At 34.5% G+C, this 144,179-nt stretch overlaps 2 protein-coding genes and 1 long non-coding RNA gene across 3 annotated transcripts; 1 reads left to right on the top strand and 2 right to left on the bottom strand.

Moving 5' to 3' along the window:
* Positions 1-12,917: 12,917 nt before the first annotated feature.
* Positions 12,918-60,741, bottom strand: LOC149968891 (multidrug resistance-associated protein 1-like). The gene is made up of 16 exons (XM_090169291.1): positions 60,437-60,741; positions 57,433-57,600; positions 54,919-55,145; positions 46,390-46,507; positions 45,559-45,810; positions 44,462-44,661; positions 41,632-41,758; positions 30,454-30,555; positions 28,803-28,949; positions 28,092-28,393; positions 27,005-27,199; positions 25,925-26,068; positions 22,570-22,844; positions 20,817-21,165; positions 15,356-15,790; positions 12,918-13,086 (listed from the first exon to the last, which is right to left on the bottom strand). Exons 1-16 carry the CDS (start codon positions 60,689-60,691, stop codon positions 12,918-12,920), a joined length of 3,465 nt encoding a protein of 1,154 aa, XP_090025417.1. The 5' UTR covers positions 60,692-60,741.
* Positions 47,616-48,251, bottom strand: LOC149968892 (uncharacterized). The gene is made up of 2 exons (XR_016480682.1): positions 47,959-48,251; positions 47,616-47,863 (listed from the first exon to the last, which is right to left on the bottom strand). It is a non-coding gene; the product is annotated as an uncharacterized LOC149968892 (long non-coding RNA).
* Positions 60,742-120,727: 59,986 nt separating the features above from the next.
* Positions 120,728-124,770, top strand: LOC149968893 (uncharacterized). Its single transcript, XM_090169299.1, has 8 exons — positions 120,728-120,979; positions 121,041-121,343; positions 121,400-121,624; positions 121,694-121,870; positions 123,036-123,401; positions 123,760-124,120; positions 124,322-124,407; positions 124,483-124,770. The coding sequence occupies exons 1-8, from the start codon at positions 120,728-120,730 to the stop codon at positions 124,768-124,770; spliced, it is 2,058 nt and encodes a 685-aa protein (XP_090025425.1).
* The last annotated feature ends 19,409 nt before the right edge of the window (positions 124,771-144,179 follow it).

Consider the following 144,179-nt stretch of genomic DNA (forward strand, 5'->3'; position numbering starts at 1 on the left):
CATGATGCAAGTGGATCATTACTGTGGATGGTTTCAACATAGTCATTCTCCAAGTATAAATTACTCTATACATTTTTGATTATAGTAAAAAAAAACATAGTTTTAAAATGGCGAAAATTTTTAGCTATTTTTGGAAAAAAATTCTTGAAAGAAACGATTAGAAAAACGCCTTTAAGGGTTGATGTTGAAATTAACTACTTACAATCTTAATATGTAAAGTTTATTTTTTTTAATTTATTTATGTTTTAAATAAAATAATGAAATTTAAAAATACATTTTTCATTTTAACCACTTAGTATCCGTCATATGTATTTAACTCTCACCGTATAATAATTTAACCGCGGAAACAATTATGGTTTTTAGAATTTATGAAATATGATTGTACATGGAAAGTTGCCGTACGACATTTAATTTTTTTTAAATGTTTTGTTTTCCAATTTTTTTTTCATTTCTACATTTTAAAAATAAAAAATTCTAGATTTTAAATTTTAAATGTTCTAGATTTTAGATTTAAAATATTTTAGATTTTAGATTTCAAATTTAAAAAATTTAGGTTTTAAATTTTAAATATTCTAGATTTTAGATTTAAAAAATTCAAGATTTTAGATTTAAAAATTCAAGATTTTAGATTTAAAATATTTTAGATTTTAGATTTTAGATTTAAATTTTTTTAAATTATGATGAAAAAATTAAGGATTTGTTTTCCAAAGAAACAATTTTATTTGGAAAGTATCCACCTTTTCTTAATTATTTAAAAATATCTGAGACCTATTTTAAGCAAGGAAATAAATACGTGATCGCTCTATTATTAACTGGTAAAATGTTTCACTATTCGATATTATTCCGAAGATATCGCCTTGACAATCTTTATTGGATTTACTATATTACTTGTACATGGACACCTGGTTTTTTGACGTCCGGATTTTAATTTTTTTTATCGATTGGATTTTGGGGTTGTTTTATCGATGATATCTTAGATTTATTATCTATAAGAACTTATATTTATTATCTATAAGAACTTATATTTATTATCTATAAGAACTTATATTTATTATCTATAAGAACTTATATTTATTATCTATAAGAACTTATATTTATCATCTATAAGAACTTATATTTATTATCTATAAGAACTATTTTTTATCAATTAGATTTATATTTTTATCAATTAGATTAATATTTTTATCAATTAGATTTATATTTTTAACAATTAGATTTATATTTTTTATCTATAAGAACTTATATTTATTATCTATAAGAACTTATATTTATCATCTATAAGAACTGATATTTATTATCTATAAGAACTTATATTTTTTATCAATTAGATTTATATTTTTTATCTATAAGAACTTATATTTATTATCTATAAGAACTTATATTTATCATCTATAAGAACTGATATTTATTATCTATAAGAACTTATATTTTTTATCAATTAGATTTATATTTTTTATCTATAAGAACTTATATTTATTATCTATAAGAACTTATATTTATCATCTATAAGAACTGATATTTATTATCTATAAGAACTTATATTTTTTATCAATTAGATTTATATTTTTATCAATTAGATTTATATTTTTATCAATATGATTTATATTTTTATCAATTAGATTTATATTTTTTATCAATTAGATTTATATTTCCAATCGAAAAGATTTCATTTTTATCGATAAGATAAATGTTATATTTTTTAACGATAAGATATTAGATTTTAGATTTATTATCGATAAGATTTTAGATTTATTATCGATAAGATTTTAGATTTATTACCGATAAGATTTTAGATTTATTATCGACAAAATCTTAGATTTGTTATCGATTAAATTTTAATATTTAGATTTATTTTCATTGATTCGGTATTATTTCGGGGATGTCGTTTTGATAATCAGCTGGCAAAACTACGAAATTGCGAAAGTGGTTTGTGTAATTACAGGGAAGACTTGAGTGTTTTGCTTTTAAGATTATCCCGTAACTGTATTTATAAATCCAATTTTCAAAATGAATCGAGAAATTTACGCCTTTCACTGGCTTTCGCGGGTACGAAAACTATAACATTTTTAAGTCTTGAGTATATAATTATTTGTTAAAAGGCTATTTTCCACTTGAGTAAACCACGCTCGCCGTAACACCTCCGAATAAACAATTTTTCTTCTGACGAATCAAACGGTTGATATTTTATTTCAATTTCTGTGACTGTGAAGAATTAATACGATCTATTACCATTGAATTATTATCATCTATCGGCATTAAATTGAATCATCGACAGTAAATTAAGAGGACATGTTTTCGATAGCCTTCCACAGTGCATTTTATTTCTCCCCGCGTATCAATCAGCTCGAGAGACTCCGAGGGAGTCTTGCAAGGTCGTTTGTACCACGTGATCTTAAAATTTCAAAATGGCAATCTAATGCGGTTGATATTGTTACGTAATTTTTGCGCTTTATATTTTAGTAATTTAAAATTTAGCTTTTTAATTCAATAAAAACTATCAACTGATATTTAGTATATCATATTTAATACATAAAATCGTGAAAAAATACCTTTTGGCGTAAAAATGTACTTCGTGTGTATCTTTTTCTTTTTTCGAACAGTATCGTCCACTCTTCAAATAACCTTGGCCGACTTTTTTGATTGTAGTATTAGGAGGCACATCCGAAGATTAACGAAAATACACTAATCCACATAATTTTGAGCTTTCTATTGATAGTGAAATTAATAAATACTCGCAGACATGAAAATTCCCACAAAATCAACATTAAAAAAATACTACCTTTTCCCCGAAAATTCCCACAAAATGGGTAATTTCCCATAATCTAACAACGAAAAATATACCTCATGGCATAATTTTTACTCATATTATTTTCTGTAGGATTTTGTACATTTAGGGGTAATGTGGGATACCAGACGAGACACCAATAACTTTAGACTCATCTAAGCGATTAACTTTAAATTGTCTTTAAAGTGCCATAAACAAAACTGTATATTTTTAAAACAACCAAACTCTTTTTCTAAGTTGAAATCTAAACGCCAAATTTAAATAAAATTTACGTGAATAATAATTTAAATTATAACATCAAAATTGTCTGTAATCTATCTGTAGAAAACTCCTACTAAAATCTATGAAAGGTCCCGCTATATTTCTACTAAGATTTCCGCTTAGAGGAAAATTTATCCCGTTGTCATGTTTCCTTCAAAAACAAATTATTGTTGAATGTTATACCATATGGAGCATAAAATTATTTTTATTTTAAACATAACTAACCATTAGCCAGCTACAAACCAAAACTGCACGAGCTTTAATCTTTTAAAATCTCTGGTGGTATTTGATGAAGAACTTGCGCATAACAAGCAAAGCGTCTTCATTAGGGTTCATTAATTTGTACCGATGCCAAGGCTTCGTGTTTTACGCTCTTTCAAAACAATTAACGTTAGCGTATTACAATATCAATGGAAATGTTTTCCCGCCGCGAATATTTGTATCGTTATAACGTGCCAAGGTAATTACGCGGTATCTAAGAAGAAAATGAACAACCCCCTCGGGGCAGGGAAAAAACCATCCATTTTCGAGTCGAGGAAACAAAGCTCTTTTTTTTGAAATAATGAAAAACTGTTTTATTAAATTGAAAAATGTTTCATTCTCCAAATGGATTTAATTATTTCCGATTTAAATTAGTAAAAAAGCTAAGCAGACGGCACACAATAAAGTTACATCTACACTCTTTTTAGACGTTTTCGAGTGCGTGCTTAAGCTCTATTAAATTAAGGAATTAATATAATTTTATCTTTTACTTTGTTTTCTTTACAAATACGCGCTTTAATGAGAGAAATCAATTAGTCCAAACAAGAACCTATTTATTCTACTGAGAATGTACGAACTAACTTAAGATATACTTTTCGAAAATAGTTATGGGGGAGATAAGGTGGTTATCACCGATTTTGTTGAAAGTCGGGGTTAGGTAGACCTTATAGTAGTACGAAATTTGCCAAAGGGAAAAGTTGCAATGGCAACCGAAAATGTTTTTGATCTCTCAAAACAAAATCTCTATTTAAAAAAGCATTGGATTTTCTCGGTTTCACTTACATAAATTTTTTTTAAAAGTTAAATTTTCAAAACTTAACCAAAATTAATCAATTTTACCCAAAATCATTAATTAAGTAAAATTCATCGTTTTGGGTAAGTTTTAACAAAATTTTGGTAACCGAGAAAATCCCATGCTTTTTTAAATGGAGAGGTCAAAACAATTTTCGTTTGCCATAGGAAAACTAAAACCTATTGAAACTTTTCCCTTTGGGTATTTTCATACTACCATAAGGTCTACCTAACTCCCGAGTTTCAACAAAATCGGTGATAACCACCTCGGGTTGTCTCCTTGTAAGTGCTAGCAGCAAAGACACAAAAATCAGAATAACTTATATTTCACAGGACTAAGGTTGCAATCAGTGGCGTCACCAGGGTTTCTTTTTGGGTACGCTAAAGCACTAAGCTCTTTCACCAGGGTAAAAATGAAGGGGACTTTCAAGATAACAGGAAGCATATTTTTTTAAACAGTACGTAAATTTTAATATTCTTCAAGAACCTGATACATTATTAATTATCAGCTAGACTAATACCCAAGTCATCTAGCTACTTTATTTTTTATTTATTTTTTTTATTATTTTTTTATTATTTTTTAATTATCATTTTTTATTTATTTATTTATTTATTTATTTATTTATTAATCGATTAATTTATTTGTTATTTATTATATTATAAATATAATCCACAATTTAACATTTTTATGACTTTCTCTTAAGATTACCGGAGGGCTTTTGGAAATTGCAACTGACAATTGTGAGTACAGAAACAAATTTGATTTTTGGTAAAAATGTCATTGGCGTTTGGTTGTTAATATAGGGCTACGTTATATATCAAAAGCTTCTTCAGACAATCAAATAGGTACCACTGAATTTAGGATGGGCTCAGGAGATAAAATTTCACAATCGGTGGTTAAAAAATATTTAACGTTGCTCCCAAAATAAAATTAGCTTGTTCACTGTCCCTTTAACGAAATTCCATAAAAGAGATTCCAGAAGTTTCTGAGTAGTACTAAAATATCTCCAATTCAAACAAAACAATTACCAGTATATTTCCAAAAGTGTTTTACTTTTGAGAAGTGAAATTACTAACAATGGGAGTTTTAATTGGGTGGTATGGACCTAATGATAATTGGAGCCTGGAGGTACGAAAATAAATTATCATTTTCGATCTTCATAGCAACAACAGCGATGCAAGTCGTCGGGTATTGAACTCAGCACCAAATATTTGGGGATTTATAAAATAATATTAATAATAATTTTTTTAAATAATATTACTAATAATAATTGTTTTTAAATAATATTACTAATAAATTTTTTGTTAAATAACATTACTAATAAAATTTTTGTTAAATAATATTACTAATAAAATTTTTGTTAAATAATATTACTAATAAAATTTTTGTTAAATAATATTACTAATAAAATTTTTGTTAAATAGTATTAACTGCCCTAATTCGCATTTAAAAAATTAAGGTATAAAAAATTTGTACAAAATATTAAAACATTTGTACAAAATATGAAAAATAGAAAATAATATGAATAATGTAAATGGTAAATTGAATATAATATAATAGAATAGAGTAATGTGCATATCAACAGTACAGATCTTCAAGGATATACACAGCAATTGAACACTATTTAGAAATTCATATAAGCATAAGTATCATAATATCGTATTATGTTACTCATGATATAAGATATAATATCACCATATTTAACATTAATAAATATCATATTAATATTAATAATAAAAATAGTAATGATTGAACCAAACTATTTAAGCACTGTTGTCTATGCAAAGTTGTAAAGATTGCGGTACTATCATAGAAGCATTTTCTAATATTGGTGGGCACGCGGTGGTACCAAACGATCAAATTTCACTCAAATTACGTTCTTACTAGCTTAAAGAAATTTTATTCTGGATAAGAAAGCTTAATCGAGTGTGTCTTAAAAGTGTCGGTGGTTTTTAATCTTCGCGGCGAATCGAGAAAGTCCCATAATTTTTAAGAGAGCTTTCTCTGTTCTGTTTCCTGATCAATTCACATAAATTATAACTTTGTCAGTAAAAGGATTCCGTTTGAATTAAAAATAATGGAGCGAATCCTTTTTTGTTACTGTTAAAAGGCTTCGCGTTACACTAATCGTGTCACGCCTAATCGATTAGTGACTAATGAAGGTTTTTTAAACGTTTTGTGATGTTTATTTCTTCGCGAGATCTACATTATCTGATTTCATACTACATTTACTGATTGCATTTAAAATTTCCTATTTTTTTATGATTTAGAAACTATGTTCTATGATTTATATATATATACTAAAGGCTTACTCTTTTTAACCTAAAACGTTTAATTCGCCTGTTCCGGCGATGTGAATTACTCCGGCCCATAAACTATTCGCTTGTTCCGCAGTATTAAGGCTACTCTTTTTACTCTTTCTGAAAAGGAGGTGTAACGGAGTAAATCTGATTTTGTCGTCTGCTAGCTAGCCATTTTGGAAAAACGTTTTAGCTGCGACTCAAACTATTCGCCACCACAGAATCGGAGTAAAATGACGTCATAGCGTTACTCTTCTTACCCTACTCCTTACCGTACTCCGAAATCCCGGATTAAGCGTTTATTCAAGTTTAAAGGGAAAGTTTATTTCAATTAGGTACATGTACTTTTAAAATCTACCATTTTGTACAAATTATGACCGGCAACACTGCGGTCATGGTTGTTTATCGGTAATCAGTATAAATGCCATGGTACAATAAGAAAATTAGAAGTTAATCTGACATTTTCTACCTCACCAACCAGAAGGTCGATATTTTGTGTATAGCTAAGGTAAAATGAATCGGTTCATTTCGGAAGTCAGCTATTGGAAATGACTCTAGCAGCGAATTGTAACTCTATAAATAATCGGTTTTTACCTAAGTGAAAGAAATTACTTTAAATCTAATTAACATATAAATATTGAGTCTTCTCTTATCTACAATTTTCAATTTAGAGTTTTTTTCTATACTTAATATTCTACTTAACTATTCTGAATTTTTGATGTATTGCTTTCTTTAAGTTTCCAAACTGTCAATAGGTATCTTAGTTTAAACGTAGAAAAATAACTTACATAATTTAGTCAAAGTTGTTGTAGCCATATTGATGACTCTGACCAAAGAATATAAAGCCCCAGGAATGGAAGGATAGATATTATTGGCCGCGTGTTTTGGCCGAGCCAGAAACTTCCGGCAAAGCAAATCAGAGTAACCGGAAACGGTTAACGCAACCCCTTCTCTCTTTAAAAACGAGAGGCGCAAAAGTTCCACTAGACGGAGCTACACCTTCCATTCCCGGGGCTTTATATTCTTTGCTCTGACTTACAGGCTATTTTTGGAAAAATCTGGGGTTGTGCTATTTAACGAGATCATGTTATCCATGTTAATTCTATTGACGACCAAATCAAAGGCGGAAATCATTTATGTGATATCCAGGCTATGTCACTGGACCCCATCTAACATTTGCATGGGTGTTCTAAATTTGGAATTCAACATACTGGTGTTCTAAATGGGAATGCAACATACTATTGTTCTCGATGGGAATGCAACATACTTGTGTTCCTATGGTTATGCAACACAATGATGCTCTCCATTAGAATACAACATATTAGTGTTCTCCATGAGAGTGCAATGGAATGACACTCCATGGGAATACAACACAATTATACTATCCATGATAATGCAAAATATTAGTGTTTGCCATGGGAATGCAACATATTAGTGTTCTACATGGGGATGGAACATATTGGTGCTCTTCATGGGAATGAAACACTGCTGTCTCATGGGAATTGAACTATTGGCGTTTTATGGGTGAGATAACGCGAATTACGCAGGAATATCGGGTAGCGAGAGGGCTTCCTACCACCCTCGCATGTACAACGGCACGGTCGGTTAAGGGTCTGAAAGTAGGATAAAAGTCATGTCGGTTTTCCCGATTGCCGCCGACTAATTAAGAAGGGTTTAGGCTTAGCGGCCTGCTTGAGTGGCTAACATTGTAGGCAAATCTCTTTCACCGAGAATGATAATGCTCTACTCAGTCCAAGGCGGAGCTGGATGCGAGCGTCCGTGTCGAAACAAGGTTCCGTTAGAAAATTAACATAAAGTCTCTATAGGCAGAGTCATACTTTGGGTTATTATGTACTTATGCTTTCACTAAGTATCAAACATATGGAATAAAATTAAAGACTTGTTCTCAGATTAATATATATAAAATGTGCTACTGCAATATGCCTTTCAATAAAATAACAATCCGCCAACGTGCAGTCTTTGGTACGGAAAAACTATTAAGAAAATAAGTTTTGGTGTAATGTCCAGTCGTAGTACTGCAAACTCAAACATTCAGAGGTTTATTAAAAACGTTAATACCTTTGTAAAGTGACTTAGTAATTCAAAATCTGGCTTAACACATCTGTTACGCGGGAAAAACGTTGAGTGACCAAACCGAAACCACGTAAAATGCCCTTCATAGGTTACGTCGTTTTGGTTTGAAGGGTTTCGTTCAAAAAGTAAGGAGAGGGAAACATTCCGGCTTAGAGGATGACGTCTAATGCTTTGGTCAAGAATGTATTTATTTATATTTAGATATAAATAAATACATTCTTGCTTTGGTATTATAGTTGTTAATTATCCAGAAAAATAAAAAGCGGAAAAATTTTCAGAATATTTACCGCAAATCAGGAAAATAAAAAATTTAAATATAAATTACTTTTAAAGGGTTTGTAATGTTTCTAACTTTTTATCGATATAAATTTAAAATTTCTAATAACAGTAAACATAAACTACCGAACATTAACGGTGTAACATTGTTAGTTAGGAAAAAATGCCAATTAATTTAAATTTGCAAACAATATTAGACAAATCATGGAATTAAAACATTTTTTTTTAAATTTATTTTGGAAAAAAGGTCTCGGTCATTTTCCAGAAAATTTTCCGGAAAACAACTATATTTTGTATACAAAATACAGGAATTGTAAAATCTTCTTCAGATAATAACGGAAAAAGTACATGGGTTAAGGCCACAACAGAAAACGTGTACGGTAATGTAAGGTAATTTAACGCAGACGTGGGCAAAATTCTGAGTATTTATTAAACAGTGAGAATTGAAGGGTCGAAACTAGTGCTCGGATTTCGATTAATTTTTAACCATGAATAAAATAAGCTCGGCGATATTTAAATAATATTTATTTAAATAACCAATAGTTGAATAAAAATTGTAAAATGTTTAAATAATCGAAAGTGGATAAGCCTATTATTTAAATAAAACAAACAATTATTTAAATAAAACAAACAGTTATTTAAATAAAACAAACAGTTATTTAAATAAAATAAACAGTTATTTAATTAAATGCCACTTTTATTCAAATAAATGCTTGGTTGCGGAAAAAACATAATTAAATACGTAAAATGATATTCTTTTTACCAACGTTTTTTTAAATAAATCGGAAAATTTGTGGATAATGAATAAACAATTCCGAGCACTAGTCGAAACTTTGCCTACTTATAAATAGATATATTAAAGACCGTGAGTTAAATCGATGGATCTCTATGTGAGCAATCTCAATCTAAGCTAAACAAACCCCGCTCTCGCCTCGTTCGCTCTCTCTTCAATGAGCGAGATTTCTCTAAACGTGGAAATGTCGCGATCAACGGTAGCCGCTTAAGGCGCGACGAACGAGTCTATCGGGAACGAAGAGGGTTTCACTCGCTTGTATCGCTTTCGGCGCAGAGAGAACCAGTCGGCCCAGGCCGTAATATTAGTTCGAAATCGGTGTATTCTGGTGGGCAAACCCATACACCCTTAGTAGACACAGGTAGGCAAACTAATACAAAAGCTGTTGAGGCTACGTGATTTCTTATCGTTTGATATATAAATTTCCATCCAAAGTTAAAAAGTGGATATCGCCTACCCTCAGGATACGCGGGTGGGCAAACCAATACAAAAGCTGTTGAGGCCATGTGATTTCCAATCGTTAGATAAATAAAGTACCATCCTAAGCTGAAGGATTAAAACTTGGGCGCCACCCACCCTCAGGATACGCCGGTGGGCAAAGAAATACAAAAGCCGTTGAGGCCATGTGATTTCCTATCGTTAGATAGACGGAAAGTATCAGAGGTTAAATATGTAAGCAAAACACGACGAATATAATTATTTTAAATTATTGAAATTAGTGGAACTATGATTTAAAGAAATTCTTAAACTGGGATTCAAATGTGTTTATTTTAGGAAATTTATATCAAACATATGGGTAGTTTAGGCACCAAAAGTCATGTAAATTCGCAAATTCATAAAAAATATCCATGAACGTAATTTTGCAGAACAGAAATTAATAGAATATGTCATTCTCGATTTTTATATTATCTCGGTGATTAAATTGGTATTTTCTTAGAGCAGATATTTAATATGGATTATTAACAACTGCATAAATCATATTATTGCAAGAATGTATTTATGTACTAAGAATATGGCAAGACGGAGATTCTGTCCCCATTGTCGCATACTTTGCAGCTTAAGGGCCTGTTGCAAAAGCCCTAGCCAAAGTGCTAGCCCATGGAATTTAACATGTGCGATTCTAGCAAAGCAGACTTTTGCAACAGACCCTAAGTTCGACTGCTTTGGATTTTTTGGTCTCACTCTTTCACGTAGACGCTTCCAATCTTTTACTTTTATTGTTCTAGCTAATGAGACCAACTTGTTTTTCGGTCACTCTCCCTTTAAGGGGGTTGGTCGGAGGGGGGGAATTAACGGCACTGCGTGCGCGTCAAAGAGTTATATCGAATGAGACCAACTTGTTTTTTCGGTCCATCTCCCTTTAAGGGGGTTGGTGGGGGGGGGGGGGCGGAAATTAACGGCACTGCGTGCGCGTCAAAGAGTTATATCGAATGAGACCAACTTGTTTTTTCGGTCACTCTCCCTTTAAAGGGGTTGGCCGAAGGGGGCGGAAAAAGAGTTCTATCGAATGAGACCAACCCGCCCACCCTCAGGAGACCCGGGTTTAATTCAAACTTCCCGCCAAACTAACTGCTCGATGAAATATTCAAACAAAAAACACGCTGAAACTTTCGGACAAGAGCGACATCTCTGGACCAACTATACAACTTATAAAAGTGTTCAAGGCTAAAAGTTCAAGCAAGGTTTTCGAAGAGGACGGCGTTGCTCACTTGAATAAGGCGTCAGTTTTGGAGACTACGCGGTCAGAAATCTCGGTTTGTATCTCGATGTCGTCAAATTAAGAAATTATTTTTCGCAGCTCCATCTATCATGTCGTCGCTTTCCACAACAAACATACAACACTTAACGACAATCCGTCCATAGCAATAGTGTCACTTCGAATATATATTCGATGTGAAACTAAAAGTGCCCTAAAACCTCACCGTCGCGTTCGCATGCAGCTGATTTTTATAGAACGCTGGGGCCTTCTCTTTCGCTTCCATCATTCCAATGAAATTCAGTTTTTAAAACCAAGCGTTTGTTTAATCAAATTAACCGTATTCAAAATATTTTTATCACCAAGCCTATTACAATTCTACGTTCCTAATGATAACAATTTAATCTAGCAAAGTTCATATTACTTTAACTCCATTCGTATATGCTTGTTAAAATAGTACAGTACTTTATAATTATTAATTAATCACACTATGTTTCTTACTAATTAATGATCTGTATTTTTGAATTTTTACTTACGGTGAAACAATCAGTTTAATATAAAATTTAATTTGATTCTAAATTTACAAGTTTTATTTAACAAAATTGAAGCTAAATATGTATTTAGGCAACAAATAAGTACCTTTATCATATTTTCAATATTCTTAGTCAACAATTTATTTAAATATAGGGTGTTAAAAATTATCCTAACCAATTTTTTTAAAACTGCCTGCTAAATTGAGATAGGGTAAAGACTTTAACCACACTTAATTAAACAATAGATTCCCAAAGTAAATAAGGATATTAAAAGAACTCGCGAGAAGATCCGATATTGGAGGTAAAAGTTGCAGTACCGTTCTCCTCTCAGGCGTCGGCAGTCAGCAGTTGGGAGTTGACAATTTGACATAACAGCGTAACAAAAGCCATTTTTCTCGAAAACCCCCAGTAGATTGCGCATTAACCGCCGAACATAATTTTTTTTCGTGCACCTTGTCAAGGTCGAGTTCAAAACTACATGAAATGTTTTTTACAAAAATACATACACACGTTAAAAATCAGAGGAAATACAATACAATAAATATATACGTTAAAGATCTAAGAAAATACAATACATACATTCAAGATCTAAGAAAATACAATACATACTCTAAAATATGTTTAAAAAAAAATTTATGTAATTTTAAATGTTAATACTAACGTAAAAGAAAAAAATTAATTCCGAAAACCCCAAGTAGATGGCCCATTAAGCGTCAAACCTCGAAATTGTTTTCGTGCACCGTGTCAAGGCCGAGGTCAAATAAAACGCTTTAATTTGCAACGCTAATTTCTTAATGTAGAAAATAATTGCTCTCGAATTAAAAAAATAGTTTTTGGATTTCCTAGCGTTAGCAAAAGGCAAGAAGGGTTCTCGTTAAATACTATTCCGAGTATTGGAAGGTCTAGGGGTATGACTATACACTAAAGAAATAAATAACCAAGAGATCGGGTGTTGAAACAATATGACATAAAAAGAAACATTAACAAATACACTTAAATAAAAATATACACACTTAATTAAAAATATACACGACACTAAAATGAACATGCAAGTAACGTTCGCGGGGGATAACACAGTGGAATACGCGGTCTCTCTCTCTCGAATAAAGTTAATGCCGATTGGCTTTAGCTCACCACGGTAGTTCTCGTAGTTTCCTTTTCATTTTTGAAAGTAGCGAAGGCTGGATAGGATGCTGCCGGGTTGATAAGATAGCTGTTCTTTGGATCCCTCTGTCTCCAGGCGGATATACTTTGTTCTGGGTTCTTCTTCCTGCTTTTTCCCGGGGACTCTTTCCTTCGGATTATCTAGTCCAAAACAGTGACCTACCAGGTCGGGTCTGCTAATCTTTCGTCTAACTCCTTGGTTTTGTCTTGTCGCCTGTTCACGTGACAGTTTCCGTTGAATTCGTTTTAATTTGAAAATGGAGAACTGCAGGTTTTTCCTTGGAGAAGGTGAAAGGTTAAGCGAAGCTTGACAGAGGCGTCACCAATAATTGTCATTTTCGGAAGTGTTTTTGTATTATAGGAAGCGAAGGGATGACGGCTGAAGGTCGGTATCGGTACCGGTTCTGAAGGCCAAGGTCAAACGTCCACGTGTGAGGGCCAACTTTCTTTCCGGGAAACGACGATCCGAGGAGCGTCTTTTAATGGCTTTTTAGACAAAGTGTTATAGCAAGGCCATGTTGAAGAATATTGAGAGAGAGAGAGTTGGGGTAATATTATTCGCGCACAATAATATCGTCACTTTCGGCGCACACAAACACTTTAAACGAGGAGAGATTAAAAATAACAAAGGGTGCCAATTCTAGGAATGTTAAAATCTCGAAGTAGTACCATGGTACCGAAAGTATACTTTTAAAAACCTTATATAGCTATTCGCGCTAATGGTAAAATTCGGGGTTTGGACACCCGTTTCAAAGTGAAAGAAAACAAGTTCGCCAAGAAGGTGATAATATTATTTCATTGCCCGGCTCTCAATCGAACCGTTATATATCAAGCAGATATCGGCATTCTAATATACAAAAGAGTGTGACTGCGCTCGCGAGCCCCAGCCTAACCTAGGGCATTGGCGATCTTTGAAGCCCAGAGCCCCCGACCTATGATATCAAGTTTAACAGTGTTAAATTGGTTTCTTTAAAATTTAATTTAACAACACTATAGTACGAACGTTTTTACTATAGAGTGTTTTTAAATTAAAGCCCGCGACCTTCTGAATGCCAGAAGCCCACGCTGTGTAATCCCCACGCCCAAGCCACGAAGAAAAATTTCGTATGCTTTTGGCAAGTTCAACACGATGATTTTAGTAAATAAAAAGTTGGTTTTAATCAATAAAATAATGTAAATATAATTTTAGTACTTATTTAACCATTTGATTATGTCTTTAAAGGAGAGAAGGGGGAGGGGAATGGCGGAGTCTAAGGCCTGCTCTTGTATCGAGTATAAATCCTCCTAGATCGCGTTGAAAGAGGTTCCGAATTAACTGACAAATCGAAGTGTTAAATTAGTTAAGCCTAAAGAAGAGAACGAACGAAACTTCTATAATGTGAATGATACTTTTCAAGATAAAATTAAGAATTGAATCTATCAAACAGGTCATATTGTATAGAATCACAATTATTCTCATAACACAAAGAATACTTCAGAGCTTGAATTGGAACTAACGAATTTCCAATCGGCAAAAGGGATGATGTGCGTTATAAAAATCTAAGACAAGCTTAAAGAGACGAGGATGACAATTTGTTTACACAGCCTCCGATAAGTGTCACACTTATTTATTTATTTGTAACTTCAGGGTATACGTTGTAAGCATCGCCTATTACTCTGATAAGTGTCACACTTATTTGTTACTTCAGATCATACGTTGTAAGCATCACGTATTACTCCAATTTGTGTCACACTTATTTGTTACTTTTGGTCGTATTAGAACGGCCTCGATAAGTGTCAAACTTATTTGTTTCTTCAGGTCATACTTTGTAAGCATCGCCTATTACTCCGATAAATGTGACACTTATTTGTTACCTCAGGTCATACGTTGTAAGCATCGCCTATTACTCCGATAAGTGTCACACTTATTTGTTACTTCAGGTCATACGTTGTAAGCATCGCGTATTACTCCAATTTGTGTCACACTTATTTGTTACTTTTGGTCATATTAGAACGGCCTCCGATAAGTGTCACACTTATTTGATTCTTCAGGTCATACGTTGTAAGCATCGCCTATTACTCCGATAAGTGTTCCACTTATTTGTTACTTTCGCACCGAAGGGATAGTTCCACCTTGGACCAAGGAGGTTCCACTTAATCCTAACCTATCCAATAATATATTTTTTTAACGAAATATCTACCACACAAAGCCAAACTACCGAAAACGGTAAATTGGGCAAATGCCCAACTTCTTGGGTTTCGATTTCAAAAATTTATGAAAGGCTATCAATGACGAGATATGTACACTCGATATTTAAATTTTCGCGGTCAGGATGGTATTTCGCAATTTTCGCGGTCAAGATGGTATTTCGCGCCACCTATCAATTAGGTCTTCCAATCTATAAAATTTTTTAAAGCACGTTCTGCGAGCTAGAGGATGGCGTAGATCGTAAAGGCGAGAATTTTTAAAGCTGCTAAGCGGAGGACCGTGAGTTCTAATCTCGGTGAAGACGGTTTTTTCAAAATGGGCTCTTCTGGTTAAATCCGGTAGGGGATCCTCCCTTGTGGTCCCCCTTTTCTCTTCCTGCTCCTGAATTGGTCCTACAGCTGGGAGCGGCGGCGGCATGACCCTCTCCAATATTTCTTTGCCACATATGTGAGGCAATGAAATAAAAATCAGCTGCATGGGAACGCGACGGTGAGGTTTTCGGGCGCGTTCTATCTCTGCGCCGAAAGCGATAAAAGTGAGCGAAAGCCCTCTTCGTTCGCGACAAACTCGTTCGTTGCGCCGTAATCCGCTACCGTTGAAGCACGGGTTGATCGCGGCATCTCCACGTTTAGAGATAGCTCGCTCGCTGAAGAGAGAAATGTTAGATTCGGCAGTATAAATTCAGAGTTAAGTTGAGGTGATACACAATATAGGGCGGTTGTAAAGGGCTGCCAGACCGACCCCAACAAAGGCTCTACTCATAGGTAGCAGAGCGTTTTGTCTACTTAGAGAGAATGATCCACTTATGGTAATACTCTCAGCAAACCAAAAACAAAAACATTGTTTCTTAGCTTGCTTTTTTATTAAGCAAACTGACACGAACTTTTTTGGGCTTACTTTTTGAACGTGTTTATTTACTTTTAAGCAATCGCATCTTTTGCCTATGTTTTATTTAACGTACACGATTTCTGGTGTGGTCTGACTATGGCGTAGCCAGAAATCCGTCAGAGGGAGGTTAGATTATGAAAATACCTGATAGGTTGTGAATTGTCTATGCAACTGCCGACGCATTTTCTAGGCAGCGCTCAGACGTAGCACACAATTCTTACAAGTTTTCTCTGGTTCATTTATTCACTATATAATTTCAATTTTATGTAAAAACAGACTCCTTTTAAGCTGCCACAGTCCCAAATTCATCCTTGTTTTAGACTTAATTCATTCTTATTTCGAGTTAAAATTGAGACTCATTTAAGGTTGGTATATTTTGGTTTATGTTTCATATAAGTTGGGCAAAATAACACTAATCTAAGACTTATGAAACTGCCACAGTCCCAAATACATCGTCTTTTTAGATTTATTTCAGCTCTGCGAAAGTCTTATTTAAGACTCCTTATAACGGTTAATTTAAGTGACTTAAGTCTGATATTCCTCCTCTAAATTTCGTTTTGTAAAAGATGAAAAAGGAGGTTTGTTTAAGATTAAATTTAAGCGTATACTGCTAGGGTTATTCTACTCATGTTATTCGCTGCAAATATAATATTAATTATAAATAATGAATATTTTAGTCACAATTTTAACTACAAAAATAATAGCATATCTGGTTTTAATTTAAACTTGCATTTTATTTCAATCTTTTTTAAGATTGTATCTTTAAATCTAAAAATGTGTGTGGACAGCTTAAAAGAAATATTATCTCCTTGAAATTAAGCACTCCTTTGGAATAAATATTATTAATTTTAAAACATAATAAGTCCATGGTATAAATATTTAAAAATCGAGTCTTTAATGAAAAGGTCTCATGGATAATAAAAACTTTTTAATAATAAGAAGTCGTGGCAAAGCTTTCGACCGTCACAGCGGTCTTCCTCGTCAGGCACACTAATTTCAATAACTGTTTCGGAAATCGTAAAATTTTACATATCCTTCTGTTACGTCTTTTGAATATCTACGCTCTGCTGTCGGGTACTGCAAGATTGTGCACAAGCTATAACTAGCTTAACGATCTGTATCTTTTTTTCTTTCAAATAAACAAATAAATAACCCTTATGATAAACCAGATTTAAGTATTTATAAAATTTAGAAGACTAATATTCATAGCGTTCGAGTAATTTCGCACTTATTTGATATTTAAAATAAGTCATTTGTCTGCTAAATATTTAGTTCTAATTCAAGTAGTGAACAATCTTACCCGTTACAACAGTCAAAGGCTATAATCGGGTAACCGTTATGTATATAGTCTAAATTATGTTCTCAATTCCGAAGTTTAGGGTGTACTTTGACCAGAAATTAATAGAACTTATCCATTCACGAAGTCATGGTTTGTTAATTATTAAATCGTTGAATAGAGGCTTCCGATATCCTCGTGGTGGCTTATATTATCACATGGTCGCTTTTGAAATTTATACTTCAATAACCAAGAAATACTTCTGGTAATCGAAGCGCAGGCTCGTACAACGAGAAAATGAAAATTAAGCTGCATGATGCATTCGACCATGCACGCTTGAATTTACAGGATTCGAAGCTCACGCGAAAATGCACTGCGAAAAGCGTCATCAAGCTGTTTTCTACAAACGTGGAGTTCTCATCTTTCTGACGCGAGCCGTGGTATCACAGCTTTCTAGGAGATAAGTACAGGGGTCATTTGTAGTGCAGGAAAGGACCACTCCTTTGACATATCAACACTACTGGGGGACCCGAACTCCGGTGATTTCATGGGTGTAACGCACGTGTCCCAGCTGAAGACTTTTACCATGCCGTGGCAAGGAGATGACCCTCCGTATGACGAAACCGGTAGGGGACGGAAGCACCGGACGAGTGGAAGGAAACCATCTCTCGTCCCAAGAGTCTTATCTCAGTCTACACTCTTTTTGGTTTTTTTTTCGGTACCAGCCTCACGCGGCGGGGTACCGAAATATTGTGATCAAAATGGGGCATGAGAGCCGCCGCCGCCGCCCCTATCAGCAAGGATCCGCGAGTAGCTTTAATAGTATTTTACCGTGTTCGCGAACAGCGGAGCGAGGGCAGGCGGGTCGAGGCAGGTACGGAAAATATGCGGACAGCTCGAGATTTGGTAGTATGTTAACGTTCTCGGAATATCCGAAAAAAAATAGATAAGGAAAATATAAAAAAGATATAAAGGAACTAAGAGAGGAGGCATTTAAAATAAGTCTTATAAATTAGATTAATAACCATCTCAGGTATTTTGAATTAGATGTGATTAGTTGGAAATCAGGCCCTGAACATTGAGTTAAAATTTTAAAGCTCTAGACCGTTCTCGAGCAAAACTATAAGTCGTTAAGTTTGTCCTTTTATTTATTTATTTATTTCTTTATTTATTTGTATGTCATGTTCCTAAAAACTCGAGAACGGTTAGCTCTAGAGCTTTGAAGTTTTTACTCAATGTTCAGGGCCTGATTGCCCACTAAACGCGCCTAATTCCAAATACCTGACATGGTTATTAATCTAATTCAATTTTATTTATAATTCAATTTTATTTTACTCGACTTTGGACTTTCGCCTCTTTGTTTCCCTTATCTAATTTCCCTCTTGAGTTCCTTGCGCCCGTCCCAACCTTTAAACTTTTTTAACGGGTTAGTGTGAAATTCGTAAAAAGGGAGTTAGTGTGAAAGAAAGGGATTTCCTAGAAGGGAGGTTTAGTTTATATTTTTAAGTAGTTCAGGACTTTTTGCTACTCGTGTTACGTTTTTACTACGCGTGTTGCGTTTTTGCTACCGTTTTTGCTACGCGTGTTGCGTTTTTGCTACAGCTTTTACCTTTCTTACGTAGAAATCAGATCTTATTCATTAAAACTAAGACCCCGGGCGAAGCCGGGTATTAAAGCTAGTAAATAAATAAATAAAAGGACAAACTATAAAACAGCCGGCCGAGTGTTTAAGTCGGTGCGTATGGGTAGGGCCCCATCTTTTCCTTATTTGTTGGGAGTGGTTCGCGAAATATGAATATTAATTTTCCGTTAACCATATCCGATACCGGCGAACGAGCTCGGTGGGCACACTCAATTAAGATCGCTCGATTTTAAGTGAGTACTCGAAAAAACGAGCTCGGTCGGCACACTCACTTAAGATCACTCTCTCTAAAGTGAGCATAAGCAAAATCGTTAATTTATTTGATTATGGCACAAATATCGTGGCTTAGTGGGTATAAGCAAAAGAGTCGTGTAGGTTGATTGCACCACGAAACTAGACCTAACATACTCATCTTTTAAATCTATTCATAGTGAATTATATTTGTTAAGAAATGTAATCTTGTAGTCGCGTATTCTACAATAAAAAACCTTTTCGGAACCCTTAACTATAACGACACTATTTCTAGACCTTCACATTAGACACTTTGGAAACGTTTTAAAACGGTTTCGAAAGATGGAATTGTAAAAATTTGGTGATGAATATATTTATCGTATGCCTATTTTTACAGTTGACAGCGAAAATGTTTAAATTGATCTTTTGGAACCGTTTTAAGTGTGAAAGCCAAAGTAAAGATGTTAGAAGAAGTTGAGTCTACAACGCCAAGCAATAAAAGAAAAAGCATTTTCGACATCTTTAAAGATGACAACAAAGAAATGAAACGTCAAGAGATTGCCGATGGATTTCACCGGAATTCAAATCAGTAAAATCAACTATTCCGACATCGCTTTCCTTCCAATCCTCTGCATCGTCAAGACATTCAACTAGAAGTTAAATCGCGAAAATTTGGAAACCTTGGTTTTTGCTATGTAGAATTTTGTAAATTGCTTTGCGAAGCGGAGTGCTTGTTTATGGATTTCACCCACTTCTTGTGTCCAAAACAATTTTTTCAACACTACGTAATTTACTCACCTTACAAAGGTATGATGCTACCCTTGGTTAATGCATCTTTACCAGGACATTCTAAAGTCATTAACGATCGACTTTTTAATATCATCGTCGAAGCAACCACAAGGCGCGGAAGAAATTTTAACCCAATAGATTTTGATAGCTCCATGATATATTGTTTGGGATCATTCCTACGATAGAGACCTGTTGAGGTTAGGATAGGTTAGGCTGGGTTAATATTGGGTTGGACAATACTCGGTGAAATCAGAGCTTTTATAGAATATTACTATGGGCACAAATAGGACCGACACGTGGGAAAGGATGCACATCCAAGTCTAAAGAAGTATAAGGAATTTAAAAAATGCAATAAGAATTTATCATTAAGAAGTCAAAAACCCCATGAAATTCAAAGAAAACATCGCGGTAGCTCTTCTTGACACAATTGGTCTTAACCTTAATATTCATGAAAACTAAAAAATAATGAAAATTTTAATATAACTTCTTTTTTGAAACAAACATTGCTTGAAATTGCATTATTGTAATAACATTTTACTACGGTTTAAATGGTATCGTACGCTATGTATTCGTGGCTGAAGGAGCTGCACGAGAGCTGCTACCTAGAGGACAGTACTTAGCCATATATTACCTAGTATTGTCCAACCTGATATAAACCTAACCTAACCTCAATCGAAAAAATAGCCTATACTTAGCGCGAAAGGTAAGATAAGTAACCGTATCAAAACGATATCGTACACTAAGTATTGGGCTGGAAAAATGAAATTATTCAGTCGAATGGGACGATGCCATTTTTTTCAACACTCGCCCTTGATGATTACTTTTTCTTGCGGATGTAAATTTCACTTATCGCGAAGACGAGCAGAGAATCCGCTGGATAGTGATAGTAATATGTCCGCTATCTGATCTTCACTCGGGATATCATTTACACCCTCCTCGACAAACTCACGAGCGTAGAATTGCCGGATACGGTTATGTATAGGGCACCTGTGAAATTCCGGATTCCTGATGAGCTTCATGGCTCCAGCGTTGTAACTTCGAAGAACAGGCACTTCGTTGTCTCGGTTGATATCCTTCTCTAACTTTATGCTCTGTATCCAGACGTCGTCGTTTACAGCTTCCTTGGTGGATAATAAACCCAGAAGGTAGACTATCCTGGAAGTGGAACGTCTAGTCTTTTTGCAACCCACATAATCTGCGTCGCAATAGAGAACTGTCGTTCCAATGAATCTAAAGTTGAACTTGTCAGTTCTTGCGATGCTCGATTTACGGTGAACTCGATGTCATGTGTCTAGGACTGCGTAGTGAATGTTTCCTATGGCTGAAGAGCAGACTGTCGTTGTCTCGAACTTCACTCGACCTTCTTCAATGGTGTCTGGGTCAATGGTTGGTGTCTTTACAGGTTTATATTCGACCATACCGAATCTTTCCAGGACTTTGTTTCAATGTGCTCTGATGCAGGAAGATTGAGCTCTCTTTGATGACGTCGATGTTCCGACTAAGGTAAGTACAGGCTGCCACAGAGACTTTTTCAAACTCTTTGGTGAATTGCGTAGAAAGTCATCAACGGCATCGGCAGTAGATCCAGCTAGAAGTCCATCGTCGACGTAGAGTTGAAGAGCAGGGTACACATTGCCCTCGAGTAAGCCATTTAGGTAGTGATGACCGTCGGCTCGTTTGAAACCATACTATCGTTGTCCTTGGTCAATTCGTTCATTCCATTAGCGCGGTGACTTCTTCAAACCCTACAAGTTTTTCCATAGTCTCCAAAGTCTTCCGCTCGCATCGTCAAAACATTCTGGTTGCTTTAAATAGATTTCTTCGGACAATTGCCCGTGAAGCAACGCTGTCTTTTCGTTAAATTGCTTTTGACTAAGGCGTTTCTGGGCAACGATGCTGAGAAAAATAGGGAGCGTCTCGAAGCGGGCAGCCGGAGCAAATTTTTCGTTGTGTTCGACTCATTCCCTTTGAGCATAGCCCTTGGCTACGAGTCTCACTTAATGTTTAGCAACTGTCCCATCCTCATTCGTCTTGATACAAATACTTATGTCCCCTCCTCATTCGTCTTGATACAAATATTTATGTCCCCTCCTCATTCGTCTTGATACAAATACTTATGTCCCATCCTCATTCATCTTGATACAAATACTTATCTGTTTCCAATGGTAAGTGAATAGGTCTGAGTTTCAGGTCGCTTGTAGACTTGAGGGGTCTCAGTTCCACGTCATTTGAGGACTTCACAGGTATGACTGTTCGCACTGGCTAGACATGTCATCGGAATCATCATTTATGCCATGTCGACGTCTCGAGATTTCGTTGCGCTCATTAGCTGTGCAAGAAGTTTTCGAAATCAGTTTGAAGACTTTTGTTTGAAGATCTCCAGGAGCTTTTCCGACATTTCTTTGGGGTCTAACAATTGGAAATCAGGTTATAAACCTTGATTGATAGTGCTGTCGAAATGACTGTGCGGTCGGTAATGACCGCGACTCAGAGGGATACCGACCATGGTTCATAGGGTATATTTTCAACTGGGTCCTAAGATGAAGTGGACTTCAAAAACATTCCTATCCATATATCCGCGGTACGGCTTTCGCGCTACTTGCTATTTCTTTAACGCAGCCGAACAGTCTCTTCTTTGTCTGAAGCCCTAATTGGTTCCGTCCTGCCTCCCGTGATAATGTCGTACACGTCTCGGACTTGTCTCTTCCAACTACGCCCATTCTGGGGACCTGACAGTTTTTCAATGTCATGACGTAAAAAAACCAGAAACCAGGATATGTTTGAGACCAAGAAGCCAGGATATGTTTGAGACCAAGAAACTTAGCAGACCATCTTAAACGGCGTGGCGTGGTGGAAGCGTGCTGGGCCCATAACCTGTTGGAGTTTACAATATAGCAAGCAAAGCGATACGGAAAATTATCAAGCCAAGTTCATAAAAACAAAACTTATTTAATTGAATTAAAGCAATTTGCAAGAGGTATTTTAAGCTTTATTAAGGTACCAAGAGTTAACTTAACACATACTGTTTATTTGGTTTGAGTCTATTTGATCAATTCTCAAATAATCGAACGGGTCCCATTTGATCGAATTTCCATTTGATCGAATTGCATTTGATCGAATGGCATTTGATCGATCGAAATTTGATCGAAAGCTACTGTAGGGTAAAACTACTAGTTTTTGGGAGTAAATCGAAAAGGCAACGGTGCATACGCGCCTACGGCGCGCGTACATCAACCTAACCTAACCTAACCTAACCTGACCCTATTTATATATATCAAAAACAACGGGCCGTTATCGTCGATGTCATAAAAAATTCCATCATATAGTGTATAAAGTAAAAATCTCTTCATCTTTGTGGCTTAATACAGTTAAAGCAATGAATTATTCCATCATTATTCCTTCTGCACTTAAGCAATGAATTATTCCATCATTATTCCTTCTGCACTTCATATTGACATTCGGTAAAATAAAAACATACAAACTGGTACTATAAATACTTTTGAATTCGATCAAATAGTATTCGATCATTTGAAGGTTCGATCTTATGAAACAAATGACAAATGGGATTCGATCAAATGGAATTTCGATCAATTGCAACGTATAATGATCGACTGTCGATCACATATTTTTCGATCAAATGAACCAACACCGATTATTTACGCGAGGGCGAGTATATATACAACTGTTAAAAAATTAGATATTTATATCTCCACAACCATTAATTTGTATATATAATAGCAGAAGTTTATAACAAACCCCTTCGGAGGAAGTAATCCACTTCTCATGAAGACCATGTTATTTTATGATATATCATTCTGCGACAAATCAAAAACCATGTTTGCTTCTCATTGGCTTTTACTATTATGAAGTGTTTAAAAAAATTAGTCTTTATAAGTAAAATAGCTTAATGCCACATTAATGACTTGAATAACTGTTTTTATTTATAAATACAATCTTTAAATGGACTTTATAATTTTTCGCTAACAATTGTTTAACTAATTCGTGTTAAACCATAAAAACCATTCAGCCAGAAAAGGAATAATTCAAGTGTGTCTGTTGCCAAGAAAGTATGTAGCTTTTAAAGTTTAAACTTGCTAAAGAATTTGAATTGGTTTCCATTTAAATATGTACTAGGAATTATATGATAAGGCTGAAGAGTGTCTCGAATAATTACCATCTGAATCGACAATTTGAAGAAAAGAAATTGACCATATTTTGCTACCTCATCTGAAGTCTTAAAGTCCTATTTGAGATAACTCAGATTTCTGTTTGATATCCACAATAAATACAGTAATAATCTAGTAATAGATATAGATTTAAAATAAAATATTATAAAGATAAACTATTGACTTGAAACTCGAGTCTTCTTGCTGTTAGATGGCAAGTACACTCTTAAAAACGTGCGGTTAAATGATTTTGGTTATTTCAATTTTAACTACTTTTTGAGTCAAAAATAACCCAAATGTAGTTGAAAACCTTGAAACGCAAAATTTGGGTTAAACAAAATTAGGTTGTTTTTAAGGTAATATAATAGCAACCCAAATTTGGGTCATACTATCGAACTTAAAGTTCCCACGCGCCAAAGACGATATGAGCATCGAAAATGTGTCCTTCGAACTTGTAGTCTTGGGAAGACTGGAAATTAAAAATTAGTGCTTGAAAGGATTCTTAATTTTTGATTCTAAAGCTATAGAATATTTTTAATTTAATTTACTATTTATAATTTAAATTCTTCCAATATTTAATTTTTTTATGTTGTGTTGATATTTCAGCGGAAGAACGTAATGAGCTCCCTTGTTTAAATTTATTGCAAATTGCCAAGGTCCTACGATTGAACTGTCTTTGATGATGTCGATGTTCCGACTAAGGTAAGTACAGGCTGCCGCAGAGACGTTTTCAAACTCTTTGGTGAATTGCGTAGAAAGTCATCAACGTCATCGGCAGTAGTTCCAGCTAGAAGTCCATCGTCGACGTAGAGTTGAAGAGCAAGTTACACATTCCCCTCGAGTAAGCCATTTCCGTAGTGCTGACCGTCGACTCGTTTGAAACCATACTATCGTTGTGCTTGGTCAATTCGTTCATTTCATTAGTGCCGTGACTTCATCGAACCCTACAAGGTTTTCCCATATTTGGGTAACTTGTAAATTAAACCCAAAATATCGTTATTAAAATAACCCATTTTGGGTGAAAACGAAAACCACCCAATATTTTGTTTGGTTAAATACTGACCCAACAATGGGTAAAAAAACCACCCATTTAATTGTTAAATTATAACCCAAAATTTAGTCATATATTAACCATATTTTGGGCTAATGTTCAACCCATATTTGGGTAACTTATAAATTTAACCCAAAATAGCGTTAGGAAAATAACCCTTTTCGTGTGAAAACTAACACAACCCAATATTTTGTTTGGTTAAATACTGACCCAACAAAGGGTAAAAAAACAACCCAATTTGGGTCCAAACAACTCAATATTTTTAAGAGTGTAGGGGACACGTTGGAAAAAATGAAACGGTATAAGACAGTTCCAAATTTCATAATATACAGTTTTTCTATTCATTTTTAACTTAACTCATGATTTGGAAGCTTTGAAACTTTTAGTCAAAAAGGACATTTATTATTTTATTTTATGAGCATGCTCAGGTTTGAGCCAAAAAAATTGTATTTCATATGTAATGGAATTCTGTTAGTTTAGTTTTAATACAATTATTATTTTTAAAATGTATTATTTTGTCTCAATTTAAAAAAAAATATTAAAAAAAGTCAAATCTAATTACACAATAACGTAAACACATTTATAAACGAAAAAATAGGAAAGCCTGCATTTACAGCATACTGGTCCTAGTTACGACACCGCAAAAATAACACGGAATAGTACAAACCTGCCACGAAATAAAAGCCGATTAAAGCAAGTTATACAATTTAAGCTCTTCATTTTATGTAACCGTTTACTGTATATTTGGTTTGTTCTCGCTTATCTGGGTACTAATGAGTCCAGCATCTTTGACTAGATCATAAAAAAGAGAAGAACAATCTTGAAGGAGAACCTCAGGTTTGTCAAATTCAGAAACTGATCCTTGGTCCAACACTAGAACTCTAAACAATGAAAAAAAATATTGTTAAACAGGAGGTGGAAGATATAAAGAACGATATAAATATTTCATATTTTGGTCTTCAATTATCTGTGAGGTTAAATGCAAAATAAAATTTTATTGAAGTGTCCAAGTTTGTCGAGTGGATAGTAGCTTCAAACCACAAGTCATTAAATGAATCAAATCAGTTTTCATGCATGGTTTTCACGCAACGTTTTTAACGGTAAAGAAAAAGATTCCCGCCTTTGAAGAAGTTGGTTGAAATTCCTACTGAACTTGTTTGACACGTCTAAGCAATTAATTTATATGAATGGCTAATGTTCAAATAACAATTATGTACAAATACAAAGAGTTCGTGGCTTAGATCAGAAATTTAGTTCGCATGTGTTTTAAATCCGTAACCGACAATTATCTCAATAAAAAGCTTATTGTTTTCATATATAATCAAATTATTGCCGCGAAGAATATCAATAAATAAACAGTTAACCGAAATTTTTATAAATAATCTAAATTTTGGCGGTCAATTTGTCTGTTCCCCCGAGTAAAATAAAATTTCATTTTAATAATAAATAATAAGAGTAATGTAACATTAATGTATAAAGTACCGCTCTTTCCCCAATATTTGAGAAATATCAACCAAACGTGAACTGTTTCTAAATACAAAAAAGCCTAGAATAAGTTAAACAACATTTAGTTTTTTTTTGTAAACACGTCCTCTATTAACGAAATATTTTATCTTCAAAATACCATAAATGATCTAACCATTTTTATGAACTTAAATATATACCTATCTTTTATTTGCCTTAAAATTTATTTACTATTGTTAGCATAGATTTAATTCTATTAAAATCCCCACCCCAACAAAAAAAAGAAAGACATCTAATATTGGAAGTAAGATTTTAACCCTAACGAAACTTTAATTATGTAAGAGCCCTTTTACCGGTCATAATCCATAATGGTATTAATGCGGTGGGCAATTGTCAGGATGGTACAAGAAGCGAATTCTCTCCTGATCGTGGTTTGAATGAGTTCATCTGTTTCTAGATCCACAGACGCTGTAGCCTCGTCCAGAACTAAGATTTTCGTTTTCCTCAGAAGAGCTCTGGCCAAGCAAACCAATTGTCGCTGACCAACACTATAAAGATTTTTTAAATAACGTTATATGTTGTTAGTATTGTTAAGTCAACAGAGAAAAGGCCAGATCAAAACCATTGTTGATATAAAATTAAGGAAATGTGGATAAAAATCGATTACATTTTTTCATAATATTTGTCACAAAGAAGGCATATTAGCAAAATTAAAACCAGAGTAAAATTAACGGGAATGATTATTTTAAAACTGGAATCATTAAAAAGGTTGATCGCAACTATATATTTATTAAAACTTAAAATCTATTAAATGGCTTTTTTGAGGGCAGCTACAACTGCTGAAAGTACAAGGTTTACTACTTTAAGGTAGATACAATTAGGCGCTAACAGAGAAATTATCACAAAATGTCACTTCAGCTTCTGAAATATGATTGAAACCTGATGCAAAAAGGTATAGTTGAATAACCGAATTGTAAATTGATTTTCACAGCTAATTGATCTTAAAACGAGCAGGGAAATCGCCACTGCGTCTTTAAATGATATAGCTTAAACGTTTTCCATAGACTTAACAGAAATGGTGTAACAGATTTTAGGTATATCATAAAATTCGAAATTCAGCTTCATTTAGTTGACCTCTGATAGAAATATTAGGTTTTTAGAAAATTTAAAGCATTTTTTGTCAAATCCCTTTTTGCTTGCGGTTTAAACTTTTTATCTTTTGTTAACGGATATGGATCCTATTGTTTGAAATTCTTTACTGTCTTTTTGAAATCGGAATACTTTTTAATTTTTGAATTTAGGCTTTTCTTACCATTTTATTATTTGCTTCACTTTCAAATATCTACAAAGCTAATTGCCATATGTTAAAAATTGAATCATAGAATCTTTTAAACACAATTGTCTTATGAACTGGGAAAATGAAAATTTCTTTATACAAACCTCATATTTTTTCCACCTTCCTCGCAAGCGTTGACAAAATTCTTCAAGTGGGATTGTTCTAGGGCTTTCCAAACTTCTTCGTCGCTGTGTTTCTCGAAAGGGTCCAAGTTCAGTCGCAGAGTGCCGCAGAAGAGAACTGGGTCCTGAGGGATGATGCTGATCCTGGAGCGAAGGTCGTGAAGACCCAGCTTCAGGACATTCCTTCCGTCGATGAGTATTTCTCCACTCGAGGGTTCAATAATCCGAAACAGGGCTAAGGTTAGAGAAGATTTTCCGGCTCCAGTACGACCAACAACTCCAACCTAAAAGTGCGTCAAGATTTAACCTTAATTACCTTTTCCGTCACTGTTTTTAGAAGTCAAACAATTTATCATAGAATTTAATTTCGGATTTTAAACATGGAAAAGGTTTATATTAGATACTAATTTAATTCGATGTTCCGCTTCTGTTCTCTTTCAAAATAATATTGAGAAAACATGTGAATATTTAGCGAAAACCGTTAAGTTTATTTTCATAACTACACTGACAGTTGCTCCGTTTGATATTGAATTATATTAAATCGATTTGTGTCGAGTTTAAATTTTCAACGCCATTAGTAAAAAGTTAGTTTAGGAAACAGTCATACTGTCAGACCAAAGTAAGAGGCGGAACAGGCATTGACGTTACAAACAAAAACAACGTAATGCCACAACAAAAATATGTGTGTATCACCTTCTCCCTGGGATAAACAACGAACGAAACGTTGTTTAACACAACATCCAGCTCATCTCGGTAGCGAGTAGAATAGTTCCAAAAGACGATTTTTCCTTGTTGTGGCCAAGATTCTGGTAAACATGTTTCCTGTTTATTCCACTCTGCCTATTTTTACCAAAAATAATAAAAACGAATGACAATGTTTTCACAGTGACGCGAAATTATTTCGAAATAGCACCATCTCATAGCGCCTACGTGAACTCTTGACCAGTGGTCTGTTAGCTTACAGACAAATAACCAATTAGCTAAGGATGAAATCGCTGTATACATATTGGCTATTTTAAATTAGTTTTCAGTGTATTTTTTATTAAAAACCCTTTGAAAGTTGAAATCGCTATGTGATAAACAACGATCAATTAAGCATCCCGGATTTAAAGATTAGATTAAAAAGCTTTAATTTTTCCTAGAAAATAAATACATCCCAGTTTTACTACAAAAAATTTAACTAACAGTATTTTAAGCTTTGCTGTATGTAAAAAAGAGTATAATTCCGGCGTATATGAATTAAAATGCTTTCAAAATGAGAAATAACAAAATTTAAATAGGAATTATTGATCCGTTATATAATTTAGCTATTAATCCGGTTATGAAGGTTGCTTCAGACAAACCTTATATGTTTTCCGATTAATTAAATACCTGTTTAAGGATTTAATAATTTTTCTCCCTTAGCAACGTAATGGGTTAAATTTCCGTCAAAAACTTTTTGGTTCAAAATTGGGTGTATTAAAATTCATATGTGTATTAATTTTTTAAACCACTATTAAAATCCTACCAGAATAACTTAGAACTGGTTTTTATTTGCACGTTACTCTATGAAATGTATTATTAAATCAGATTCAGAAGCCGCCATCTATTGAGCAAAATCGAAGGTATTATTGATGGCTAGAGGTCGGCGTTTGAATAAGAAATTATACGATTGTTTATATTTATCCATAACCGAGAATTATTCAGAAATATTCGAACAAAATTATTAATTTTGCATGTTAAATCGTTGTTTAATCGTATAATTTATTCGTATAAAACAAATAATACTAATTTTAATGATTATTTGAAATTTTTGCGGTTAATTTATTTGTTCCGCCGACCTCTATTGATGGCTCTCCTGACAAATACTTATTTTTCTAAATTTCTAACTTATTCTGAATATTCTGGGAAATACTGTAACGAGAATTTTTCATATGAAATTAGTTTTTTTAATTAAATTATATATTTTTTATCACTAAATTTACATTATATATAAAAAAATACCAAATAATATGAATTAAACGTAACTGATATGTAAAAACCAATATTATGAAATATAATGTATTTAAAAAAATTATAAATTGATTGTAATTCATTATCCTTATAATAACTATTCATAATGTTTCGTATTCCGTTAAAAAAATGGCGCTCCCGATCTAAAACCAACATGTAGGATAAAAGGACTGAAGTGTCAGTAAAACAGCAAAACGCTTCAGTCCCAGATTCTCCCTTACATAATTATATACTTGTTTTTTATATAGGTTTAGATTTGTTAGGCCACTCTAATTCGCAAAAAGCCCGCAGTGGCCATGTTCTTAGTGCCTTTCTCGAAATCAAAATAAAAGAAATATGAAAACTAGTTTACTTCTGATTTCAACTTGGAATACTCAAATATTCTTTCCAGTGAAACAAATGAAGAATCCAATACAGGCAGAATTAATACCACAAGAGGAATATTGAAAACTAGCTGAAATAAAAAACAAAGAATGAATTACTGAAAAACACATAATAATAATTTGTGGGCTTTGTGACGAGAAGGCTTGTTTTAACAATTCACTTTACGCGTTATAAAATAACATGTTTCTTCTTTTTAATCTCAAATTAAAACCTCAGAAGCACACCACTTGCTATGGTTTGATATTGCACAAACTACAGGGTTCCCCAATTTGCTCTGACCAGGCACTTTTCTCAACAACTATTTGAAAATTGAAATATAATCTTGAATGTTTCAGGGTATGAGAATTGCGTTGGGAAAGTTTCAAATTGTAAATTTGAAGACAATCGAATAACTTTTCCCTTTTTTTCAAAATTTATTTTTTGACCGATAGGTGGTAGGAAAAACATTTCAATGAGAAAGTTGAAGAGCCTACCTGAAAACCTACAAAAGCGTTGGTTTGATCGAAATCGATCTAGATAATGAGGTCAGAAAAAAAAGCAGGCGGCCATAGCAGGCCAAAGGGTTGTTTAACAAATGAGAGAACGATAAACTGGTCTAATTCGACCTAGTAAATCAACAAAACATGTTTTTTCAAAGTTGATTTTTACAAAGTTTTATTTAGTATTTAAACCAAAATAACCCGCAATAACTATGAGTCTGAGCGTTGCGTGTTCGAGATGTCTGTGTATTCTGCTGAACAGTGCGCTTTCATGGTCGAATTATTTTATGGAGAAGCCCTCTGATGTCCCCTGATATGTCAACTTTTCAGAATGTGGTTTCCAGACAGATTTCCCAGTCACAACACTATTCAGGGGGTTGTTCGGGATTTCCGGAACCAGGGTGATGTCTATCCAAGTTACCGAGGAGCTGGTCGTCAAAACATCGACGACGAAGAGCTAGTTTTAGCGTTCTTCTCGGCATATCCTCATACAAGCATTCAAGGTGCAAACGTAGAGTTTGGTGTGCCCAGAGCCCGCATTTGGAGAATCCTTCACGAGCACAATTTCCATCCTTATCGGGCAACACTTAATCGAGGTTTGAATTTTGTAACTGGTTGTGCAATATGGAGCGCGAATTGCCGGAATTTTTAAACTTACTTTTGGTGTCCGATGAATGTTAGTTCGGGAGAGAACACATCACGTGGAGTGATGTGAATCCACGATGGGGATTTCCTAACCACCACCAGCAACAATTTCGGTTAAACGGATGGGTGGGTCTGGTCGGAGATCGAGTCATCGGTCCTTATTTTTTGCCACACCGTTTAAATGGGCAGAGCTACTTAGCTTTGTTACAGAATGACGTCGCGGGCGCATTAGAAGACATTCCTTTAGCCAACTACAGACGACGCTGGTTCCAGCATGACGGTGCGCCTCCACATCAACCTAGAGCAGTGCTGACTTCGAACATCGATGGATAGGCCGCAACGGACCCGTCCAATGGCCTCCGAGGTCACCTGACCTCACACCGATGAACTTCTTCCTGTGGGGTTTCATTAAAGCTCATGTCTATATATGTTACGAGCGTTGTCGAACTACGTCAGCGTATCCTCGATGCCTTTCAGTTGATCACTCCCGACCTGATCCATCGTGCATTCCGAAGTATGCTTCATCACACTGAAACATGTATCGCGGCAGACGGAGGAACCATTTTTGTAATGTCCCAACCTTTTCTTCGTTAGAAGTGATCAAAATGCTTTTGTTTGATTGGATATAACTTATTTATCGCTTGAAAAAAAGGGAAAAGTTATTCGATTGTTTTCAAATTTACAATTAGAAACGTTCCCAACGCAATACTCATACCATGAAAGTTTCAAGATTATATCTCAAATAGTTCTTGAGAAAAATACCTGGTCAGAGCAAATTGGGCCACCCTGTATTTATAGGTGTGAATAATAAATCCAGACCTTTTTCTGAAAGGTGATAAATAATGATACCTCAGACGGCGGCTATTTGCCACTGAAATTAGGAACCAAGAAATTTGGTGGTAAATTCCATAGGTTCCAAATTTATGGTAAGCCGAAGTAAAATACTTAATAGAACGACGATGCATATCGTAAATTTTTCAAATCTTAGTTTTTTTGAATAACGAATAAAAGGTTCCAATATAAATAGATTATTTAAAATTACAAACTATACAAATTATACGGGATGTTTGAAATTAATCGATACAAGCGTTATTCGCCAAAACTATGTATTGTAGAAGAACGAAATTTTCAAGAGGAGTTCGATAACTAGAAATCTTTTAATTTTTTTTTTAAATATCGGGGTATTTTTCATGGTTTTGAAAAAAATAATTTAACCGGTAGGTTGCAGAATAAAATTCTTCAATGAGAAAGTGAAAGTGCAGACCCTAAAACTACACTGTTAAAAATTGCTGTTAAAATTTACAGGAATTTATTCCTGTAACCGTAGCAAGTAAAAACCTGTTCTAGACACGAGAAATATTAAGTACCATTAACAGTAAATTTTAAATTGCTGTTGTTCCAACATGAAATTTCCCATTACGTTTACGGTAATTTAACAATAGAACTTTATTATCCTGTTGTCGCAAAAATTATGCTGGGGCTATAGGCCTACCCAAAATTAATTCCAAATATTAATTACTACATAATAATTGTACATGAATGGCAATTTTAAATTTAAATAGATAAAACTAAATTATTGATGAACTTTTTTATTTGAAAAACATGATACAGCAATTGAATCAAATCAGGTTATGTGAACAAAATTTTTAAAACATCAAAAAGTGCATAAACCTCACCAAGATTGTTTTTACTAAAAATACTTATCCAATTTATAAAATTTAAAGTTCAAATTTTCAAATAAATTAATAAAATAAAATCTGTCAACGTTCGTTAACACTTGTATTTCGGTGAAATTAAATTATAAACGTGAATTTTCTGCTATTTAATACTCTAAGGGTTAGGTTTTCTTCTTCCTGTCACCCTTTAAATTTACTTTCCTGCCACACAAATATACTGGTGGTAGGCCAACTGCAGAAAACGTTGGCCTACCACCAGGGTATTTGTGCGGCAGGTAAGTAAATTTAAAGGGTAACAGGCAAAAAAAAAGACCTTTAATTAATTTAACAATTGATGTTTTTTGAAATTATCAGCTTCAGCTTTCTTGTTTGATTGCCATTGATGGAGATACTCGAAATGAAACTTTAGTCAAATCCTGGAATCCAGCTGTTTCCATTTCTCAATCTTGATTTTAATAAATTCAGCCAAAATATTTTTCCATTTGAATTTAACTCTTCATCAGTGTTCAATGTCTTCTATGAGTGTACTGCATACAAAATCACAATTATTGAACCAAAAACATATGCACATTAAGCATAGTCATTAAGATTTTAGGCAGGTTCTTTCAGCGGTAGTGATTATAATACAATTACAATTATTTTTAGTAAAAAAGTTTTAATAGATGACCAAATTTCAAACTCAATTTTAAAAAGGGAGCTAAATGTATTTTTTTTTCACCTAGCTTACTCAATGGGTGACCACAGACTAAGATAGATAATTTTTGAAGATATTTAAAGGCAACTTCTCTTACATTTCACCCAGAATAACATTTATTGAATAAAGAAAATGTAATCCCCTACTTCAAGACTTGGGCAAGGTGGTTTTTTAGAGGTGTTAAAACAATAACTTAAATTTTAAAATAAGTGAAATTTTGGTGGTATACACGCTAGAGCTTTTTTTTTCAATTTGATACCATCACTTTAAAACAACTTTGCCAAAGTCTGAATAACTATGTAAAGTAATAAAAGGGTGGTTAAATATTTTTGGATTCAATAATTGTGATTTAGGGCAAAACAAATTGAATATATTAAAGTTATCGTAGTGAAATAAAATAGTTTCCTTTAAATGCAGCTGAAAAGAAACATCATTAGTTTGTGTTCACCCATTGAATACGGTAGCAGGTGTAAAATTTTCACTTCGCCAACTTTTTAAAATAAAAAAGTGGTTAAATATCTTTTGGTCCAATAATTGTGGTTCTGGGTTAAAAAAAATCTTAGATAACAGTATTAAGTTGGTTAAATAAAATTTGTCATCTGCTACCATACCCAATGGTCACACATAGACTAATAAAGATAATTTTTAAATATATTTACATTTCACTGTAAAAACATTGAAACTTCCTTCACTGCCATAACTTTATTATATGCAGTTTTATTTTCCAGAATCACAATTATTGAAGAGAAAAAAATACGTAACCACCTTAAAATTACACAACACAGGTAATCAGACTTTGGCAAGGTTGTTTTTAAGTGATGGTGTTCAATTTAAAAAAAATTACTTCAGCTTTTAAATAAGATTTTATTTTGTATCCACCCTATATCATTTACATATCATTTTCTTTATTCTAATTTAACCATCACTTTAAAAACTGTGCAAGTCTGAATAGCTGTGTAGAGTACTATTAACAGAGATAACTATTTCTTGGTTCAGTTAATGTGATGATTCGAGTGAAAAATGTGCATATGTTAAAGTTATTGGATTGAAGGAAACTTCAATGTTTCCAGGGTGATAATTAAGGGAAGTTGCCTTTCAATATAGTTGAAAATTATCTTTTTCAGTCTGTGGTCACCCATTGAATATGTTAGGAAGTGAAAAACTTTCATTTAGCAAGCTTTTCTTAAATTTTGGTATCCACCCTGTATCATTTAAAAGCTCGAGCATTTTTTTTTTCAAATTAATTTTAACCATATATTAAAACAAGCTTCCCTAAGTCTGACTATCTTTGTAAGGTAATAATAAAATAGCGAAATATTTTTTGGGTTTAATAATTGTGATTCTTATTGAAAATTTTGCATATATTACAGAATTAGGCTGGCTAATTTTATTTTCACCTGCTACCATTCTCAATGGGTGAACATAGAATAACAAAGGTAATTTTCCACTATATGTAAAGCCAACTTTCCTTACATTTCACTATGAAAACACTGAAGCTTCTTTCAATGAGATAACTATATTACAAGCATTTTTTTTCCCCAGAATTACAATTATTGAATCGAAAAAAATATGTAACCACCTTTGAATTACCCAACACAGGTATTCAGACTTGGGCATGGTTGTTTTTTAAGTGATGGTGTTCAATTTAAAAAAATAACTTCAGCTTTATATAAGATTTTTTTTGGATCCACCCTATATCATTTATATAAAACCTGAAATAATTTTTTTTTATTCTAATTTAACCATCACTTTAAAAACCTTGTGCAAGTCAGCGTAGTTGTGTAGAGTACTAATAACGTAGATAAATATTTCTTGGTTCAGTTATGTGTAGGGAAGCTTGTTTTAAGATTTGGTTAATATGAATTTGGAAAAAAAAATGCTTGAGCATATGATAAAGGGTGGATACCAAAATTTCAAAATAAAATTTAATAAAAGCTTGCTATATGAAATTTTTTCACTTCCTAACATATTAATTGGGTGAACACAGACTTAAAAAGATAATTTTCAACTATATTTAACGGCAACTTCCCTTAAATTTCACCCTGAAAACACTAGTTTCCTGCAATCCAATAACTATGACTTATGCAAATTTTTCACTCAGAATCATCACATTAAATGTGATCCAATCTGTATCGTAAATTTAAAAGCTCAAGCAATTTTTTTTCCAAATTCATTTTTAACTTATCTTAAAACAAGCTTCCCTAAGTCTGACTAGCTCTGTAGGGTAATAATAAAATAGCTAATATTTTTTGGATTCATGAGTGAAAACTTTGCATATATTACAGTATTAGTTTGGCTAATTAATTTTGTTTCATCTGCTACCATACTCAATGGGTGAACATAGAATAACAAAGGTAATTTTCCACTATATTTAAAGCCAACTTCCCTTACATTTCACTATGAAAACACTGAAGCTTCTTTCAATGTGATAACTTAATTGCATGCAATTTTTTTCCCAGAATTACAATTATTGAATCGAAAAATTACCCAACGCAGCTTATCAGACTTGGGCAAGGTTGTTTTTAAGTGATGGTGTTAAATAAAAAAATATACTTCAGCTTTTGAATAAGATTTTTTTTCTATCCTACCTATATAATTTATATAAAAGCTGAAGTAATCTATCCATTCAATCCAACAAGCATTAGAAAACCAGGTTCAAGTCAGAATAGCTGTGCAAAGTACTAATAACGTAGAAAATGTTTTTGGTTCAATTGACCTGATGAAATCATAAATGCAAAATTTAACCATGGTTAGTTTAAACTAGTAAATAGTAAGTAATATACTATAGAGACAGATACTTCATGGTTTAAAATAAACCTGATGAAAAATTTTCATATGGTTAAGTTACTGGACTGATGGAAGCTTCAGTGTTTTCAGAGCGAAGTCTTCTGTTCACCCACTGAATATGTTAACGAGTGAAAAAATTTAATTTAGCCAGCTTTTACTAAATTTAAGTTTAAAATTTTGGTGTAAAATATACTTAAAAGCTATAGCAAATTTTTTCCAAATTCATTTGAATCATAACTTAAAACAACCTTCCCTAAGTCTGACTAGGGTAATAATATAATATAATAGCTTTGCTAAATATTTTTAGTTTCAATAATTGAAATTCTGGGTGAAATATTTGTATATATTACAGTATTAAGTTGGCTAAGTGTTTTTTTAACTGCTATTTTGCTTCAAAGTGATAACTATAATATATACAAATTTATCACTCAGAATCATAATTAAAGCTTTAATTATGGGGGAGTGGTTAGCACTTTCGCCTCGCAGCAAGAGGAGCCGGGTTCGATCCCAGCTTGTGGCACTGGATGAAAACTCGGAACAACTCCTTCTGCGTTGAGTTTGCAAGTTCTCTCCCCACTGGTTTAAGGGGTTTTCCCCCGAGTTCTTCGGTTTCCCCTTCCATAAAAACTTGTCTAGGTTAACGGTAATAGTTAGTGTAGGGAGCTGTTGGCTCGATCTCGTGGCATGCAGGGCTTGCCACCACCCTCCTACGCATTGTAACCCGGCCACCTGAATTAAGGGCTTCAAAAGTCGCATGATGACTTAGGCCTAAGGTGGTGCCTTGGGTATTAGCCTAGCTGATTATTATTATTATTATTATTAAATTATAGCGTTAAACGGGATAATTTAAAAATTGACGCGTTTTTGAGTTAAGCCTAGGCGATTTGTTTATACCAATCAAGCATAAATAAATACATTTTTGACCAAATACACAATACAAATATCTACTTAACTAAAATGGCCCCATTATTAACTTAATTATTACTTTAAAATAATGAAATTTAAAATTCTACTCACTATTTTGTATTTGATGATAATTTGTGTTCCGTGATACGATCGTCTTCAATTGCACCACAGCAAAGCCGTTACACTTTGAAACTAGTGAAAACTGCTGCAACCTCCACAAGATGGCGGGCTCAAGCCGTCGGTTACACCATGGAGGAAGCACGTGACTGATACTGCGTTCAGTCAATAGGAGCGGACATCTCCATAGAAGAGGAGGGGTTCAAAAATCAAGTGGCTCTGCCGAACGGCGGAGACACGAACTGAGTCTAAGCGGACGAATTTTCGTGAAAATTGTTTTTTCTCCCTAATGCTTTTCCTACGGGAATTTGTTTTCCTAACTGTGTTGCAATTCGGAGACTTTTTAATAATTTTAGTGTTTGTACTCAACTTTGAATTTTTCATATGATTTTTAGTAAGTTTCCAGGTTTTATTTAAGACTACTTTCATAATTTTCCCTTAATTATTTCGCTCGTAATCTACTTTTAAAATCGACGAAAATTTTAAGGCGAGGAAATGAATTCCCCGCCTTTGGGACCTGTATTTGTGCTAGGCCTCGGTTTTAATGTTAGGAATTGAAAAATCATTGCCCATTCCTTTCCATCCATCGATTTGCGAATTCATTGTTGAGTTACTCCATGACATCACGGTGCTGGTGAGCCGGCGCCCGTCATGCTGAATACAAGGGCACTTATCGGACATTAACAAAAGACACCGAAAATCCCGGTTTTCGTCAGCCATGAAGTTAAACCAGTTGCAGAATTCGTATCGGTGCGGCATGTCTCCATTGGGTAATTCCACGACAGATTTTACAACTTTGGGCACACTATATTTTATGATAACCTTGAATACTTCTCCCTGGGATTATTTTAGTCAAAAAACAAGATTCTTACGTTTTCGAGAAAATCCGTCTGATAGTTTGCTAGTTACGCCATGTTCATTTTTGGTGAAATTACCATGACCCCTAATATTGAAGGAGCGATTTCTTAGCCAAATTTTATTTTAAAGTAGCGTGCGGAGCATCATTTTAAAGATAAACAAGTTGGCAAGCCAAAATATATATACCTCTCCTGGGAAGAGTTGGTCCTGGGTGGTATTAACTTCTGGAAAAGGCCCTGAACGATATAGCTCCGCAATTCAGAGTTTTTACTAAAAACGTAATCCCAGTTCAATACCGCCCGGTTTAAAATTTTTAGTATAATTAAATTAATTGAGACGAAACAACTGAGTTTCATTTATTCAGAATATTATAAATTAAGTAGTTAAAAGTCAGATAGACGTAGTTAAATAATGCGCAATCGAATTTAAATCTATTTACAGCAAACGTTTATCAGTTAAATATAATACGAATCCAATTCATTAAAATAAATATCTACAGAGGGTATTTGGTTTTTTGATTTTTTCTCGCTTACGAAATAATTGCAGCATCTTTATCGTTCATTTTACTTCAACACTCGCCCTTGATGAAGATACCGTAGAATAGCTATATTCGACATCCGGTAGTTGACGACTCGTAGACTTCCTGTTGACATTGTTACACATACCGCATGTAAAAGAACGATCCCGTCCAAATTTCAATATCATATATGACTCGCAAAACTAAATAAATCCATGTCTGCATTAGGAACCATAGATATGGACCATGATACAAGGAACCAAGATACTGATCCAGAAATGCAAGATAATACAATGTTGGTTGATAGTCGACCTCTTTTCCATCCTGCTCGCCTCTTCGATCCAACCACAGGAGAGGAACAGATCCGAGGTGATCGTCCAAGCACAAGAACCGGTCAAAGATCCCTTCCGAGCTCACACAATCAACATTTCTGGCTGTTACCATAAGTGCATTGTTTTAGTACGTCTAACTCACTGTTGTTACTAATTAATTTATAATATTCTGAATAAATTAAACTCTGTTGTTTCGTCTCAATAGGCCTTTCTATAAAGTAACATTGGCCTTCTTGTTTAGATGTATCGGGCGAGTCACCCGTGACGTAGAAGTGACGTTTCACTATGAAAGCCAATAGACGCTAGCATAAACTCTGTCATATTCAACTTGTTAAAAAGTTCCACGCGCGCGTTTTGATAAACGGGCTCGAGCGATTTCGCGCGTGCTCCCTGAAATTAAAAAATTAATACCACAAATGACGATTCTTCCGAGGAGAGGTATATTTTGGCTTGCCAACTTGTTAAGAATAAAATTTAACTAAGAAATCATTCCCTCAATATTAGGGGTCATGTTTATTTCACCAATTGTTACCATGGCGTAACTAGCAAACTACCAAAGGGATCTTCACGAAAATTTAAGAATCGTGTTTTGTGAAAAAAATAACCCTAGGGAGAATTATTCAGGGTTATCTAAAAATATAGGGTGGCAAAATCTGTCGTGGCATTACCCCATTGTGAAGTGCTTAATAGAGAGTCACTCAGTAAGGATGATGATGGTGAATGTTTCGAACGCTCCAGACGAAGCTATTTGCCACACCCAGGTCATTGCTCGCCACTCTGACGTTCGATCGAGGATATGCAACGAAGTAGGTAAGGTTAACGTCTTCCAAGTCAAAGTTGTTTCGAATTGTTGTTGACAAAATTGTATAAGTCCCTTATGTCACGGAGATTAGTTGTGTGACTAGGGCTAGAATTGGGAAAACGATTTATAAATAACTGGCTTACTGTACGGCCGTTCCGATTACCTACACCGAGAAATAGCTCAAGCATTAGGGTGCACTGATCCATATTATATATCGAGGAATGCTTAACTTGAATTGATAATTTCAAATTATGATTTTATTTCGTAAAATTACACCTATAAATTCTAAATGACAATTTTTTTAAGAGTAAAAAAGATGACTTTAGGTCTACGCTAATTCTTCATATAATTTTAAAATGTTAAATATTTTTTTTGGAAATTCCAAGTGGCTAATTCCAACATTAAAACATTTTTGCCAATTTTCGATTAAAATAAATTAAACAAAAGCTATTGGCTCCCACGACCAGCTCGTATTTTTATGACCTCATATTTCGTTGAAAAATAAGGCGAATTTTAACCAAACCAAGTTTATTCAAACCTTTTATAGTCTGTTCTTTCACTTTCTTATCTAATTTTGGTCTGTAACCTACCAATGAAATATACATTTTTCGAAAACCATGAAAAATGGCTTGATTTTAGAGACATGTAAAATATTTAAACGATTATTAGTCATCGAATAACCTTTGAAAATTTCGTAGTTCTTCAATACACAGTTTTGGCGAGAAACGCTTGTATCTGTCAATTTCCAACACCTTCAATTTTATTCTTAGTTTCCAGTTAAAAAATAATATTTTGTGACGTTAACGAATAACAGAAGCAATAAGCTTTGAGAATTTATCGCATTAGTAACTGTCAATTTTCATTAATATTTGTAGTAAGGAAACAATATTATGTTTTCACCCATTAACCTTTAGACTGTGTAGTTAAGTGATATCTAATAAATACGAGTATAAAGCTCTTAAGAGTTAGTTCGAGATCATTGTTTGGCAAGTAAGATCATATACGTCAAATTCCTTTTACATGTATAATTATAATAATAAAAATAATAATTATAATAATAATCATCATGGTTTGAAAGCATTGTGCCTCCTAAAATCTTGTATTATAGATGTACTCTACAGTAACGCCAATTAAACAAACAGTTAGTCCATTTAACTCTTATCCATTCTAAAAACATTATAACGACGAAGCATGGAACATCATCTTAACTAGTCAGTTTACCAGCTATAGCAATATTCTCAAATATTATGAAATATTATTTAAATTTCGGTAAAACTACATATATGGTTTTTTTATCAAATTCGAATACCTAAATAATGATTCAGTTCCTTACTATAGTGGTAGTGTACAAAATGTATCCAACGGTGCCTGGAGAAAGAGAATCCTTGCCGAACACTGTACAAAGCGAAGCGATGAAAACAATGACACTTCCAAGTAATTGAACTCTCATCGACAGCCATCTGGAAATTAGTGTAAAACAAAAATGAAAAATAACTAGATAAATATTTCCATATTTTATGATATGATGTATATGTTTATTTTGGACATACGCTAAGTAGGAACTTAATGCTTTCAATAAATAAAACTTGCACAAAACTACATTCTTACAAATGGGGACGATTCTTCAAAACTTCATATTTGTGTTAAAATACAAACTTTTGAAATCGTCCATGTTGAAGATTTATAAAACGTTTTATTTATAGATTTGCAGCTTAAACTTAAGGTTTATTTAGCTATGGTTTGACAAAATAATTAGTGAACCTTAGTGAAATTCTAAATTATTTTTATTTGGCTATTTTAAAGATTTTTGAGGGTTTGTTATCTTGAAAATCCTTCAAATTCTTCAAAATATTTATTTAAATTTTCCATTTTTAGCACTCAAGAGTTGAAATTTTTATAAAAGCCCTTATAAAAAAGTGATATTTAAAATGAAATATGTGACACGAGGTTTGAGCCCTGTTTGGTACACTGCATTCGTTAAATAAAATTATCAAGTTATATAAAGAAATAAGAGTATAATAATTATATTTAAATCAAAAACATGGTAAAAAAAATGGTTTTTTTACTAGTAGGTTGTGAAGCCTGGAAATTGACGGCTTATGTTTAAACCATGTACGAGAGTCAAACTGTTAATACTCTTTTATTTATAATAAAATATATATATATATATATATATATATATATATCGCTCTCCGGAACCAAATAGAGCCCTTTATGTAGTGGGCACCTCGGATGACGCTACCGGTCTCTAAGCTAATAGGCTGGAGAAAATAGCCCGCCAAGAAAGCTAAGCGGACTCACTGCGGTGCAATAGGAAGTGTCACTTTACCCCGCTCTTAACCCATCGGGTCAGAAGCCGCCACTTTCGGAGAATTCCGAAGTTGGACGACCCGAGCCAGGATGAGATATCCCTACCTTCCCCAGCAGCATGAATTTAATCATATTCTTCCATGAATATCGAAAAGCACGTTAAATACCTGGTACCATCATCGTTAAAAAAGGCCAATTTACGTCATAGCGACTATTTAACGAGCCGATCGGATGTGAAAGGAAATGGCGCGAAAAATCCCGCTTGTGCTCTGGAGTTAGTGAGGCAATATTGCGTCATTGTTTGCGTTTCGTTTTTAGACTCCCTTAGTTTTTCATTAATTGCGTTTTTATAAGTGCTTTTAAAATGTCCGTGTCTATCAATATGACTACTTTGTAGTTCAAAAGTGAATCTCTTGAAAGCCATACTTTCCACCTCTTGTGATAGTTTTAAGAATTTATCATATGTTTGTTTAAGTAATTTTTTGGACCTAGGCTTAGCATCATTTGAAGTCGGTTGTATACCATTGAACCGAATCCCGTTCGACCGAATCCCATTGAACCGAAAAGTATTTTCGTTTATAGCCCAACATGGTGGGATTCAGTTGAATGGGAAATTTAAATCTGGTTCGTTTTAACTTCGGGTAGGTTAGTTCAGGTTGGGTTAGTTTAGGTTAGGTTAGTTCAGGTTGGGTTAGGTTGGGTTGGGTTAGGTTAGGTTAGGTTAGGTTGGGTTGGGTTAGGTTAGGTTAGGTGAGGTTAGATATGGTAGGCAACTATTTCACGTTGGGTCTTATCAAGGTTTTTTTCCAAAATTAAACCCGGAAAATATCAAATTTCAAGGGAAGGGAAAAAGGTCCAAAAATACACGTTGGTACGAAATAATAAATATTTAGGACATAGTTTAGTCCAAATTAGATATACTATCGTAACCTACGATATATCAATATGTATCACTAACGGTATATTGAATGAAAATCGCGCAAAACGCGGTTTTCGATAGATTGGAATTCGGTCGAATGGGATTTCGGTCCAATGGTCTACAATCTTTGAAGTCAGGTTCAATATTTTTTTTATATCTTTCACTAAAGCTAGGAATTCTGTTTGAATTATTATTTTCAATTCAGTCAAAATACTTGATTGATAAGAATCGCAGTTATGACTTGCTTTCTCATTCAGTTCTGTTAACTAACGTAAACCAAAATGGTCTGGATGTTTGAGTCTTTCTGGTTTTAAAATTCGTTCCTCCTTATCAAGGGCTAACCTAACAACAACCTTTTGGGTTAATTTTTCACTAGCTTAATTTATTTTAGATAAACTAAAACTAATTTCACGCGCAACTTTCCAGTTTTTCTTACCCCTAATTGCTCTTATAAAACAAACTCAAAATATGTATGGACGCAAAATATTTGGCAGACGACTGTATCCGAAGACGCCACTGTCGGCGGGGCTTAGAAGCTCATTCTTTTTTGAACGTGATGGCGCCACTATCATAGGAGATCTATATTCATGGTTGAAAATGAATAAATGAATGGCAGCAGCGATGGCCAAAAACAACGAGAGAACTCTCGGAAGTCAAGGGAAAGGCTGTTAGAGACAAAGCCTCTTCACGAATCACTTCATGCACAAAAGCTATATACAAGTTGGAAGCAGCTAAATACCAATAGCAATTATTGCATTAGCATTTGTTGTATCCTGTTTTATTTTCTGCCGAAAATGGGGAGATTAAAATTTCTTATTAGTGAATAGTTTATGGGCTATGTACATCCCAGATTATAGTAATACACTTTTCAAATGATGGAGATAAAATTTGTTTGTTGGTTATAAAAATAATTAAATATATTAGTACAACTAACCGTGAAGCAATTTGCAAGTGGTAGTTAACAGATTCACTCTTGTCGATCAACGCAAACGCTTGACGCGTAAAAATATCAGTCGCTCCTAAGGAACGAATGACGGTTGATCCACTCAAAGAGTCGGAGAAATGGGTAAACAAAGGAGATATAGTTGTTGCGGCCAGACTTTTCAGTTGACGATTAGTTCGCAAATAAATATTCTGAAACAAATTATTATTTTAAATAAAGCCCAAGACAATTTTAATATAAGAGTGAATTGTTTAAGCTTTGTTAACACGTTATTAGACTTTATCAACTGTATCTGATGAACCTTTTTTGAAATACCTGCCAATAACCATAATCCTAATAAAAAAGATATCAAATTGAATTAACGGCTTTAAAAGTCACTTGATGACTTAGGCCCAAGGTGGTTTCTTGGGTATTAGCTCAGCTGATTATTAGTATTATATTCTATTTTATATTTTATTTAACCGAATTTATGACAATATAAACAATTATTAACCGATTCGTGAAGCAGATTAGTGATTATCTTTACCTGATTATGCACCTGACAGATTTGTTCTGTTAAGATAAGATAACTGGGGGTGAATATGTTTTATCTGCTCTGTTTAATGAAAAAAAAAACAAGAAAGATAAACAAATATATCTTAAGAAATAAAATGGGATGCACTGGCAAAATAATAATTAATTTATTCATTGATTAGTTGTTCTCGAAATTATCACCGGGGTGCTTAATTGTTACTTTTGAACTTCAGCCCCTCCCAAAAAGGCCCAAAAAATTATTTTAGTAAAATCATTTAAACATTGTTCTTAATTTCATAAAATATTCTTTGAAAAATTAAATTGATAAAATAACCGCCATTGCCAAAAGAAATAATGGTACTTCCCAAATTATCGCAATTGTATAGTAGCGATCATTCTTGTGATGGAGTGCAGGAATTTCATAAGGTTAAAAGGAATAATTTGATCCGCTTCTTGCGTGTCTTTTGAGAATCGATTGATAATCCGTCCAACAGGTGTCGTGTCGAAAAATAATAAAGGAGATCGAAGCACGTTGAGCAACATATTCGAGTGAATTTTAATAGAAGCTCTCAAACTAGCACTCCAAACGCAGAGAACATTAGTTCTGATTGCAGAACGGTGAAGCCTCCCAACTCTAAAACTCTCATATTTGTTGACTGGACATTGGTAGTATTGCTCGACGGGTTAGCTGCCTCGTCACTCCAAAGTACCAGCCAATTATTTGAAAGAACAAAAACGACTGGATAGAGAGCGTAGTTGGTTATTATTATAAAACACCAATTATATCCGACCACTTTGGCGCACTTCCGAAAAACTGGAAGAAAAACCTGTAAAATTATCCACAAATTAAATTCTTTATGCTTGCACAATATGTCTTTTCAATTTACATTAAGTGCTGTATTCAGACAAGTATCAAATTAGTGAGGTAAAGTAAACTGATGTTTTATAATTAAAAATAAAATTACAGAGGAAGATGTTTTTCGTTGAAAGGTTGGAAAAAATGAAAATGTGGGTTACTTCTGGTTATTTAAAAGGTTTATTATTTATCTCAAAATTAGGTACGATAATTCCAATTTTCAAGCCGATGTTCGAAAATTTCAGAGAGCTTAATCACAATGTTTAATTATTTCAAAATTAAATCAAAGAAGGAAAGGCATAATATTTTTTAAAAAAACGTGACTTAAAGAGGGAATAATTTTCTAAATAATAAAATAAATATTTATTATTTGCTTAAACATAAGAGATTATTTTTGGTAATTATGCCTATTGGGTTGCTATCTATAGGCGCTTTGGAAAATTTAAATATAACGAGATTGTGCAATCATAAAAGGGAAACAGTTCATCTTTCAAACACAAAATATAATTTTTTAAGTTTAGACTCAAAGATTTTTTCGAAAACGGTTTACCGATTTGTGGGTATTTTTCTCTTTCTGAATTATGGTCTTTCCTTTTACTTTTTTGAGCTCTTTATCTGTGGTTGATTCCAAAACGGCTTCTGTTGCCTCGTTTCGAGGGATTTCCTTCCTGCGTAAAAAGAGCGTACCGTTATTACGCTCAATGAAATATTTTTTCTATATACAATCTTGGTTAAAGGGAATATAACCTCAGGTTTTTTGGTGTAGAATACCAACACTTCGTTCATTTCCCGCTCCCTCCTATGGCTTTAGATATTTTTGTCACTGGTTAGTGATTTCCCGCCAAAATTGTTAACATATAAAACATAAAAAACCTTAAAAAAGACTTGAGGTTATATTCCCTTTAATAAATATATATTGAAAAAATATATTGAATTGGTATATAAGCAAAAGATTTACTTTTCAAACTTCAACTCTAGTGACCAAGAAGCAATGTGATTAAAGAAAACCCTCAAATTCACTTTCAAATATTCCGCCTGGTTAAATTTTATGTTTTCTGACTAAGGGCCCGGTGCAGAGACGATTTAAAAATTATCGTTAACTTTACGAGGATTGTAAAGTTACGAGAGCGGATTTACGATGTCGTAAAGTTACGATTTTGTAAATCGAAATCGCGGTGCAGAGACAATTTTTCGGGCTCTCGTAAATGACGAGTCTGGTATTTGGGAATCGGTTTTTGTTTAGGCTCCGCCCACTTATTGACCAATGAGAAAGCGTTATTTTGACGCAAAAATTTAAACATTTGTTTGAAGGCTCAACTCTATTTTAAAAGTTACTTATTTTTTTGTGATTTTACACATTTTAAGAAAACAAGTTAGCTGAAAGTCTTTTTTTGAGAAAGAATATGGGGAAAATTAAACCAGGTGAAGAGAGACAACCAAACTTTAGTACAAGAGAACTTCAAGCAACTATTAATTGTTTGGAAGCTAGGCCTGATTTATTGAAAACCTACAAAAGTAGTGAAGATGTGGAGAAGGCCTGGGCAGAAATTGCCCACGAAATTGCCTGTATATATGGGTATGTGCCTCATAAGAGCGACAGTAAAAATAAGAGCTAAGTGGACTGATTACAAAAGCACCGTTAAAAAAAGGAGGTGTCCGTTTGCCGTTTAATAAGTGAAGCTGCGTTGCACGGGATTAGAGGAGTTGATAGTTCACAAGTCACGCACCAGGTTGGTTGTTTGTGCAAAGCTAGTGTTTTGAAATGAAACCACAATAGTCTAATTAAATTTTAATGAAAAGCTAGAAAATCCTCCATTGTAACAAGTGAAAATATTTCAGTGTAGCACGACTCATTGGCACTCCTAACTCTGGACTATTTCGGGTTACTCCCCTCAATATGCCAGCAAGTGTGGGTGGTGACGCTATAGATTTTTCACTGAAGAGACATGGTAAAATGGGCTTAGAAGTAGAATCACAGTTTCATTGGTTAAACATAATCTTGTTTAGCTTCCCAAATTGATGAGCTTGCATGAGAAAAGAAGTTTAGAAATATGGAAGAGTTGGTCGCGGATATTGGTACATTTCAATAAGGTCACGTAAAAACTATCAAGTCCTTTACCTTATTTGTACTCTCATAAACAGATGCAAGAGCAATGGGTAGTGAAAACCCATTTCCTCCACCTAGGCCTACAATGAAACCTATAGGGCTCAGTTTCTTGTTTCAAAGGCAGATCTGATACTGATATCGTTGTTCACATTTTGCCAGAACAATCTGAGTACATGATTTTCACAGGTTTAAAGCTTGGTTCACATACGTTAGCAGCTTTTCCATTTTCTCTGTGTTCTTGCGTTCCACAGCACTACAGAAGGCCGAGTGGGAAATGAGAAAATACAGAAAATTTATCCCAGTGAACCCAGTTTAACAATTTGAAAATTTACTACCAGACACCCAGCACCTAAGCCTTCTTTAACAGCTGCTAACACCTTAGAAAAAACAGCTCAGTCAGTTGTGAATTATCAAGAAAGGTTAAATGCAATTTTGGGTTCAATACTTTCCGAAATGGTAGCCAAACGGTCACAAGATGCCTAACTTGGCATTGCATTTTCCAATCATTTAGAAAATGCAAATAGAATTCTTATTGGCATTCACAACACTCAAGTACCTGTTGAAAATCTTTACCTTGGTGTTACATCAATTCCACTTCCTAACCCTAAAACAAAAAATCATTGATATGTCTAATCTTTCAAAATAAAACTGGTGCAAATTATTAATTACTTATCTTTAGCACTAAGATTGATGTTTTCAAATATATTATCATCCTTTCATATGCATTATTTCCATCTATTTATATTTTGTAAACCACTCTATAAACTCATTGTTCATTATGTACCTCTTTCATTTTTCACAGCTGTTATTTTTTTTACTCTGATCAGCTGGTTTTTTTCTAATAAGAAGCCTCCATCTACCCACCAGATTTTTTTCGCAAAATAAAAGGCGCCCTTTTTGAATTTTTAATTATTCAAATAAATTACCATGTTTTCTTTTAATATATTTTTTTATTGGCGAAGAGCAATTAATTTACATTGAAAAAAATATTTGAAAGTAATCGACGAATAACATATTATTGAACCAGTAATAAATAACAAAGAATAATATCACAAGAGAACAAAATCATTGGAGTTATTAGAGAAACTAGAGTTTTTAGTTCCAAAATTAGAATCCTTGACCACGTGATTTCATTATAAGAAAATTTGTTCTACAAGTATGTCCCCAAATTAAATTTAATAATGGGAGAGGGCGGTTTTAATTTTAAAAATCAAATCATATCGTAGAAAACTGAAATTATTCTTGATGTAAATTTCTTTGTCCATTCAAGTTTTCCACCAATTGATTTAAAATTTGATTAGCCCGAGCATGTAATTGAGCATTAGTGAGTTGACATGGGGGATCCTGTTCGCTTGTGCCATCTCGTTCTTCTACCATTGCCTCGGGCATTTCCACACCCTTGTCAAGGTAGAAATTGTACAAGATGACACAAGCGAATACAAATTTTCAAACCTTAAATCTGGGGCATACAGCAAATTGCCTCCTTAATCACTCCATGATCCTTGATACTGTGTATCTCTCGCCCATGTGGCCGTCACCCATTGTATACTTCCAGTCACGTAAAAATTCAAGCAAATAAGTATCTATAGAAAATAACAATGATTAGAAGTGGCAACATATGAGCATTAAAGAGCAACAAAAGGTAGGAAAATGTTAAAAGACCAAATTATTTTACAATGTTTTACACTCGGTTATTTTCCCTATGCAAATTTTTTATCCTCCGATGGTACATCTCCTAAAAACTGACCCTATACCACAAATATTCTCTGGTTTTGTTTTGCACCCCTAGCTCACGAAAGGGGTGAGGTATCTTCCTTCCCAGATATTTTCTTCAAACTTTGCCCAATCGCTTTTCTTACTCATTTACTACTCAAAATCTAAGCCTAGATAAATATCAGTTTTGAGTATGAAAGAGTAGGATTAAAATATGTATTCCAAAAGGTTGTATAAAGAGTTAACAGAAGTGTTTGTCATATAACCGGTGTTAAAGCACATAATAGTAGTAAAAAAAATTACATAGTAATAAAAAATATATTCCTACCTGGGAAGCTGCAGATAGTGGTCTCAATGCTTCATGGTCAAGGTCGGGCCTTGGCTCTTTCAAAAGTTTAATGAATACCCTTTTTGGAAGTCGATAATTTGCTAAAAACTCTGTCTGACCAAAGGGTCTGGTCTCTCGTGATAAATACACTCATTTCCAACTGGTTCAACAATGTTTATTCCTCGATTAATTTCCTCAGCTCTTCGCATCGCGAGCAGAGTGACAAACCCCGCCATTTTTGTTATCAATATTTCGCGTCGTTTACGTCTTTACGACACCTCCAGAGCACTCGTAACTTTACGAGCGAAAGTCACTCGTAAAGTTACGAGCCTATTGTCTCTGCACACCATTTTCGCGAAAAAAATCGTAAGTTCTTTGGCCACGCCCACTTCCTCGTAAATTTACGAGGATTGTAAAGTTACGAGAGTGAAAAAACGTCTCTGCACCGGGCCCTTAATCATCAAATTGTCCGTTTCGTTTTAAAGGCAACGCATGATATAAAAGTATAATAAATAAATAATTATAAATCCCCTAAAACGAGTTAGTGGCGACTGTAAAGACCTTTTAGCTATAAAATTGAAGTAAAGAAAATGATAAAACCTCTTTTTAGCAATAAATGCATTACTTAAGTCTACTTGGGCATAAAAAAACAAATAAAAGTTTAAAAATCAAAGGACTTTATTAATAATAACAAATGTAACATAATTAATCATAAGTATACCACTGTACCTTTATTCCATTCAACAACCTTCACTAACGGTTTGTTTCACCACGAACCAGTAAAAAGATGGACTACGTTAGATTTTAACCTTTTTATTCATCCTAGTAATTTTGGAAGTCACACTATTGGCTACTATTTAAGCCAATGGAAAACCTCTAAATTGAGAAGGCATTTTCGGTGTCGGAATTTTAGTCAGCCCAATGAAGCTTTCTTGAAATTTATAAACTCGCTCGTTTTGTGCGAATGAAGTTAAATAATGAGTAATTTAGAAAAATAAAGGTTGGGGAAAATGACCAATATGTGATCGCTTTCCGAAAATGGAACAAGTCGTCGAAGTGGGATATTCCACCAGCTTTATTAAAACCCATATCAAGCCTAGAAGAGTTAGGCCTAGGCTCAAAAGAATCTGCAAAGACTCCAACCCTGTAGATGCGCCGGAAAAGCTCAACCTGAATTTCAACTATTTTTTCCAATAAACCTGCTTCTTTTATTTGGCAATGCAAATTTATTTTAGAACGTGAGTTTCCGAGAACTTCATTAATTTGCAAATTAATTACATTAAGGGGGAAGAATACAGTAAAAGCCTCTTTTTCGTTCAAGCTGAACGTTTCTGTTTTAACAATTACACAATTGAATTATATTTTTCTTATTAGGCTGAACTTTCCTCTAGTGCTTAAAATAATTTTTATAATTCTAATATTAATAGTTAACGAGATATAAGGTCCTAACTAAAGGTTAGTTTGGGCGCTTGCCTAACTTGTTTAGCTCCGGGGGTCCGAATTAAAACGTAATAACTTAATTACAAGCACTAAACCAGAGGCTGTTCTACACTTAAATATTAATTTTATAAGCTAAAATACAAAATTAAAAGAGTTCATCTTGAAATAGCGCGAAAGTAAACAATGGCCACTGTAGTCTTCCACCTTAACAGATTTTGACACTATATCGTAGTTCATTTTAGCTCCTAAACCTTGGTTGTTCAAATCGGTTTGTTTACTTAAATAATGGCCGTCGGTTTATCAGACGGCATTTGAGATTCGATGACGTCAAATTTGACTTCAAATATGACGTCAAATATTACGTAGGGTACGGATGACGCAATATCTGTGAAACAAACCGTTAGTGAAGAAATAGAGCTAGTAGCAAACTTATGAGTAATTATGTTACATACGATAATAATAATCAGCTAAGCTAATACCCAAGGCACCACCTTAGGCCTAAGTTATCAAGCGACTTTAAAGCCATTAATTCAGGTGGCCGGGTTACAATGTGTCAGTGGCGTAGCCAGAAATTCGTCAAGGGGGGGTCGAGAAGGGGGTGGAAATTTGGTACAGTCAAAGGTAGACACAAGGGGGGGGGTTGGACACGGAAACCCCCCTTGTCTACGACACTGCAATGCGTAGGAGGGTGGTGGCAAGCTCTTCATGCCACGCGAACCAACAGCTCCCTACACTATAGCTATTACCGTTAACTTCTACAAGTTTTTATGGACCCCTTTATTGCTCAATATCAAAAAAAAATCGTACTATAGTTTCGGCTTATTTAGGCCATCCTCATTTTGTTCCTTTGATGATGGCCCAAAATATAAATTAATTAAAGTAAATCTATGACAACAGCTGCATTTTGTGGTTTCATCGTTTTTCGAATTGGTCGGATTTCATTTCAGCTTTCTTTCCAACTATTTTTTCAGTTTACAAACAAATTTTAGCCAATACTGTTAGTACATAACGCTTGCATCAGTGGGGTTTCATTTAGGTCGGTATTTGGCCAAAAAATTTCAAATTAGTCAAACGCCACTGGAAACGTTCTTTTACCCAGAATTCGGACACTCCGCCAGGTGTCGCATGCTTTTTAAAACATCATCGACGTGCGTCTAGAAGGCGTGGATTTAGTAAAACAATGAGAAACGAGACGATTTGATTTTTGGTGTGGGAGGAGCTTAATGATCAAGCGTGAGGGGTTAAGCCACGTATCCGCTACACATCTTGAATTTTCTTTTGGCTTTGAATGTAAATTGTAAGTTTTCTATAATTAAATTAAAACTTAAAATAACTAATTTTCAAAGGGTCAATGATTTCTAACTAAGACTAAAAACAAAACACTAACAGCGCTAGGCCTAATAGTATTTTAGTAGGGAAATATGTTTCATTGAATGCTAAAGATAATTTATTGAAATATTAATAAAGAACTTAAGGATATAAATTTTCAGAAAATGCCTGGTGCCAAATATTCTATATATGGTTGTGAAAACAAAAGGAAAAGTAAACTAAAAAACTAGTCAAATGAATTTTAAATACATTCCTAGGCAAATAAAGTACAACACGTGCCTTATTTTGAAATAAATCAAAATGTCTCTATTTTTTGTTTCGAGAACTTGTTTTTATTGTATTTATTTATATCTGATATCAACAACGAAGACCACGAAACCGCAGCAGGCTCATGTGCAGTCCGAAAATGCTAATTAACAATTTTATAAAAGATAGATAAAAGTGAATATACTCTGAAAAATGTAATATGAATAATAATAACAATTTACTAAAAATTTTGAGGATTAAGGGGAGGGGGTGCGACTATTTCGGAAATAATAGACGAATCTGGATTGGAGAGTCACATTGTGATGGCCATTCGGAAAGCAATTTTGGAAGACGATTGTATAATGTCCGACGGTATCGCATTCCAATCATTTATGACACGGCTTGATAATTGACGATAGCGTGCGGAGCTTTTTACTAAAGGTTTACTTAATTTGGCCTGATGACCCCTTGTACTCGCATTAGTAGATAAAACAAATAGGTCAAGGAAGGTAGCGCTATCCGGAGTCTTAGGTAACGCTGGTACACTGTTAAAAATTGCTGTTAATTTTACAGGAATTTACCTGCAAGAAAATTACCAGGAAAGTTTCTGTAAAATTATAGGTTATTTTTCCTGTAAAACTAAGCAAGTATAAAGCTGTTCTAGGTACGATAAATATAAAGTACAATTAACATTATTTGAAGTTACTGTTTTTCCAACATGAAACGTCTAATTGCTTCCCATAATTTGAAATATAACAGCAGGTAGTTGATTGAATCGTGTAGTTGAGCAAAACGCTCAAGAGAATATGTTTGAAAAATGGGTTTTAATATTAAACATTCAGAGTGCCCTATATGTGAGCAGTCCATTGCAACTTATAGTGAAATTCTTCACCATTTATTGCATGGCGGTCGCAATTCAGCAGACATCTTCTACGCTCGGGCTTCCGTTGAATTCCAACTTTAAGATATTTATATCAAAAGTCAATATTGCAGCTAGAGATTCCAACAGTAACCCGGTTTCGCCCTGTTGAGGCTCATCAGTTCTGTGTAGGAACTCTGACTATCTTCGGAAATCTGCCGATATCAGTAAAACTAATAGACATTTAGAGTGCCCTATATGTGATCAGTCCATTGCAACTTATAGTGAAATTCTTCGCCAATTATTGCATGGCGGTCACTATTCAGCAGACATCTTTTACGCTCGGGGTTCCATTGAATGCCAACGTTGAGATATTCATATCAAAAGTCAAAATTTATGTAGATTTCCGAGGATAGCCAGAGTTCCTACACAGTACTGATGAACCCCAAAAGGGCGAAACCGGTCTACTGTTGGATTCTTTGGCCTAAATTTTGATTTTTGATATAAATATCTGATTTACAGTAAATCAGGGTTCTTGTTTAAGCATTTCTTAGAGTCATACATGAGGCGCGGTTTAGTATTAGTTAAACACATTTTTATTTTCGTCATGTACCGGGGCTTAAGCAAAAATTTCCATTGTGTTAAAATTCTCTTGGGACCGTATTCTTTTACTTTAGCAGCTCAACTGAAAGCACACTTAAACCATTTTAAACAATTTAGTTTCACTGATTTTTGGCCTTTCTTTAAAATTTCTAGAGCTATTCGCTTAATATCTCATCGACCGCCATTTTGAATAGCTGCGCTAATGGAAGGGCCTTCACACGGAAACTAACCACCCATTTCTCTGAAAATTACATTTTATCATTGTCTCTAAAGTTCGCACTTGAATGTGCTATTTTGGACTCCTAACTAACTACCTAATATATATATAACTACTGCTTCGGCATAACTGATAAAACGGATCATTTAGCATCACTTATGTTTTGGTTTTCGTTTTAAAATAAATTATTTAGATTTAAATTTTAGTAAACAAGAAATGAAATTAATTTAACTATACCACTTCGGTGTGTAGAAAGGACGAGCTACTAGCAGATCTTCCTTTTCTGTTTGGTTGGTATTTAAGTTTTCATCGTTGGCAAATTCGGTGAGGAAATCCTTGAAAGCGCTTTCTTTGGACCAAATCTCTCTGTACGTTCCACTTTCAGAGATCATTCCGTCTTTGATGACGTATATCATGTCCACCTCACGGAGAACCGCTACATTGTGCGTCACTAACACTCTGGTCTTCAATAAAGAGATAATACCTCGAAATTATTCAGATAACTATGATCAACTTTGTTGTCTTTTAACAATGCTACTTATGTCTCTTCAATGAGAGTGATTGAGAAAAATGATAGCTTTAAAAATCCAAAGTAAAAGAGATTGAGATGAGTTTAACAAAAGATAAATTCAAGTTAGTGCAGTGAAAGACATAACATTGAATTACTCGTTATGAGAGAAGAATTTCTAAAGAAATAATTGTAGCATTTAGGAGATTATTTTAACTAATTACACGCGAGGACCGCAGATGGGATATTTAAGTTGACGATATTCAGAATATTTTGGGTGAAGATTTTACAAATAAAGGAACTAGATTAACAAGGATGATTTTCATAAAAATCGAAATTTAAAATTGTATCAATGCTTTAACTTCTTATATCGTAGACAGTAAAGCCGCGTTCACAAAAACGTTAAAAATGGTAAATAGCTGAAGTTGAAAAGCGTAAGGTAGAAGACGAAGTTAGAAATCGGTGGTTCCCAAACCCGCCGAAAGTCGAAAGGGGAGAGAACATTTCTCAAGACTAGAGGGAAATCGGCGGTCAACCCGTATCTACTCCAGTTTGATATTTCGACCTTCGGCTGAAAATCACGTGCCAGTTTTGGCCAATAGAGAAGCGGTTATGACGTCTTGTTGGTCATGTGATACATAAACACCTGTTTTCTCGAGAGGTAATGGAGCCCGAGGGAACGAAAGACTTTGCTTACCTCGTGTATTCAGTACGCTATGGGTGCGACAAATAAAACTGTGTAACTGTTAGCGCGAGTAAAGTAAGTCTTTGTGAACTGCTGACTTTGTGCAGAAGGAGAAAGAGAAAGGCTGAAGTCGGATCACCCCGCCGAAAGCGGAATGCTCTTCATCCATTCACTTCAGAATTATCGTCTTTGTGAACGCGGCTTAACATACGATGCAAAACGATAGATAACATGCTAACAATAAAAGTTTAAACGCACCAAGCTAACGTGATGCTCGTTTTTCTGCCACTGACAGAATCTGAGAGGTGATGAGATGAGGTAAGCTGACATAGTACGAATTTTATCTTCTGAATATATTTATTATTCTTTTAAAAAGAGATTATCACGAGATGAGACAAGTTTTTGATGAAATGTAATTGGAAAGAAAATTAAAGTTGGATTTCAAAGTTAAATGTATAGAGAGAAGATAAAAAAGATTAGTTGAGAATGGTGATCGAGTAAGAAATTTGAGAAATCGAAACGAGAACGAATGAAAGGTATTACAAATACTTATAGAGGTTAACAGTAATAGCATATGTAACATAATTACTCATAAGTATGCCACTAGCTCAATTTCTTCACTAACGGTTTGTTTCACAGATATTGCGTCATCCGTACCCTACGTAATATTTGACGTCATCGAATCTCAAATGCCGATAATGTCATCGTATAATTAGCTCTACGTCTGATAAACCAACCGCCATTATTTTAGTAAAAAACCGGTTTGAACAACCAAGGCTTAGGAGCTAAAATGAACTACAATATAGTGTCAAGTTCTGTTAATGTAATTAATTTGCCAATTAATGAAATTTTTGGAGAATCACGTTCTAAAATAAATTTGCATTGTCAAATAAAAGAAGCAAGTTTATTGGGAAAAATAGTTGAAATTCAGGTTGAGATTTTCTGCCTCATCTACAAGGTTGGAGTCTTTGCAGATTCTTTTGAGCCTAGGCCTAACTCTTCTAGGCTTGATATGGGTTTTAATAACTCATAATTTAACTTCATCCGCACAAACCGAGCGAGTTTATAAATTTCAATAAAGCTACATTGGGCTGACTAAAATTCCGACGCAAAAAATTCCTTCTCAATTTAGAGGTTTTCCATTGGCTTAAATAAATATGTTACTAGCCAATAGTGTGACTCCCAAAATTACTAGGATGAATAAAAAGGTTAAAATCTAAGGTAGTCCACCTTTTTACTGGTTCGTGGTGAAACAAACCGTTTGTGAAAATTTTTGAATTAAATAAAGGTACAGTGGCATACTTATGACTAATTATGTTACATATGGTAATAGGAAGTGTAGGGTAGTGTTGGCTCGCGTGGTATTAGGGCTTGGTATTATCCTCCTACACAATTTAACCCGGCCACCTGAACTAATGGCAGTAAAGGTCGCTAGTTGACCTCGATCCCGGGTACTGCTTTGGGTATTAGCCTAGCTGATTAATATTGATAATAATAATAATAATATTATTATTGTTCATTAATAAAACAACGACTATTTTGAAACGAGCTGGATCACCTTATGTTTGAGTAGTCCGTTGGGCCCAATCACTTTGTTGAAGATATGTTTACCAGTATGAGCGTCAACTGCACCCAAAGGATCATCCAAAAGATAAAGGTCTCTGTCTAAATAAATAGCCCTGGTCAAGCTGACTCGTTGCTTCTGACCACCGCTCAAATTTATTCCCTAAAGGTAAAAAAGAAAAAGGTTAGCATAAATCATTAATTTCTAGTTTCATAGAAAAAGCGCCAAATAAACTACAGCTATGGGAAACTATGGGGAGTCCATAAGTTAACAATTCAGTATCACATAGGGTATTATTTATTTTTGTTAAAGTTTTTCGTCCTGATAAATAATTTTCAAACCATTTTAATGTTAGACCCCTGACTCCAGCTTTTTCTAATTTGACCAGTATTTTTGGGTGAGAAACAGTGTCGAAAGCTTTTTTTAAGTCTAAAAATATCGCTAATGCTTTTTTGTTTTTATCTACAGCTGAATATAATTCCTTAGTTATTTCGTATATTGCATCGTTTGTTCCTATACTTGTTCTAAAACCATATTGATTTTGTGATAGGTAACTGGATTTTTCCAAAAAAGTTACTAATTGTTTTTTTATTAATTTCTCAATTATTTTTGATATGTTACTTAACAAGGATATTGGTCGATAGTTTCCTACTTCCTTTTTATCACCTGTTTTATAAATAGGAATTATTATTGCTGTTTTAAGTACTTCTGGAAAAATACCAGTCAATAATGAGATATTTATTATGTGAGTCAGGGGTATAGAAATATGTTGTTTAAGTAATTTAAGTGTTTTTACGTCAATATTATCATGTCCTTTTGATTTTAGATTTTTTAAATTATTTATAGTATTTTCTACGTCACTTGGTATAACTGGCTTCCAAAAAAAGCTTTTATCATTATTTATTAAATTTGACTGTTTATTACTACTATATTTTTTATCTTGAATGATCTTAGCCAAATTTGGGCCCACAGAAGAAAAGTATCTATTAAAATGATTTGCTATATCTTTAGCATTGTTTTTTACCGTAATCTTTTCATCATTTATTTTTATTTCCTTAATAGTGTCATAATTTTTCATTTTTTTGGTAGATTCATTTATCGCTTTCCAGACACTTTTTGGATCATTATTTTTGTATTCAATTTTGTCTTTAAAATATTTATATTTCGTTGTTCTAAGTAAGGAATATAATTTATTACGGTATAATCTTAAGTATTTTCTAAGTTCTGAATTAAAAGGTTCTTTTTTAAGTTGCTTAGCTAAAACGTCTCTTCTCCTTATTGAGTTTATTAAAGCAGGGGTAATCCAGGGTTTCAACTTCTGTTTTTTATGATTTTGTTTTATACAATATCTAGTGGTAGTTGCCTTTATGTATTTCTGTAGGGTCGTCACAAATTGATTCAGTGCTAGGTTACAGTCATTTGTATTTAATACATCAGTCCATGATTCGTTTCGAACGAGGTTTATTAATGCGTAATAGTCGGGAATATTTTTTATCATTAAGCTTTCTTGAATAGTCTTATTTTCATTGTTTGGAATAGCGATAAAAGTTAAATAGTGATCTGTAATATTTGTTTCCATGACATAAGAATTCATTCACTCGTTATTGTTTGTTTTAATAAATATGTGGTAAATACAAGTTTTAGATTCTATTCGTGTTATATTATTAATACAGGAATTTAGGCTGTTTTCGTGTAATATTGATAAATATTCTGCAGAGTTTTTGTCATTATAATTTAAAATATCTATACTTAAGTCTCCGATCCAAATAATTTTCCCAACTCGTGTTATCTCCAATAAGTTATCATTTAGGCCATTTATAAAATCAGTCACATTGTTGCTTGGAGACCTATAGCATGCAATAATTCTATACATAGCATTATTTGATAATTGAACATCAATTACTTTTGACGTTGCACCTATTACATCAATATTATTTTCGGTAAACATAATGCCTTTTTTATATATATTAAAATTCCGTCATTTTTATTCTGAAATTTATTAGAGCAAACTGAATTATATCCATTTATATCAAATAGATTTTTATCAATAATCGTAAATGTTTCAGTTAAAACAATGATATCAAAACAATAATCAAGCGAATCCAAAAATACAACAAATTCTTCATAATTTTTTTGTAGACGACGTATATTCTGATGGCATATTTTGTAGGCATTATTATCGGAAATTTCAATTTGAAAATCATCGCTCAAAATTTTTTTATTAATGTTAGTTTCAAAAAATTCATTAGAATCATTAAACATATGAAATAATATAAATTTAATACTTATATTAATGTAAGATCGCTTAATGTTTTTATTCTAATAGCCTTCAAATTGTCATCTTGACGCAAAAAAAATTTTACCATCATTTACCCATACATATTTGTAATTTTTTACTTTAGCAATTTGTTTTGTTTCGTATAGGATTTTTTTTATTTAATGGCGTTAATTGTTCATTAATATATACGTTGTTATTATTTAAAGACGTATTTATGTCGTTGGCTTTTAGTTGTTTTTTAATTTTAAATTGTTTTATCCAATCGTAACGTATCTTACTAGATATAAATTTGACTCTAATTATTGCTGTGTTTCTGTTATTTTTAGGCAATCTATACATATCAATTATCTCGTTAGAAGTTATTTTTATGCCTATTTCGTGAGCGACAGCTATTAAAATATCGTATATTTGTTCATTTTTGGTTTCGTCAATTCCAGTTATTTCCAGGTTACACAATAGGTTTTCTTGTTTAAGTTCGTTATTTTTAAAGTCATGCTCAATTGCTTTTGCTTCAAGGTGTTTGTTTCTTATTTTTAAGTCTTCATTGTCTTTTTTTACTAGTTTTACGTCATCGCAGACTGTTTGTATGATTTTCCCGAAATCGTCTATTTTTCCCGAGCAAATTTTTATTGAAGTTTCAATATCGTCTATTTTATCTATTTTATTTACTTTCACTTGTATTTCGTCTAAGGTTTTCATTTTAGATAAAATGTAGCTTACGTTTTGCATAAGTTGTTGGAGGTTTCCATCCATTGTTTCTTCTTCAGAGGTCTCCTTATTATCGTCTGGTTTATTAGGTTTTTTACAATTTTCGCATTTCCATGTTGTTTTACGTGTTCCTAATTTTCGTAAATTTTCTTCCGATTTAATATTAGTACAGGATACATGAAAGAAGGCTTTACACGTCGTACATTCAATGATATCTTTGGCGTTATCGCTACTAAAAATTAAATTACATTTTTTGCACGATGACATGATAAGCTTTATCAAGATTTAGGGAGCGATAAAATGTGCGGCCGCTCTCTTCGACCGGTAAGCTGAAAGTGACCGAAAAAAACAAGTTGTTCTCATTCGATAGAGCTCTTTGACGCGCACGCAGTGCCGTTAATTTCCGCCCCGTCCGAACAACCCCATTAAAGGGAAAGTGACCGAAAAAAACAAGTTGTTCTCATTCGATAGAGCTCTTTGACGCGCACGCAGTGCCGTTAATTTCCACCCCCTCCAAACAACCCCCTTAAAGGGAAAGTGACCGAAAAAAACAAGTTGTTCTCATTCGATAGAGCTCTTTGACGCGCACGCAGTGCCGTTAATTTCCACCCCCTCCAAACAACCCCCTTAAAGGGAAAGTGACCGAAAAAAACAAGTTGTTCTCATTCGATAGAGCTCTTTGACGCGCACGCAGTGCCGTTAATTTCCACCCCCTCCAAACAACCCCCTTAAAGGGAAAGTGACCGAAAAAAACAAGTTGTTCTCATTCGATAGAGCTCTTTGACGCGCACGCAGTGCCGTTAATTTCAACCCCTCTGAACAACCCCCTTAAAGGGAAAGTGACCGAAAAAAACAAGTTGTTCTCATTCGATGGAGCTCTTTGACGCGCACGCAGTGCCGTTAATTTCCACCCCCTCCGAACAACCCCCTTAAAGGGAAAGTGACCGAAAAAAACAAGTTGTTCTCATTCGATAGAGCTCTTTGACGCGCACGCAGTGCCGTTAATTTCCACCCCCTCCGAACAACCCCCTTAAAGGGAAAGTGACCGAAAAAAACAAGTTGTTCTCATTCGATAGAGCTCTTTGACGCGCACGCAGTGCCGTTAATTTCAACCCCTCCGAACAACCCCCTTAAAGGGAAAGTGACCGAAAAAAACAAGTTGTTCTCATTCGATGGAGCTCTTTGACGCGCACGCAGTGCCGTTAATTTCCACCCCCTCCGAACAACCCCCTTAAAGGGAAAGTGGCCGAAAAAAACAAGTTGTTCTCATTCGATAGAGCTCTTTGACGCGCACGCAGTGCCGTTAATTTCCACCCCCTCCGAACAACCCCCTTAAAGGGAAAGTGACCGAAAAAAACCAGTTGTTCTCATTCGATAGAGCTCTTTGACGCGCACGCAGTGCCGTTAATTTCAACCCCTCCGAACAACCCCCTTAAAGGGAAAGTGACCGAAAAAAACAAGTTGTTCTCATTCTATAGAGCTCTTTGACGCGCACGCAGTGCCGTTAATTTCAACCCCTCCGAACAACCCCCTTAAAGGGAAAGTGACCGAAAAAAAACAAGTTGTTCTCATTCGATAGAGCTCTTTGACGCGCACGCAGTGCCGTTAATTTCCACCCCCTCCGAACAACCCCCTTAAAGGGAAAGTGACCGAAAAAAAACAAGTTGTTCTCATTCGATAGAGCTCTTTGACGCGCACGCAGTGCCGTTAATTTCCACCCCCTCCGAACAACCCCCTTAAAGGGAAAGTGACAGAAAAAAACAAGTTAGTCTCATTCGATAGAGCTCTTTGACGCGCACGCAGTGCCGTTAATTTCCACCCCCTCCGAACAACCCCCTTAAAGGGAAAGTGACCGAAAAAAACAAGTTGGTCTCATTCGATAGAGCTCTTTGACGCGCACGCAGTGCCGTTAATTTCCGCCCCCTCCGAACAACCCCCTTAAAGGGAAAGTGACCGAAAAAAACAAGTTGGTCCCATTCGATAGAGCTCTTTGACGCGCACGCAGTGCCGTTAATTTCCGCCCCCTCCGAACAACCCCCTTAAAGGGAAAGTGACCGAAAAAAACAAGTTGGTCTCATTCGATAGAGCTCTTTGACGCGCACGCAGTGCCGTTAATTTCCGCCCCCTCCGAACAACCCCCTTAAAGGGAAAGTGACTGAAAAAAACAAGTTGGTCTCATTCGATAGAGCTCTTTGACGCGCACGCAGTGCCGTTAATTTCCGCCCCCTCCGAACAACCCCCTTAAAGGGAAAGTGACCGAAAAAAACAAGTTGGTCCCATTCGATAGAGCTCTTTGACGCGCACGCAGTGCCGTTAATTTCCGCCCCCTCCAACCAACCCCCTTAAAGGGAGAGTTATCAAAAAAAAACAATTTGGTCTCATAGAACAATAAAAGTAAAAGATTGGGATCGTCTACGCTCGCGTCTACTTGAAAGAGTGAGACCAAAAAATTCAAAGCAGTCGAACTTAGGGCGTGTTGCAAAAGTCTGCTTTGCTAGAATCAAACATGTTAATTTCAATGGGCTAGCACTTTGGCTAGGGCTTTGGCCACAGGCCCATAAGCTGAAAAGTATGCGACCATGGGGACAGAATCTCCGTCTTGCCATATTCTAGGACATAAATACATTCTTGCAATAATAAGATTTATGCAGTTGTTAATTATCCATGTTAAATATCTGCTCTAAGAAAATACTAATTTAATCACCGAGATAATATAAAATCACATGGCCTGAACAGTTTTTGTATTGGTTTGCCCATCCGGGTATCCTGAGGGTGGGCGGTGGCCACTCTTTAACATAGGATGGTAAATAGGTGATTATGAAAAATATCGGTGGTCACGTGATATGGTTAAGTACTACCAAGTTGAAAGTATCAAAATTGGCCCTTTTAGTAAATTCGTCTGGCTAGTTGGGCAAGGGTTAGCGAGATTTCTATAATTTCATTGTTCAATCGAAAGGATTTTTTCGTTTTTCGTTTTGAGATAAGTTTGCAAAGTCGTTAAATTAAGGTAATTGATTTATTAAATGAAATATTTTAAAATTCTATCCAAATTGATTTTAATTCATTTGCAGGTTTAATCTAGATTTAAATCCTAATTTTGTGGTCATTTATTTTACAGCCTTTACAATGTCAACTAAAATTGGGCTTGTTTCTTTACCAATACTTGGTCTAGAACTATAAGAAATAAAAAAAATATATAATAAATTAGTTAACTTTATGTATTTTTAATAATTTTAGAAAAATACTAACTTTTCAAACAATCAATCCATGGTTGGTGCTTTTTACTAAACGCAGACGATCGGGGGCTCGGTAGGTGCAGACGAATTTAAGCAGCCGACGCTTTGTCAAAAAATAACCAACTCCCGTGAGCCTCTGCGCGTAATTCTTTTTCATAATCACCTATTATATATCAAACGCTAGGAAATCATATGGCCTCAACAGCTTTTGTATTGGTTTGCCCATCCGGGTATCCTGAGGGTGGGCGGTGGCCACTCTTTAACATAGGATGGTAAATTATATATCAAAAGATACTAAATCACATGGCCTCAACAGCTTTTGTATTGGTTTGCCCATCCGGGTATCCTGAGGGTGGGCGGTGGCCACTCTTTAACATAGGATGGTAAATTGTATATCAAAAGATACTAAATCACATGGCCCCTAACAGCTTTTGTATTGGTTTGCCCACCCGCGTATCCTGAGGGTAGGCGGTGGCCACTCTTTAACATAGGATGGTAAATTATATATCAAACGATAGGAAATCACATGGCCTCAACAGCTATTAAATTGGTTTGCCCACCCGGTTATCACGAGGATGGGCAGCACCCACTCTTTAACTTAGGATGGCAATTTATACATCAAACGATAAGAAATCACGTAGCCTCAACAGTTTTTGTATTAGTTTGCCTACCTGTGTCTACTTAGGGTGTATGGGTTTGCCCACTCGAATACACTGGTGTGGAACTAATATTACGGCCTGGGCCGACTTGTTCTCTCTGGAGCAGACATTACGGGAGCGAAGCCAGGGTCTATGGCTTCCCATATACCTTTGCTTATTAGCGCGGCTTTTGTACGAATAGACCATGAGTGGTAGTTCGCATTTTCAGCTGACAGTCTTGTAATTTTCAACTCATCACTTTGCGTAGCCATGTCGATATTTTTGCTTTATTAGTAAAAACAGTCCTCTCTTCTATAGCTGTCTCCTATTTCACTCCGGCTTCTCGGGCGAAAGAGTGACCTTTGAACGTCTCATATTCCCGTGTAACTTTGCTTTCGAACGGTGTTTTTTGTTTTGTTTTCTTCTAAACAAGGCTTAGGCTTCTTCATAGGCCTCTGCATGCAAACCAAATATTTTCTTTCTAATAAGCTTATTGTTCGATTAATCACGTAAATGTTTTCTTCAAATCAAATCGTGGATTACTTCAGCACACTTCGTAGCGTTTGTGGACCCATAACCTGTTAGATTTTTATGGAATAAATCGAAATACAGAGATAAATAAAATAATACGGTTTATTATGATGACGTACAAAAGTAGACTGACGCAAAGATTTTTCCAGAACTAAAAACAAAGAGACACGTGATTAGCTAATAGAATCCCGCTTGGAAACATTATCGCCATCTAGGTTTCGAGTTCGGCATAAGTTTATATCACTCTCTAACAGCCCATGCTGGGGAACTTAAAGGGGCTGCTCACAAACTACGCCACGCGATAAATTTACTTTTCGACTCCCCTTCTTCCCATCGTAAAGAAGTGCAAAAATTTTAAAGACCACCACTCCTAAATTACGAAACATATGCTCAAACCACCGCCTCAAATTTCATAAACTTTAAAATAATAAAATTTATTTCAAAATAAAGTTTAGTTTTTATTAATTAACCTTTAGAAAACTAATCATATTATTTTAAATAGTAAACTTTTTACTAGTTGATGACATGGACGTAATTTGTGAATAGCCCTAGCCATTTAACCTATCTTTTGAATAAATGGGGATTTGGTCATGGGTATTCTGATTTTTCTAATACATTTTCCATTTCTTTGTAGAAATCTAAAAGTGAAAATTTCAATTTACGTCATTTAAATCAAACCAACGAAGGGGTGAGTAATTTTCAAATGTATTAAAAATATTTCGCTACACCTTTCCTGGCCGTGAAAATTCATTCGATGCTTGCGTTTTTTTTTACTTAAAGTACTTCCTAAAACAAAATGCATTTATCAATTCAGATTAGCGCATCATAGACCATATTGGTTTTAAAAAGGCTTATTTTTGAATCTTTGTAGCGGTTAATTGATGGCACGGTAGTACCGTTGTTATGGGACTATGTGGTTTCATATCAAGTTTTAATTAAATATAATTTTAAATTTTTTAGCCAAAACTTACTTCTTCAATGGAGCACTTTTATTTCCGACAATGCGAAGTATACATCACCACTGATAAAGGTTCCTTAAAAAACAACACTATCGAAAAAAGTGAAAACGACCAACAGAAATATGCCAGAGACCCGGAACCATCAATCAAGTTGAAATTTTTAGTTCACAACTGCCAAATATTTCACTAGAGTAAAAGATGTTCTTTGGGAAAGAGGAGCAGGCAGAACAACGTACGCATTAACATTTAAAACATTTTGTGATTTTAATTTTGCATCGCAAAGCTTTGTAATTTAAGTTTAAACGTTTAATATAAAATTTACGTGTAAATGTTAAATATTTACTTAAGCGCTGTCTCTCATAACTTTCAAAAGATATGTTAATTAAAATGTTTTCAAGGCAATTCTTTACAGGGTTTTTCAATTTGGTCTATAAGGCCCTTTTATACGAAAACTATTTTCGCTAGAAATTTGTGAATTTTTACGTTGTATTTATGAGTAAGGGAACTGTATACTGTAAGTTTGAGAATGAGGGTGAATGCCCGAGGAATCCAAACGACTACCCAGAAAATCGAGATGTTGTTTCAGGAAAGAACATATCGATTTTTTCAGTTATGAGCGAACTTCTCTTACTATTTTTAGCATTAGGTGGTCGTCTTAATTAGCCCTACCCAAGTCCAGGTCATTCTGGAAGGATCATTCTTTGTGCTGAGTAAGGAAAAGAGTTTCCAGGAAACGTAGAAAAACTGTAGAGGCCGATGACACTCCATACGGCAAGCGTTTAAATCGATACAGCCCCTTATTGCTGTTGATAGTAACAATATCTTTTGATTCGAAGCCAGCTCTATTTGACTGTAAGCCTCTTTGAGATCTAACCGATAAATTACTTTAGACCCTTTCATTGACGCAAAAATGTCACTGTCCCTTGGTAAGTGATACTTTTCAGCATCTTTTGCCAGGTTCGCTGTGAGTTTGTAATCGCCACACAAGCGAACATCGCCATTGGGCTTCATGGCTCAAATAGTGCACTATTTTGTTTCCAAGACGACATCTAGTGTAGAGTGTGATTCTTCCAAGTTATGAATGTAATTTTTCTAAATTTTCAATGGGGAAAATATCTATTTACGCCAGCAAATATTTCTTCCGTTTGCTTTAGCAACTACGAATGCCTCTAGAGTGTGTTTCGAGTATTGCCTAAGGTTGATTCTTCGCAACATTCTCCAGGTTGTTTTGGAAAGCCAATATTAACAGATTTAATGCGGCAGTTTAGAGTCGGCTGCGATAACTCAGCCCGACGACTTTTAGATTTGGTTTACATTAGATTTGTATAAACGTTTGAGAACGGCGGCGTACTCGCCAAACTAGCCGAAACATTTAACGTTAACCTTTATATTTTTTTAACAATAACATTTAAAATTTAAATACTTTTAAGTGTAAGAATATGTGTTGAATTTTAGAAGGCTTAAAAGCTTCATTTTAGTGCATATATAGTACTTAAAGGAGAACTGTCACCACCCTAAAATTGGTTAAAAACCATTTAAATGGATAGAGGACGTCTGAAAATGGTTATACAAAATATTTCATGTTTATATTGCCAGTATTTGATTTATTATTAGCAACCAAATTTCGTGTATTATCCCCCCCGACTCGATAATCTCAAAACCGCTTGGTTGAACCTACCTGCAGCTAAAGAAATATTTTTTCCCCGGTTTTATCGTTTTTCGTTCAGAACTGTCGTCTGCTACGACATTCTCCTTGGCTTTTTAACTTAGTTATATTGGTAGATTGTAGTTCATCGTGTTTTTAATACGCCTTACACGCCGCCCTTCCTCAAATTTTTGCCGCTTCATTCTTTTGGCGCTGCACGTAGGTTTAACCGCGATTTCTGAAATATTTAAAACCATTTGATGTAGGTTGCGGAAAAAGTAGCGTAACTTTTTAAATACTTTTCCAATAACTATAAAATTTCAGGGACATAATTATTAATATATTTTCTTTCTGTAAAAAAACCTCGTAAATTTTGGTTTTGGTCACAATTCTCCTTTAAATGATTAAAAAATATGAAACCACTTTTTTTATAGAAATTCTTAAAACATTAATCTTTCAAAATTTTAAGTAATTTTATATCTTCAAAATGAGTTATGATACTTTGCTTTTAGAACATGTTTAATAAATATTGTGTTTTCAAAATATTCTTTGATTCTTAAGAGGTTGATTTATATGCTTCATGTTCAAGAACATGAACACTCAATTGTATTATATTATAAAAGTCTTTATTCTATAAATATACATTGATTTCCACATTCAATTAGACTTTTAGACGAAGGCAAATTGACGAACTGCTATATTTTATGAAACAAGCAGGCGCTTATTGTTTAAAAACAGAAAATATTTAGCTTAATAAACATAAAACCAGCAGATTAGTGAACTAAGACGGTGTATGTTAATGAAAAAAAGAAATTTGAGGATATGGAATCAACTTGCGCTTTGCTCCAAGAAACATGTGCAGTTAAACTAATCAAAGGCTCGTAGGATTGATATTGTTACCTTACGTCGAAATGACGTAGCAAATTACATCATTCTATAGGCTTGGCTATTTTCGCCAAACTTTTTACTGAAACATCTTGATATTGATTGAGGTATTTGTAACAGTGAAGCGTGATAACAATTTTATGGGCAGATCTCACTCTTTGAATATCGTTTCAACCGTGAGGCCGATATTTCTCTGTTGTGTCATTTTCCCTTCTCTACATAATTTCGATGGGCAATTTCGAAGCAGAAAACAGTGATTGAGAGCGCCGTTCCGCAGAGCCAGACGCGGAAAACGGGCATCAAGAAAGACATTGCAATAGGTCTGAGAGGAATGCTCAGATCCTTCTGGTCAATTCGGTCCCAATTAAATGGAGAGACTATGTCACATAGTCGTTTTTGTTGGGTGTCCACATACATTGAAACTCTGAAATTTTTTAAAATTTGTTGATATCATTAGGGAACTAGAAGCACCTTTCCCAAAAATTCACGGTTCGTTTTTCTAATAGAAACGACATTCAAAACATTTCGTGTTATGTTCTTTTATACTTCTACGTGTATATATCGAACCTGTTCTAATCAGTAATATGGTCTCATTTTAAAAATTTGTTGATATCATTAGGGAACTAGAAGCACCTTTCCCAATAATTCACGGTTCTTTTTCTAATAGAAACGACATTCAAAACATTTCGTGTTATGTTTTTTATACTACTACGTGTATATATCGAACCTGTTCTATTCAGTAATATGGTCTCATTTTAAAAATTTGTTGATATCATTAGGGAACTAGTAGCACCTTTCCCAAAAATTCACGGTTCTTTTTCTAATAGAAACGACATTCAAAACATTTCGTATTATGTTCTATTATACTTCTACGTGTATATATCGAACCTGTTCTATTCAGTAATATGGTCTCATTTTAAAAATTTGTTGATATCATTAGGGAACTAGAAGCACCTTTCCCAAAAATTCACGGTTCTTTTTCTAATAGAAACGACATTCAAAACATTTCGTGTTATGTTCTTTTATACTTCTACGTGTATATATCGAACCTGTTCTATTCAGTAATATGGTCTCATTTTAAAAATTTGTTGATATCATTAGGGAACTAGTAGCACCTTTCCCAAAAATTCACGGTTCTTTGTCTAATAGAAACGACATTCAAAACATTTCGTATTATGTTCTTTTATACTTCTACGTGTATATATCGAACCTGTTCTATTCAGTAATATGGTCTCATTTTAAAAATTTGTTGATATCATTAGGGAACTAGTAGCACCTTTCCCAAAAATTCACGGTTCTTTTTCTAATAGAAACGACATTCAAAACATTTCGTGTTATGTTCTTTTATACTTCTACGTGTATATATCGAACCTGTTCTATTCAGTAATATGGTCTCATTTTAAAAAATTGTTGATATCATTAGGGAACTAGTAGCACCTTTCCCAAAAATTCACGGTTCTTTTTCTAATAGAAACGACATTCAAAACATTTCGTGTTATGTTTTTTATACTACTACGTGTATATATCGAACCTGTTCTATTCAGTAATATGGTCTCATTTTAAAAATTTGTTGATATCATTAGGGAACTAGTAGCACCTTTCCCAAAAATTCACGGTTCTTTTTCTAATAGAAACGACATTCAAAACATTTCGTGTTATGTTTTTTATACTACTACGTGTATATATCGAACCTGTTCTATTCAGTAATATGGTCTCATTTTAAAAATTTGTAGATATCATTAGGGGACTAGTAGCACCTTTCCCAAAAATTCACGGTTCGTTTTTCTAATAGAAACGACATTCAAAACATTTCGTGTTATGTTCTTTTATACTTCTACGTGTATATATCGAACCTGTTCTATTCAGTAATATGGTCTCATTTTAAAAATTTGTTGATATCATTAGGGAACTAGAAGCACCTTTCCCAAAAATTCACGGTTCTTTTTCTAATAGAAACGACATTCAAAACATTTCGTGTTATGTTTTTTATACTACTACGTGTATATATCGAACCTGTTCTATTCAGTAATATGGTCTCATTTTAAAAATTTGTTGATATCATTAGGGAACTAGTAGCACCTTTCCCAAAAATTCACGGTTCTTTTTCTAATAGAAACGACATTCAAAACATTTCGTATTATGTTCTATTATACTTCTACGTGTATATATCGAACCTGTTCTATTCAGTAATATGGTCTCATTTTAAAAATTTGTTGATATCATTAGGGAACTAGAAGCACCTTTCCCAAAAATTCACGGTTCTTTTTCTAATAGAAACGACATTCAAAACATTTCGTGTTATGTTCTTTTATACTTCTACGTGTATATATCGAACCTGGTCTATTCAGTAATATGGTCTCATTTTAAAAATTTGTTGATATCATTAGGGAACTAGTAGCACCTTTCCCAAAAATTCACGGTTCTTTTTCTAATAGAAACGACATTCAAAACATTTCGTGTTACGTTCTTTTATACTTCTACGTGTATATATCGAACCTGTTCTATTCAGTAATATGGTCTCATTTTAAAAATTTGTTGATATCATTAGGGAACTAGTAGCACCTTTCCCAAAAATTCACGGTTCTTTTTCTAATAGAAACGACATTCAAAACATTTCGTGTTATGTTCTTTTATACTTCTACGTGTATGTATCGAACCTGTTCTATTCAGTAATATGGTCTCATTTTAAAAAAATTTTGATATCATTAGGGAACTAGTAGCACCTTTCCCAAAAATTCACGGTTCTTTTTCTAATAGAAACGACATTCAAAACATTTCGTATTATGTTCTTTTATACTTCTACGTGTATATATCGAACCTGTTCTATTCAGTAATATGGTCTCATTTTAAAAATTTGTTGATATCATTAGGGAACTAGTAGCACCTTTCCCAAAAATTCACGGTTCTTTTTCTAATAGAAACGACATTCAAAACATTTCGTGTTATGTTCTTTTATACTTCTACCTGTATATATCGAACCTGTTCTATTCAGTAATATGGTCTCATTTTAAAAAATTGTTGATATCATTAGGGAACTAGTAGCACCTTTCCCAAAAATTCACGGTTCTTTTTCTAATAGAAACGCCATTCAAAACATTTCGTGTTATGTTTTTTATACTACTACGTGTATATATCGAACCTGTTCTATTCAGTAATATGGTCTCATTTTAAAAATTTGTTGATATCATTAGGGAACTAGTAGCACCTTTCCCAAAAATTAACGGTTCTTTTTCTAATAGAAACGACATTCAAAACATTTCGTGTTATGTTTTTTATACTACTACGTGTATATATCGAACCTGTTCTATTCAATAATATGGTCTCATTTTAAAAATTTGTAGATATCATTAGGGGACTAGTAGCACCTTTCCCAAAAATTCACGGTTCGTTTTTCTAATAGAAACGACATTCAAAACCTTTCGTGTTATGTTCTTTTATACTTCTACGTGTATATATCGAACCTGTTCTATTCAGTAATATGGTCTCATTTTAAAAATTTGTTGATATCATTAGGGAACTAGTAGCACCTTTCCCAAAAATTCACGGTTCTTTTTCTAATAGAAACGACATTCAAAACATTTCGTGTTATGTTCTTTTATACTTCTACGTGTATATATCGAACCTGTTCTATTCAGTAATATGGTCTCATTTTAAAAATTTGTTGATATCATTAGGAAACTAGAAGCACCTTTCCCAAAAATTCACGGTTCTTTTTCTAATAGAAACGACATTCAATACATTTCGTATTATGTTCTTTTATACTTCTACGTGTATAAATCGAACCTGTTCTATTCAGTAATATGGTCTCATTTTAAAAATTTGTTGATATCATTAGGGAACTAGTAGCACCTTTCCCAAAAATTAACGGTTCTTTTTCTAATAGAAACGACATTCAAAACATTTCGTATTATGTTCCATTATACTTCTACGTGTATATATCGAACCTGTTCTATTCAGTAATATGGTCTCATTTTAAAAATTTGTTGATATCATTAGGCAACTAGTAGCACCTTTCCCAAAAATTCACGGTTCTTTTTCTAATAGAAACGACATTCAAAACATTTCGTGTTATGTTCTATTATACTTCTACGTGTATATATCGAACCTGTTCTATTCAGTAATATGGTCTCATTTTAAAAATTTGTTGATATCATTAGGGAACTAGAAGCACCTTTGCCAAAAATTCACGTTTCTTTTTCTAATAGAAACGACATTCAAAACATTTCGTATTATGTTCTTTTATACTTCTACGTGTATAAATCGAACCTGTTCTATTCAGTAATATGGTCTCATTTTAAAAATTTGTTGATATCATTAGGGAACTAGTAGCACCTTTCCCAAAAATTCACGGTTCTTTTTCTAATAGAAACGACATTCAAAACATTTCGTATTATGTTCTATTATACTTCTACGTGTATATATCGAACCTGTTCTATTCAGTAATATGGTCTCATTTTAAAAATTTGTTGATATCATTAGGGAACTAGAAGCACCTTTCCCAAAAATTCACGGTTCTTTTTCTAATAGAAACGACATTCAAAACATTTCGTGTTATGTTCTTTTATACTTCTACGTGTATATATCGAACCTGGTCTATTCAGTAATATGGTCTCATTTTGAAATTTGTTGATATCATTAGGGAACTAGTAGCACCTTTCCCAAAAATTAACGGTTCTTTTTCTAATAGAAACGACATTCAAAACATTTCGTGTTATGTTTTTTATACTTCTACGTGTATATATCGAACCTGTTCTATTTAGTAATATGGTCTCATTTTAAAAATTTGTTGATATCATTAGGGAACTAGTAGCACCTTTCCCAAAAATTCACGGTTCTTTTTCTAATAGAAACGACATTCAAAACATTTCGTGTTATGTTCTTTTATACTTCTACGTGTATATATCGAACCTGTTCTATTCAGTAATATGGTCTCATTTTAAAAAATTGTTGATATCATTAGGGAACTAGTAGCACCTTTCCCAAAAATTCACGGTTCTTTTTCTAATAGAAACGACATTCAAAACATTTCGTGTTATGTTTTTTATACTACTACGTGTATATATCGAACCTGTTCTATTCAGTAATATGGTCTCATTTTAAAAATTTTTTGATATCATTAGGGAACTAGTAGCACCTTTCCCAAAAATTCACGGTTCTTTTTCTAATAGAAACGACATTCAAAACATTTCGTGGTTTGTTCTATTATACTTCTACGTGTATATATCGAACCTGTTCTATTCAGTAATAAGGTCTCATTTTAAAAATTTGTTGATATCATTAGGAAACTAGAAGCACCTTTCCCAAAAATTCACGGTTCTTTTTCTAATAGAAACGACATTCAAAACATTTCGTATTATGTTCTTTTATACTTCTACGTGTATAAATCGAACCTGTTCTATTCAGTAATATGGTCTCATTTTAAAAATTTGTTGATATCATTAGGGAACTAGTAGCACCTTTCCCAAAAATTCACGGTTCTTTTTCTAATAGAAACGACATTCAAAACATTTCGTGTTATGTTCTTTTATACTTCTACGTGTATATATCGAACCTGTTCTATTCAGTAATATGGTCTCATTTTAAAAATTTGTTGATATCATTAGGGAACTAGTAGCACCTTTCCCAAAAATTCACGGTTCTTTTTCTAATAGAAACGACATTCAAAACATTTCGTGTTATGTTCTTTTATACTTCTACGTGTATATATCGAACCTGTTCTATTCAGTAATATGGTCTCATTTTAAAAAATTGTTGATATCATTAGGGAACTAGTAGCACCTTTCCCAAAAATTCACGGTTCTTTTTCTAATAGAAACGACATTCAAAACATTTCGTGTTATGTTTTTTATACTACTACGTGTATATATCGAACCTGTTCTATTCAGTAATATGGTCTCATTTTAAAAATTTGTTGATATCATTAGGGAACTAGTAGCACCTTTCCCAAAAATTAACGGTTCTTTTTCTAATAGAAACGACATTCAAAACATTTCGTATTATGTTCTATTATACTTCTACGTGTATATATCGAACCTGTTCTATTCAGTAATATGGTCTCATTTTAAAAATTTGTTGATATCATTAGGGAACTAGTAGCACCTTTCCCAAAAATTCACGGTTCTTTTTCTAATAGAAACGACATTCAAAACATTTCGTGTTATGTTCTATTATACTTCTACGTGTATATATCGAACCTGTTCTATTCAGTAATATGGTATCATTTTAAAAATTTGTTGATATCATTAGGGAACTAGAAGCACCTTTCCCAAAAATTCACGGTTCTTTTTCTAATAGAAACGACATTCAAAACATTTCATATTATGTTCTTTTATACTTCTACAAGTATAAATCGAACCTGTTCTATTCAGTAATATGGTCTCATTTTAAAAATTTGTTGATATCATTAGGGAACTAGTAGCACCTTTCCCAAAAATTCACGGTTCTTTTTCTAATAGAAACGACATTCAAAACATTTCGTATTATGTTCTATTATACTTCTACGTGTATATATCGAACCTGTTCTATTCAGTAATATGGTCTCATTTTAAAAATTTGTTGATATCATTAGGGAACTAGAAGCACCTTTCCCAAAAATTCACGGTTCTTTTTCTAATAGAAACGACATTCAAAACATTTCGTGTTATGTTCTTTTATACTTCTACGTGTATATATCGAACCTGGTCTATTCAGTAATATGGTCTCATTTTAAAAATTTGTTGATATCATTAGGGAACTAGTAGCACCTTTCCCAAAAATTAACGGTTCTTTTTCTAATAGAAACGACATTCAAAACATTTCGTGTTATGTTCTATTATACTTCTACGTGTATATATCGAACCTGTTCTATTCAGTAATATGGTCTCATTTTAAAAATTTGTTGATATCATTAGGGAACTAGAAGCACCTTTCCCAAAAATTCACGGTTCTTTTTCTAATAGAAACGACATTCAAAACATTTCGTATTATGTTCTTTTATACTTCTACGTGTATAAATCGAACCTGTTCTATTCAGTAATATGGTCTCATTTTAAAAATTTGTTGATATCATTAGGGAACTAGTAGCACCTTTCCCAAAAATTCACGGTTCTTTTTCTAATAGAAACGACATTCAAAACATTTCGTATTATGTTCTATTATACTTCTACGTGTATATATCGAACCTGTTCTATTCAGTAATATGGTCTCATTTTAAAAATTTGTTGATATCATTAGGGAACTAGAAGCACCTTTCCCAAAAATTCACGGTTCTTTTTCTAATAGAAACGACATTCAAAACATTTCGTGTTATGTTCTTTTATACTTCTACGTGTATATATCGAACCTGGTCTATTCAGTAATATGGTCTCATTTTAAAAATTTGTTGATATCATTAGGGAACTAGTAGCACCTTTCCCAAAAATTAACGGTTCTTTTTCTAATAGAAACGACATTCAAAACATTTCGTATTATGTTCTATTATACTTCTACGTGTATATATCGAACCTGTTCTATTCAATAATATGGTCTCATTTTAAAAATTTGTAGATATCATTAGGGGACTAGTAGCACCTTTCACAAAAATTCACGGTTCGTTTTTCTAATAGAAACGACATTCAAAACATTTCGTGTTATGTTCTTTTATACTTCTACGTGTATATATCGAACCTGTTCTATTCAGTAATATGGTCTCATTTTAAAAATTTGTTGATATCATTAGGGAACTAGTAGCACCTTTCCCAAAAATTCACGGTTCTTTTTCTAATAGAAACGACATTCAAAACATTTCGTATTATGTTCTATTATACTTCTACGTGTATATATCGAACCTGTTCTATTCAGTAATATGGTCTCATTTTAAAAATTTGTTGATATCATTAGGGAACTAGAAGCACCTTTCCCAAAAATTCACGGTTCTTTTTCTAATAGAAACGACATTCAAAACATTTCGTGTTATGTTCTTTTATACTTCTACGTGTATATATCGAACCTGGTCTATTCAGTAATATGGTCTCATTTTAAAAATTTGTTGATATCATTAGGGAACTAGTAGCACCTTTCCCAAAAATTAACGGTTCTTTTTCTAATAGAAACGACATTCAAAACATTTCGTGTTATGTTTTTTATACTACTACGTGTATATATCGAACCTGTTCTATTCAATAATATGGTCTCATTTTAAAAATTTGTAGATATCATTAGGGGACTAGTAGCACCTTTCCCAAAAATTCACGGTTCGTTTTTCTAATAGAAACGACATTCAAAACATTTCGTGTTATGTTCTTTTATACTTCTACGTGTATATATCGAACCTGTTCTATTCAGTAATATGGTCTCATTTTAAAAATTTGTTGATATCATTAGGGAACTAGTAGCACCTTTCCCAAAAATTCACGGTTCTTTTTCTAATAGAAACGACATTCAAAACATTTCGTGTTATGTTCTTTTATACTTCTACGTGTATAAATCGAACCTGTTCTATTCAGTAATATGGTCTCATTTTAAAAATTTGTTGATATCATTAGGGAACTAGTAGCACCTTTCCCAAAAATTCACGGTTCTTTTTCTAATAGAAACGACATTCAAAACATTTCGTGTTACGTTCTTTTATACTTCTACGTGTATATATCGAACCTGTTCTATTCAGTAATATGGTCTCATTTTAAAAAATTGTTGATATCATTAGGGAACTAGTAGCACCTTTCCCAAAAATTCACGGTTCTTTTTCTAATAGAAACGACATTCAAAACATTTCGTATTATGTTCTTTTATACTTCTACGTGTATAAATCGAACCTGTTCTATTCAGTAATATGGTCTCATTTTAAAAATTTGTTGATATCATTAGGGAACTAGTAGCACCTTTCCCTAAAATTCACGGTTCTTTTTCTAATAGAAACGACATTCAAAACATTTCGTATTATGTTCTATTATACTTCTACGTGTATATATCGAACCTGTTCTATTCAGTAATATGGTCTCATTTTAAAAATTTGTTGATATCATTAGGGAACTAGAAGCACCTTTCCCAAAAATTCACGGTTCTTTTTCTAATAGAAACGACATTCAAAACATTTCGTGTTATGTTCTTTTATACTTCTACGTGTATATATCGAACCTGGTCTATTCAGTAATATGGTCTCATTTTAAAAATTTGTTGATATCATTAGGGAACTAGTAGCACCTTTCCCAAAAATTAACGGTTCTTTTTCTAATAGAAACGACATTCAAAACATTTCGTATTATGTTCTATTATACTTCTACGTGTATATATCGAACCTGTTCTATTCAATAATATGGTCTCATTTTAAAAATTTGTAGATATCATTAGGGGACTAGTAGCACCTTTCACAAAAATTCACGGTTCGTTTTTCTAATAGAAACGACATTCAAAACATTTCGTGTTATGTTCTTTTATACTTCTACGTGTATATATCGAACCTGTTCTATTCAGTAATATGGTCTCATTTTAAAAATTTGTTGATATCATTAGGGAACTAGTAGCACCTTTCCCAAAAATTCACGGTTCTTTTTCTAATAGAAACGACATTCAAAACATTTCGTATTATGTTCTATTATACTTCTACGTGTATATATCGAACCTGTTCTATTCAGTAATATGGTCTCATTTTAAAAATTTGTTGATATCATTAGGGAACTAGAAGCACCTTTCCCAAAAATTCACGGTTCTTTTTCTAATAGAAACGACATTCAAAACATTTCGTGTTATGTTCTTTTATACTTCTACGTGTATATATCGAACCTGGTCTATTCAGTAATATGGTCTCATTTTAAAAATTTGTTGATATCATTAGGGAACTAGTAGCACCTTTCCCAAAAATTAACGGTTCTTTTTCTAATAGAAACGACATTCAAAACATTTCGTGTTATGTTTTTTATACTACTACGTGTATATATCGAACCTGTTCTATTCAATAATATGGTCTCATTTTAAAAATTTGTAGATATCATTAGGGGACTAGTAGCACCTTTCCCAAAAATTCACGGTTCGTTTTTCTAATAGAAACGACATTCAAAACATTTCGTGTTATGTTCTTTTATACTTCTACGTGTATATATCGAACCTGTTCTATTCAGTAATATGGTCTCATTTTAAAAATTTGTTGATATCATTAGGGAACTAGTAGCACCTTTCCCAAAAATTCACGGTTCTTTTTCTAATAGAAACGACATTCAAAACATTTCGTGTTATGTTCTTTTATACTTCTACGTGTATAAATCGAACCTGTTCTATTCAGTAATATGGTCTCATTTTAAAAATTTGTTGATATCATTAGGGAACTAGAAGCACCTTTCCCAAAAATTCACGGTTCTTTTTCTAATAGAAATGACATTCAAAACATTTCGTGTTATGTTCTTTTATACTTCTACGTGTATATATCGAACCTGGTCTATTCAGTAATATGGTCTCATTTTAAAAATTTGTTGATATCATTAGGGAACTAGTAGCACCTTTCCCAAAAATTAACGGTTCTTTTTCTAATAGAAACGACATTCAAAACATTTCGTATTATGTTCTATTATACTTCTACGTGTATATATCGAACCTGTTCTATTCAATAATATGGTCTCATTTTAAAAATTTGTAGATATCATTAGGGGACTAGTAGCACCTTTCCCAAAAATTCACGGTTCGTTTTTCTAATAGAAACGACATTCAAAACATTTCGTGTTATGTTCTTTTATACTTCTACGTGTATATATCGAACCTGTTCTATTCAGTAATATGGTCTCATTTTAAAAATTTGTTGATATCATTAGGGAACTAGAAGCACCTTTCCCAAAAATTCACGGTTCTTTTTCTAATAGAAACGACATTCAAAACATTTCGTGTTATGTTCTTTTATACTTCTACGTGTATATATCGAACCTGTTCTATTCAGTAATATGGTCTCATTTTAAAAATTTGTTGATATCATTAGGGAACTAGAAGCACCTTTCCCAAAAATTCACGGTTCTTTTTCTAATAGAAACGACATTCAAAACATTTCGTATTATGTTCTTTTATACTTCTACGTGTATAAATCGAACCTGTTCTATTCAGTAATATGGTCTCATTTTAAAAATTTGTTGATATCATTAGGGAACTAGTAGCACCTTTCTCAAAAATTCACGGTTCTTTTTCTAATAGAAACGACATTCAAAACATTTCGTATTATGTTCTATTATACTTCTACGTGTATATATCGAACCTGTTCTATTCAGTAATATGGTCTCATTTTAAAAATTTGTTGATATCATTAGGGAACTAGAAGCACCTTTCCCAAAAATTCACGGTTCTTTTTCTAATAGAAACGACATTCAAAACATTTCGTGTAATGTTCTTTTATACTTCTACGTGTATATATCGAACCTGGTCTATTCAGTAATATGGTCTCATTTTAAAAATTTGTTGATATCATTAGGGAACTAGTAGCACCTTTCCCAAAAATTAACGGTTCTTTTTCTAATAGAAACGACATTCAAAACATTTCGTGTTATGTTTTTTATACTACTACGTGTATATATCGAACCTGTTCTATTCAATAATATGGTCTCATTTTAAAAATTTGTAGATATCATTAGGGGACTAGTAGCACCTTTCCCAAAAATTCACGGTTCGTTTTTCTAATAGAAACGACATTCAAAACATTTCGTGTTATGTTCTTTTATACTTCTACGTGTATATATCGAACCTGTTCTATTCAGTAATATGGTCTCATTTTAAAAATTTGTTGATATCATTAGGGAACTAGTAGCACCTTTCCCAAAAATTCACGGTTCTTTTTCTAATAGAAACGACATTCAAAACATTTCGTGTTATGTTCTTTTATACTTCTACGTGTATAAATCGAACCTGTTCTATTCAGTAATATGGTCTCATTTTAAAAATTTGTTGATATCATAAGGGAACTAGAAGCACCTTTCCCAAAAATTCACGGTTCTTTTTCTAATAGAAACGACATTCAAAACATTTCGTGTTATGTTCTTTTATACTTCTACGTGTATATATCGAACCTGGTCTATTCAGTAATATGGTCTCATTTTAAAAATTTGTTGATATCATTAGGGAACTAGTAGCACCTTTCCCAAAAATTCACGGTTCTTTTTCTAATAGAAACGACATTCAAAACATTTCGTGTTACGTTCTTTTATACTTCTACGTGTATATATCGAACCTGTTCTATTCAGTAATATGGTCTCATTTTAAAAAATTGTTGATATCATTAGGGAACTAGTAGCACCTTTCCCAAAAATTCACGGTTCTTTTTCTAATAGAAACGACATTCAAAACATTTCGTGTTATGTTCTTTTATACTTCTACGTGTATATATCGAACCTGGTTTTTTCAGTAATATGGTCTAATTTTAAAAATTTGTTGATATCATTAGGGAACTAGAAGCACCTTTCCCAAAAATTCACGGTTCTTTTTCTAATAGAAACGACATTCAAAACATTTCGTGTTATGTTCTTTTATACTTCTACGTGTATATATCGAACCTGGTCTATTCAGAAATATGGTCTCATTTTAAAAATTTGTTGATATCATTAGGGAATTAGTAGCACCTTTCCAAAAAATTCCCGGTTCTTTTTCTAATAGAAACGACATTCAAAACATTTCGTGTTATGTTCTTTTATACTTCTACGTGTATATATCGAACCTGGTCTATTCAGTAATATGGTCTCATTTTAAAAATTTGTTGATATCATTAGGGAACTAGAAGTACCTTTCCGAAAAATTCACGGTTCTTTTTCTAATAGAAACGACATTCAAAACATTTCGTATTATGTTCTTTTATACTTCTACGTGTATAAATCGAACCTGTTCTATTCAGTAATATGGTCTCATTTTAAAAATTTGTTGATATCATTAGGGAACTAGTAGCACCTTTCCCAAAAATTCACGGTTCTTTTTCTAATAGAAACGACATTCAAAACATTTCGTGTTACGTTCTTTTATACTTCTACGTGTATATATCGAACCTGTTCTATTCAGTAATATGTTCCCATTTTAAAAATTTGTTGATATCATTAGGGAACTAGTAGCACCTTTCCCAAAAATTCACGGTTCTTTTTCTAATAGAAACGACATTCAAAACATTTCGTATTATCTTCTTTTATACTTCTACGTGTATATATCGAACCTGTTCTATTCAGTAATATGTTCCCATTTTAAAAATTTGTTGATATCATAAGGGAACTAGTAGCACCTTTCTCAAAAATTCACGGTTCTTTTTCTAATAGAACGACATTCAAAACATTTCGTATTATGTTCTTTTATACTTCTACGTGTATAAATCGAACCTGTTCTATTCAGTAATATGGTCTCATTTTAAAAATTTGTTGATATCATTAGGGAACTAGTAGCACCTTTCCCAAAAATTCACGGTTCTTTTAATAATAGAAACGACATTCAAAACATTTCGTATTATGTTCTATTATACTTCTACGTGTATATATCGAACCTGTTCTATTCAGTAATATGGTCTCATTTTAAAAATTTGTTGATATCATTAGGGAACTAGAAGCACCTTTCCCAAAAATTCACGGTTCTTTTTCTAATAGAAACGACATTCAAAACATTTCGTGTTATGTTCTTTTATACTTCTACGTGTATATATCGAACCTGGTCTATTCAGTAATATGGTCTCATTTTAAAAATTTGTTGATATCATTAGGGAACTAGTAGCACCTTTCCCAAAAATTAACGGTTCTTTTTCTAATAGAAACGACATTCAAAACATTTCGTGTTATGTTTTTTATACTACTACGTGTATATATCGAACCTGTTCTATTCAATAATATGGTCTCATTTTAAAAATTTGTAGATATCATTAGGGGACTAGTAGCACCTTTCCCAAAAATTCACGGTTCGTTTTTCTAATAGAAACGACATTCAAAACATTTCGTGTTATGTTCTTTTATACTTCTACGTGTATATATCGAACCTGTTCTATTCAGTAATATGGTCTCATTTTAAAAATTTGTTGATATCATTAGGGAACTAGTAGCACCTTTCCCAAAAATTCACGGTTCTTTTTCTAATAGAAACGACATTCAAAACATTTCGTGTTATGTTCTTTTATACTTCTACGTGTATAAATCGAACCTGTTCTATTCAGTAATATGGTCTCATTTTAAAAATTTGTTGATATCATTAGGGAACTAGTAGCACCTTTCCCAAAAATTCACGGTTCTTTTTCTAATAGAAACGACATTCAAAACATTTCGTATTATGTTCTATTATACTTCTACGTGTATATATCGAACCTGTTCTATTCAGTAATATGGTCTCATTTTAAAAATTTGTTGATATCATAAGGGAACTAGAAGCACCTTTCCCAAAAATTCACGGTTCTTTTTCTAATAGAAACGACATTCAAAACATTTCGTGTTATGTTCTTTTATACTTCTACGTGTATATATCGAACCTGGTCTATTCAGTAATATGGTCTCATTTTAAAAATTTGTTGATATCATTAGGGAACTAGTAGCACCTTTCCCAAAAATTCACGGTTCTTTTTCTAATAGAAACGACATTCAAAACATTTCGTGTTACGTTCTTTTATACTTCTACGTGTATATATCGAACCTGTTCTATTCAGTAATATGGTCTCATTTTAAAAAATTGTTGATATCATTAGGGAACTAGTAGCACCTTTCCCAAAAATTCACGGTTCTTTTTCTAATAGAAACGACATTCAAAACATTTCGTGTTATGTTCTTTTACACTTCTACGTGTATATATCGAACCTGGTTTTTTCAGTAATATGGTCTAATTTTAAAAATTTGTTGATATCATTAGGGAACTAGAAGCACCTTTCCCAAAAATTCACGGTTCTTTTTCTAATAGAAACGACATTCAAAACATTTCGTGTTATGTTCTTTTATACTTCTACGTGTATATATCGAACCTGGTCTATTCAGAAATATGGTCTCATTTTAAAAATTTGTTGATATCATTAGGGAACTAGTAGCACCTTTCCAAAAAATTCACGGTTCTTTTTCTAATAGAAACGACATTCAAAACATTTCGTGTTATGTTCTTTTATACTTCTACGTGTATATATCGAACCTGGTCTATTCAGTAATATGGTCTCATTTTAAAAATTTGTTGATATCATTAGGGAACTAGAAGTACCTTTCCGAAAAATTCACGGTTCTTTTTCTAATAGAAACGACATTCAAAACATTTCGTATTATGTTCTTTTATACTTCTACGTGTATAAATCGAACCTGTTCTATTCAGTAATATGGTCTCATTTTAAAAATTTGTTGATATCATTAGGGAACTAGAAGCACCTTTCCCAAAAATTCACGGTTCTTTTTCTAATAGAAACGACATTCAAAACATTTCGTGTTATGTTCTTTTATACTTCTACGTGTATATATCGAACCTGGTTTTTTCAGTAATATGGTCTAATTTTAAAAATTTGTTGATATCATTAGGGAACTAGAAGCACCTTTCCCAAAAATTCACGGTTCTTTTTCTAATAGAAACGACATTCAAAACATTTCGTGTTATGTTCTTTTATACTACTACGTGTATATATCGAACCTGTTCTATTCAATAATATGGTCTCATTTTAAAAATTTGTAGATATCATTAGGGGACTAGTAGCACCTTTCCCAAAAATTCACGGTTCGTTTTTCTAATAGAAACGACATTCAAAACATTTCGTGTTATGTTCTTTTATACTTCTACGTGTATATATCGAACCTGTTCTATTCAGTAATATGGTCTCATTTTAAAAATTTGTTGATATCATTAGGGAACTAGTAGCACCTTTCCCAAAAATTCACGGTTCTTTTTCTAATAGAAACGACATTCAAAACATTTCGTGTTATGTTCTTTTATACTTCTACGTGTATAAATCGAACCTGTTCTATTCAGTAATATGGTCTCATTTTAAAAATTTGTTGATATCATTAGGGAACTAGTAGCACCTTTCCCAAAAATTCACGGTTCTTTTTCTAATAGAAACGACATTCAAAACATTTCGTATTATGTTCTATTATACTTCTACGTGTATATATCGAACCTGTTCTATTCAGTAATATGGTCTCATTTTAAAAATTTGTTGATATCATAAGGGAACTTGAAGCACCTTTCCCAAAAATTCACGGTTCTTTTTCTAATAGAAACGACATTCAAAACATTTCGTGTTATGTTCTTTTATACTTCTACGTGTATATATCGAACCTGGTCTATTCAGTAATATGGTCTCATTTTAAAAATTTGTTGATATCATTAGGGAACTAGTAGCACCTTTCCCAAAAATTCACGGTTCTTTTTCTAATAGAAACGACATTCAAAACATTTCGTGTTACGTTCTTTTATACTTCTACGTGTATATATCGAACCTGTTCTATTCAGTAATATGGTCTCATTTTAAAAAATTGTTGATATCATTAGGGAACTAGTAGCACCTTTCCCAAAAATTCACGGTTCTTTTTCTAATAGAAACGACATTCAAAACATTTCGTGTTATGTTCTTTTACACTTCTACGTGTATATATCGAACCTGGTTTTTTCAGTAATATGGTCTAATTTTAAAAATTTGTTGATATCATTAGGGAACTAGAAGCACCTTTCCCAAAAATTCACGGTTCTTTTTCTAATAGAAACGACATTCAAAACATTTCGTGTTATGTTCTTTTATACTTCTACGTGTATATATCGAACCTGGTCTATTCAGAAATATGGTCTCATTTTAAAAATTTGTTGATATCATTAGGGAACTAGTAGCACCTTTCCAAAAAATTCACGGTTCTTTTTCTAATAGAAACGACATTCAAAACATTTCGTGTTATGTTCTTTTATACTTCTACGTGTATAAATCGAACCTGTTCTATTCAGTAATATGGTCTCATTTTAAAAATTTGTTGATATCATTAGGGAACTAGTAGCACCTTTCCCAAAAATTCACGGTTCTTTTTCTAATAGAAACGACATTCAAAACATTTCGTATTATGTTCTATTATACTTCTACGTGTATATATCGAACCTGTTCTATTCAGTAATATGGTCTCATTTTAAAAATTTGTTGATATCATAAGGGAACTAGAAGCACCTTTCCCAAAAATTCACGGTTCTTTTTCTAATAGAAACGACATTCAAAACATTTCGTGTTATGTTCTTTTATACTTCTACGTGTATATATCGAACCTGGTCTATTCAGTAATATGGTCTCATTTTAAAAATTTGTTGATATCATTAGGGAACTAGTAGCACCTTTCCCAAAAATTCACGGTTCTTTTTCTAATAGAAACGACATTCAAAACATTTCGTGTTACGTTCTTTTATACTTCTACGTGTATATATCGAACCTGTTCTATTCAGTAATATGGTCTCATTTTAAAAAATTGTTGATATCATTAGGGAACTAGTAGCACCTTTCCCAAAAATTCACGGTTCTTTTTCTAATAGAAACGACATTCAAAACATTTCGTGTTATGTTCTTTTACACTTCTACGTGTATATATCGAACCTGGTTTTTTCAGTAATATGGTCTAATTTTAAAAATTTGTTGATATCATTAGGGAACTAGAAGCACCTTTCCCAAAAATTCACGGTTCTTTTTCTAATAGAAACGACATTCAAAACATTTCGTGTTATGTTCTTTTATACTTCTACGTGTATATATCGAACCTGGTCTATTCAGAAATATGGTCTCATTTTAAAAATTTGTTGATATCATTAGGGAACTAGTAGCACCTTTCCAAAAAATTCACGGTTCTTTTTCTAATAGAAACGACATTCAAAACATTTCGTGTTATGTTCTTTTATACTTCTACGTGTATATATCGAACCTGGTCTATTCAGTAATATGGTCTCATTTTAAAAATTTGTTGATATCATTAGGGAACTAGAAGTACCTTTCCGAAAAATTCACGGTTCTTTTTCTAATAGAAACGACATTCAAAACATTTCGTATTATGTTCTTTTATACTTCTACGTGTATAAATCGAACCTGTTCTATTCAGTAATATGGTCTCATTTTAAAAATTTGTTGATATCATTAGGGAACTAGAAGCACCTTTCCCAAAAATTCACGGTTCTTTTTCTAATAGAAACGACATTCAAAACATTTCGTGTTATGTTCTTTTATACTTCTACGTGTATATATCGAACCTGGTTTTTTCAGTAATATGGTCTAATTTTAAAAATTTGTTGATATCATTAGGGAACTAGAAGCACCTTTCCCAAAAATTCACGGTTCTTTTTCTAATAGAAACGACATTCAAAACATTTCGTGTTATGTTCTTTTATACTACTACGTGTATATATCGAACCTGTTCTATTCAATAATATGGTCTCATTTTAAAAATTTGTAGATATCATTAGGGGACTAGTAGCACCTTTCCCAAAAATTCACGGTTCGTTTTTCTAATAGAAACGACATTCAAAACATTTCGTGTTATGTTCTTTTATACTTCTACGTGTATATATCGAACCTGTTCTATTCAGTAATATGGTCTCATTTTAAAAATTTGTTGATATCATTAGGGAACTAGTAGCACCTTTCCCAAAAATTCACGGTTCTTTTTCTAATAGAAACGACATTCAAAACATTTCGTGTTATGTTCTTTTATACTTCTACGTGTATAAATCGAACCTGTTCTATTCAGTAATATGGTCTCATTTTAAAAATTTGTTGATATCATTAGGGAACTAGTAGCACCTTTCCCAAAAATTCACGGTTCTTTTTCTAATAGAAACGACATTCAAAACATTTCGTATTATGTTCTATTATACTTCTACGTGTATATATCGAACCTGTTCTATTCAGTAATATGGTCTCATTTTAAAAATTTGTTGATATCATAAGGGAACTAGAAGCACCTTTCCCAAAAATTCACGGTTCTTTTTCTAATAGAAACGACATTCAAAACATTTCGTGTTATGTTCTTTTATACTTCTACGTGTATATATCGAACCTGGTCTATTCAGTAATATGGTCTCATTTTAAAAATTTGTTGATATCATTAGGGAACTAGTAGCACCTTTCCCAAAAATTCACGGTTCTTTTTCTAATAGAAACGACATTCAAAACATTTCGTGTTACGTTCTTTTATACTTCTACGTGTATATATCGAACCTGTTCTATTCAGTAATATGGTCTCATTTTAAAAAATTGTTGATATCATTAGGGAACTAGTAGCACCTTTCCCAAAAATTCACGGTTCTTTTTCTAATAGAAACGACATTCAAAACATTTCGTGTTATGTTCTTTTACACTTCTACGTGTATATATCGAACCTGGTTTTTTCAGTAATATGGTCTAATTTTAAAAATTTGTTGATATCATTAGGGAACTAGAAGCACCTTTCCCAAAAATTCACGGTTCTTTTTCTAATAGAAACGACATTCAAAACATTTCGTGTTATGTTCTTTTATACTTCTACGTGTATATATCGAACCTGGTCTATTCAGAAATATGGTCTCATTTTAAAAATTTGTTGATATCATTAGGGAACTAGTAGCACCTTTCCAAAAAATTCACGGTTCTTTTTCTAATAGAAACGACATTCAAAACATTTCGTGTTATGTTCTTTTATACTTCTACGTGTATATATCGAACCTGGTCTATTCAGTAATATGGTCTCATTTTAAAAATTTGTTGATATCATTAGGGAACTAGAAGTACCTTTCCGAAAAATTCACGGTTCTTTTTCTAATAGAAACGACATTCAAAACATTTCGTATTATGTTCTTTTATACTTCTACGTGTATAAATCGAACCTGTTCTATTCAGTAATATGGTCTCATTTTAAAAATTTGTTGATATCATTAGGGAACTAGAAGCACCTTTCCCAAAAATTCACGGTTCTTTTTCTAATAGAAACGACATTCAAAACATTTCGTGTTATGTTCTTTTATACTTCTACGTGTATATATCGAACCTGGTTTTTTCAGTAATATGGTCTAATTTTAAAAATTTGTTGATATCATTAGGGAACTAGAAGCACCTTTCCCAAAAATTCACGGTTCTTTTTCTAATAGAAACGACATTCAAAACATTTCGTGTTATGTTCTTTTATACTTCTACGTGTATATATCGAACCTGGTCTATTCAGAAATATGGTCTCATTTTAAAAATTTGTTGATATCATTAGGGAACTAGTAGCACCTTTCCAAAAAATTCACGGTTCTTTTTCTAATAGAAACGACATTCAAAACATTTCGTGTTATGTTCTTTTATACTTCTACGTGTATATATCGAACCTGGTCTATTCAGTAATATGGTCTCATTTTAAAAATTTGTTGATATCATTAGGGAACTAGAAGTACCTTTCCGAAAAATTCACGGTTCTTTTTCTAATAGAAAAGACATTCAAAACATTTCGTATTATGTTATTTTATACTTCTACGTGTATAAATCGAACCTGTTCTATTCAGTAATATGGTCTCATTTTAAAAATTTGTTGATATCATTAGGGAACTAGTAGCACCTTTCCCAAAAATTCACGGTTCTTTTTCTAATAGAAACGACATTCAAAACATTTCGTGTTACGTTCTTTTATACTTCTACGTGTATATATCGAACCTGTTCTATTCAGTAATATGATCCCATTTTAAAAATTTGTTGATATCATTAGGGAACTAGTAGCACCTTTCCCAAAAATTCACGGTTCTTTTTCTAATAGAAACGACATTCAAAACATTTCGTATTATCTTCTTTTATACTTCTACGTGTATATATCGAACCTGTTCTATTCAGTAATATGTTCCCATTTTAAAAATTTGTTGATATCATAAGGGAACTAGTAGCACCTTTCTCAAAAATTCACGGTTCTTTTTCTAATAGAAACGACATTCAAAACATTTCGTATTATGTTCTTTTATACTTCTACGTGTATAAATCGAACCTGTTCTATTCAGTAATATGGTCTCATTTTAAAAATTTGTTGATATCATTAGGGAACTAGTAGCACCTTTCCCAAAAATTCACGGTTCTTTTTCTAATAGAAACGACATTCAAAACATTTCGTATTATGTTCTATTATACTTCTACGTGTATATATCGAACCTGTTCTATTCAGTAATATGGTCTCATTTTAAAAATTTGTTGATATCATTAGGGAACTAGAAGCACCTTTCCCAAAAATTCACGGTTCTTTTTCTAATAGAAACGACATTCAAAACATTTCGTGTTATGTTCTTTTATACTTCTACGTGTATATATCGAACCTGGTCTATTCAGTAATATGGTCTCATTTTAAAAATTTGTTGATATCATTAGGGAACTAGTAGCACCTTTCCCAAAAATTAACGGTTCTTTTTCTAATAGAAACGACATTCAAAACATTTCGTGTTATGTTTTTTATACTTCTACGTGTATAAATCGAACCTGTTCTATTCAGTAATATGGTCTCATTTTAAAAATTTGTTGATATCATTAGGGAACTAGTAGCACCTTTCCCAAAAATTCACGGTTCTTTTTCTAATAGAAACGACATTCAAAACATTTCGTATTATGTTCTATTATACTTCTACGTGTATATATCGAACCTGTTCTATTCAGTAATATGGTCTCATTTTAAAAAATTGTTGATATCATTAGGGAACTAGTAGCACCTTTCCCAAAAATTCACGGTTCTTTTTCTAATAGAAACGACATTCAAAACATTTCGTGTTATGTTCTTTTATACTTCTACGTGTATATATCGAACCTGGTTTTTTCAGTAATATGGTCTAATTTTAAAAATTTGTTGATATCATTAGGGAACTAGAAGCACCTTTCCCAAAAATTCACGGTTCTTTTTCTAATAGAAACGACATTCAAAACATTTCGTGTTATGTTCTTTTATACTTCTACGTGTATATATCGAACCTGGTCTATTCAGAAATATGGTCTCATTTTAAAAATTTGTTGATATCATTAGGGAACTAGTAGCACCTTTCCAAAAAATTCACGGTTCTTTTTCTAATAGAAACGACATTCAAAACATTTCGTGTTATGTTCTTTTATACTTCTACGTGTATATATCGAACCTGGTCTATTCAGTAATATGGTCTCATTTTAAAAATTTGTTGATATCATTAGGGAACTAGAAGTACCTTTCCGAAAAATTCACGGTTCTTTTTCTAATAGAAACGACATTCAAAACATTTCGTATTATGTTCTTTTATACTTCTACGTGTATAAATCGAACCTGTTCTATTCAGTAATATGGTCTCATTTTAAAAATTTGTTGATATCATTAGGGAACTAGTAGCACCTTTCCCAAAAATTCACGGTTCTTTTTCTAATAGAAACGACATTCAAAACATTTTGTGTTACGTTCTTTTATACTTCTACGTGTATATATCGAACCTGTTCTATTCAGTAATATATTCCCATTTTAAAAATTTGTTGATATCATTAGGGAACTAGTAGCACCTTTCCCAAAAATTCACGGTTCTTTTTCTAATAGAAACGACATTCAAAACATTTCGTATTATCTTCTTTTATACTTCTACGTGTATATATCGAACCTGTTCTATTCAGTAATATGGTCTCATTTTAAAAATTTGTTGATATCATTAGGGAACTAGTAGCACCTTTCCCAAAAATTAACGGTTCTTTTTCTAATAGAAACGACATTCAAAACATTTCGTGTTATGTTCTTTTATACTTCTACGTGTATATATCTAACCTGGTCTATTCAGTAATATGGTCTTATTTTAAAAATTTTTTGATATCATTAGGGTACTAGAAGCACCTTTCCCAAAAATTCACGGTTCTTTTTCTAATAGAAACGACATTCAAAACATTTCGTGTTACGTTCTTTTATACTTTTACGTGTATATATCGAACCTGGTCTATGCTGTAATATGGTCTCATTTTAAAAAAATTGTTGATATCATTAGGGAACTAGTAGCACCTTTCCCAAAAATTCACGGTTCTTTTTCTAATAGAAACGACATTCAAAACATTTCGTGTTATGTTCTTTTATACTTCTACGTGTATATATCGAACCTGGTCTATTCAGTAATATGGTCTCATTTTAAAAATTTGTTGATATCATTAGGGAACTAGTAGCACCTTTCCCAAAAATTCACGGTTCTTTTTCTAATAGAAACGACATTCAAAACATTTCGTGTTATGTTCTTTTATACTTCTACGTGTATATATCGAACCTGGTCTATTCAGTAATATGGTCTCATTTTAAAAATTTGTTGATATCATTAGGGAACTAGTAGCACCTTTCCCAAAAATTCACGGTTGTTTTTCTAATAGAAACGACATTCAAAACATTTCGTGTTATGTTCTTTTATACTTCTACGTGTATATATCGAACCTGGTCTATTCAGTAATATGGTCTCATTTTAAAAATTTGTTGATATCATTAGGGAACTAGAAGCACCTTTCCCAAAAATTCACGGTTCTTTTTCTAATAGAAACGACATTCAAAACATTTCGTGTTACGTTCTTTTATACTTCTACGTGTATATATCGAACCTGTTCTATTCAGTTATATGGTCTTATTTTAAAAATTTGTTGATATCATTAGGGAACTAGTAGCACCTTTCCCAAAAATTAACGGTTCTTTTTCTAATAGAAACGACATTCAAAACATTTCGTGTTATGTTCTTTTATACTTCTACGTGTATATATCGAACCTGGTCTATTCAGTAATATGGTCTCATTTTAAAATTTTGTTGATATCATTAGGGAACTAGAAGCACCTTTTCCAAAAATTCACGGTTCTTTTTCTAATAGAAACGACATTCAAAACATTTCGTGTTACGTTCTTTTATACTTCTACGTGTATATATCGAACCTGGTCTATTCTGTAATATGGTCTCATTTTAAAAAATTGTTGATATCATTAGGGAACTAGTAGCACCTTTCCCAAAAATTCACGGTTCTTTTTCTAATAGAAACGACATTCAAAACATTTCGTGTTATGTTCTTTTATACTTCTACGTGTATATATTGAACCTGGTCTATTCAGTAATATGGTCTCATTTTAAAAATTTTTTGATATCATTAGGGAACTAGTAGCACCTTTCCCAAAAATTCACGGTTCTTTTTCTAATAGAAACGACATTCAAAACATTTCGTGTTATGTTCTTTTATACTTCTACGTGTATATATCGAACCTGGTCTATTCAGTAATATGGTCTCATTTTAAAAATTTGTTGATATCATTAGGGAACTAGAAGCACCTTTCCCAAAAATTCACGGTTCTTTTTCTAATAGAAACGACATTCAAAACATTTCGTATTATGTTCTTTTATACTTCTACGTGTATAAATCGAACCTGTTCTATTCAGTAATATGGTCTCATTTTAAAAATTTGTTGATATCATTAGGGAACTAGTAGCACCTTTCCCAAAAATTCACGGTTCTTTTTCTAATAGAAACGACATTCAAAACATTTCGTATTATGTTCTATTATACTTCTACGTGTATATATCGAACCTGTTCTATTCAGTAATATGGTCTCATTTTAAAAATTTGTTGATATCATTAGGGAACTAGAAGCACCTTTCCCAAAAATTCACGGTTCTTTTTCTAATATAAACGACATTCAAAACATTTCGTGTTATGTTCTTTTATACTTCTACGTGTATATATCGAACCTGGTCTATTCAGTAATATGGTCTAATTTTAAAAATTTGTTGATATCATTAGGGAACTAGTAGCACCTTTCCCAAAAATTCACGGTTCTTTTTCTAATAGAAACGACATTCAAAACATTTCGTGTTACGTTCTTTTATACTTCTACGTGTATATATCGAACCTGTTCTATTCAGTAATATGGTCTCATTTTAAAAATTTGTTGATATCATTAGGGAACTAGTAGCACCTTTCCCAAAAATTCACGGTTCTTTTTCTAATAGAAACGACATTCAAAACATTTCGTATTATGTTCTATTATACTTCTACGTGTATATATCGAACCTGTTCTATTCAGTAATATGGTATCATTTTAAAAATTTGTTGATATCATTAGGGAACTAGAAGCACCTTTCCCAAAAATTCACGGTTCTTTTTCTAATATAAACGACATTCAAAACATTTCGTGTTATGTTCTTTTATACTTCTACGTTTATATATCGAACCTGGTCTATTCAGTAATATGGTCTAATTTTAAAAATTTGTTGATATCATTAGGGAACTAGTAGCACCTTTCCCAAAAATTCACGGTTCTTTTTCTAATAGAAACGACATTCAAAACATTTCGTGTTACGTTCTTTTATACTTCTACGTGTATATATCGAACCTGTTCTATTCAGTAATATGGTCTCATTTTAAAAATTTGTTGATATCATTAGGGAACTAGTAGCACCTTTCCCAAAAATTCACGGTTCTTTTTCTAATAGAAACGACATTCATAACATTTCGTGTTATGTTCTTTTATACTTCTACGTGTATACATTGAGCCTATTATATTCAGACATTAGGTCTCATGTTTCGAAAATCTCACGAGTCGAATCAGGAGATCAAATCGGAAAAACTCCAACAAAATTTACAAAAGAATTTCTCCATTCCATTCTATTACGCAATGCCTTAATCCCCCTATGCCTTAACCTAATCAGCATTAACAACGAAAGAGAAACTTTAAAGAAAAATCCTTTGAACGCTATGTTAATCACTTGGTCGAAAAATATTACAAATACCGTGTTCGTAAACCAAAGATATTTTAACAATAAAAACCATAAGAGTTATTTTTACTACAGAGAAAAATTAATAATAATAATAATTAAAATGAAAATTAAAGCGAAACTTAATCATCGATGCACATCTTGATAAATACGTAGGTAACTGGACGATAATAAAAAGCTTCTCTTACCCTACATTATTCATTGGCTATTAAAAAATTATAACAAAAACTGTTCTCCGAAATGAAAATAAAATGTTTCGAGCTCTTACCAGTTAAAGCCTTAAAGGTGCAAATATTACTTTTAATCTAATTTTATATCTTCATTTATTTAGTAATGTAGTCAACCATACATTCAGTCTTCCAAATGACGTTCCTGCGTATATAAGCTCACAAAAAATGAATGCCTCTAAACCGTAATTTCGTGGCTTCAAAAACTTATATTATCTCGGCGTTTTTGATTAAATTATGAATCGTGAAAAGATGGGCCTATGAAGTGAAACATAATGATTTTAAATCCGTTTACAGAATTAAAATGCGACAAGTGTTTGAGGTTACAGCTCGACCCTAACAATGACAAAATCTGGGCCCCTAATCGCGAAAAATTCCTTCTTCACCTACTTGTTAAAGAGTTAAGTATAATTCGGAGGCGGCATCGCCTACACTTTACGTCAAATGTACAAATCTCTTAGGGTGTCAATGTCAAAGTGACTGAAAACATTATATATATTTTTTCCGTTAAAAAAAACCCAGTTTTGAATAAAAATAGAAAGTTCTGTTTAATATAAAATATTCTAGAATACCGGGTGTTACAGGTGCGTATGCCTTAAGTTCAGGGGGGTGTTCTACAGGTCCTAATGAGTGGATAATGTCCTATGACCAGAGATAAGGGCTATCAAAAATCTCCCCTAAAAACCAGACACAGAAATCATCAATTCTTTTTATCCGTGAAACAAGAAAATTAAGTGACGAAAGATCATTAAGGAGTTTTTAGAAGTGAAATTAGTCTGAGAATAAATACAAGCAGTTCAGTTCAGATTTAAACCCTTCTGATTTTCCCCAACGACTATCTGAAGAATTTATTGTATAAAACAGAACTACGAAAATTTAAAAATCTTAAGCACAATTGCAATGCACCCATACGAGGTCATTGACCATCCACAAAACAAAATCAATGACGACGCAGATCACGTAGCAGCACATTGAAAACGGCTCGACTCCATTCTACTCTTATCATCGGCGTGTATATGAATAAGTTGGAATTTCTCACCGATATTTTACAGCCTCCTGAATATATGGCGGCAGAGTAGCTGATAGGAACAGGGTGACTGTCCTCGCCAGATATTTCTTCTTTCCTCGGTAAATGTTATCGCAATCTTGGCTACGACTGCCGAGAAATGATGAAAAACTATAATGTTCGAGTACTGCTGACTTCCGATGCACGATGCCGTCATCATCATCCACTTCTTTTGCTTTTTCGAGGAACCTTTTAATTTCTGGAGTCCACGCTTTCTAGAGGAATTATAAAAACTGATTTGAGCAACAAAACAAGGTTTTATTTATTGATAATACATTTCTTAAGAGTAAAGTAACCATTTTCATTGTTGAAAATATAATATATTAATTTGGGTCATTCTATGTGGGTTCTTTGGTTTCCTATTTCCATAAAACTGCTAGATGTTAACGGTAATAGTAAATGTAGGGAGCTGTTGGCTCGAGTGGTATAAAGGGCTGGCCACCACCCTCCTACGCATTCCAACCCAGTCACCTGTTTAAAGGCTTTTAAAGTCGCTAGATGATTTGGGCTTAAGGTGGTGCCTTGGGTATTAGTCTAACTAATTATTATTTATTTTTATTTTGAATTCTTCCAATTAAATCACCAAGTGTCAAGCGTTTTTTTAAATGTTTTACACACTTTCATCTCATAGAACTGCAACGAAAGATTATTTGCAATCATATCTCTTTTCAAGAAATTCACTAAACATAATTTCCATCTGGAAATAATTCGAGTATCAAAGCCATTCACCAATATTTATCACACAACGCTGTCACATACTGTTCAATTGAGATATTCGATACATCTTAAAGACATGTGTCAAACTAACTGTCATTATGTTATGAAAGACGAAATCCTACTGGTGAAACTAGAAATTTATGACCTTTAATGGAGTATTTTATCTCGCTAACAGGACTAATTATAATTTGAACGTGGGCGTTCCGCAAGGCTCTGGTTTGGTAACCCGGCCACCTGAATTAAGGGCTTCAAAAGTTGCATGATGACTTAGGCCTAAGGTGGTGCCTTGGGTATTAGCCTAGCTGATTACTTTACATTAGCTTTTCTTACGACCTCTTTTGGGATCTTAATGATTGTTGAAAAATAATTGTTTTAGACTCTTTCTTATATTTTATGTAAATACATATTTTTTAATAATTTTATATATGTACTCGCCCTAACGGAATTCAATCAGTTCTGTTTGAGTGTTTGGTGTTTGCTATTTCAACTCAGTTTGATCAAAAACTTCACTTTGATACTCATGTAAATAGCCTTTTAAGTTCAATGCACCTCAAAACCGTACACGATTATTAAACTAGTTGAACCGATTTGTTCTCCAAAATTATCGCAACTGTATGTCTTTTTAAACCGATCAAAACTAAAATATTGTTCAATTATATGGAGTTGCTGTAGCTATTATCCCAAAATTCAAACTAAAAGAATTCAAAGAAAATTTGTAAGTCGAGCGACCCAAATTACGAAAAGCTTTGTTAAAGTGTAAAATTAATGAGAAATTTAACCGTCTCGAACTCCAAGAAGCTGTATTCCTAGTTAAAAATCATATCTGCTGTTTGGAATTCCTATCATAAAGTAACGAAGGAATTTTTTAAGTCGGCAATGTCAAAGCTATTAAATTGAACTTAAATTTAACAAATTGTGCGATAATTATAACTTATCTTTAGTTTAACCAGAAGTTAAAAACATTTAAAAGAAACGTAATGGGCCGTAAAAATAAATTGCATTATGCGACAGACTCAATACCATTTTATTTATTTATATCTCGAACAAAAAGGGTCAAAACATGTATTCAAATTGAATTACGCTAGAATATTAAATAATATAATTCGAACTCCACCTCTGTTAAACTGTGAAAATTAATCCCCAAAATGCTGTCGTAGAAAAGAAACGAAGTTTGAATGGAATTGAATTATGATATTACGCATACACACGTTTATGGGGAATTATTTAAAAGTCGTGGATGACATAGGTTTAAGAAGGTAAAACAGTTTTTCTTAAGGTGGGTAGCAAAAAATCTTGTTTAAAAGCCCTCTCATAGACCACGTGACGGAAAAGTAAATAAAAGCTTGCTGCCCTCTCTAGAACACTTTCCTGAAAATGCGCTTAAATAAAGGAGACTATAGTTTTTAAACAATTATATCTAAACAGTCGCAGCAAGAGGAGCCGGATTGGATCCGAGCTTGTAACTGTAGCATAGGGTGAAAAGGCGGAACATTTCCTTAAATGCGTTGAGTTTGCAAGTTCTCTAGCCACCCAAGGCACCACCTTAGGCCCAAGTCATCGAGCGACGTATAATGCCTTAAACAGGTGGCCGGGTTACGATGCGTAGGAGGGTGGTGGCAAGCTCTTCATGCCACGTGAGCCAACAGCTCCCTACACTAAAGACCTTTTCACACGAGCCAACTTTTCAAATCAAAATGCTGAGTCAGCAAAAATGGATCAGTGATCAATTTTTTACTCGTGTACTTTTTTGGTGGATCAACTCATCGAACTTTTATTCACATGAACCAATTAGTTGACTCATCTAGTTATATCAAAAAGTTGGCTCGTGTGAAAAGGCCTTAACAGTTACCGTAAATCTCTACAAGTTTTTATCGAAAGGGGAAACCGAAGAACTAGGAGAAAAATCCCTTAAACCAGTGGGGAGAGAACTTGTAAATTTTACACAGAACGAGTGTTTCCAAGTTTTCACCCAGTGCCACAAGCTGGGATTGAGCCCGGCTCCTCTTGCTGCGAGGCGAAAGTGCTAACCACTCCGCCACCCCACTAGCGGTTATAGGGAGTGTAGGGAGTTGTTGGCTCGCGTGGCATGAAGGGCTTGCCACAACCATACTACGCATTGTAACCGAACTACATGAATTAATGGCTTTAAAATTCGCTTGATGACTTAGGCCTAAGGTGGTGCCTTGGGAATTAGCCTAGCTAATTATTAATTTTGCAAATCTTTTTTGCAACTGTGAGAACGAGGTTATCTATTTTTGTACAATGTTTTTTACGACTAAAGCAAAGGTCATTTGTCTGTATATATAAGTGGATGTTCCCTACTAAATAAAGCAGTTTTGTTTGGATCCTAAGGAAGTTATTACAGTGGCGACGGGGTAGTTATTTATCAGTAACGCGGTACCAGCTGACGACTCTACCAATAACCTGCTTCTGGGACAACGGCGACGAAACTCGGGACCTTGGGCGAGTTCATGCCTGGTGAAGAAGACTGGGGCACTAACGTTGAGCGTTTGGAGGTATTCTTCGAAGTCAACCAGATCGAAGAGGACCGTTTTGTTGGTGGTCTACTCACGCAAGTGGGTAAGAATATGTTGGGGCTAATTCAGGACTGTTGTTCCCTAACCAAACCGACTGTCGTAGGGTACAGGGATCTAATTACTAAGTTGACCGCTCATTTTAATCGGGAACCAAATGTCACGGCGGAATGACGCTGGTTCGGCCGCTGCCATCAGAAGAAGAGAGAGTCGGTCGCGGAATACATCGTGACACTACGCCATCTCAGCAAGAACTGTAAGTTCGGAGCTCAAATTTATGATAACCTACGATATTAGTTCGTGGCAGGAGTTTCGAGAAAAAGCTGTCGTAAGGAAGTTACTATCGGTAAAGACGTTGACGTTGGCAGGGGCCGTTGACATAGCCCAATCCATGGAGATCCCTAACAAGGACGCCGCAGACCTTAAGAGCAAATTGAGTTCCATTCCCGTGCAATCTCTGCGTTCTGGGGATCCAAATGCAAAAGGAAAGACCGAGATGCGGGACCCTTGTTTTCGTTGTGGCCGCAGGAATCATGACCCGGTCAGATGCTTCGTCAGGGATAAAGAATGTCACAATTGTCACCGAAGGGGACATTATTCCCGCGTATGCCGTTCAGGAACGAGGTCAGATCAGGCCAAGGCAAGGCAACCACGGCGACGAAAGGGGAAGAAGGAAGTTAAAAGGTGTACATGGCGGAAGAGTTGGGAAGCGAAAATGATGTGGTGATGTTTCGACACAATTCTGTCAAGGGGCAAAAATATAGTAAAACCAAATATCTCGAAATTATTTTGGCTTGATGTTTTATTTCTTTTAAATCGTTCATTGGGTTTTATATGCTCGATAACCAGATCAGATTTTTGTTATGAACCTTCAATTAGATAATTATCTTTAAAATTACCTATTAAATTTAAAACGATTTAAAGCAGTAGTGAAGATAATTTTTACAAATTTAATAATAAAAGAAAGGCAGAATTACGAATAGGGCAACGGTCATTGTCTCTAAAAACAAGTCATGAAATCGGATATTGGCACTTTCGTATAAACGTATTGGACCATATCGTTTAAAAATGTCTCGTCGAATTTCCAGTAGCTCCTCCTCAACACATGACTCAGGCACACTTTGCTGCTTCTCAAACAAGTTGACTATTTAGAATCACTCTCAACTAGAAATTTTTCACTTACGAGGAGTGTACCCGAGGTGTAAATCACCGATTTTGATGAAACTCGGGGGGTATGTAGACCTTGGGGTAACATGAATTTTCACCAAGGGAAAAGTAACGCTTCGCTTCCGTTTTGCTATGGCAAACGAAAATGTTTTTGACAACATAAAATGAAAAAATCTACATTTAAAAAAGCATGGGATTTTCTCGGTTTAAAACCCAAAAAAAAAATTTCAATTTCAACTAAAATGCTAAATTTGAACAATTTTGGGTGAAATTCATCAAGCCCCCCTGTGAAACCGAGAAAATCCCATGCTTTTTTAAATGTAGATTTTTTCATTTTATGTTGTCAAAAACATTTTCGGTTGCCATAGCAAAACGGAAAATTCATGTTACCCCAAGGTCTACATACCCCCCGAGTTTCATCAAAATCAGTGATTTACACCTCGGGTACACTCCTCGTTAATAATTATTTATTTTGAAGTATTGAAAACTCCACTACTTGTTTTGACTTAACACGATATTGTCATCAAAAAGACTAATTTTTTTGCGAACTAGAAAATAGTTGTCTTGGTCCGCACTTGTGTAGAACGGGTTGCTGAATTGATCTTTTGGCCCGGGCAAGTATGTTTTGTGTATACCTCTTTAAAGTTTAACAAAGTGTTTTATACCCATTTTAAAATTCGCCAAATGGGCGTTTAATGGAAGAGTATTTGCGATTCCCAATTGTTAAATAATCGCGAATAACGATTTTATTTAAAATTCCAAAAGAAAATACCGTTGATTGCATATTTGTCGATTTTACTAGGGTTCACCAGTGTCGCGCTGGAAAACATTTGCCGCAACTTCGAACTTAAGAGGAAGTAAACCAATTAACCCTAAAATGATAGAGAGTCCAAAGAGATAATGGAAGAGGAAAATATGTTATTTCTTAATACGATAGACCTATTCCTTAGAGGACCACGAATCCCTTATAATCAAAAGATTTTCTCGATCTACGGTGAAAAAGCTGATCACCTGAAAAACTGTGTTCATTATAAAACAAAATGGTGACCATAATTGATAATCTTACTTTTAAAACAAATGGATTTTTATTACTTTTAATTCAAGGTGAAACGCATAACCGGTAACAAAGTACTCTTCAATATCGGGACTTTCGAAGAGTTCCTCAAAAGTGTTGATGAATTTTAATGTTTGGCCTCTCGTCATTTCTCCCTTCATGTTACAGAGATAGCATTTGTGCAAAATCAAAGTGGCACCCAAGAGCCACCCTGACAATAGAAGTCTCCAGGAGGTGCGGCGAGAGTGCAGCTCGTCAACGACATCTACTTCAAATAAAAAGAGTAATTACTAGTGAATAAAAATCTAAAACTCATTGCTGCTTCAGTTTTATAACAGAGCTTTCGAAACAAGGTAAATTATTTGTACTTCCTTATTGACACTCCTTTCTCAGGGGCCACCCTCGGTAAAACCATAAAAGAAAAATGCATCCATCGTTAGTGGTTTTGCACTAAAAATAAAGACCTTTTCGACCGTGTGCCTCAAGAGGCTTAATGTAATACATCCCTGTGAAAAGGTCATTGTCGTATACAAGGGTAGGGTTTCCGTGTTCAAACCCACGCCTTCTCGACCCCTTTCAGGTATTTAACATAGAAGGGTTGCTGGCAGAACCACTGGGAAAAGAATTATCTTTTGACATGGCTTACATTTGCATTTATTAAAGAGCAGATGGGAGTAGAAGAAGAAGAGGCTTTTGGCGATGGAAGTGGCCCAACTAGTTTCCAATCTTCTTCCCTCGAAGACGGAAACTGTGATCATCGAAATCGAAATGTGACAGATAAGAAACAAAATCCAAATGCTCTGATCCATAGCTCGATGCGGCAAAAATACGTGCTCGTTTCGTTCTAGTTGTCCATCCAAACAGGTGTACAGATTATACGATTCCAAATCAAAAGCTTGAGTGAAAGAGGTAAAATTTTCTCTAAATGCTTCCTCCAACATGCTGCTCATCATTGACACGACTTGAAAGTCTATTACCTGAAACATAATATAACACCTAAATCACTAGTCATATCCGCTCTGTTTAATGAAGCTGTACTTACACCGGCAATGCATTCTCTTGGGTAGATCACGTTTGGAGTTACTTGGCTTTCTTGGTAAAGTAGACTGAAATGAAATATATTTAGATACAATAAAGAGTCAGCCACTTCAATAGCGCGATAAATCTGGAGAAATGTGACAAGGTATGTTTATTTGGTAGATATAATATTTTGCGTGGCACACAATCCCCCTCATCATCCTCAAGCTCAAGCTTCTTCCCCCTTAAAAATTAAATCAGTACGGCCTCTGATTGGTTTCATAAAACCTAGTTCTTGAATTATTTTCCTACTCGTTCCCGAGAAAATTTAAATATGGTGAACGTGGATCGTCCTTACATAGTTATTCGTCGTACGAATAAATCAATATGGTCTTTGTAGAACACTACCGTTATAAGAGTATTCAATAATATAATATTAAAAATCTTACGTCACATTGTCTAATTCCAGGAACACAAAAGGTAATATTGCGTAAAAAGGACTTGTATGTATATACACATCATCAAACCGTTCTTTCTCCTGCAAAAATATATGCGTGAAAAGCAACATCGTAATTCCGATCGATAGCGTGACTATCTTTAAGATCATATTTTAGGAATATACAAATGAAACGATTGAACCAAAATTTTTGTTAATACCAATGTAATATAGAAATAAACAATAGTCCTGCCAACTTACCTTATTTATATAATCTAGCCACGCATAACAGTGTTTGATTTCAGTTGAACCCGATGTGTTCATTTCTCAAAGCTGAAATATATGCGGTTTTTCCAAACTTTTGACTTGCAAATTTAGAGCTTCTTAAAATTTCTATGAACCCTAACGGTACAAGAAGAATATATTTATTATTTAAAATAGTTCCATGGTGTTGTCAATTTATACGGTCTGAACTTTATTTATGATAAAAGTAAAAAAATATATTTCACTTAAAATAACAAATGAGACCAACCTTAATTTGCAAACGTACTGATTTGTTTATATCTAAAAGCTAGAACACGTTCGTCGATTGAATAATCAAATGTAGGCGAGTCAAAGGTTTCCAACTTCCGGTCCAAATTCCACATCAAGAGAATGCCTAGAAATACTGAAACCGAAATATTATCATTTAATGCATTTTACTCACGTGTTATTTGGTGTAGCACATTTTGTAAGTAAAAATTATTGGATTTTTTCAGTCAAAAACATACACTTAGATCTCTGCGGTATAAGAATACATTATTTTCTGAAAAATATTGAATTTTAAAATACACTAAAAACGATTCCAATTTAATTAAATTTGTTCCGGAAAACTTGTGATCTTAAATATTTTTACCGAAAAAACAATGTTTTATTTCTTACGAGATTTAATTGTCAATAGAAGAAAAGATCAAGTTTTATTAGTGGCGAAAGTGTTACAATACCAAAGCTAGAAAGCACCGGGTGATGACCTTTTTACCCCTGGAAATAACGCCACATATTATCCAACGATTAGTGAATTTCGAAATTGGTGCTATACTTTGCATAGGCATGTATGCGAAACGTTACAGAATAATCTCAATGCTTAAATAAACGACTATTTTAATGTCGCACCTCACCAACTTTTCTAAGTATTTATTCGCGAAATTTTTCGGTTTGAGCAGATTTGTACGTTTATCGTTAAGAAAACAATTAACTAAAAATTGAAACTCCTTATGATCGATGTAATATCCAAATATTAAGTTATCTCAGCCATAATTATCTCTCTCGTGCTCCTAAGTTTCTTTTAAAATACCTATCGTTTGAATGCTAGCCGTTCTCGCTGACGATTGTTATATTCTCAATTGGCGAAGGTGCCCCCAGGTACTGCAGTAGCAGAGTCGTCCCCAAATTAGTTTAAAAGGCTAGTGCGCATAGTCTCTATGGGTCACCTGAATAACGTGGAATGGAAGAACGTGGAACCTGAATAACGTGTAAAATATTAAGCCACTGGAATAACGTGGAACCGGAATAACCTGTAAACTGAATAACCTGGAATCGGAATAATGTGGAAACTGAAAAACGTGGAAAATGTTCAAACCAGAATAACGTGGAACCGGAATAACGTAAAATCGGAGTAGCGTGGAAACTGAATAACTTGGAAAACGTTAAAACCCGAATAACGAGGAACCGGAATAACGTGGAACCAGAATAACGAGGAATCGGAATAACGTGGAAACTGAATAACGTGGAAAATGTTAAAACCGGAATAACATGGAACCGGAATAACATAAAATTGGAGTATCGTGGAAACTGAATAACTTGGAAAACGTTAAAACCAGAATAACGTGGAAACTGAATAACGTGGAAAATGTTAAAACCGGAATAACGTGGAACCGGATTTTACGTTATTCCAGTTTTAACATTTTCCACGTTATTCAGTTTCCACACTATTCCGATTCCACGTTATTCAGCGTCTCCGTCTCTATTCCCCGACCCCGTCTTTGTCCTTAGTCTTTTGGCGCTTTGTTATAAGCCGCCCGTTCTCAAATGTTAGTTCCATAAAGTTCCTTATCTTTTTTATTCATTTTGAATTGAGAATTGCCATGAAGACAGTAATGTGTAAAATAAAGCATCGGTATCGATGCTTTCATGTTAGAAAGTATTTTTGTTATATTGCTTTTAAATATTGAATGTTTCAAAGTTAAAGATGTTATTTATGGTCTCTGACCTTGGATCTTGCGCGTGGTGTGCGGGACTTAACAACCTTCAGTGAAAATGTCCTGACCCCTGACCTCTGACCCTGGGGGTCATCAAGACTCAGTGCCCCTTTGGTAATTAAATTTTGGTACATCCCACCTCGGTCTATTGGGCAATTTAAATATGGATGCCAATAGGTTATTGGTTCCAAGTGACGCTATTATCTGACCCGAATTAAATAGGTCACGTGCCCCTGTGTTTAAAACCAGAAGACAGTGGTTTTCGGACAAGTCTTCTCTCAGAGGTCTCAGCCCTAGTGGGTGGTCAAAGCTAAAAAGAAGTCTCCGCTTTTTTCGTTAACGATTCCTCTTTACCAATACTCCGTAAGAGCGGTTCGCGATAACGTGATCCCACGAACATCACCCCAGGATGACCACTTCGTTGAACCTTGCTTAATCACTTAAGTATCATTTTAATATCTTAACATTTAAAGGCGATTAGTCGCTACTTTTACACTAGGGTCAGCTGTGCGTGAATAATTTTATTCAACTGGTACTAAGGTACCAGAAAATTTCAATGGCCTTTGGGCGTAGAACATTGTTAATGTAAATAAAGTAATTGACCCTTCTGGTCAACTTTCTAAGAAAAATATTAATTACATTTTCAATAAGCCTCTGGAATTCAACCTCTGGTGTTTATTTGAAATAGACCTCTGGTCTCTTCTCCCTTTTAATTTAGTAGTTTGATAATTTTATTAAGGCCTTTGCGCCATTTCTTGTGTTTTATAAAATTACAGATAAATTCTTGAAATCAATATTAAACTTATCTTCATGTGGCAATTCTCAATGAGTAAATAGTTCATTTACTTAGAATTTAAGCCAAAACACACCCCTAAACATTAATGAGCCAATTATCAGTATATGTATCGCTAACCCCAATAGTGACAGTTATGCGAGTGTCCGGGACAAAAATAATTTGTTAATGGGATCTGTGCAAATTCATATTAATTATCCTCCTCTTATTTCACGGCAATGAGGACCCTGCTTCATCTAAACATTAAGTATTAGCCTGAGAGAAAAGGATCATGATAACCTAATGTTTCTGGCCTAAAATACTTCAGGCAAGTAGTCTTTTCAATTAAGGTAGTCACTTAGCGATAAAATAGAGAAACTCAATTAGGTGCTTGAGTTTTCATCTTCTTTTTTATAAAGGCAGTCGTCTTGCTACAAAAATCAACAGCTAATGAAATGCACACTTTGGACGCCATATGGTGGTATACAAATTTTAATTTATGCAAGGTAAAATCCAAATTCAACGCGTTGAATAGTAAATTCAACCCACAATTGATGAAATTATCAATTTTAAAGATAAATCCTTGGGTTGAGATTTAAAATTACACATCAAGAGAATGTCTGGAAATACTTAAACACTTGAAACTAAGAATTTTTTTAGCTTTTTGCTTTTTACTCAAATGCCTTATTTTATAAAGAAATATGGTATTAGAAAGTTATTAAACAATAATATTCAATTCAATTTTACAATGCGCTAAAAATACTATTCCAAATTACTCTTTAACCGTCCTAATTAACTATGATCTACAGTGTTCTTTCATTTGTCACGAAATTTCTTTGTCAATACGAAAAACTACGCTTGGAGTTCTCTCAGTAGCTAAAAAGCATCACCCCAGAAATCTTATAATTCCTATAAAATCCTCTTTTTTCAAAAATGTCCTATAACATTCTTTATTTTTAGTAAAATCCCCCTAAAGTCCTATAAAATCCTTCCATTTTTAATATCTAGCCCATTTCAAATGCCACCACTAGATTCAGTTATACGATAAATTCCTATTCATAGTCATTCTAGTCTATTATTATTAACATGGTTAGCTACTAGTATATTTTTTTGATAAAATGTTTAAATGGTTTCTATTTTTAAGTGAAAATCAAAGATTTGTTTCAATAAATATAGATATTATTTCTAAATGCGTAAAGTTAGTAATGAAATAGCCTATAAAATCCTATAATTTTGAAAAAAATTGTCTTAAGTTTTGTTAATATAATCCTGAAAGTGTTACCCTGCCAAATTTAGAAAGAACAGGGCGATACCTAGAAAGGTATGACAGCACTTTAGCAAATTTAGGCTGAAAACAATCAAACTTTGTCGAGTGCTAAACACTTTTTGAATGCCGTTTACCACAACAGACAAAAAGCAAAGAAAGCTAGATGACACGCCCAATAGTCTTATTATTTCTAAGATAAAACTGCAATTCGTAACTATAAAATAATAGTTTATTTTTTATTTATTTCCCAATTTCATTATTTTACTTAGATACAAATATTTATTGTCATAACAATCAATTAAATTGGTTTTTAAACAAAATACAAAAATTAATTATTTATAAACACTGAGAAAAAATCAAAACATTGCAAAATGTACAGCAAATAGACACTTGGATTTGCAACAATACGTGTGCACCGCTATCGCTGACCTAACTGCTCTCTTTGTACGGCATTACGTCTTCTTAGTTGTGGTTGTAGGGGGTTCTAACAAACAGCCTACAGGCTTCCAGATCTTCGTTCGAGGCTAAATATAGACGCCCGGGAAAGAGCGCAAAACATTCCAGAAGTCGTAGAGGAACAAGTACTTACAATTTAATTACCATCCAACAAGTACTTACAATTAAATTACCATACAACAAGTACTTACAATTAAATTACCATCCAACAAGTACTTACAATTAAATTACCATCCAACAAGTACTTACAATTAAATTACCATACAACAAGTACTTACAATTAAATTACCATCCAACAAGTACTTACAATTAAATTACCATCCAACAAGTACTTATAATTAAATTACCAGATAGTTAGATAGTATCTAACTGGATGTCTCAAACGAGTGCGGGATTATTTAGACTTTTTACCTTTTCTCGCTTCATGTAATCCGAACCCAAGAAAAACCGCCTTTAAATAAGCTAGTAAGGAAGCTATTTTATCTCTCGCTGAATGTTGTATACATTTTTTACGCGGAACAATCGAGCTGTCAGAACAACACCGGAAACAGTTAAAGAAACATGGAGTACGGTTTAAGAAGCTTATCCCATTTTTAATACCTTAGTTACTGTCAATCGTTAGCTCTGTCAACAGATAATGGCTTGAAAAAAGCTTCTGGTTCCCGAAGATATGTTGGCGACGTTGAAGAGCGCTACCCCGTAACAAAACGATGAAAAACCTAAGCTTCAGAAAGAAAAGACTTAAGATGAAGAAATGAACTCCATTCTAGTTAATCCTGATTTAATTGAATCAGAGAAACTGTCTTAATACAGTCAAACCCTTCATCTAGCGATAACGTTTACGCGCAAAGAATAAATAACACCCAAAATGTTAAACTCTATTTACTATTATCCGCTTAAGCGGAATTTCTAATTTTCAGTGAAGCGTAAAAAGCGTCAGTGGTGTTATGGTAGGACACTAGCCTATAGTCAGTTGCAGGCTAAGAAAGACAAAATATATAGTACAGTCGGCGTAAGGATACCTCAGACCGTTATCGGCCAGTCGACCGCGCGTAATTTAAATTTGACCACTTAACGGTCAATTTCAAATTTCGTGAGTTTCATCGTTTTTTCGCGCCATCTAGGAACCGAAATTGGAATCTTTTTTAATTTCATGTTTTCATGAGTTTAATTTCGGAATGCAGCTAAAGAAGGTTCGATAATTGAAGCTCCAAATTATTTAAATAGCCCAAGAGGTTACTATAAAAAGCATGATAAAGGTTTATTGTTAACAAGTAAAGAGAAAAATATAATTTTAAACGTCTATAGCTCATAAAGACAACGATACCCCAAGAAAGCGTGGTAACTATTTTAAAAGAAACTGCCGATTTAACAGGTAAGACGTAGAAATATATTTACAAAATTAAATAATTGTACATACTTTTTTAAATTTAAGAATGATAGGAATGCCTTATCTTTTAAATTTGCTCGCCACCACAATTATGAAATTTAAAAATAAAGATTCCAATTTCGGTCTCTAGATGGCGCTAAAAGACGACAAAAAAAGCTAAATTCGAATTTGACCGTAAAATGGCCAAATTCAAATTTCGCGCCGTGGAATGACCGGAAACGGTCTGAGGCATCCTTGCGCCGATTGTACTATATATTTTGTCTTCCTTAGCCTGCAACTCACTATAGCTGATAAATTGATCGAACCCCTGTCATTTAGATGCTAAGACGTTTAACGTAATCCTTACTTCACGGTCCATCCTAAAAGTCAATAACTAATTGCAGATGGAGAGTAAAAATTCAAATACGCCACAACACGCACGTAATTTGTTAGTCCGTTTTTATTAGAATACGCCAACGATGTAACGCCAATATCAATTTTTATTTCCAAATCTCGCGGTAGTATTTCATATTCTTCTATAATATAGTCATGTATCGAGTTTAAAAACTCGTTCATATTTGTAATTTCCAATATCATCGTGTATGTACGCCCACATACTGTTTTATCGGCAAATATATGGGAATTTACACAACCAAGATACTTGAAATAAGCGACACGCTTCTAACGCTGTCTAGATTGTAAAAAAAAAGAAAAAAAAAAGAAATAAAAAGTAGCTTGAAAATGAACTTTGAAAATAAAACCGAGAATGATTGAAATAACGTTCAATTTAAAACATTTTATCTCAATAACGACCAAACGAATTTAATTGTCGTCAGGGATTTACAAAGTAGCAATACTACTGAGGGTGCAAAGCGTTTACAAATTGAACCTTGGCAATCAAACCGTGATACTACCAAAGATATAATAATCGATTCAATACGAAATGCAAACGTCTAGGGGGGAAAAACTCACTAGACGATTACTCAATGAAAAAAGTTTAAAATGCAATTACAACGGATAAATTCATTACCGAATACGGCAAACACCTCAAAATGCAATCTACTTAATCACGACAAGTTTTTATTGCGAAATAAAAAGAGAAAACCAGCAAATCCAAAACCCTTAAATATAAAAGAGGTCGCGGATGCCAGCACTAACACCGAAGATACGTGTATTTACGCGAATGGCAGTACCGAGGAATTAATAAACCAAAAAGGCAAAAAAAAAGATACGAATATTAATCGCGCGGATAGTAAATATAGTAATAAAACCCAAACCCTTACCGACGCAAACCAAATCGTACAATCTTTAACTGACTCAAACAGTCAAACTGTCGATGAAGTTGATAGTTTGTCCCAAGTCACTCTCGCGCATATCGCGAGCCAAATGAACGCCATGTCAGCAACATTGGCCAAGGTAGAACAGCGCTTAACCAACACACTTAAGAAAACGCGCAATAAAAATTTCAGAAGGTATAAAATTTTAAAATATTATAACGGAATCGTCAGATATGCAAAATATCCGCTGTGTTTGGGAGCTGCGGGGATAGGAGCTTACCTAACTTTAATAAACTCTATTCCATTTACGGAGACCCTCACGTTTATAGTTCCCGCTATCACTCATTTCTTAAGTATCAACGTATCAAATATAATATAATATAGAGATAGATTTGAAAAATATATGCCAATCTCACCGTCGTTCGTTATATAGTTACTCTTATAAACTATAAACGGAGGGGGGGGGGGGGATGGCGAAGTTTCCACTCTTAGTAAAATTTTAAACGTTAAGAGTCCCGTCCCGTCCTTCACTAGACAGCAAACAACGAGTCCAGTGCGCAAAACGACCCGGCAGTTAGTGACGGAGTTGTTTTTTAATTGGTTTTTGAAATTTTAAAATAAATAATTTAGTAGGATGTGTTGCTGATAAGAAATTTGATTCCTGGTTCTATCCTTTATTTCGCTAATCATTTTCAAAAGAGTACGATCAAATTATTAAAAAAGAAAAGATACGCGTGTCTCCTCCGTATTAAGTCTCTGTCCTATACGTATTAAGTCTTCGCCAATAACGAGCCTAAAGAACCGTCAGATATATTGAAAGTTTGAAACTTTGTAACTGACGGAACGGAAAAAAACTTTTCAATATACCTATTATATATATATATATATATATGTATGTATGTATATAAATATATATAAATTGATAGCGCAATGTTGAAAATTAAAATATATATATATATATATATATATATATATATATATATATATATATATATATATATATATCCTTTTATTAGAGCATAATCAGAATGAAAGTACAACTTTATACATATAAATCAAAATGAAAATATAAATCTCGACATTTTTATATAATATTGTTGAGACGCGAATCGCTTATTTTTACCTCTCCGAGGGGACTTTGTACCCTAGGAGGGGTTATACATCCACCGTGTCTGTCTGTCTGTCTGTCTGTGGGTGGGTCTGTCTGTCTGTGGATCTGTCTGTCAGGCCTGCGAACGCGTTCGCATTTTCGGGGCAAAGGGTAATCACTGCGTACCCAGTTTCTTAGAATCTGGGAAAAGGTTTTTCCAAAAGCACCCTCTTTTTGTCATTGGGTGTAGTATAATTTTTTAATCGGCTGGGGTTCGAGCCCTCTTGCACGACAGGTGAGCGTTCTACCGCAGAACGACGGATACAGTTACGCTGCAACTTGTTATTTTCGTTACAACTTCGATATAGTTTGACCGTGCTCCGATATCGGAGCCTTTGTTAGTAGTTTGCATAACTCTACTTCCTTCGTTCACGTATGATTTTTGTTGATCAAATTTTGCCAAAGCAGTTTTTGGTCTTTCTCCGGTATACGCGGATAGCGGTGAGTGAGTATACGATGACATATTCGTTAAGTTGTTGGACGTTAAAAATTGTAATCCGCAAGTTAAGTATATCGCCATAGCTCAAATCTCCTCCGCGGTTTTCGGGTCAAAACAATCTTTACTTAGTCCGTAACACCAAGTAAATTTTACGTAGTTACTTAAAAACAACAAAACGTTGTACATAAAATAAGTAAGCTCGGAACAAAAAATATCGCTGCCATTATATTCCGATTCTATACAGTTTATTAATGTCGATGTGTTTTTAACAGGGTCTTTGGTTTCGTGAATGCTGTTACATACGCGAACAATTGACGCGGTTGAAATTTCGATATTTGAATGATCGCTATGGAATCGTACGCAAATAAAATCAGGATTAGTATACAGTAAATCAGTTTTAATTATAGGCATTATTCGGTCGATTATAGCAACACCGTTGGTGTTTTGTTGGTGTTCAACGTCCAACGATTGTTGAATTTTATCCGCCGAAATATACGCGACGATATCCATGCCCAACGCTCTCGGCGTAGGACATATAAAATCACTTTCGCCATCTAGTAATTTGTTGATTATGGTCTTAGCCCCTGGCTTGGATATCAGGGTTAGCGCGTGTTCCAAGTTCAAATCGCGAAACAATAGCATATATTGGGCGATACTTTTCGCTTGCGGTTCGATAGTTTTATCGCTCATTACTTCGATAATGCGCGATGCGAGGTAGTTTATATCCGCGGCCAGGCACCGCTCGGTATTCAATCGACGTGAAAGCTCCATCGTGAATGTATATATCTTAAGATTCAAGTTCTACGAATCTTGAGTCGTCGGCGGCGTTCAATATTTCCCTACACGTGTTATGGATATCGATACTAATGAGATATAAAATATACAGTTTCGAGCTTTCGGAATTAATTAAAAATGGATTTAAAACTATATTGTTAGTCGTATATGATTGATTCGACATGGTCACGCTGAATGTATCAAAAGAAAAAAGACGCCTGACTTATATTTATAATCAGTATTCTGATAGCTGAAAAAACAATTTCGCGGTATAACACGCGACAGAATCAAACACGAACAATTACACACGCCAAATGAATCAATCGTCAATAAACAAATACTCGCCCGCAGTTTCAAGTGGTTCGTTAAGCGCTTTATTATTACTCAAGTGCATTTTATTTACATTAGCTTTTAGAGTCCTATTGACGCTATTAAATTCTGTCGGATATTCCGTCGACACCAAAACTATAAAATCTTCCGGACTCGTATTTAATCGCGTATGGTTCAATTTTTCAATGGTAATCGTTGATGTTTTCAGTTCTTCGTCTACCGTTTGCTCGTGATCTTCGTCTTCGAAACTTTCATTTACCGAGTTTGCATATCATCATCGTCATCTTCTTCTTCTTCTTCGACGCGATTATAAGTTAAATCTATATCATCGTTCTTTAATTTTATGTCGATATTTGATATTTGTTCCCGCGCTTCGGAGTCAATATGAGTTAAATCTGGATTTTCTAAAATAATTTGTTCATTCGTATCATCGTATTCGATATCGCACATTGATTCATCATCAGCAATTTCATCGCCTTCAATATTATTAATTTGTTCGTAATCCTCGTCTTCCAAACCAATAGAGCACTGCAGCTGGTCAATTTGACGATGTTGTCGGATAATAGAATCTCGCTTTTGAGCTCGAATGGCCCGCTGCTCTTCAAAACGCGCGGCTCTAGACGATTGAGTGTTAATTTTGGGCGATAAAAGCGTTTTAACCGATAACTTATTGGTGGTTGATGATAGCGTTATATTATCATTTTCATCGGCCACTGGTAATTGTGGTTTTGGCCCTGTATATTTTCTCAAGTCTGTATATTTCTTAGGTGGATTCGGTACCATTAACGGCTCGCTAACTGAAACAACGTTAATTTTACTATACTCTCGCCAACTTCGGTATATACCGATGAAGATGAAATTTTAAATGACGGGGCATGCAGGTTCAGATGTAAATTTAACGGACAAGATATACGCGGCAATAGATATATCGAACACCCATATAATAGGTTTCATCCAACATCAAATTTTTGCGTGGATCTTGTGTACGGGGCTCACCCTGATGTCAAAACCATATTTAAACACACCGGCTCTTTCGAATGCGATTGTGGAAACTCGCGAGATACTCGAGTTTTGAATATCGATCCAAATGATAAAACAAGTCCGTGTTCCAACGTTGTCGAATCTGTTAAAACCGATGTACGAAATAGAAAAATATTAACCGTACCGTATAAATGTTTCACTTTGTTTTCAACGTTGGAAGATGTAGGTAACTATTTGCCGTGCCCTAATGATCAGTTTTGCGATATTCTTCTCGGATTGGGACTACAACAAACTGTGACATTTCCGACTCGAAAAAGAAATACCCTAGACTTGGTTTTTATAAACGACCAACTTTTTCTCAAAGAGATTGAAAGCAAAGCCAACCTACCAAGCGATCATTCTGCTGTTTCTGGGCCCCTAACTTACCCCGGCCATTTGTTCAGCGAATTCGTCGAACTATACTCTGCTACAAGGATTTGTCTGAGAGAAATCATCTTGAGACTGTGTCTTACGCTCCGTGGGATATGGTTTTTAATTCAAGTTATGTCGATGTAACTTGGGAACTTTGGCTGGATATTTTTTGGGTTTGCGTTAAAGATAATATTCCATCAATTTCCATCTGTGGGAAAAAGCGTTCGCCATGGATTACCGGTGATATTGTCCATGACAGTCATGTTAAGAATTCCCTTTTTAATAAGGCCAAAAAATCACGGAGAGAATTGGCCTGGGCAAAATACAGAAATTTTAGCAACGTCCTTCGAAGAAGAACTCGAGACGCCTACGATCGGTTTATTTGTCAATTGCACGATACTATCGCTGCGTATCCCAAACGGTTCTGGAGTTTCGTCGCTCAAAGTCACAGCTTCCACCGCCGTCGTCATTGAAAGTCCAGACTCGTCAATTGTCATGTCCTTTGGCCATAGCCGCTGCATTTGAGATTTCTTCTACCGCAGTTTTAGTATGCCGGACACAGATTTGACTCTACCCTCGTTTAGACCTCTGGATAGATGTTTATCTCTCTCTTCTGTTAACGCCTCGGATGTAGCTTTGGCCTTAAAGCGTTTAAAGAACGGCTCTGCCTGCGGTCCGGATGGTATTACTCCTAGACTTCTCAAGATGATGGCTCCAGCTATTATTGATCCGCTAGTAAAGCTTTTTAACTTGTCGGTCTCAACGTCTTCTCTTCCTTCGAGTTGGAAGCTTGCTAATGTCGTTCCAGTCTTTAAAGGGTCTGGGAAGCGTAATGATCTTGCAAACTACCGCCCTATATCTCTGACGTCTATCGTTGGCAAGTTACTCGAATCGATAGTTTCCGAGAAGCTGACTAAGTTCTTAGATGACAATTCCGTAATACCAACGTCACAGTATGGATTCCGCCAAGGTCGTTCTTGTACCCACCAACTTATACAGTCTTTCCAATAGTGTTCATCCGTTTTAGACGAACGTAACCCGCCTAACATTCACGTGGTTGCGTTTGATTGGTCAAAGGCTTTTGACTCGGTTTGCCACAAGCGGTTGATTTTCAAACTTGAGAAAGTTGGTGTCAGTGGAGAACTTTTGAGATGGTTAAAGAACTTTCTATCTAATCGTTTCTAACGTGTTATATATCGTGGTGAATTCAGCATTTTCCGACCAGTTCTCTCTGGGGTTCCTCAGGGGTCGATATTAGGACCACTACTGTTCAACATCTTCGTTTCGGATTTACCGTCTGCGCTGACACCCGACTGTTCTATTTATCAGTACGCTGATGACAGTTACATATCGCTCCCGATTCGATCTGTGACGGACCATTTTATTCTGCAAGATAACGTCAATAGGATGTTCCATTAGGGTGTTACCAATAACATTTCTCTCAACATCAAGAAGTGCAATTTTTTGGTGATTTCTCGGAGGAAACCTCTCGATGACGTCACCTACACGATAAACAACGTCCCACTAGCTCGTGTACACAATTTGAAAATTCTCGGAGTCGTTGTTTCCAGAGATCTGAAATGGTCGTCCCATATTCCTTACATTGGAAATCGAGCCCGTCGACTATGTGGCCTTATTCGAAGAACAACTGGTTTTACGCGCACTTCTACCACTCTATTTCGTTCGATGTGCCTGCCGGTCCTTGATTTCGCGTCTCCTTACTTCAAGAAAGATATTACATCGTTGGAAGGTATACAGCGTAACTTCACTCTGTTCGTCCTGAAAACTCCACGATCTAATTCACCTGGTCATATTCCTTATGAACAGCGCCTCGTCACTCTCCATCTTTTACCTCTATCTGTTCGAAGGGATGTTTCAGATTTGATTACGCTCTTCAAGTTTGTCAAGTCTACGACTCTCGATCACGGTGAACATCTGACATTGATTTCCATTCGGACCCCCCCTACTTACTATATAAAGTTTGCTAGATGCCTGGCGTTAGAAAATTCGTTTTTCTTCAGAACTGCTCGAACCTGGAACAGTTTGCCCGATGACGCAGTTAGCATCAAACGAAAACAAACTTTAATGACCGAGGATGGCGAGCCAACATTTTGGGAGCCACTTTTTAATACCCAGCTATGCTTGTTCGTAGATCGGTTGCTAGATTTGTTTAAATCTCAATACGACTCGTTTAAAGATACAACGATAAACGTGCCAATATGTTTTATAACACCAAACACATTGGTAAACTGTATGCGAGAATCGTTCTATAGAGCGACGGGACATTTACCACCCAATGGTTTCGGAATTCATTCGTGTAGAAACATGATGTCTAGCCTAATGGCTCAATGCTCGGACAATTTGATCTCCGTACAGAACTTTTTACAACATAAAAATATAGAAACAACTAGAAAATACATTAAAGCTGATTTTACATATACTACAAACGAATTTAATTGGCTTACTAAACATGAATTAGCTAATATCAAAAATAACTTGGATCTAAATAAAGATACCGTTAATGAAAATAAAGGCGGGTGAAGAACAAAAAAACTATATAATTTGACGTATACTTAAAAAGTTATGATATTAAAAAAAAATAATGATAATAAATAAATCTAATTTATAGACGGGGTACATTTATTTTTCTTTGTTTTTATTTTCAATATATTAGATTTGGTAGGTACCGCGAACAAGTTTGGTTTATATTCGTGTAATAAGGTAAAGTTGAATTTGGGAGGATTTATAAACAACATCTTGGATGTGATGTATCGTTTATTTATCTTTTCAATATGGTTCTTGATTAATATGTTGCTCAAAGTCTCGGCACTGTGTACAAATTCTTTGATGGCTGCTGAAATTTCCGGACCCCATTGGTCGTCTCTAATCATTTCGCGAGCGTCGATCCAAATTAATTTTTTTAAACCTAATTTTTTTGATGGACGACTAAGTTGTAACAAGACCGTTTCGCTCCATTCGAGCCTCGGTAAATTGTTGTAGTTGTGCCTATTCAGACACGCCATACGAACCATCTCTTTCGCGTTTCTACACAATAGAGCTTCGTATAATACGGGGTCGGTCGCTGATAAAGTGTCACAATCGTCATCGTATTCTCGACTTTTTGTCGCGAAGTCTAAAAGTTTCTTTCGTTTGGTTCGGTTTATTTTTTGCGTTTTAGTTGCATCTGTTGAAGACGTAAGGACCGCGTCATTAGGTACCACTCTGGTCGTTGATGAGTCATCCGAATCAGTTTCCATGTTGCTTGATATATATTCACACGCAAATGATCGTTTTCCGGGCTTCGAGTCGCTCGAATTTTCATTAGAATTACGTTCCATTTTATCAATAATTTTGATTAAGGGATCGGTATTATTTGACGAATTCGTCATTTCTGCGTCGGACGACATAATAGTAAAATCCTCTTCGGAATCTATAAGAACTATTGGGGTCGCGGTGAAAATAGAACGCGACATTTTATCTTGGGCGACTGTATACTATATGAATAGGATACCACTATCGCTATACTTATATCATCGACTATGGAATTGACGATTGGAGAATTTTCAAGAATTAGGCCTCTACAATGATGTAAGCGTCAATTCGGAGGAAAAATGTACAATACGACTATTAATCAAACCGAAACTCAGTTGTTCTGGATTGATTTTATGCGAAACGTCTTTGCACCAAAATATAAAGATCAGAATGGTGTGACATTTATATCTGATTTAGATCAAACGCAACCGGTTATCATAACAGATCATTTGGAACTTAAGCTGCCGACAGCGCTAGAAACCGCCATTTATTTTGCCAACAATAAAACCCTACCGATGTTGTTCTCGGTCGATATATCTCATACTCCCGTTTTAATCGTAGCTCTTCTATTGTTGTCTTTACTGCTTGTATTTAATTTAATAAACGAGCATCAATCATGTAAGACTTATTTAATCTAAAATAATAATTATATTTATATTATATAATATAATATAATATAATATAATATAATATTATATTATATTTCTATAATATTCAAATTAGCCCGGGTTATATAACTCCAGGGACGTCATTTCAAGATTTTTCAGGGGGGGGGGGCAGAACTTGAGTGTCCAATGGTCTAATGTCGGGAGCCCCAGGGGCCAGCGCACCGAAACTGGTATTTTGACAGGGCAAACACATGTTTAATTTATACTTCAATTTCAGCTTTAATTGCGCTATCGCCGGAACTGTGGAACACCAAAGATTTCGGTAATAAATAAAAAATTCGCGCCAAGAATATGTATTTTTATTTAGGAAGATTGAATACGTTGAGCCCCTTTCCCCCAGACCTGGGCAAAATCACATTTTCAGTTTAATAACGTGAGCGTTCAAGCCGGGAAAACTCGCTCACTTTTGGAATGAACTATTGAAAACGTAGAGTAGATTATGGATATAGAAGAGAGATCTCGTTCAATCTGAGACAGATGAATTTCGCACTGGCAATAATTGTTCTCACTACTGCAAGCAAACCATCCTAGGCTAAGAAGCGCTTCGCTTAGGGCCCCAACGGAAAGAGAGCATGCTCACTGGCAGCCGCTTACGGTGCGAACGAAGAGGTAAAGCGATCACTGTCAGCCGCTTACGGTGCGAACGAAGAGGTAAAGCGATCACTGTCAGCCACTTACGGCGCGAACGAAGAGGTAAAGCGATCACTGTCAGCCGCTTAGGGCGCGAACGAAGAGGTAAAGCGATCACTGTCAGACGCTTATTTGGCGAAAGAAGGGTCGCCTGGTTCACTGACAGGCGCTGAAATTACAAACGAGGGAGCGACGCATTCACTGGCATCCGCTGAAATTACATACGGAGGAGCGACGCGTTCACTGGCAGCCGCTGAATTTACAAACGAAGGAGCGACGCGTTCACTGGCAGCCGCTGAAATTACACACGGAGGAGCGACGCGTTCACTGGCAGCCGCTGAAATTACACACGGAGGAGCGACACGTTCACTGGCAGCCGCTGAAATTACATACGGAGGAGCGACGCGTTCACTGGCAGCCGCTGAATTTACAAACGAAGGAGCGACGCGTTCACTGGCAGCCGCTGAAATTACACACGGAGGAGCGACACGTTCACTGGCAGACGCTGAATTTACAAACGAAGGAGCGACGCGTTCACTGGCAGCCACTGAATTTACAAACGAAGGAGCGACGCGTTCACTGGCAGCCGCTGAAATTACACACGGAGGAGCGACACGTTCACTGGCAGACGCTGAATTTACAAACGAAGGAGCGACGCGTTCACTGGCAGCCGCTGAAATTACACACGGAGGAGCGACACGTTCACTGGCAGCCGCTGAAATTACATACGGAGGAGCGACGCTTTCAATTTACAGCCACTTACAGCTTGAACAAAAGTTGCCTGGTTCAATGGCAGCCACTGACAGCGATCCAAACAAGTTATCGCAAACGAAGGCTCTCGCTCTTTTCCATCACAGCCAGAAAAGAACTCAAATAATGGTTATTAGGTCGCGTTCACTGCCAACCACTTACGGGGCAGCACGCGAAGTTATGGACAGCGGAGGGACGTCTCGGTCGCTTTAAACAGCTCCTTAGCAATTCAGCGATTAAACAAACTTTTCAAATGCGTTTCCCTGAAAAACCTGAAGATTCTTGAAATAAAATTTACTGGAAAGGCTATATAACCATCCTTTTTAGATCCTTGGTCACACTTCCACCTCCAAATAGCTTCAAAGCGCTTTAAAACGCTTTGTTAGTTTTTTAAATGCGTTCACACTTGCCTGAAACCGATTCAAAGCGCGTGAACGGCGCTATATAGTGACTTCGCGCATATGGTTTTACATTTGAATGATAGTTTCTATTGTCCCAACCAAATGTTAGGAATAAATGCAGAACACCAAAATCTTCTTAATAATAGTCGGTGTCGCTAATGAATATATACACGATTATGGAACAATATTAAAAATGGCTATTTCACTAAATTAAAACTTAGCATTCGCTTATGACGTAAATACGGCGTTCCGTTCATTATTTTAGTCGAGGTGTTGTTATCTGCGCGAAGTTCGGAGGCAGCCTCTCGACAGGGTTGTATATAGTCCGAGAGACTAACTTAAAATTTATCTCTATATATAGCTTTTAATTCCAAAACCACATAACTTTGTACACAAATTGTAAACAGATACGTGGTTTTTGATATTAAGTGGCGATATATATAGGGCGACAGCAATCATAATTTTCATTGTTGATCCTGAAAGTTTTCTGGTAACGATTTAGTACATGTAGTTGGATGACGTAGTTAATTTTCAGAATTTTCAAGTTTGAACGAATTTTACGAAAGTTTCTATTTATTTGGCAATTACGATCATTAGTGAAGTTTTTTATCTTGTTTTCCGAAGTTCTTATAAGTCAATTTCAGGTTTGGTACAGTCGAAAAAGGTAAGGTATTATTTTCATTGGTGACAATCAATTATTTAATTACCGTAATTTGAAATAATAATCAGGAGATCGCAATTTTATGATACTTAGTATAGCATAGTGATGTAACTATGGTCTAAGCAGAACCCGCATTGCGAGAGGGTCCCAGATTATCTGGGGATTTTAAATTCCTCTAGAAAAATATTGTAGAAACCGAGGGGTCAGTCACTTGCCATTATTTTGTACGGGATTTCGGTATTTCTTAGAGATTTCTATATTTTATTATTAATTTGTTGAAGTAATTTTGGGATTTCAATGTAGATTTACCATAGAGAGAGTTAAAGATTTTGCGCTTTAAGACAAAGTGTACGGGATTTTGGTAAATGTCCGATCCCTCGGTAGAAACAGACGAAATCCTTTATAAGATATCCGCGGGCGGGCCTCGGGTGTCTTAGCCACGCCGCTGAACCAATTAGCCAAATTGTCTAGGAGTTAAGTTAGGAATATGTATCGTCAAGTTTCGCTTTTGTAGATCATGGGTGATCAAAGTGTTGTTCTTTGGCTAATTTTAATCTTGACCTTGAAAATTTCGATCGCCATCTTCAAAATGTTGATCTTCGACCTCGAAAACTTAAGAATCCTGGCCCGTTGAATAAAAATATACATTGATAGTCTACTTCTATAGCTTTTTAAACTCTGCTTTAATTTTCTTCAAATAAAATGTGTTAATTTGGTTCGCGTATAGAATGTCTGTAAAGGAAAATTTACCATCGACATCTAAAGGTTTTTCAAACTGTTCCGAAGAGAATTCCTCGTCTCAAGTAGTGCAGAAAATGGTTACAGATACTAAATTTTCCTCAACATTTTACGCCGGAAATTTCGGAAACAAAAATATACAATTCACTTTGAGTATATTGGCAGTGTGCCAAATGATAATGGTTTGCCAAAATATCAGGGCACCTACCAGTAACGCGACCAATTGGGAGCGTCACTCAAAGGTGTAGTATCTATTTATTTCAGTAGAGAAAAGTTTATTGATAAAGTTATTGTTTTTTATAGCATATACACAAAATGATTCTTCGAGAAAAAGGCGCCAAAAATAAAGCGAAACTAAAAATTTCTCCAAAAAGGCGTCCAAAGAAAGTTCCAAAATTAGCCAAGAGCTCTCCCAGGCAATTAGCTTTTCGAAAAGCTTTTATTGATTGGATTTCTTTTGACGGAGTGCCATTTTCGGAGGTCGAAGGCCGAGGTTTTAAAATGGTAATCGAAGCAGTTGACACGGAACTAACGGTCCCTTCGAGACGCACCATTGTGCGAGATTTGGAGGAAAGAGTGGCAAAGGATTTAATTCCCAAAATGAAGGTGAGGTAGCCGCCCAAGTGTTGAGACATAATGTAAGCGTAAATATACTGTTTTAGGTGTTGCTCGCCTCTTTCAAACCAAAAGAAGTGCACTTAACCTTGGACATTTGGTCGAGTAGACAGCGTCAGTCTGTAATCGGCTGTCGAGTACAGTTTATTGACGAAAATTGCAATTTCCAAAATTTGCTATTGGCTTTCTCTCATTTTCCACAAAGTCACACTGAAAATATTTTAAGAAAAATTATGGCTATTTTGGAAGAAGTAGGGCTAGATCCATCTACGGTTAGATTTAATTTTTTTGAATGTTTTCGGGCACTAAAAGAGTGATACCCACTAGTTGCATCATTTCAGGTATCTTGCATCTGCATAACTAAAGCGTTGAATATGGTCGGCGTTGTCGACGGACATTGGGAAATGACGTTTTCGACGCCTAAGGAAATTGAACTTGAATCTCGTCTATCGGAGGGCGAGGCATCCGAACGCGACAATGAAGAACCCATTGAGAACTTGGAGGCTGTCGGTGGTGTGGTTTTTTGTTACCGGTACACCGGGCTATAAATTCTGACAACATGTCGAGGAACATTCAATTACAAACGAAGGTTAAAACTTTTCATATACTTTAAAGGTTAAGCTTCTTATGTTTAAGGGAGCTATAACATCAGTCTAACAAGTCGCTGTTCAAAAATAGGTAACGCAAAAAGTTGTATTTTACAAAGAGTAACAAATGGACAGACCCTACTCCCTATCAGAGAGAGGGGGGGGGGGGGCAGCGCCACACACATTATTTGTCTACACCTAAAAATGTTGTTAATTTTGGGCCCCTACTCCTCAATTGTGGGGCCCCTTATATATTGACTTAATTATTAAGTTTTGCTAATTTTATGTATAAACCGAAAATAGAATAATCTATTTTAAAATGTTATTTTCTAATATTTTTGTTTTATTAAAATCGACTTGGAAGAGGCCCTTTCGTGGCCTCCCGCAATTCGATTTGTGGGCCTCAGTGAAAACAAACAATAAACTATGTCTCCTACCCCTAACGCCGCTCCTGCCCCTATATTGAAATTATTTCAATTTATCTTAAATGTCTGTAATGTTTTGCTTCCAGAAAGGTTATTATACTATTATAAATTAGAAACACATAAATAAAAAATGTATGTATTTAAACTAGGGAGAATAAATGTCTACGTCCAGACGATTTTTCGCTTTTCACTCAAGCCACCCTTGCCCCCCCCCCCCCCCCCAACGCTCCTTTGCTTAAATCAAATCAAAAAGTCCCGGTATTTCATTGGTTCCGTAATATTTACGTCACTCGGTGCAATGAAATCAAACGCCGTTTTGTTTCACCCCCGCACGCGACGGGAGGTAAGGCCTTCAACATGCCCGCAGATTGTCGCGACATAATCTTTCTACCTAATTATAAACACATTCAATGTTAAATTAATTGATAATTTTATTGCCGATGTAAAATTATGCGTTACGTAATATTCCGCTCAGCCGTCCACCTCCCCCTGTCACATTAAGTAACACTTGAACAAACCCCCCTTACTGTGTTACGTAATTTGTGAAAAGGCCCTAAGCAAATGTTTTAATAATTGCATTTGTTTAACATTTTTTACGTTGGAGTTCCTTGGAAGACATTTTTTATCCCAAAAATATAAAAAATAATGCGGACGTTTTTGATAAAACAAAGGATCCTTTCGCTTTTGGAGGAGAAAAATCAAACTCTACTTCGGATCCGCTGTGCGAAGAAATGATTACTGACAACTTGCGCGCGGAAGCTACAGACCTGTTAGATGAAATTATCAATTACGAAAAGAGATGGATTAGAAAGCGATGTATGGCTCATTCTCTCCAACTCGTAGTAAATGGCGCGATAGAAAAGTGTAAGAAAAGCAAGAAAATGATAGAGCGTATAAGCTCGTGGATTTCTTTAATTCGTCGCTCTCCGAAGTGGACGGAGAAGTTCAAAGAACATTCCCCTCAACAATTGGACGTAAAGGCAATAGGGGGTGTTCGCTGGAATGCCGTATATTCGGCAATAGAACGATTGTCTGAGGTTAGTTTCGGAATTTTTAATGTGGTTGTGTTGTTCAGGGAGTTACGTTCAGAAGTTTTTAACGTAACCGTCAATTTTAAGATGGCAACGGTGTTTTTGATTGATTTTTAGAGAGTACTGATCACGTTTTCTTCCGACAGCTGGCGCTATCTTTATTACTCAATAATATTGTCGGTCTGCTACCCGGCATATTCTTGATCAGTTCCCTCGAAGATACTAGAAACCCTAAAAAAATTCCGGCATGAAACTAATTATTCACCGTTTTGTAAATTAAGTGAACGTCATTATGATATAATATTTTTATAGGGCCTTCGATAGTTTATCCATTTTCTGCTCTTTTAACCTATTTCTAATTCAGGATGGAATGCTTCAGGCTCTTCGAGACATTATTAAGGAGGCGAGAGAAACGAAAAGATACGATAATTTGGAAATCCCAAGTGTCAATTTCGAGCAATCGATGAGTGAAGTTTTGGCTTTATTGAAGCCAATAAAGGTTGCAACGGACCTTTTTCAAACAAACGGACCAACCGCGCATCTCGTCAAAGGGCAAATTCTATCTGTAGTAGTACAGATTCGCGAAACGAACTCTCATAGTTTCCCCATTTTGAAACAAGAACTATTGAATCGTATTTCTACCAGATTCGCCGAGGACATTAAAGATGGCCATTACATCGCAGCTGCAATGTTGGATCCGCTACAAAAAACAACCGTGTTTCAAGGTACATGATTTAATTTATATTTAGTTAAAAGCCAAAAACCGGAATTTTAGGTTTCCTCTGTTTTTAACTGGAAATAGGTTGACTGTATAGCACATATGCCTTGCAAGCAGTCCTCTTCCAGTTCAAGACAGAGCAAAGCGAAAGGTCATGTAGTCAGTTTATAAACCCTTGAACATTTCACTAATTTATTTTCATAAATAGACATTTACAGCAATCCTTCCTGGGATTTAGGAGAATTTAGAACTCCAAGCCCTGAGACCGCTCTTACCAAAGTTCGAAGTTTTTTTGTAAAAACACATGATACGCGGGAACCGCGTAAAACAAATTAAAATATGGGTCAGCCGTCAAAAGTATTTCCAAAGTTGATAGCGCCGTCTAATTCGAAAAATGCTGTATCCAAACCAGAAAATGAGCTTCAGAGGTATTTAGCGGAAGGAATTTTGGAGCAAGACGATGTTAGTGCCCTCGATTATTGGCGCATGAACGAAAGGAGGTTTCCCAACCTGGCCAAATTGGCAAGACACGTTCTGTCCATACCCGCTGCTTCCGCTGACGTTGAGCGAATGTTCTCTATAGCCGGAGCCATTCTTAGATATCAACGGAGCAGTATAACTTTAAAGCATGTGGCCGATTTGCTAACGTTTAGATAATATACATTTCTAGAAGATAAAAATTAAAGATTAAATGTTTAACGACTCACTTTCATCCTTCTAAATCAATTCAACTAAATTTCTGGAGTAAATTCTAGGTAGATATATTAGAAAAATGATTGATCGCGTTAAAAAAACCACCAAAATAAAACATTTGTTTTCGCAATATGAACTAAATGTCTTAGGTTTTTTCCTACACTAGTTGATTGAACTAGTTGTAAGTAATTTGTTAATAAAATGGTGCGTTATTAATTGGTGTTATTTTTATTTTCATAAAATGGTACCGACTTACAATATTTTCAGATCACATTTCTTCATTGAGGTCCTTACTTATTGCATAACAAATATTTTATATCTAGGTGAGATTTATTTCACTTTTTACCTATAATTTTTTAGTAGAGCCACCAAGAAGCCCATTGTGAATAACAAGATGTCACGGACATCTTGGTACACGCAATCCCACTAATGTGCTAAGAATACAGTCCGACAAAATCCTTAACCATTTATCAAAATTCGCACCAGAAAGCCTGCAACATTCACCCTGTATCAAAATTATCACCTTAAAGTCTTGAAAATAGCTAAGAATCGAAGCCCGATATAAAACATTCACCCTGTATCAAAAGTTGCACCAGAAGTAGTGAATACTTGTAGCTCGATTTAAAACATTAACCATGTATCAAAATTCGCGCCAGAAAGTCTCCAACATAGTGAAAAATCATACGCGAAGAATATAGCTCCGCTGAATCCTAATTTATCCAAAAGTGGGTATTAGCTCTATTTAAAAAAAAAATCATGGCTCAATATAAAACTTTCACCCTGTATAAAAATTCGCGCCAGAAAGTCACCAACATTCTGAATAATCACAGACCTATATATAACATTCACCCTGTATCGAAATTTCCGCCGGAAAGTCTGCAACATAATAAATAACCACAGCCCAATATAAAACCATCGCCCTGTATCAAAAATGTGTACTCATCATTGAATAGAGTGTTTCGTCTGAAAACCCTGCGGCGTTACCATTGTAATTTGCCTATTGATAAAAAACGGTAACTGTCATGGCGGCCACTATTAACACTACACCTGTGACGTTACAAGTTTTCCAAATCGTATCAGACGACAACACTCTATACTGCTCCGATCAGTCACCAATGTCGCACTTATTTGTTACTACTCGTCATACATTTAAGAGACCTTGAAAACGCCACAGATAGAACGCTCGTTTGGACCTCTATAAGCGCGTATTTAGGACGTTATGTCGCTTTGCTGTCCGCAAACCCTTACTTAGAATTAAAATAAAGCAAAGTAAATTACTTTGCTTAATTGAAGTCCGATTTTCATGAAAGTTATATTTTTGTAAAGCTGTAGCCATATAACTTAGAATTGCAATTATTAATGGCCTCGCGTTGACCAGATTCAAAGCGAGGTGTCTGGTCAACGTTAGGCCTTTATTAATTGCAATTCTAAGTTATATAGCAACCACAGCTATACAAAAATATAACTTTCATGAACATTGGACTTTTAGGAAAAATTTAATACCACGAAAATTGCGGTTGCGTAAACTTCTCCAAAAACCATACTTAAATAATATTTATGAGTATATACCCGAAAATATCGGTCCGTTGAATTCTAACCTTATCCAAAATATTTTTATAACGTTATCGGACCTAAGTTTATATACACAAATTTTTAATTTTTATATTTTTTAGCATTTAATAAATGTTTCTGTACATAACAAAGACCTTATATCCTAACTCGATTAAACAGTAATTTTTGTCTGCTTTTAGACATTTTGAGCGAGTTATGCGGCGAGCGAGTCTTAAACGAGACGAGCGCGACTCAAATAGGGTTTTGCGAGCTAAGATGCCACCCGAGTTTATTTCGATCCTTTGTCGAACCGAGCCATAAACGAGCTGATCACGTATCGAGTCGAGCGTAAACCGAGCTGATCCAACTTCGAGTCGAGCCAACTTTGAGTCGAGCTCGAAATTCGACTCGGCTCGCTCATTGACACCTATAATCGTACCGCCAAGAAGGCATATTCGCCGAAGTACAGTACAGCGTTTTCTAATTAAATTTTATACGGTTTGTTTTACCCTTTTGTCGTTATTTATCAATTTACTGACCGTTGGTGCCTTTTTTCCTTCGTTACTAAATGTTAGAGACGAGTCGGGCCTACTTTTTTTCCGGCCTGACCCGACCCGACCCGAAAAACGTAAAAATAAATTTTGCCCGATCCGACCCGACCCGAAATAATTAAAATAAAATTCTGCCCGACCCGACCCGACCCGTAATTTTTGAAATAAAATTTTGCCCGACCCAACCCGACCCGATAAATTAAAAAATCGATTTTGCCCGGCCCGGCCCGGAAACCCATAAAGTCCCGAAAACCAGATAATTGCCGATAAGACCCGTAGAACCGTCGCAACCCATAGCATGAAGCTTTTTTTCATTTTATTATAAAGTGTAGATGTAGATATTCAAGACAAAATATAACAAGAGGCATTTATTTATTTAAACAATTTTTGTGAAGAACAGTTAGTTGCGAAAAAGTTGAACCTTTTAAATTCGTGCTTCGAGGACCAAGTGTCAGTCCCGTGCTGGAAAATACACGTTCGTCACTCGTTTGTGACGCGGGAATATCTAGACTTCTTTTAGCTATATTTTTTCAAAGTACGCCGAAACACGTGACTTGCAAATAGGCCTTTCAATAAAGTAACATTGGCCTTCTTGTATAATTGTATCGGGCGCGTAACTCGTGACGTAGAAGAGACGTTCAACTATCATAGCCAATTGACGCTAGCACAAACTCTATTTATGTCTTATTCAACTTGTTAAAAAGTTCCACGCGCGTCTTGATATTTTAGCGTAAACGGGCTCGCGCGCTTCCTAATATTTCCGTGTAGAGGGTCTCGTGCATTTTCGCGCGAGCTCTACAAAAACCAAAATATGCGCGCGCTCTCTAAATTTAACTGCACGATGAATCTAACGTAATCACGTGACCTCTCGTATTTTTTATGAAGAGCTATTATATTTCGACGAGTCGCCCTTTTTATAAAGATCTAGCTCCATTTAATTTTAAAATAAAAAAAACCCGACCCGACCCGAAATTTTCAGAAAATAAATTTGCCCGACCCGACCCGACCCGACCCGACCCGACCCGACCCGTAAATATTAAAATTTATTTCTGCTTGACCCGGCCCGAAGCGGGCTCGGGCCGGGTCGGGCATAAAAAGCCCGACTCAATCGGGGGCCTGACTCGTCTCTACTAAATGTGACTGGGGAAAGGGAAGAGTTAAACAAAATGTTACCTATCATAATTTAACATCTGCATTTAAATTATCAATTAATTTAAATTGTAGTAGCAATTTAGTACTTGTTTTATCTTTTATAATAGAACAGGGCCGCGTCAGCTGTTTTTTGCGCCGTAGGCAAACTCTTCGAACCGGGCCCCATACTATTTTTTTTTCAAATAGTTCTTTATCGTTTGAATACAAAACCTGGTGGAATATTTTCAAACCAGACAGGGAATTATGGGAAATCACATTTTTTCCAGAGTCTTTACCAATATCTAATAAATGTCGTCTGCTCACTCCTGCTTTGCTGCAAATTCAGTTGAAGCCTTGGAGGAAAATGTAGATACCCATAATGCAATTCATAATGCTCACAAGTCACATTGTTGACTTAGCCCAAATATCTAACAAAACATTATGATTATATTAAAAGCAATAAAATTTGATTTTGATTCAGTTCCCCAGTAGATGGCGCATTTCAAACGAGGTAGAACTTTTATAGAACGTATTAAATTATAGGCTAGTAATGATTTGGTAATTTTACGAAATTTTAGTGTGAAAGGAAAGTAGGAAACTTTCCATTCAGAACTCAATATCCGGGTGGACCGGGTCCCTTCGTGATGTGCGGGCCCTATTGCCTATATTGCCTAGGCGGCCTTTCTAGGAGCAAAACAGTACAGAAATTTATCTAATTTTGAAATAAATTCAATATTTTGGAGGTTAATGGTTTTATTACAATCAAGGGGGCAGTGGCGTAGCTGAGAACGCAGAGCCCCCCCCCACAAAAATCTTTTAATTTTTTTTGTTAGCGCCCCCCCCCCGAATCTCGAGGCCCCCGCACCGCGGGCCCTGTGGACTTTCAGCTACGCTACTGCAAGGGGGAGGAGCGCTTGTTACGTAATTTCACCATTTGTTACTCTTTGTTACAAAAGTGGGAGGGGGGTGTCGAAAACGTCGATTTTTTGCGTTACGTAATTTGTAAACAGGCCCTATGCACTCTAGTACATGTATCGTCCAACAAGATCTCGTTGACCTTTATAGCTTTAACTGTTTAAAAAATTTTAACGACACCGGCATCGGCAACCATGTACGTTTCAAGTCAACAACAAGGGGCTTTAAAATTAAAGCGTTTTTTATTCCGACGGAAAATTCAAAATGGTCAAACAACGCGCTTAGCTACATTTCAAAGGCAATGCAAAATCTAAAACATACCACATTAATTACACTTCTGTTATATAATAAATGCGAAAGGAAAACCGGTGTTCCTTTCCGTAATTTTTCGACTGAATAACGCCTTAATTACGTGACAAATAATCTAGTAGTACGACACATTATATTCTAACAATATTTAAAGTTCTAATGCAAACTGTTGAATTCTACCAACCTGGCAGTTGGGTAGCTATAGCACAGAGCCAGGGGCCCTTTTCATTTAACTTTATTGGGGTTTGGGAAGAAGTGCGGAAACGTTATCTGAGAGAGCATTTGTGGATATTCTTGCCCCACAACCTCAGTAACAAATTTTTAAGTCTTTCGAAACCTATTGGGACAGTGACACGAGATATTATCAGTATGTATCAATTGGCCAATAGATATTTACCTTTCGAGACATGAAAGGCCCCTATATATACTGCAACGCCACTGTTTTGATCTACATATTCTTAAGGGCATAACATAATAACCACAATATGGGCGCCTATTTAACCTACTTTTTGGTTTTATTTTAGGTCAAGAAATCGATTTTATGGGCTTCATAGCACCCTCTTCGAAACATAATATCTAAAAAGGGGACACCTTATACCAGTGAATGCACCAGGATATTCAAGAATATTCTGGTGCAGTCACTGGACACCCAAAACCATAATCAAAATATACAGAAATTGAATTAACCCATGCTTCCTTTAGAAATATAAATAAAACTTAAAGGAATCTAAAAGTAACCGCAAAATGTGTTTGCTATTTTTTATCTTTTGGGCCACTTGGTAGAAATTTGGGGTCACTTTCCATCTAGGCCTACATGTACGTTATTGCCGCTATTGGACGTTATTATAGATTACGGTTGAAAGTAGGAATGTTTCGCAGCCTTTGACAGATTGTTTCTATTATATTCAGGTTTTCAGTGAAAGGAGTTTGAACAGTTTATTTTAGTGATAACTTGTTCAGGGCGACGTCAGAGGCTGCCAATGAATAAAGTTCTTCGCTCACGCCCTAAGCGCCTGCTGATGAACGAAGTCTCTCTTCGCTCGCACCGTAAGCGGATGCTGGTGAAAGAAGTTGCTCTTCGCTCGCGCCGTAAGCGCCTACTGGTGAACGAAGTCGCTCTTCGCTCGCGCCGTAAGCGGATGCTGTTGAAAGAAGTTGCTCTTCGCTCGCGCCGTAAGCGGCTGCTGTTGAACGAAGTCGCTCTTCGCTCGCGCCGTAAGTGGATGCTGGTGAATGTGGCGCCTCATCGCGCTTTGAGAGAGGTCGCTCGCCGTAGTGGTAATGATTTTTACTCGAAAAAATCTTTATCTCCTAAGTTTAACAGCGGATTTCGAATTATCAAGTTTATCGCTCTAAGTGAACGGGATATATTATTTTTGTAATATATTGCTCTGAGTAAGCGAACTGAAATCAAAAATTTTTTCTTTTAATTAATGATCGTGATTTTTATGATTTTGAACACTCCTATATTCTGCGAACCTCTGCTTTCCCCCGTGTCGGGAGCGGGGAGGAAGACCAAACGTCACCGGCTTCTGTTTCAATCGTATTGCGAAACGTCAGTTTTACGGAGCCAATGAGATACCAAGTCGAGTTATTTATTTTAAGCGGAGGAGCATACCAGCGGGAATAGAAATGACGCGATAAATCGTCTAGATATAGTCATTCTCTCTGAGTGTAAATAAATACATTATTGATTAAAAATATAAATCAAGTTTTCAAAAAAAATATTAGTCAATATACATATATCCAAGAAAGTCGAAAAGATTCAATTTTTAAAGCTAAAACACCGGATATCGTCTTTGTTTCATATTGCCGAAATCATCAATAACTTCGTCAATATTAACATTTTTTGCGTCTTCTTGGAGGCACGCAATGACCAGCAGATCGCTGAGACGTTGGTCTCCACATCTATTTCGGAGGTAAGTTTTAACACGTTTCATGCAGATGAAAAATCGCTCGTTTTAACCGATGTTACCAGTAATGTCAGAACAAGGTCAATTGCTTTTAAGAACTCCCTGAAAGCAAGTGGATTACGACTCAAGCATGTTCTAACTTCCAGAATTGTCAACGACTTAGATTTATCTTTATGCAATGATAGAATAAAAGACTTTGCTGAAGCCAGTTCTCTGTGAAGCACTATTGTGTCGATACCGCAAGTGGGATATAGTTTCACAAGTTCGTTGATTGAATCTGGACATAAAAACTTATTGGCACTAGGATTGAAAGCCGACACACTCTTTAAAACACTACAGTTAACAGTGAATCGCGCCTCAATTTCAGATAGAAACCTGTCTCTACACTCAAAAAGGATTCCGACGCGCATTGAATTTTAATCATCAGTATTTTGGGTCTTCTCTGCAACCTTCAAATTCTTCTAACTAATTATTGACATCACATAATAATCAGATAGTTTCGACAACACTTGAGCTCGCTGTGGCCTACGGAAGTTTAAGTCGTACAGTGGAATACCAATTTGAACTCCAATTTCATCAGCTTCTTTTGCAATTGCCTCCCAAGTGTAATTGTTTCGAAATGCCATCAGATCGTTTTTGGTTGATTCTAGGAGTTGAATGGCAGATAGGTAATCGACTGATGAGTTTTGTAATTCTTGTGATAATGAATAGACTGCCCCAAGTAGCTTTTCAGTGACAAGTAAACAACGACGGAATGATATTGAATGTATTCGTTTTCGCAAACCTTGAGCTTCTGCAGCTGTTAACCTGTCAGCATTCTGTTTAGCAATGGCTTCCAACACATTAACAATGGTTTCATTACGAGGCTTTATTTTGCGAACGGATCGATACCAATAAGACCATCGAGTTTCAACTAATCTTTCGAGCTCCAAGACTTCTAGATTATTCTCAATTTGTGCGTTATAAACAAATAGTTCATGTCGGGGTCCACTAACTGATAAAAACACATAAACTGATTGAATGATGGAAAACATGGCAACGATATCGGGAATATTTTTAATTGTATTGACTAAAACTAGGTTTAGTCGATGGGCGTGGCAGTGAATGTATATGACATGTGGTGCAATTTCTTTAATCTGGGCCTGAACACCTCTAAGGTGACCACTCATGACAGAAGCCACACATTTATCCCACGATAATTTGTTTTCTAAAACTGCATTGTTGATAGCATTTTTCAATGCCTCAGCATCTACTTTTTCCACATGAAAAGTACCTAGAGGCTTTTCCCAAACTAAACCATTTGGTGCCGTGGATCTGATGACGAAGCTCATTTGTTCTGGCGATAAATATCTTTTGACTCATCAACCATCAATGCCCAGTAGGGTCCTAGTGAACTAATAATGTTCTTTCTAAGAATGTTTGCCAAAGAATGTAAAATATCGTTCTGATAATCCGCTGATGTGTAATGTCCGTATGTCATTCGAAGTCTTTCCCGTAGTTGAGGTAAAAACTCACTCATCATTTCGAGCAATTCAACGAAATTCCCTTTGTTTGACGATGATTGTGACTCATCATCACCACGGAAAGCCAACCCTTTCCGAGCTAGATATGAAGTCGCTAAAATTAAATATTTGAGATGGTTTCTATTTTCCAGAACATCCGACTTTATCTGAACATTTATGAGTTTTGCTACAGATTCAGTCTTTCCAGCTGACACATTTTTCGCATTCGTCTATAACGCTGTGCTATATCTGTGCTTGCTACTGGATTCATGCTGTCTCAAAAATTCTTTCATGTCTTTCCATTTTTTAAATCCCTTGTCGACAAACGTTATATCCCCACAAGTTTCGCCCGAACGGAAAATGTTGGGACTAAAATGTCGACAACTGAAACAAAAGAGATCATCCTCATTTAGGGAGTATTCTATCCATGGAAATTGTTTGAAATATCCAGAGTTGAACCGACGCTTAGACGTTTGATGATTTTGTTTTAGAATTGGTTTAACTGGACCTTCATGATGAGAACGTGATAGATTAAAAAATGCTTATGATTTAGGTAATTCCAATATATCTACTATTTATTTACTAACTCCACTTGTAGAAGCCACTGCATGATCAACTAATTGCTCAGAATTAATTTTCTGGTTTTTACATGCTGTAGTTGTAGACTCTGTATCTGACTCCAAATTCCGTGTGCTTTTCCTCTTTAAGAAGGTAAACATTGACGTTTGCGTTGCTTTCTTTGCCATAACGATCAGTAGCGGCGCCAGCAATAGGCCGGGGTAGGCCTGGACCTACTTGAAATTTTGGTAGGGCCTCCAAAAGTCGTCTTAAGGGGCCTCCCAATTTTAATATATGGGCCTCCAAATTTTTTAATTAAAAAAGTTCTGTAATTTGTTTGTGAAATAATTTATTTATTTATTGATTTTCCAATATTCAATGCGAGTGATTCGCTGTTTTCATTCCTTTCAAAGGTACGAGTAACTTTTCTTTGACAGTAGTTTATTTTTTAGTTTTAATTTTTCGCGAGTGCTACTATATCGAAATTGTATCTTTAATTTTATCTTTACAAATTAATGGTTCTTAAACTTACTTTACTAAGTGTAGCTACGTACATTCATTTTCGTAAAGTTGTAAGTTGTGATGTAAGGGATGTACATGCGAAGTACCGAAGGAATTAATGTAAATTGATAGACTGGAATTTAGGGGTAGAAAAAAGTAAATAACCACTCATTTGTTAAGTGTTATCGGTACACAAAAAAGGATCAACACACACTCAGTTTTTAGTATTCTTTAAATTCATAATTAACTCTAATTTTTTCGTCACGTACCCATTTTACCCAAAAATTTCACCACTTGCTTCAAAAAAATTAAATAATTCAAGTGGACGGATTTGAAAAAATTGTGTTGGGGGATCCTCCATAATTTTGGTGGGGCCTCCATATGGTTGGCCTACCTCCCCAAAAATCCTGGCGCCGCTACTGATAACGATTATGAATTGAAATTGCTCAAATATTTTAATTGTCGCGAATTCTACTTCATTCCGCCTGGGTCGTTTTATCTCAAGTTCCCGTAGTCATATATACTATTTGGTTATAGGTGGGACGATTCAACGAAATACAAGCCTAAATTATTTATATAAGTTAAAAAAATAATTACAACTTACGAAAAGTTGCGTCTTAAATTTTCTAAAAAAATCGGAAAACTCCCCAACAGCGTTACACTATACCGACTACAGTCTGCAGCCCTAGGTACTATCGAAAATACCGCAGTTTTGGTTACAGCTTCCTCTTACAGCTCAGTCCTACTAAAAACTACTACGACTCCCTTTTTTTCTGCCGTAAATTTTAAAAGTTTGACAGATATTTTGGCTCGTTAATCTTTTTTTTGGATTCTTCTATGTTAAAAGAGTAGATTTTTCACGCGGAAATATAAAATTTGAAGAGACGCAAAAGGGTCTTTGGTGTATTGCACCTCTCCGTCGTAGTATAAAAATTTATATTAAGTAGGTTCGTTGTAGGGGTTAAAAATCAATCTCAAAACGTGTTTCGAATTTGGTTTACTTACTTGTTAGTTGAATTCGAATTCTAACTTAAAGTTTACCTTAGTTAATATCCAGCAGAGGATGATGAAAGTGAGCGTGCCGATTGTCACATTGAAAGTGAAACTGAAAAGAGGGTTTTCTCCTCTAAGGGAACCGCGTAACCGATAGAGGGCATCAAAGGTGATCATTTAGGGCTAGTTGTAAGCTTAAATATAAAATATAAAATAATCTACGGCGGAAGTTTTCAAAAATAAATTATTTATTTATTTATTATAAGTGACGAAAATGGAAGTATCTAGACTGGTCGTTACAATTTAGAAATTTACTTATTTTTATTTGGGCAGAGCCTCCGGCAGATAGTAATGAATTTTAATTTTTATAATTAACGAATTTTCAAGGGTTATGGCAGTCTTAATATTATTCCTAATTTTTAGCACTATGTGGTGTAAAGAGGATATTTACCAGGATGGGACGGGAAAAAGGGGACAATCTAAATTAAATATGGGTATAAACTTTGGATTTCCTTTTTGTTTTATTTTTTTTATCTACTCTCTCTCGTTTGGCAATTCTACCTAGCCCTCTCTCGACTATTAGTTGCCTTCGCGCAGAGTTTAAGCCGTAGTTAAATGATTCTCTTAATACGGGAAAAACAAAGGGATTAGGGCTCCGTTTAAGGTTTACATTTACGTTACGAAGTACTAATTTTATTCATAATAACAACGGGGCCATTTACTTAAAGTTACCACCTGTACCATCTATGGAAGGTGTTATAAGACACACACCAATTCCTGATAAATTTGCCAGTCTTAGATCTTGCATTTCTACCTGAGACTGGGTAGCCTCTGGTACAATTTTAATAATGTCTCTCGCAAAAAAGGGTTGGAACAGCATCAAGCTGCAGCAGCCTGGGTTTAGGTACTAACGAATTGTTGAAACTAACTAACGCAAGCTGCTTCCTCACAAATACTATCCAAAGTAAAGTGACAAGAGTAGATACGACTTGATGTTAAAATTTTAAAATCGGGTTCTCCCAAACTATTAAGCCACGGATTTCGAAGTTCCTCATTTCTGGGAAATACGTGAAATAGTTGGTCATATTTCTTGGCACCAGTTTTTCCTGGATTGCTGTTACGCAACCAGGAGCAATACAGGGAAATTAATGATTTGGAGCCATATCACAGACTTGAGTAATAAAAAACTAAGTTCTTGAGCATTTCCCCCTAGATCATTGTCTGGGATGTGGAGTCAGCATTAGAGGTAAAAATATAATACATAAATTGTATCTATAGCCATGAACAAATTAATAATACCTTTCAGACAACAAAAAAGTTTAAACGTATTAATAAAATTTATAAGAACTTAAGAAATAACAATAAAAAGTAAAGGCCTACTTTCAGAAAAACCGCGAATATGTCACACCTAAATAACGCGAACCAGATGATACATAATACATGACGTATGTTGTAATTGAGGAGAACTAAGGTAGTACCGTGAACAGCTGCTAGGCATCTGAAAGACGCAAAACATTTAATTTCTGGCTTTTAATTTAAAAAATATAGCAAATTAGTTTATAATAAAACATATTTTTTGGAACCTGCAGACCTTAATTAAAAAGTTCCAATTTTATGTAAGATCGCATCGGTAACGCTTTAAGGTATGCAACAACGCATTAGTTTTCGAACATGTTAAGTTTATAATATGACATTTAAATATTTTCAGTTTCAAAATGTATGTTGAATTTCAAAGGCTTTTAAAATGCTTAACTGCTCCATGTTTATTGGATATATTATACTTAAAGTCAGTTAAAAATTTGAAACAACTTAAAATATTCTTCTTTCAGAATGCTAAACATTTTATAATTCTTCAAAATGTGATACGATGCTTTTCATTCGCATTTACAATATGTTACTATTCTCAAGTTGTGAATTTCTAAGCCACAAATTCAAGAACATGGACATTCAATTGGATTATGCGCATTAGTCTTTTACAGCATTACAATTTGAAGAAATCTCAATTTAAGTTTTTTCCCATGTACAAATTCTTTAAAAATTCAAATTCACTAACTGCTATATTTTATGTACGAAGCAGACACTTTTAGTTTCAGAATGATAAAGATTTAGCTTACCAGACCAAGATTAGTGAACTATGTATGTTAATGAAAAAAGTAAATTTGAGGATAAGGAAGAAACATGTGCAGATAAGCTAATCAAAGGTTCGTAGGATTGATATTGTTATCTTAAGTCGAAATGAAGTAGCAGATTACATCATCCTTGGCTTGGCAATTTTCGCCAAAGTTTTTACTGAAACATCTTGATATTGATTGTGGGGTTTATAACAATGAAGTGTCCAAATACAGGTTTTTGTTGGCATATTGATAAAACAATTTTATGGACAGATCTCACTCTTTGAATATCATTTCAAACCTGACGCCGATTATTTTCTGTTTTGTCATTTTATCTTCTCAACATAATATCGGTGGGCGATTTCGACGCAGAAGACGATGATTGAGAGAGCCGTTCCGCGGAGCCAGACGCGGAAAACGGGCATCAAGAAGGACATTGCGATAGCTCGAAGAGGAATGCTCAAATCCTTCGGACCAATTCGTTCCCAATAAAATTCAGAGAGTAGGTCACATAGTCGTCTTTGTCGGGTGTCCACATATCTTGAAACGCTTAAAAACATAATGCTGTTAATATTATTATAAAACTAGTAGGACCTTTCCTCAAACTACACGGTTCATTTTCTAATAGAATTGACATTCATAAAATGTTGTTTAATAAATTTTGTTTTATACTTCAACCTGTATACATCGAGCCTGTTCTATTCAAATATATTGTTCCATGTTTCGATAATCTCACTAATCGAATCAGGAGATTCAAAACGGAAATACTTTAACAAAATGTATAAAAGGATTTCTCTATTCCATCATATTATGCAAAGGTATGGTCTCAAAAAGCCCCTAACTGGCACTTTTTAGGATGAAGTGTAAACAAAATTGGCCAAATAACAACTTCTTCGCCCCTGATCGCGTAAAACTTAAAATGTACTACCCGGCTATCAACGGTATGATATTTCCTGTTTAGTAGGAATCGACTACACTGTACGTCAAATATACAAATCCCTTAGGGTTTGAATGTACAAACGACTGAAGAAAACATTGCAAATATATTTTTCCCCTAAAATACCCATTTCAGAAAAAAATATTCAATAATGCAGGGGATACGTTTGTCTAGAGTTGCGGGGCATGCTCTATCGGTCCTAATGAGTGGAAACTGTCACAGATATGGGCTACCTAGAAAACTACCCTAAAAACCAGACACAGCCTGATATCTAACGAACCAAATGGTTTTAATAAAATCATCAGTTGTTTTTTTCGGTGAAGCGAGAAAATTAATAACAACTGAAAAGAGATCATTAAATATTGTTAAGAAGTAAAATAAGTCTGAGAATAAAATCAGCAGTTTAGTTCACTTCACTGGCTGGCCCGATCTTCAGATTTTAACCCACGCGATTTTGTCCTCTAGGGCGATCTGAAGGATTTAGTGTACAAAACCGAAGTACAATAAGCGGAAAAAATCGCAGACAAATGAAAACCTCATCGTTTCCACAAATGCAATGCACCAATAAATATTCCGTGGTACAAATACGGCATTGACGGATTGTCCCATTTCGTGACCTACACACAAGGCGTTATAAAGGTGTTTAAGGGTGTTATAATGGGTTTAAAAGGGTTTGGAAATGGTGTAAAGGCTCTTGTTAAGGAATGATTAAAGTCTCCAAAGGGTGTTATATAGGAGTGAGATAGGTTTAAAAACCATTATTACACCTTTTGTGGGAGTTGCACTACACCCTTTAGGGCAAAAGTAAGGTGTTAAAAGATAATATAATAAAGATGTTTTATCTTACAAAAAAGGTGTTTAGGGACACCTTAAAAACGCCCTTGTAAAGGATTACCTCTACACCCTATACTACGAATATTGATACATAAATGGTATTAAAAGCACCTTTTAGGAAGGTGTAGTTACTCTTCATATACTGTTAAAAACACCCTTTTGAAGATCGAAGTGACACCCATAAATGATTAGATTACACCGTTTATGTTCTAATTAACACCTTTTAAGATCTGAATTAACACCTCTCGATATCCCAATTAATTAGAGTTAAATAACACCTTTGAAAGTGTTAATACGCCCTTTTTAAAAGTTAAACTGCATCTTTAAAGGTGTTAATTTGCCCTTTTGTTAGAGTTAAATAACACCTTTAAAAGTGTTAATAAGCCCTTTTTAAGAGATAAATAACACTTTTAAAAGTGTTAATACACCCTTTTTAAGAATTAAATTACACATTTAATACTACACGTTTAAGCACATCGTTAACTAGGGATTTTTCATATTTCGTTATTAACTGAAACATGGTGTAATTGTTTACCATTTTACACGGTTAGGTGTAGTTAATCCCAATAAGGGTTTTCCTAGAAAGATAACGTTGCTGTCAAAAATGGATTAAATGAAAATCAACAAGTCGGTCAAGCCCGTAATATTACCTCTCCTCGGAGGATATATCCAGGTGTCGTCACACACCACTATAACTGTATTTATTAACTATTATGCTTACGATGAGTGTCTTATTTGCAGTTTAGCTAAGGAGTTATCGTTGGTTCTGTGGTAGAGCGCTCAACTGCCTAACTGGGTGGCACGTTTGTTTTTAATCAATAGAGAAATCGCTAAATTAGAATTTCTTCGATGCAATAATTTAAATCTTACACGGAATCTTGTTCTATATCAATTAAACCAAAATTTCGTACTCTATTAAATACGCTTCCGATAAAGCTGAAGGTCTAATTTTCGATGAAGCGTAATGAGTGTCGGTGGTTCTGTGGTAGAACGTGCGCCTGTCAAACAGACGGTCTCGGGTTCAAATCCCGCCCGTTGCGATCGCAAATGGATACTAAGATATTGGTGGAAACCCTGCCATTGGACGTTGAGAGGTTGCCGTAACACTCAGCACTCGGTCCGTCCCAAAAGTCAATAAGGAGTTGGAAAAACACACCAATGACAACCGGCGCGACGGTAGGCGTTAACGAAAAAAAACCAATCAACCAAACTCAACGCAATCACAAATTTATCCGTTAACGCTTACCGTCACACGGTGGTTTTGCCAACCTTTAAACTAATTAAACGGTTATTCGACTGCGTACGCAGTGATTACCCTTTGCCCCGAAAATGCAAACGCGTTCGCAGGCCTGACAGACAGACCCATAGATAGACACAGACACGGTGGTTGTATAACCCCTCCTAGGGTACAAAGTCCCCTCGGAGAGGTAAAAATCGAATAATTGCAATATAACTATCTAGTTTTATAATGTGCATATTCATTAACGCATACCGTGCCAAAATGTTTAATTGCGTGTTTAAAATATATGTATTTTAATGAAATATATATAGTTTGTAAATATTTGTGAATAATTATCTGTTTTTAAAGGTTATTGGAATGTCCCTATTGCGCAAAGCGTATCAACATCCGTGAATTCTATGTAACAGAGCTGGTCCGAAATGATTAGCCATTACGCCTCGAGTATTATCTTCATCGAGGGTGATTATTTTAATAAAATACGATAAAGATATTTTTTCTGGCTTAAGCTATCAATAGGTTTTTTATACATATTTTATCTCTTCGTCATTCGGTTTTTTAACAGATAAGAATACTTTTTTTACACGTTTGGTTTTCGGTATAAAACACCCTGGCATTATTGTTCTTTGTCGCAGTATTATTTACGTCTTATGCTTGTTTTCCACTGGCGCGCGCAACGACGCGTTTCTCAGCTTTGAAACGTTCAAACGTTTTTACGCGCTTAAAGAAAATAACATTATGACGCGCGCTAGTGGAAAACAAGCATTAGGTGTAGCCGGTTCGTTGTTGCGTTGCTTTAGTAGCAGTGACGCACAAAAAAATTTCTGTCTATCTTTTTCGTATCTTTTTATATAGATGGCAGCAGCTATACTATACTATCAATTTTTTTCTTATGAAATTTCTATAAAATATCATTTGATTTTTGATATTTTTGAGCATAGATGGCGACAAAATCATTATCAATCTTTTATTTAGTTTTGGCCCTTGGGTTTTTTCAAGATCTCTCAAATATCTTTCTAAGATATGAGAGTTTCAATTATTTTCAATTCTTTTTTGCCCTTGCCTGAAAAATATCAATAGAAATCTTTAAAGATTTAGATAAGTATCATTTCAAATACTTCTTTAGTTTTCATTATATTGAAAAGTATATTTAAAAATATTTCAAGTACGTTTCACGAGAAAGTAGAATACAATTTTTTCATATCAAAAGTTCGAAGTATTAAAATGAATATTTCAATTTTTATCTTTTGATAATTAATTTAGTAGTAAACCCTCCAACATTTTATTTCAATTTTATGGATTAGAATCGATTTTAATTTTCGTATTTTCAAAAACTAAATTATGGAAAATAAATAAAGCTATTGCATCGCCACAGCCCACACTGCCAGTTTGCAACACACGTGACACTAACTGCGTGGGAGTTGGGACGGTGGGAAAAATAACTTTTGGGTGTTTTGGTTTTAGTTTTGAAATCGCCTTTGAGGCTGCGCGGCGCAGCTTCTTATCGCTAGAATCAGTCTTTGCTTTCCCTCCTCTGTCTGCCTATTTGTGCCTAGGGATAGAACGAATGATCACCTCCCCCCGTTATAAAGCAGCCAGAAAAACTGCGCGACCGTTGACCGCTCCTCTCCCTTCTATCATTTAACAGTGTTTTGGGTTTGGCTATATTTCAGTATCACATGAGAGACGTTCGCCGCTCAAATCATTGTATATCGGCATATCTAGATGGCGCTAAAATATATCCTCTCAAATACAAACAAAATTGAAGAGAAACCAGAAAAAATCTATCGTGTAATTTCTAATACAACAAATAGAAGCACTAACTCTATTCCGCTCTTTTTTTTCGCTAGGCAAGGTAAGAGAAGAATCTTTTCAAATATAGTACGCTGAAAAATTTTTCTTCAAAATTCTATCGCGATCATTTTGAAATGTAGAAGATCAGATCAAAATCGTATATTTTTATTTTTATTTTTCGGATAAAGTATCATCTCGTATCCTAAAAGTATCCTATGATACGAGCGCGCCCATCACTGTTTAGTAGTACTTAATTTTTTTAAATTGTCTCGATCACGGCAAGTGTTGTAAACTTTAACACTTTTTTCATTGAAAAACAACTTCTTCGAATTAGTTAAATTGAAACCATGTGAAATGAAAAAAATATCTATTAATTTAAAAGTAAATATCAAATTGAATTCAACTACACTAGTTTTTTGGGTTTTTACTGTTTCTATTGGTAAAATAGTATTTATTAGAAACACAATTCCTTTAACAATCTTTCAAGGGTGTTTCTCAAACCAACAAAAGGTGTTATTGAACACTTTAATATGGCATACTAAAAACATTACAATTGTTAGTAAACTATTAGGTGCAATGTACCTTCCAAAGGTCATTCAAACAGATTTATAGGTTAATTAATTTATTGAAGGTGTGCTTTTATACTGTAAGGGGCATATTTACATCTATAAACAGTGATTTTACTCCTTAAATAGGCATATTTATAAATCTAAAGGTGTGACTAATGTCTTACCAGGTGCAACTAAACTGTTTTAAGGTGTGCATTTACACAATTGAAAGTGTGATTTTACTCTTTTAAAAAGCGTATTTACACCTCTGTTGGTGTTATTTATCTCTTACCAAGTGCAATTTCTCTGTTTTAAAGTGAGCATTTACACCTTTAAAAGAACCTAATTACTCCTCTGTAGGTGCGATTCAAATCTTATCAGGTGCAATTTTTATCTTTTAAGATGCGCATCTACACCTTTTAAAGTGTGATTGTACACTTTAAAATGGCGTATTTAAACCTCTAAAGGCGATATGTAACTCTTACCTGGTGCAATTTACACCTTTAAAAGTGTAAATTTATTATTTAAAGGTGTTCTACAACTCTTTAAAAGGGTTTTGAACTCCTTCACGGGTTTGATGTTACTCTTTAATTGGCGTATTGCCACCTTTAAACCAAGATTTAATGCTTAACGGTGCAAAATGACTCTTAAAAAGTGTATTTTCTGGTGCCAAAAGCTATACATTGTAATTGTATAATTTTAAAGGTGTAGTTTCTGCCACCAAAGGGTGCAATTGCATACATATTGGGTTGTTTGCCAATAGATTGGCTTTTTTGGGCTTAAAAAGGGTTCACTGTTAAAAAAACGGATTTATAGGTTCATTCTTTAGGATATATTTGTTAAAGGTATTACTGCTACGGGCGTAACGTGTGCCACAGATATTTTTCATAATTAAGCGTAATATTTATGAAAAAACGATTTTGCAATGCCAGGAGAATGACAGCACTTCCAGGAGAATGACAGATTGCCTTTTTATTTTATTCTCGCCATGTCTTTTTCTTCAGTGTGCTTTAAATAATTATTAAGACAAATTTAAAACATATATCTTTATTTAGTATCAAAATTAATTAATAAAAATTAAAGTTTTTCAAAAGATCAATAGAAGAAAAAAAATTTTGACCTCGTCGGACTTGGGGTTGTTGCAAAATCTTCTTCATTTGTTTTTTTTTAACATCAGAAATATCAGCAACATTAGGGAAAACGAAATTATTTCCACGTTTCCTTCGGGAACTTATTGTTAGGAACCCTGCAGCGTCAGCTTCCTTAACTACTTATGCCACATAGTGCCTTGAAATGTATCCTTTTCTGGTCGGCAGATTAAATTCAGCAATCACCCAGCTTCCCGCGTCGAAGGATTGATTGCCATAAAAAATATCTGACCCAGCGCCTTGCGGACTTTCTTCATCTGGGGCAATATCATTCTCAACGCTTTGATTGGATTCTGAGTCTGAGAAAATTTCTTCAACTATCAACTTCGCTTTTTTCGATTTGATTGGCTTTTCAATGCAGTAACGTCCTATTCCAAAGTGAGGGCGTTCGTTATTAGGACAATTTAAGCATGTTAGAGTTGTCATATCTAGGACACCATCAGCCAGTCCGACAATCTGGTGAACCTTTATAGTTCCTTTGAATCCCCTTACGTCTTTCGTAGAAACGATCATTTGCAATTTTTATACGTCTTGTCCGGTGATTTCACGAATAACTGTTTTAACAGAGTTTGCTTTCAGTGCAGAGATTAAGGTACGGACATTAGGTATGTCAGTGCCCTGCGGTACCAGGTTATCAGCAATCCTCTTACAGGTCCCACCTACTCCGCCTGGAGCTCCTTTACCATGCCCCGCTTCATGATAATTCCAAGTAAATTTCTTTATGTTAGAATACATTTTTTTAAAGTCGGCAGCGAGGAACTTAAACATGTATTTGTTTCGGTATTGAGTTACTGGACTATCACTCCAGAAATGGATTACTTCCACTTCTTGTGGAAGATA

Source organism: Leiobunum rupestre, chromosome 1, assembly GCF_980474605.1.
Source record: "Leiobunum rupestre chromosome 1, qqLeiRupe1.1.hap1, whole genome shotgun sequence".
Taxonomy (NCBI): Eukaryota; Metazoa; Arthropoda; class Arachnida; order Opiliones; family Sclerosomatidae; genus Leiobunum; species Leiobunum rupestre.

What these genes read in the sequence shown, in the direction of transcription:
- LOC149968891 (XM_090169291.1), bottom strand. Translation starts at nt 60,691, where the DNA reads ATGTCATCGTGCAAAAAATGTAATTTAATTTTTAGTAGCGATAACGCC. An exon ending in ATTCCAAGTTGAAATCAGAA is followed by an intron (nt 28,950 to 30,453) that starts GTAAACTAGTTT and finishes TGGTAAAAATAG; the next exon opens with GCAGAGTGGAATAAACAGGA. An exon ending in TTGTTTATCCCAGGGAGAAG is followed by an intron (nt 28,394 to 28,802) that starts GTGATACACACA and finishes ACGCACTTTTAG; the next exon opens with GTTGGAGTTGTTGGTCGTAC.
- LOC149968893 (XM_090169299.1), top strand. Translation starts at nt 120,728, where the DNA reads ATGTCTGTAAAGGAAAATTTACCATCGACATCTAAAGGTTTTTCAAAC. An exon ending in ATTTAATTCCCAAAATGAAG is followed by an intron (nt 121,344 to 121,399) that starts GTGAGGTAGCCG and finishes ATACTGTTTTAG; the next exon opens with GTGTTGCTCGCCTCTTTCAA. An exon ending in TGGAGGCTGTCGGTGGTGTG is followed by an intron (nt 121,871 to 123,035) that starts GTTTTTTGTTAC and finishes GATAAAACAAAG; the next exon opens with GATCCTTTCGCTTTTGGAGG.